Genomic DNA, 144,179 nt, shown 5'->3' with positions numbered 1-144,179 from the left:
GTAAAATAAGGGTAATTCAGTAAATTCAACGTATACCAAAAAATAGGTACCGTACCAAAACTTTCAATGTTTCGTCTTTTATATAATAGTAATAGATGAATAACTCCTAAATAATTCATTTATGAATAGTACTATAATTAAGGATGTAACATATTTTAATATCATTAGTTAAGGTAGTACTAATCTATCTAATGGTCTGTTCCAATAATCATGTGTCACAGAACTTTTAACAAACACATTGACTCTTGGCCGATCCGCGCATAATATCCTCGGAAAGGAGTGTTTCCGCGAATATTTTCCGCTAAAAGGCAAGATGATTCCGCGGATATAATGCGCCCGAAAGACTATACTTTTAGCCAACAAAACCCTAGACGATTACACTTTACTATTTGTGACATTTGAACCAAATTGGAGAGTCAAATTGGGGAATTTTGTGCAATTTTTCATCATTGTTCACTATTTGCATTGGTAAGCTAAAATTTTTATTTATTTATTATTTTCATTATTTACAAGATGTTTGTTAGATTTGAAGGTAGAAAAGTTTAAAAAAAAGTGATAAAGATGTTCATAATATAGTAAATAATGATGTTGATAACAGTATTGGTAGTTGTTTTCGTAATGATAATGTAGATTATGTGAATCCTGTTGATGATTGTGATAACGATGTTTTTGTTAGTGAAGATGTGTTTGAAAATGAAATTTTGTATGAGAGTATGTAGTGATTTTATGCATGAAAGTATTGAGAAAAGGAATAAGAATGTTGTTGAAGAAGAAAATATTGTAACTCCTTTCTTGAGTCAAATTTTCCCTAATATGATAGCCGCGCAAAATGTAATTAGGGCTTACACTTTAAAAAAAGACTTTGCAATATAAGATTCAAAATACACAAAGGCTCCCGAAAAACTCAATATATGCTCGTATATATGTTTGTAATTTAGCGGGAGAAAATTATGATAAAGAACCCGTTGATGATGATAAAATTTTGATCGGAAGTGTTGGTAGTACAAAGAAGAGAAGACATAGAGATAAACTCTCTAAAGTGCATGTAAATTTAAAATTTATGTGATTAATAGAGGAAATACAAGCCATTGGGAGATAACGTCTTTGGAGTTAAAATACAATCACGATGTTGTGTCACCATCTAAGATGAGTTTGATTAGAAGGGAGCGGCATGTAACCGCCGCCCAACGGAATTTAATCAAGAGCTTTCATATTTCGGGCATCCACCCGGGACAACAAATGAATATATTTGGAAAATTGCACGGAGGAGCGGAGCAAGTAGGTTTTCATGCCCAACATTTAAGAAATGTGGTGCGTAATTTTAGGAAGGACAACTTGGGTGGGAATGATGCTCAAGCGGGATTGGATTTATTACATCTTGTTAGAAGAGGAAAGTGGAGAATTTTTTTTATTAGGACTCTAATTGATGAAGAAGGAAGATTGAAGTATCTTCTACACGCTGAGCCTCCGTCGTTTTTGGCCTACAACAATTTTGGAGATGGGGTTGCGTTCGATATAACATATCGAATAAATAAGTATGCTATGCCATTTGTGCCTTTCACCGGGGTGAACCATCACTACCAATCGGTTCTTTTTGGATTTTCACTAATGCGGGATGAATTAAAGACTACATTTGAGTAAGTTTTGGGTACTTGGTTAGAGGCCGTTGAAGGAAAAAAACACTTGACTATTATCACCGATCAAGATCAATCCATGGCGGGGGTAATTCAATCTCAACTACCGAACACCACACATTTGTTGTCTTCATGGCACATTAGTAACAAATTTCCAAAGAATCTCTCAACCTATTTTGAAAGGATGAATTTAAAGGTGATTTCAACAATAACATTTATTGCTCGTTGACCGAAGAAGTTTTTGAGGATAGGTGGAAAACATTGGTCTTGAAATATAGGTCGTAAGATAATATATGGTTGCATAATTTAAAGTATAAGTGGCTTATACACGAAACATTTTCTCCGCGGGTCAAAAGACAACATCGAGAAGCGAATGAATGAATGCCTTTTTGATGCTTAAGTAGGGTCATGAACGAGGTTGAAAGAATTTGTAGAGGGTGCACAAAAAGTTTTGTAAAGACAATTCATGCGTGAAAAAAAAGAGGATTATAATATACTTTATTAGTTTGTTACATGCAAATGAATACCGCCTTGGAGTACCATTCCGCTTCCATTTATACCAAAAAGATGTTTAAAATATTTCAAGACCAATTGGTGAGGCCGCAAAGGACTTTGTGGAGAAGGATATAGATCGCTCCTTGGAAGGTGTAGATGATACGTACTATAAATGTTATAGACCATTGATGCTCGAGTCTAAGAGAATCAATTATCTTGTTACCTTCAACAAGTTATCATTAAAGGGTTCGTGCATATGTAGAATATTTGAGAATTCGGGCATGCCGTGTCGCCACATTATTTTCGTGTTGACAAAGAGGCGTGTGGCCGAATTACCAGAACATTTTGTGAAACAGAGGTGGACTAGGGATGCAAATAGGGTTGGTGGTGTGTTGCCATATCACATGGCCGAAGATGATGCCCCGTCCCATAATTTGACTTTGACCGAAGGATTTAACACATGATTTTGCTCAAGATGGGGTTCATTCATCGTTGTATGGAATCAAAGGAGCATTATGAGTATGCCATCAGGGTTATTTATCGAGAAATTGAAGTTATTGAAAAGATGGGGTGGAACGTGTTGGAAGTGAATTGTACCTGAAAATAACTCAAGAAAGTGGAGAGAAGTTGCTTGAAACTATTCTTGACCTCGTCGTATCGAAAACCAAAGGGTGAAAAAAAGAACACCAACTTAAAAGTCCCGTTGAGGAACTTGCAAGAAAATAAAATAAAATATAGACATTACAACAATGATGGACATGATGCTAAGAAATGTTAGTGAAAATGGAAGAATGTAACGCCCCCAAATCTTGGTCTAGGAATATGGTTCGGCACGCGATCATCCTATTATCTGTAACCTGTATTAACTCAATAATCTTATAAACCACATCATAGACCCCAAACTCTCACACACACAAGTTATAGCCTTAGAAATGATATACAATATGTAACATCTGTTATTACAAACCAAGTGTACATTCCAAGACCTTACACAACTACTCACAACCTCTACATGAAGTTGTAGTAGTTTCTAATAATTTCTGGAACCTATTTAAATACTTTGGCTCACCTGAGGCAAGGCTGCAAGGAGTTTACAGAAAGCCTATGTGCTTTCCACGTGTTGCAGTTGGTTAACTGTTAAGCACAAAGCATACGCTAAATAATTCACGCAAGTATACGCGTTCGCAAGTAATATAGAATGATTTCTAGTTCGTTCCCACAGAGACTCTGATTAATTATATCTAATTAACACTTACTCACCAGTGTATGATTACTCTTCAATGTCAAGACAATAACAATTAAGGTTGATTAACTAATATTAACTACGAGAATTAACCACTTAAATTAACAGTATTAAACACACGTGAGATTATAACTTCATTACTACTTCATTCAATAGTTATTGTTATTACCCTTAGCATGTAATGTTGATGATATTAATCGAACAACACGAAACTGATAGACGCCAACTTTCGTTGTACGAATACCATTCTACCAAGCATCCACAATTAAGATAGAAGTTGAATAGGCATCAATTATGTTGAGACCCTATATGTCTACAGAATTTGACAATATAACGATATAAGCGCAAGTTATTCATTATAATTACACAGGGCAAGTAAAACGGTTAGAGTTACCCACTAATCATGCATACCATACACGAACCTATACTAGCATGGCAAGTTCTAAATCTCAAGATTCACTGTCGCTTCACAAGAGATTAACAGGCTATCTTATATGTTCGCGATGCACATAAGATGAATAAGCACAACCTATGCTAGATATCATACAATCACCGCTTACCAAGGTATTAAACAATTAACTAAAGAAATCCATAATAAATCCACTATGATCCCATGATTACGATTAGCCTATAATAGAACTCATCGTCACCATGGGTTCATATGAAAGCATGATAATAACACAACGATATAAACTAATAAAAATACTTAATAAATAATGAAGTATGTCACAAGAGTATTAAGGTTCAAAGCATAAAGAAAACTAGCATCCAATGTTACAACGAATTAAAAGAATCACAAGATAAACGTATGCTTCCTCTTCTTCATTGTTGCGTGCTAAAACGGTCTTCTTGATCTTCTTGCCTTCGCTCCTTGTTACTTGTTGTCAAAAATGTCTTCCAAGATTGTTTATATAATAGCCCAAAAGAACCAGCTCTAACAGAAGCCCAATAGGTTTCAAATTCTAAAAATCAGATTCTGAAAATCCGCACCCAGGCGGCCGCCTCCTCCTTCCAGGCGGTCGCCTGCTCTCATCAGGCGGGCGCCTGCAACCCTTCTGGAAAAAAAATATTATTTTTCTTCTGTTTTTGCTGAATTCTTCGCACATCAACCCGGGACTGACTCCAAGCACTTCCTTAAGCTTATTTTGATGAAATCCACCTATCTAAGCAAGTTATACCCTGAAATGCAAAAACACTCGAAAACGCGTCAAATACACAAAATACTCGAGTTCAAGACACCAATTCAAGCTTTTATGAAACGCTTTAAGTGGTATAAAATGCCACTTATCACACCCCCAAACTTGAATCGATGCTTGTCCTCAAGCAGCATAGACTCAAACTCAGAATAAAACATGCATGAATGCAAATTATATGAATGCAACGATCCCCATCGCGATGACTAAACCAACCAACACATGAAATATCAATAAATGCAATTAGGCGACTAGAGATCAATCAAATCACGCAAGCTATCATATAACTAGAAATATGGTGTGTGCGAATGCTTAACATATATGCTTCGAAGCTAGATCAATCACCATAACTTAATTATCCTCAAGGCAATCACAAGCTTATACGAAGAATATATTCTAGACACAAAATGACTTATAACACTTCAAGATTATTGGAGTTTATTACAGAATCATTCTTTTATTCAACACATAAAATAAATGCTTATTCGACCGTGCAATGAGTGAGGTCCACAAAAGACTTATGCAATGATACCCATTTAGTGAGCGTTAGGTTAGCGGATCCCAGACTATAAAAGCCTTAGGTCACTAGGCACAAAGTCCCCTAAGAACTTAATAACTCGAATACCAAAGAGCCCACTCGTGATCAATTGTGCATTAAACCATATTTTCTTCTTTTTTTTCTTTTTTTTTTCTTTTTTTTTCTATTTTTTTCTATATATTTTTTCAATTTCTGAGCAAGTGCGTTTCGCTCCATCTTGCTCAACCCTAGACTACTCGTATAAAATACGAGCCGACTACTAGCCATTTGACGCCTAGCCACAACTAGTAATGAATTCCAATTTTTTTCCAATTTTTATCTTTTCATGTCTTATATCATTAAGAGCCTATCATACATTCTAAGCATAAGCAATAGATTAACCTCAAAAACCATCAAACCATGACAACAATCTAATCCTTAAGCATACTCTAAGACTTAGTGAAATTACAAGTGTTTCTAGCATGCATGCCAACCTAACAAGATTCAACATCACTCTAATGCTATCACTACACTCGCATCAATATCACATATTAATCGGTAAAGCAACACAAAGGGATCATGGTATATGCATGAGCTATATGACATGATAATTAAAGCTATAAAAAAAACTATATAAAAAAACTACATGGCAAAAATATGCAACTATATGAACTAAACTAACATGAAAATGCAACTACATGACACACACACAAATATGTTCCTTAACTACCACCCCCAAACTTAAAATCTTTACTGTCCCCAGTGAAGGTAATAGAAAGGAACACAGGGTATACCTACTCAGAAGAATCATCATCATCATCATCCTCAGAGGGTGGAGTGTCAGGAGGTGGATAAGCAGAATCCTCACCATAAATAGGCCACTGGATGTCAGCTCAAAGGCCTCTAAATGCAGTCCCAAGTGCTTGGGTGAGCTCCTGCGCAAACCTACTCTGCGACTCATACATCGCATCCATCCTCCTGGAAAGCCTCCTGTACTGGACATCAGCCAATCCTGAACCATCTCCTCCCTGGGCTCTCGAAGGACCTACCTCTCTCCGAGCCTGACTGGGCCTAGCCATGGTAGCACCAGCTGCTGGAACTCCTCCCGGGAGGTGATATCCCAAACCATGTGACTCGGGCTCTCCACCCATCCACTCCTGTATTGCATTCAACATCGATGAATCAATAGCAGCGGCTGGCATCTGTAGCTGCTCATAAGACGACCACTGGACTCCACATGCCTTGCAAAGCTTCGTGATAATAGAGACATACGGGATAGAGTACTGCGACTTCCCCCTCAAAAACTTAAAAATTCCTTGGTAGATGTACTCACCAAGGTCCACATAATATTCCTCATTCATAATTCCCCATAACAACCTAGCCCTTTCCACTATAACCTCATGTGCATGCACAGAAGGAAGAATATTAGCACACATAAATGCCTTCCAAGCACGAGCATATCTGTTCATCACGATAACATGGAAATTACGATACTCGTTGGTTCCCCTTTTGAACTTCCACATTGTGCCCGACCGACAGAGAGTAGCAATAATCAAGTCCATATCAAAGTCCTCAGGGGACTTTTCATTCCAATTCTCCTCCTGTGGTTTCCTCTGTCGCTGCCCAATAACACGGCGAATCGCCTCAGACTGATAATCAACAGTAAGCCCACGAACAACAGAAAACCCATTCTTGTCGGCCTTGGCATTCGCATAGAACTCGCGAACGATACTCATCGGAACCGCCTCAGGTGACTCACAGAATGTAATCCATCCCTTTTCAGCAATCATCGGTAACAAATCACCATCCCTCCCTGATGGCAAGAACCCCCTCTCCCTCATAATAGGCTTAGTCAGAAGCTTGGTGTACTCTTCTTCAGCAGCCCCATCCAACAATCGGGGCCTCGCAGCAGTGTTCCTCGAAGAATCAGCAGTCGGAATGGTGCTACTGCTCCCTACAGTTCGTGATCTCTTTGGGGCCATGAAAACTGAAAATAAGGGTTAGAGAGTTGTGTTTGGTGTGTAGGAGAGATTTTATAAAGTTGAAAGTAGATGGGATGTGTATGGAGAGGTTGTATGTATATATATAATAAGATTAGGGGTTGAATTTGATTAGGAGCGGGTATTGTGGCTAATATTGGGGAAGAAATTGTGGGTTAATGGGGATTGTGGGTTGTGGTTTTTGTTTTTTTATTTTTTTTATAGGTTGAAAACTGTTTTTTTTCAAAAATCAGGTCCGCAGGCGGTCGCTTGGCACCAGCAGGCGGGCGCCTTCTAGCACGCGGCCGTCTGGTCCTAGCAGGTGGGCGCCTACAAGGTCTCTGGAACTTTTTTTTTCTGCCAATATTTTTTCTGATTTTTTTGGGTTTTTGGATAAAGTACTAAATTCTAAGGGTTCCTATGGTCTCATATCTTGGGTTGCCTCCCAAGAAGCGCTTCTTTTACGTCATTAGCTTGATATAGAGTAATGCGATCAAGTTGTCAATAAAACGGCACTAACCACTTCACGATTTGCCGTATCCCCATAATAGTGCTTCAATCTCTGACCATTTACTTTGAATGCTTGGCCCAGATCATTCTCAAAAATCTCCACCGCTCCATGTGGAAACACAGTTTTGACGATAAATGGTCCAGACCACCTTGATTTCAACTTTCCAGGAAAAAGTCGGAGACGAGAGTTGAATAGAAGAACTTGTTGCCCTGGCACGAATGACTTAGGTGATAGCTTCCTGTCATGCCACCTTTTTACCTTTCCCTTGTACATTTTATTATTTTCGTACGCTTGAAGTTGAAATTCATCAAGTTCATTTAACTGAAGCATTCGCTTCTTCCCAGCTGCATCTAGATCAAGGTTTAACTTCTTCAATGCCCAATAAGCCTTATGCTCAAGCTTCGCAGGTAAATGACATTCCTTACCATAGACAAGTTGAATTTTAACTCCTCAAAATTTGCACTAGAAGGTGGAGCAGCACCTCCTTGTTGAGAATATGATTTCCTTTGAGCAAATTGCTGAGGTTGCTGGAATCTAAGTGGATTAAACTGTTTACTTGCAGCTTGCTGATATGGTTGCTGAACAACATTCTAATTATTGCTCCAGCTGAAATTGGGATGATTTCTGTTATTAGGATGATAAGTAACGGGCACAGGCTGCTGCGGTCGGTGAAAATTGTTCACATACTGAACAGATTCATTAACAAGAGAACACTGATCCGTAGCATGAGAGCCTGCACAAAGCTCATAGACACTAGCTATTTGATTTACTCCATAGTTGGTTAAAGAATGGACCTTCATAGACAGCGTCTGAAGCTGCGCTGCAATAACTGTAGCTGCATCAACTTCCAGAATACCTGCTACCTTCCCAGGCATCATCCTTTGAGTCGGGTTTTGATACTCGTTTGCAGCCATAATTTCAATGAGATTATAGGCCTCAGTATAGCTTTTGGCCCATAAGACGCCTCCAGAAGCTGCATCGAGCATGGGCCTAGATTGGGCCCCCAAACCAGTGTAGAAACCAGTGATCACTATCCAGTCAGGCATACCATGATGTGGAAACTTTCTCAATATCTCCTTGTAGCACTCCCAAGCTTCGCACATAGATTCTCCTTATTACTGCGCAAACTGAGTAAGAGCACTCCTCATAGCTGCAGTCTTGGCCATTGGATAGAACTTTACCAGAAACTTTTGCGCAAGCTCTTCCCAAGTAGTGATGGACCCAACTGGTAAAGAATGTAACCAGTCCTTATCCTTGTCCCTCAGAGAGAATGGGAAGAGCCTCAGCTTGATAGCCTCATCAGTAACACCATTATATTTGAAAGTACTATAGATCTGGACAAAATTCCTGATATACATGTTGGGATCTTCAGTTGCAACACCTCTGAAAGAAATAGAATTCTGCACCATCTGAATAGTGCCCGGCTTGATTTCAAAAGTATTGGCCTGAATAGCCGGATGAATGATGCTTGACTGAATGTCATCAATTTTAGGCCGAGAAAAGTCCATAAGAGCTGGATCAACTTGAACTATACGATCACTCACTGTTTCAGGTTCTTTCTTTTCACTCTCTTTATCCAAATCTTCAAAAATTATCTTCTCCGAAAAGTCAAGAGTTGTATCTGTCTCCTCAGCTTTATCCAGATTCCTCTTGCGAGTGCGAGAACGTGTTTACATAAACGCTCGCTAGAGTACCTGAAACACAACCGGAAGCAGTAAGTAACAAGTCTTAATCAATAAGTCTTAATAACCACTGATGGCAAGTACATAAACTAAACAAGTTAACACCGAGTCCCCGGCAGCGGCGCCAAAAACTAGTAAGGCACAAAGCATGCGCTAAATAATTAACACAAGTATACGCGTTCACAAGTAATATAGAATGATTTCTGGTTCGTTCCCACAGAGACTCTGAGTAATTATATCTAATTAACATTTACTCACCAGTGTATGATTACTCTTCAATGTCAAGACAATAACAATTAAGGTTGATTAACTAATATTAACTACGAGAATTAAACACTTAAATTAACAGTATTAAACACACATGAGATCATAACTTCATTACTACTTCATTCAGTAGTTATTGTTATTATCCTTAGCATGTAATGGTGATGATATTAATCGAATAACACGAAACTGATAGACGCTAACTTTTGTTGTACGAATACCATTCTACCAAGCATCCACAATTAAGATAGAAGTTAAATAGGCATCAATTATGTTAAGACCCTATATGTTTAAAGAATTTGACAACATAACGATTTAAGCGCAAGTTATTCATTATGATTACACAGGGTAAGTAAAACTGTTAGAGTTACCCACTAATCATGCATACCATACACGAACCTATGCTAGCATGGCAAGTTTTAAATCTCAAGATTCACTGTCACTTCACAAGAGATTAACAGGCTATCTTACATGTTCGCGACGCACATAAGACGAATAAGCACAACCTATGCTAGATATCATACAATCACCACATACCAAGGTATTAAACAATTAACTAAATAAATCCATAGTAAATCCACTATGATCCCATGATTACGATTAGCTCATAATATAACTCATCATCGCCATGGGTTCATATGAAAGCATGATAATAATACAATGATATAAACTAATAAAAATACTTAATAAATAATGAAGTACGTCACAAGAGTATTAAGGTTCAAAGCATAAAGAAAACTAGCATCCACTGTTACAATGAATTAAAAGAATCACAAGATAAACGTATGCTTCCTCTTCTCCATTGTTGCATGCTAAAACGGTCTTCTTGATCTTCTTGCCTTCGCTCCTTGTTACTTGTTGTCGAAAACGTCTTCCAAGATTATTTATATAATAGCCCAAAAGAACCAGCGCTAACAAAAGCTCAATAGAACTCGAATTCTAAGAATCAGATTCTGAAAATCCGCACCCAGGCAGCCGCCTCCTCCTTCTAGGAGGGCGCCTGCTACCAGGCGGTCGTCTGCTCTCATCAGGAGGGCGCCTGCAACCCTTCTGGAAAAAAATATTATTTTGCTTCTGTTTTTGCTGAATTTTTTGCACATCAACTCGGGATTGACTCCAAGCACTTCCTTAAGCTTATTTTGATGAAATCCACCTATCTAAGCAAGTTATACCCTGAAATGCAAAAAAAACTCGAAAACGCGTCAAATACACAAAATACTCGAGTTCAAAACACCAATTCAAGCTGTTATGAGACGCTTTAAGTGGTATAAAGTGCCACTTATCATTAACTTCCTCACTGGAATATTTGTTATTTGTTGTGTTGTGACATTTAAAGAAAGTAAGAGTAAGCTTCAACGCTCAGCAATAAAATAAAACAGTTTGAAAATGACTGTTAAAATAGTACTTCCATACTTTATCGTATAATAGGAATATTAAAATTTAGGTGGTATACACCTTTTTCTCTTTAAATAAAATCATATATTTTATGAATATCAAAATACCTTGCCAATTCTCTCTATAGCATTATATACTTAAGAGAATAGCTTTTTTGGTGATATACACCTTCTCATTTTAATTCACATCAGAATTTATTTATATCAAATATCTTGCTAATACTTTCGGTAACTAAGCACTTTGGTTTTAATTACAGTATTGCATAACAATTTCAAAATGGAAGTATAGAACATTCACCGGAGCCACCGCTATATGATGATCAGTCTTATATTGGAAAATCTGTAACCTTTTCTACTAGTAGAAAGATGACATCTTCGTATCCTGATTATCACCGTGGCCACATTATGTGTCCCATTTTGGGTATACACACACTTCACAGGTTCTTGAGTACACATAGTACCTTCTCCTGCGGTACCTTTGATAGTCTTCTTAGTACCCGTAGTACTAGAGTCTATCCCTCTCAGTCCTTTTAAAGAATCCTATCATATACTTGGAACTCGAACTATATTGGAGTTCCCCAAGCGTTTTGCTTGTTGATAAGCACGTCTCATCTTATAAAAGTATATATGTACTTTCAAGAATTTTTGGGAAGTACTATAATAAATGTGAGTAGACCGTCGTGAAAACATATATATTTAAGGGGGTGGGGTGTTTTGACATTATAGTCAAACTAGTTGAAATATGGCGAAATGTTATTTTTCGAAGCTTTGGAAATATTCGAATGATTTTCTGAAAGTTAGAAAATATCTTAAAATAAGAGTTATGGTTTTTAAATCATATAAAACCTTAATAAGTATTTAATAATTAGTTATAATTATTAAATAATAAATTCTAGAATAAATTCCTTTTTGATGAATATTCAAAATAATATTTATTGCTCCAATAATATTCAATATTAAATAAAGTTTTGTTACTCAAAATTATATTTTTGGGAAAATGTTCAATAAAATAACTTTTTATATTTATCATCTCGTAAAGAGACACCAAGTCCTTAAAAATATTTATACTATTATTTAAAATACGTATATATGAAATATAATCGCATACGAAATACTTCTAGGTTTTTGATAACCTTTATCGACTGACTCTCGATCTAAATATATCATAAGACGCGATTCTCTTAGCGCTATTATGTTAAATTCGGTATATTACATATACCAAAAATTATCAACAATTGAGTAAGACAGTATATTTCAACTTCGTAAAATAGTTTAAATCAATCCCATGCATATATCACAATTTTGTAAACCAATGTATAATCAACATGCATATATCCCAGTGTTTAAAAAAATTCACAACACAATAGTTCTTACAAAGTTGGGTTTGTAAACTTTCCTGGAGTCCAAGATACGTTCTCCAACTTTCACTCGCTCCAGGTTCTCTAATCAATAAATATCATAATCTTAATCAATATTCCTGATCTTATCAACAACTTATATTACTAGTAAGTGTAATACTTTATAATTTCAACATTCAACCAACTCGAAATAACTATTAATCATTGGTTGTAAATGACGGTCAAAGCGGTCTCCTAGAGTTGACTTTCCCGAAAGTTACTATTAGACGACTCACACTCTAACTTTTTAATAACTCGAAAAATTAATATTTAAATGCGAAACTACCTCAAGTATATTCTTGAGTATTTTTAATATTCACAAAAGGTTAGCTTCAAAACATAAATTTAAATATGTGGAAATTATTTTAAAAGTTCGATCAACTATGAAGTTTTATTATTCATACCGCTTTCACTAGAACTTTTTTCTCAAACCGTTAACTCAATCGACGCACCATTTTCATGTGCAAAATCTAGATAATATTTACTTGAAAATAGTTTTCTGGGCAAAGAGGTGAAAATCTCGAAGCAACAGGTTTTATGCGGTAGGCAGTTTCGGTATTTTCACTTTGCACGACTTGGGCTCCAATATTTTTATAAAATCTTATTATTCATATCTTAAGGTCAAATTTTAAAGAGGGTGTTATGGATCAAAAACTAGGGTATATGATTGTTGTATTTATTACTAAGGAACGTGAGCTTCGAGGCTCGATTTGACTGCTCTTGTGTTTTGTGGCTCAATCTACCTTAACAAGATGCCTACGTACCTTGCTGATTGCCAAGGATCAAGTCAAAAACGTAGTTCTTGGTGATACTTGCCCTCGGGGCTATGGCGGCGAGGGCTCACCAAGGATGTAGTGACTTTCATGTCCTTCGAGGACTAAGTCTAAAATGTCCTTCTTGTTTGTAGGGTGAGACCCCTTATATAGATGTTGGGAGTCCTTAAATTAGACTTGGGTTAGGAGACTTGGTGGGCAAGTCTCAGAATTCGAATGGACTTTGAAGTCCTAAGTGGTAGGAAACTGATTCCTTATCCTTTTAGGTCCCTTGGAGGCTAATCTACTAGGATTTATGTCCTTATTGGGACTCTTCTTAATAGCTGATTTTTCCCTTATTAATTAACTTACGAAATTAATTAATAATTAGGGTTTTGGGCCCTTTCTAACTGGGCTTCATTGTTGGACCTTATCTGGTTTAGTTAACTTTAATACCAATTATATTCCTGGGCTATTTTTGGGCCCTTATTCAAAGGTCTTGGGCCTCCTCTAATGGGCTTAACTGTCAGCCCAATGTCAATACAATTAATGCGATATTAACTATGCAATCAGGGTTTATTTATTCCCTATCATTTGCCCCCCAACTTCTGGGAAATCGTAAAAGATTTCGCAGAAGTTAAGTTCATTCGTTCCCTTATAGGGTATCGTTTTGGCGTAAAGTATGGAGCGACCTACATATTTACAACAATTTGCCTTGTACACGGCTTCAGGGTTGTTTTTTAGAACTTCCCTATCATTTTCTTACCTTTTTCCTTTTTTTTAGGAATTTTCTGGTATTTTTCAGGAATTTTCCCTTAATTTCTGGAATTTTCCCTTAATTTCTAGAATTTTCCCTGAATTCTGAGATTTTTCCTTAATTTTCAGGAATTTTCCCTAAATTCTGGGATTTTTCCTTAACTTTCAGGAATTTTCCCTTAATTTCTTGAATTGTCCCTTAATTTTCTGGAATTTTTCCTGAATTCTGAGATTTTTCCTTAATTTTCAGGAATTTTCCCTTAATTCTGGGATTTTTCCTTGATCTTCAAGAATTTTCCCTTATTTTCTGGAATTTTCCCTTAATTCTGGGATTTTTTCCTTAATTTTCTAAATTTTTCCCCTTAATTCTGGGATTTTTCCAAATTTTCTCCAATTTTTCACAAACTTTTTTTTTATTTTCAGCCCTTTTTCGACCAGGATCCTAGTCGAATTTTGGGCCAACCACTCAATCCTGGTCGAAGGATTTCGACTAGGATCCACGACCTGGATTTCGACCAGGATCCTAGTCGAACCTTCGACCTGGATCTAGGTCGAAAATTTATCCTGGTTTTGATTCCTGGTCGTAAGGTTTCGACTAGGATTCACGACCTGGATTTCGACCAGGATCATAGTCGAACCTTCGACCTGGATCTAGGTCAAAAATTTGTCATCGTTTTAATTCCTGGTCGTAAGGTTTCAACTAGGTATCACGACCTGGATTTCGACCAGGATCCTAGTCGAACCTTCGACCTGGATCTAGGTCGAAAATTCTGTCCTTTTCCTCGAAAAATATCGTGCCTGATTTGGGAATTCGACCTCAATCCTGGTCTTATTTGCCTGGATTTCGACCTCAATCCTGGTCTTTTTTACCTGTAATTTTCGGGTGTCTGTTCGAAAGAATTCGAATAGAATTCACGACCTCAAATTCGACCTCAATCCTGGTCTTTATTGGGCTTCTTCTTTATTCAACTTGGAATGGGCCTTGTTTGGGCCTTCTCCAAATCCTAATTGTATTTGGGCTTTGATTTGGGCTTGTATCCTTCCAAATCTTAATTGGACTTGGGCCTTAATTTTTCCAAACCCTAATTGGATTTGGGCCTTTTATCGGGCCTCTTCCTAATTATAATTGGACTTTAATATATTTAAATACCTCCTTTAGAATTCTCTAGAATTCTTGGGAATATTCTTGAATTTTTCTTCCCTGTTCATTTATTTCCTTTAGAATTTCTTGGAGTATTCTGGAACGTTCCACTTCGGGGCTTTCTTCTTTGGGCTTTTAAACTTACTAGGCTTTTTGTCCCTTAAGACCATTGATTTGTGTTTAGCCTCAGCCAGGCTTTTCTGATCATTTTCTAGTAAACGTTCTATTCTTCATGAAACTTGTTTTTGTGGATGTCCTAGTCTTCACGAAATTTGTTCTTATGGACTCTTTAGTCTTTGCGGAACTTGTTCTCATGGACTCTTTAGTCTTTGTGGAACTTGTTCTCATCGGGCGCCTAATTTGTCAAGAATTCTTAAGGAATTTCATAGGGGTTCCATCAGAAAACCTTTAGGAGGGTCTGGATCAACCCTACATGGGTTCCCGTCGGCTATGAGGCCTTCATGTGGCCTGGTCGGCCAATTCTGCTCTTTTTGGATGTTTGGCCCTTTTTCTAGTGAGCGTTATGTACTTGTTCTCGTGAATGTTCTACTCTTCATGAAACTTATTTTCCTCTGTGAAGGTTCTAGTCGGCCTAATCCTTCCTTGTGGAGGACTAGGCGTCACTGACTCTTGGTAGCCGTGAGCGTCTTACTCTTCGTGAAACTTATTTCCCTCCGTAAGAGTTCTAGTCTTTACGAAACTTGTTTCCGTGGAAGTTCTTGTCTTCATTAGGAGCATCCCTTTGCTCTAGTTCATGGTTTTATTGGAACCTTCTCTTAGGTATCCCTATTAGTTCCGGACATCTGTAGACGTTCTTTTGAGGACATCCTAGTCGGCCTAACCCTCCATGTAGAGGAGTCAGCTTCTAGGACTCTTGGTCGGCCATAGAGACCAAGCCCTTGAGGTCCTGGTCGGCCGTAACCTTAATGTCTAGAGCTTTTTGGCCCTTCGGGATCCTATTTCATGGAAGTTCTTGAACTTCAATATTCTCAATATCAATTCGTGGATTTGACTTCTCTTTTTTTTATTCGAGGGAGTGCCTTGCCGGGTGGCGATCTCATCCAAGGACCCTTTAGACGGTCAAAGATCTTTGTGGATGGCTACTCGGCCTCCTCTGGTTGGTCAAAGGGAAACATTTTTGCTTTCGTGGATAACATATCTTGATGGACCTCGAACATAAACTATCACGTTCATGTTCTTGATGGGTCCTCATAATTCAAAGGAACCTTGTTAAAGTTGGCCTAACCCCTCTTATCTTTCCTTTGGTTAAGTTTGTTCCAATTAGGCGAACAACTTCCTGAGGCGGGGATGTGCGGGGCTCATGCCTTGTATTTGGTACATCTATTCTTTTTAGAACTTTCAGTACTTCACAAATTAAAGGAGGAGCCTGGCTGGCTTAAGGCATCCCTTGGAGGCCGGTCTGCCAGTGCCCTTTCTAAGGGATCTCCAGTTGGTCAAAGGCTTTCTCTTGAGGCTGATCAACCTTCTTTGGTAGGCTGGAGTTTGTAATGTGGACTCCAATTGACCATATACATTTCGTGAAGTTAGCTTTCTAATATCTTTTTCTTATTAGGCCAACACCTACTTCGCAGCTTCTTTCACTAGGAGTGTAAAATGAAGGAGTGAGCACATGGCCTTGGAGGCATTGATGAAGAAACTTGAGAGAAAGTTTCAGGACTGGGATTCTAGAGCTCTCTTAGCGTTTATCGACGGTCGGAAGACTTATTCAAGATGATGGACACCCATGATGATACGTTAATATGTCCATTGGCTCTGTTCATAGCTCTTATCCGGATATGGTAAATTTGCGGGGCTTTCCTAGCCTTTGGGTTGTTTCTGAGGTGGCCATTATTGGCCAATCATCTGATTTTGGACTATAGATTGTCCTTCAGTGTTTAGGCCTTGCATGGCTTTGTTTATCGTGTGTGGCTTTTATCTATTTGCGGTCCTTCATGGACTTGAACATCTTCAGTATATAACCTAATTGTTCATCATGACTTGATTTCTGATCCTTCAGGATCTCCTGCATTTGTAGTTTGATTTCATATTCGTCTTTTATTTTTGGTACTTTGGTCCTTCGGGAATTTTATTCATTGGATGCTCGTACACTGGTCGACCTTATTCCTCCATTTACTACTAAGTACCAGGAACATGTCTTTCATGTCCTGAACATATTAAACCTTCGGCTTCGAAACGCGCCAGGTATGAGGCACTTTGTCACTGCTCAGGGTTTTCGACTTGTAGGATCCTCATCCTCATGTTTTCTTGACCTTATACGGTCTTTCCCAGTTAGGGATTAGCATTTCTTTCTCTTCAACTCCTGAAGCCTCAATCTTTCTTAAGATCAAGCCTCCTTGGTAAAAGAACCTTTCTTTAACCCTTTTATTAAAATAGAGGGAGGCTCTTCGTTGATGCTCTGCATTATCAAATTGTTTCCCATTATCCGTGACAAGGATGCGTGGGATTCCATATTGGCACATGATATTTTTCCACAAGAATTGCGCAACCTGTTTAGTTATGATCTTGGCCAAGGGTTAGGCTTCAATCCACTTGGTGAAATAATCAATGGCCACAATCAGAAACTTCCTTTGTGTCGTGGCCATGGGGAAATGCCCTAATATATCCATTCCCCACATAGCAAAGGGGATGGGCGAGTTGATAGAGGTCAGCATCTCGGGGGGTTGTCTAACAATCCATGCGTGCTTCTGACAACGGTCATATTTTTTCACATATTCTTTGGCATCAGCCATCATTTCTGGCCAATAGAAGCCTAAACGGGTTATCTTATGAGCCAAGGCCCTGCCCCCCAAGTGTTGCCCGCATATGCCTTCATGTACTTCTTCAAGAGCCAAGCGAGCCTCATCAGGCCTGAGACATCTTAAGTAGGGAACCATGAAAGATCTTTTATACAGAATTCCATCTATCAATGAGTATCTTAGTGCTTGAAAAATCAATTTTCGTGCTTCAGTATCATCGTTTGGTAACCAGCCGGTTTGAATGTGAGCCTTAATGGGATCAATCCATGACGTCCCCAGGCCTATAGGAGCCACAAGCTTAACATCAATGCTCCGTGTTTTCAAAACGCGATAGTATATATTTCCAGAACTTTCTTCCATCTCAGATGAAGAAAATTTTGACCACGCATCTGCCTTAGCATTTTCCTCTCTTGGAATGTGCTCAACATGGCATTTATTGAATTGGATCATCACGGCCCTTACTAGGCGGACATACTTAGCCATCGTCTCATCCCTTGCCTCAAACTCTCCCTTCACCTGGGATATGACCAACTTCGAGTCTCCACAGACTTTTAAGTTGTTGACTCTAAGTGTCCCTGCTAAGCCAAGACCAGCTATCAGCGCTTCATATTCTGCCTCATTGTTTGTGGTTGGGAAGTCTAGCTTCATGGCATACTCAATTAAGAACCCATCAGGGCTTTGTAAAACCAAACCTGCTCCACTTGAATTCATTTTTGATGCTCCATCAAAATAGAGAACCTAGTATTCTTTTTCCTTATTAACCTTCTCTTTATCCTCCTTATAAACGTCCTTATCTTGAGGTATGTTATCTTCCTGCCCCCCGACTTCTGGGTTGGGTATGGTACATTCCACCACAAAGTCAGCTAGTGCCTGGGCTTTTATTGCCGTTCGTGGCTTATACTTGAGATCGAACTCTCCCAGCTCCATTGCCCACTTGATCAATCTCCCACTTGCCTTGGGACTGTGAATGATATTTCTCAGGGGCTGATTCGTTAGCACCTCAATCTGATGAGCCTGAAAGTAAGGATGCAGCTTTCTCGAAGCCATTACCAAGGCTAGAGCAAATTTCTCAATAGTTGAATAATTCAACTCAGCACCATGCAGAATTTTGCTGACATAGTATACGGGTTTCTGGACTTTCAGTTCCTCCTTAACCAATACAGCGCTCAAGGCACTCTCTGAAACAGCTAAGTAAAAGAATAAAACTTCATTCAAAACTGGCTTGGCCAACAAAGGGGCCTGCGCCATATATTTCTTCAATTCTTCAAAAGCCTTCTGGTTTTCCTCACTCCATATAAAGTCCTTGATGTTTTTTAGTGACTTGAAGAATGATAGGCACTTGTCTCCTGACTTGGAGATGAATCGTCCCAGTGCAGCAACCCTTCCTGTGAGCTTCTGAACATTCTTGATAGTTTTTGGTGGTTCCATGTCCAGGATTGCCTTTATTTTATCGGGGTTAGCCTCGATCCCTCTCTTGGAAACCATCAATCCCAAAAATTCTCCAGATCCTACTCCGAATGCACACTTTGTAGGATTTAACATCATTTTGTGGTACCTCAGGACCTCAAAAGCTTCCCTTAAATGGGCTATATGATCAGTCTTTACTAGACTCTTGACTAACATGTCATCAACATAAACTTCCATAGTCTTGCCAATAAGATCCTTAAAAATTTTATTTACCAACCTTTTATAGGTGGCTCTTGCATTCTTGAGACCAAACGCCATAACAAGATAACAATAAACACCAAAGTCAGTGATGAATGATACCTTTGGAATGTCGTCCTTGTGCATCTTGATCTGATTGTATCCACTAAATTCATCCATGAAGCTCAGCATTTCATGCCCAGCAGTGGCATCTATCAAAGTATCGATCGTTGGTAACGGAAAACAGTCCTTAGGACAGGCATCATTTAGATCAGTGAAGTCCACACACATCCTCCATTTTTCATTAGCCTTCTTCACCATTACAGGGTTTGCTAACCACTCTAGAGATTGAATCTCCTCAATGAAACCAGCCTCCAAGAGCTTCTCCACTTCCTGTTTTATAGCTTCTTGCCATTCTGGAGCAAAAATTCTTTTCTTTTGTTTTACCGTCTTTCGATTTGGGTCCACATTCAGCGTGTGAGTAATCAATTCCGGGTCTATGCCTGGCATATCAGCTGCTGACCATGCAAAAACATCACTATTTTCTTGCAAACATTTCACCAACCTCCCTCTAAGGGGCTCCTCGAGCGTTGCTCCAATAAAAGTCACCTTCCCAGGATCTCCGGGGGCCAAAGGAATTGAAACCAAGTCTTTTGCTGGCTTCCCCCTTTTCTCATCATTCTCTCGGATATCCAGATCTTCAATAGAAAGAACCTGCCCCCCAACTCCATCTGCCCTCAAAGAGGCCACATAACAGCTTCTAGCCATTTTTTGATCTCCTCTTTCTTCTCCAATCCCATCTCGAGTCGGAAACTTCATAACTGAATGATAAGAAGAAGGGACTGCCTTGAAGGCATGTATCCCTGTTCTTCCCACGATAGCGTTGTAGGTCGAACTAGCCTTCACCACCACAAAGTCCAACATCTGAGTTGCTTTCCTTGGTTCCTGTCCTATGGTTGTTGGCAACTTGATTATTCCTTCTACGGGGCATTCCACTCCTGCGAATTCATATATCGGCATGTCGGTTTGGGTCAATTGGGAGTTATTATATCCCATCCTTAAAAAGGTGTCATGGAGCAAAATATCCATTAAAGTACCATTATCCACAAGGACCCTTCTTACCGGGTTGTTCCCTATTATCGGGGTTATGACCAACGGGTCGTCATGGGGAAATTTCACACCCTCCAGATCAGAATCATCAAAAGGCAATGTTACTTCTGTCCTGGCCCTCTTCGGGGCTTCTCCGACAATATGCATAACCTCTCTAGTATATGCTTTTCTGGAGTTTTTGGACAATCCAGCAGCAGTTGGTCCTCCAAAGATTGTGTTTATCACAGGCCCTCGAGGTCGTGGCCCTCCATAAATTATGTTTATAACCGGTCCTCTAGGCTGGGGATTCCGCCCCTGATCGTCTTGGTCCATCCTGCGATCTTCAAAGTTCTTTCTTCCATTGTTATTCCTATCCCCTCCATCTCCAGTGTACTTGTTCAACCTCTCCTTTCTAATAAGGAACTCAATTTCATCTTTCAGTTGCGTACACTCATCGGTGTCATGACCAATATCCTTGTGAAATCTACAATATTTGCTCTTATCTAACTTGGCAGGGTCAGCCTTCAAGGGCTTAGGCCAGCGAATATCTCGATCTATCTCGATTTCCATTAAAATTTGGCTCCTTGGAGCATTCAGCTTAGCATACTCAGTAAATTTTTGTCCAGGTCCTCCTCTCTTGGGAGTTGAGTCAGGATTTTCCTCAGTTCTAGGATACTTGTCCTTAGCAATATATTCCAGATCAGTTTTCCGCTTCTTGCCTCCTATGGGCTCGTTGCTTACGACTGTCTTCCTCATACTCTCTTCCACCTTGATATACTTCCCTGCCCTATCCTGGAGCTGCAACATGCTTTCAGGGGGGCGTTTGGACAAGGACATCTTGAAAATCTCATCCCTAGTTCCCTGTTGCAGTGCTATCATGGCTACCTTGTCATCAAGGTCTAAGACTTTTAAAGCTTCTTTCGTGAAAACATTCAGGTAGTCTCTTAAGGATTCCTTCGCCCCTGCACAATGTTCATGAGGGATGTCGAACTTTTCTCATGCACTCTCCCACTGATGAATTGCTTAATAAAAGCCTGACTTAATTCTCTGAAGGACCCAATAGAGTTTGGGGACAAACGACTATACCATCTTTGAGCCATACCCGACAGGGTTTGAGGAAAGGCCCGACACTTAATAGCGTCATTCACGGGCTGCAACAACAGTGCATTAGAGAATGTCCTGACATGATTAGCGGGATCTCCCGTGCCATCATAAGCTTTGATAGTGGGCATCTTGAACTTCCTTGAGATATGGGCATTCATTATCTCTTCAGTGAATGGCAGAGTAGGATCATCAGGATCTCCAAGAGGAAGAAGATTGCTTGGATCAGCCCTTGGGACAACAGCCCTTCTCTGTATTGGACCATCCAGGTCTATGATAGGAGGAGAATTCCTCCCCCTTGGGGGTAATGGGGGTCTGGTGTTCTGGTGTGACTCCAAGTCGCGCTTCAGCTTTTGAATCTCAGCCTCATGAGCCCTGATCCTTTCCTGCACTTCTTGGGAATTCGTCCCTTGGGTGCTCCTAGGACGTTGACGACCATCAGCCATCGGCTCTTTGTCAGCACGCCTCCTTCTTGGGCCACTCCATCATCTTGTATATAGGGGGGTGATCGCCCTCGTGCTTCACTCCGCCCAGCATGTCCGCTTCCTCCAACCTCGGGGTAAAGGGGCATCCCATATGGGGGATTAGTAGTCACAATAGTTGAATACTCATACCCAATGGGTCGAGAATTCACAGGTACATGTAGTTGTTGAACTTGGGGATTCATACCTTGAATAGCCGAGGGAATCATCCCTTGTGGCTGAGGTTCAGTTGCCCCTATCTGGGCTTCTCCTTGCGTGGTTGCATAAGTTGAATGAGGAGGTACCTCCACAGTTGAAGAAATCACTTGGGTTGTCCCCGTTGGTGTCCCTCCTCCAAGGGCTCTAACGGTTCTCCGTGTTCTCGCCATGGTTATTGTTGTTCTTCCCACAGACGGTGCCAAATGTTATGGATCAAAAACTAGGATATATGATTGTTGTATTTATTACTAAGGAACGTGAGCTTCGAGGCTCGATTTGACTGCTCTTGTGTTTCGTGGCTCAATCTGTCTTAACAAGATGTCTACGTACCTTGCTGATTGCCAAGGATCAAGTCAAAAAATGTAGTTCTTGGTGATACTTGCCCTCGGGGCTATGGCGGCGAGGGCTCACCAAGGATGTAGTGACTTTCATGTCCTCCGAGGACTAAGTCTAAAACGTCTTTCTGGTTTGTAGGGTGAGACCCCTTATATAGATGTTGGGAGTCCTTGAATTGGACTTGTATTAGGAGACTTGGTGAGCAAGTCTCAGAATTCGAATGGACTTTGAAGTCCTATGTGGTAGGAAACTGATTCCTTATCCTTTTAGGTCCCTTGGAGGCTAATCTACTAGGATTTATGTCCTTATTGGGACTCTTCTTAATAGCTGATTTTCCCCTTATTAATTAAATTATGAAATTAATTAATAATTAGGGTTTTGGGCCCTTTCTAACTGGGCTTCATTGTTGGACCTTATCTGGTTTAGTTAACTTTAATACCAATTATATTCCTGGGCTATTTTTGGGCCCTTATTCAAAGGTCTTGGGCCTCTTCTAATGGGCTTAACTGTCAGCCCAATGTCAATACAATTAATGCGATATTAACTATGCAATCAGGGTTTATTTTATTCCCTATCAGAGGGCTTAGTCACTTCATAATTAAGATGCAGACTAAGATTCATAATTTTAAAAATTGTTTAAGGACCTCTTTTATATTCTCAAAGTCAAAACATTATAGCAGTTTCGTTTTCTCGACAACGTTCGCTAAAATGGACTTTTCTCCTAAATCGTAAATCATCTCGACATGATTTTTATATGGTTAAAAACTAGAGAACAAGATCTCTACATTCATGTCCAGTAGTGGTCGAAAATATAAGTTTTATAGTTTAAAATAAGCCTCAAAACTTTCCTAAATGCGAGCAAACATTATAATGATTATACGCGTAATGGTTCAGGTTTTAACTACGTTAAGTCTATTTAACAACAACCTGATCCTTAAATCCAAAATATTAATTACAAAGTCAGTTTATTAAATTTATTAAAACCTCACCAAAATCAATCCATAACAATTAACCATCAAGATTTAACAATCCAAACTCCATTATCCAAGAATCATGTTATACTTGAACACATCTTGTAACTATGATTAAATATCAAAGAAATACAAAGTGTGGAGGAGCTTTATACCTTTATTGAATCCTTAAACATACTAATAAGATATTTTAAGACTTAGGAGAGTCTTGAACTATGCTTATTCTTCTTAAACTTGCAAAAGAAATCAAGAAACTAGTTAGAAATTCTTGAAGTTACTATTCACCCTCATCTTCAAACATTTTTCATAAATTCAAAATTCAATTGATGAGATTAAAATTTTATATGTACCTTATATATGATATGGAGTAGCTATGGTTAAAATTTGGTAATTTTTGAAGCTCCAGAACCTAAGTTTTGAATTTTTCTTTCTTCCTTGTTCTTAAATATCTGAATTGAAGTTTTGAAGAGAGAGGGAGAGATTTTGCTTGGTTTCTTATTGGAGTTGGCTACTTTATGGACTGTATTGATATGTATATATATTTTATAAATCAACTTGTAATAAATTTTCACACCTAGAGCTAGTTAGTACAAGATTCATCATCATCATGTACTTGGATTCTTAACCCAAGGAACTATGTTCATAACAATGTTCTAATTGATCAACTTACTTGGTCCTTGCTCGTACTTTATTGGTTTTCATGGAAGTTGCAAGGGTTTCATTTGGTTATTATTTTACTTACATAAATATTTAATCATTCCCTCGTAATCTTGTTCAATCTCTGTAAGTTATTTGCGGTGTAAATTCTTTTATAAAAAATCCTTACCGTTTCTAGTACTCGTATTTGATTATAAATATTAGAAATCCAATTTTTCACGATTCTCTTGGTTGTAGTGTAATTCTCGATTCCTTTATAGTTCGTAAAATATGGTCATTTGAAATATCGAATTTCTTCAAGAACTAACGAATTTTACATACACTCATTTGTTACGTAAAATCATACTATCAACTCAAAAATTTAAATTAAATACTCATATATAGTGTGGTCGCAAAAGTTTTTATTAAACTGCCAGATTACTATTCATAAATTTTTTTTAACGATGTCAAAAATTCGGGTTTTTATAAAGAATTAAGAAAAAGCCAAAGTGGCCAATTGTAATTGAAATTTTATATAGCATTCCCTTACATATTTCTTTTGTCGTGTTTTACACTTATGTTTGTATTAGTAGGTCTACCCCATTTTACTAACTTTAACTTCTTTTCATGTGTGAAATGGACGATGCTTCGGAAGCGGAGTTGGTGTCTCACTTTAGCAACTCATTCTGGGACTCGAGCGTAGAGGATTATATGTCACCAACCTTTAGCGACTTGGAGAAAGCCGATCTTGAATGCACCGAAATCATGCGGATGTACGAAGCACCTCCCGAAGTGGAGGAAGAAGGCTCAAAGTTGTACCCTCCCGAAGAAGTGGCCTACCGTTCATGGGTTTGGGCCGAAGCATGCCAATAATTAACCCTCCCTAGCAAGTTTGAAAGAGTGCGGGGAAACACTACGCCATAGATTGCATACTGGAACTTCTAATAAGCGTTGTGTTAGGTATGAAATGCAACACTGAGGGGCGGGAGTGAATGTGTTTTCTTGATTCAACTGTGAATGTTTATGGCTTGTGGAACTAAACAACTAGATGAAATTGTAGTGATAAAAGACTAATGTAAACACACAAGCAATTTATCAAAAACTCACTTTATTTGTATTAAATCAAATTTATCTTGCTATAATTTCATGTTCTTGAAAATAAGAACACAGCTACTTCTCTTGAGAGAATTACAAGATTTCTAGATCTGTTTGGTACTTCTAAACAAAGGACCCGTGACATGTATTATAGATCAACATGCACGGTTTACAGAACTTGCACTAAAATAGACTAACATATTTTCTAAAGCTTCGTTGTCTATTTTTATTTCAAGTGTAGCATATTTGTGCATAATCTTCTACGTTTATGACCCTCCTTTGTCCAGTTCATCTTGTCCCTTGATCTTATATTCTTCAAGCTATATTTGTAGACTTTCCAATTCAGTGATAGAATTGTTTGTTGGCTGATAATTTTGGATGTTCAAGTTGTCAGTATTCTGCATTCTTAAGTTGTTTGTCGAGATCTCTTTTGCTGTGTAGAGATGTGACATATCGATAAGTAAAATAACTTATCGATATTTCCAGTTCTCTACGTAGGCTTTTGACTTGTCGAGGTCTCCAGTTCTCTATAAGTTAATTGACTTGTCGATATCTCCAGTTCTCTACATAAGCTTTTGACTTGTCGATATCTCCAGTTCTCTACATGAGATTTTGACTTGTCGATATCTCCAGTTCTCTATGTGAGCTTTTGACTTGTCGATATCTCCAGTTCTCTATATGAGCTTTTGGCTTGTCGATATCTCCAATTCTCTACATGGACTTTTGACTTATCGATATCTCCAGTTCTCTACATGCAGATTGACTTGTCGATATCTCTTAGGACTTCTCTACAAGCCATTTTAGACTTCTCGGCATACTTCTCTATATTCCTTGATCTGTGACTTGTCGATATCTAGCTTAGAACATTTTTCCTAGAACAATATTATTCAACTCCAAGCTTCTACACTTCTTTTTGAGGCATGATAATGATTGATCTTCTTTCAAAGTTTATTACTTAGCTTGATGGGTGTTCATAGAAAAATCCTCCAGTCTAATCTACTAGCATTTTTACAGACTCAAGAAATACATTTACAGAATACAATAGGATTATCGTCCAACTTATCCTTAGGATTGTCAAAGTGACTTAGTCTTGTTATGTACATGCATGTCTTGCATAACAAACTCCACCAATTTGTGAAAAGATCACTTGTCATTAGTTCATTCCTGATAACAAGACTAACCCCAAGCTAAAATTAAAAATAAAATTAACAAATTTACAAAGTACAGATTGTATACAATCTTGCAGTCACATACAGAGTTGAGTTTACATGATCATCTGAATTTATTTTAACCTGGTTGTTCTCTAATTAAATCTTTGAGTCTGACAAGACACCCAAGTTCTTCAATAATTTTAGTTCCTCTTAGAGCTTCTACCAGTTTGAGACCTTCAATTAGGGTGTAACTGTGAAGATACTGTATTATGTACCTTGATAATTTATGAGTCTTGATATATAGAAACGCACCATTTGGAGAAACTCTGCTTAACACTTTTTCCTTTAGCTCATCAGACCTTTGCTCAAACATCTCAATTTCCCTGGCATATTTCATTTCATTTTCTTCCCTCTCAGCCTTTCTCTTGTATATCTTTCATTTCTCTCTCTCTCAACCTTTCAGCGAACTCAGCCTTTCTCATCCCGGTAAAAGCATCATTTGCATTCATCAAACTGATTACTCTTTCAAGCTCTATAGTGGAGTAGTTCTCAGTAACTTCTTTATTTAGCAAGTTGAAAGTCCCATCCTTGAACTAAATTCTCACTTCCCCCAAAGATTCAACACAGACTTTGACTATTTCTTCAGCTAACTGATTTTGGTAACCATCATCTGTTATATTTTCTGAGATAGGTAGAAAATCACTCTGATTAAAACAATTCCAAGCGCTACCATCCTCAACTCTAATTTGCTTGAGTTTTCTCCCATTCGACTTGAAATGAGTTTTAGTTGGAGGTTTGAATGAAGGAGGTTTGGAGAGTTTTTTTAAGGAGGTTTGGTTGGATGCGATAGGAATTTTGAGTAGAGAGTTAGAAGTAGGTTTGTACAGATACTTTGGCTTTAAGGTTTGGACATTATGAGTTTATGATCAGTTAGGTGTTTGGGTTGAGGTTGGAAAAGTTTTGGATATTTGGGTTACTGATTTTCTCTTGGAGTCTTTTCCTCCCTTTCCATCTCCTTTCTTTCAACACCAGATTCATTTACATTCACAACAATTATTTTCTCTTCAACACTGTGTCTTGTTACCAACACCGTTCTCAGGGTATTGATATGATTTTTCATAGGCTTCTTTTAGGTGAAGTGACTGAAGTTATGGGAGACTCTCGGGCCTTCAAGAAACTCAACAAACTCCTTTTCAAGACAAGGGCCTTCAGCTTCCATCTTGAGTTTTGCAATCCCAATAACATCTTCATTTGGCTAACTTTAGCTTGGGCTCCATCATCTCCCCCATAGGCTTGGTAGCAGGCAAGGTGACTTATTGAGGGATCTGAGCTCTTACCATCGGTGGAGTTTCCTGTGGAGGGACCTTAAAAGCACCCATGATAGCTTCTAGGGACACATTTGTCTGCATTTGAAAATATTTCTAGGAGTCAATCAGGGACTTGATATCTTGTTGTTGACTTTAAGCCAAGGAGGTGAATTGAGAGACTTGGAATGTGAGAGATTCACTTGAAGCTTTAAGTTCAGTTATTTGACTTTGAAGTGCTTGAACTTGATTGGATGCAGGTATGGAAGGACCAGGTGTTGATGTGGTAGAGATAGATGAACCAAATATTTCCTGCACCACTCTCTTGATCTCCTCCATCAGCAAAGATGAGGGCTCATATCTGGTCTTATGTAGTTGATCTAGCTTGACCTTAGTGTCATTTTTTTGAGAGATTTGACCCCAAATAATTATGTGAAGAGTCACAAAAGATTCCCTGAGCTGCTTTAAACTAGCTTCCATAGATTTGAGATCTAGCTTGGCTATCTTATCAGTGAAATTGCTGAAGTTGTTTTTGATCTCCCTTTGACTGGGCAGAAGCTCATTTATTTTAGCAGTCACCATGTGATTGACTTGGTCTTGATGTATGTCCAGTGTCTTTTCTAAGGCCTTACCAATGAAGTTAAATGCCTTGAGTTGAGCTTTGTGAATCTCTTTGACACCATTATAGACCTCTTGAGGTGTAAGCTCTCTTGCATTGCTGCCAAGAGTGGTGATATAGTCTTCCCTGAATCTAGAAAGAGCTTCATCCATGTCAATTTAAAATATTTAGATAGCCAAGCATCCGCATTGCTATCTCTCTCAGCTTCATGTATGATCTTGTCCTGTTCTTTTTCAACTTCCTCCCTGTAGGTGAGAAGGATTTCTTTATAGTCCTGGTTTGACATATCAGAGGTGAGTAGTTACCGAGCAACGTTAGAAAACCCTTTTACTTGATCTATGAGCATTTCATCTACAGTTTAGGGTTGAGGCTGTGTATCTTGAAGCCATTGAGATAGGAGGTGAGAGGGTTTTGCAGGTGTAGAGGGTGGTTTGTGTCTATTTAGGTTGAGTTTGAGGTGGATGAAATGGTTTATAGGGTGGTACCTGTGACTGGAGTCACAGTTGAACTCACAGTTGGAACTGTGGTTTTGATAGTGTGTTGTTTGTTAGGACGTTAACACGCACTAATAATACACGAAAGTATACGCGTTCGCAAGTAGTATAAGATTTAGATCAAATTCGTTCCCACAGAGTTAACGAGTTTGAGCCGAGTCCGAGCTAAACGAGCCGAGTCGAGCCGAACATATAAAAAACTCGGCTCTGCTCATTTAAATATCCAAACTTGTTTTTTTTTATTTCGCGATCGGCTCGTTTAAGAAAACGAGTCGAGCTCACTTAAACGAGCCGATCCCGAGTTTTGTTCACGAACTGCTCTGTTCATTTGCAGCTCTAGTTTCCACTGATTGTTAGATATATTTGATAATATCATGTGTAATATGATTTGTGTTTAGTTTTCAGATCTTACCTTATAGGACAAATCAATACTTAACTGGAAATCATCACTTATACTGAAGACAGAACTTAAGGTATCAGAACTTAAGTTATCAGAACTTAAGGTTTAGAAGATATTTATCAGAGATAATATCAGGACTTAAGATGACTTTCAGATAAGGCAGGCGGCTGATTGAAAGGAAAGAAGATCGAGACTAAGACAGAAAGAATTGTGCATGAAGAAGAAATTCTATGAAGAATAGAATACTTGGAAGAAAAGATAACTGGTTCATATATTTTAGGAAGCAGAATTATATTCCATATCAATTAGAAGATTATCTTGTAACTGTGTAGTATATAAACACAGGCATAGAGTTTACACTATAAGTGTTACGATTATCAAAGTTATTATTCTTTGTAACTCTAGCAGCTCTCGTGATAATTTGTTCATCACTGAGAGAGGACAGTTCCATATTGTAACAGAGTTTATTGTGTTGAATAAAATCTATTTTCTGTTACTTGAGTTCTCATATTCGATTTGATTGTGCTAAACACTGTATTCAACCCCCTTCTACAGTGTGTGTGACCTAACAAGTGGTATCAGAGCCTTCTGTTAACACACAAACAGTTTAAGATCCAAAATCAATCATGTCTGAAGAAAAAACTCCAACCAAGCCCACCAAAACTGAAGAACCTCCAAAAACCATAACTCATAGTCGATATGAGACTATAAGAGTTCCCATGTTGAAACCTTCTGAGTATTTCATATGGAAAGTGAAGATGGCTATGTTTCTGGAAGCTACAGATCCAGAATATCTCGACAGGATTTATGAAGGACCGCATATGCCAACCAAACTCTCTGTGGAAGTTGCAGGTCAGCCAGCAAAGTCTGTACCAAAGGAGAAAAGTGATTACACTGCTGAAGATATCTCATCAATTGCAAAGGATGCAAAGGTAAGACACTTGCTGCATAGTGCCATAGATAATGTCATGTCAAACAGGGTAATTAACTATAAGACTGCAAAAGAGATATGGGATGCTTTGGAAACAAGGTGTTAGGGAACTGATTCAATCAAGAAGAACAGGAAGACGGTACTCACTCAAGAGTATGAGCACTTTGACTCAAAGCCTGATGAGTCATTAACTGATTTATATGACAGATTTGTCAAACTCTTGAATGATTTGTCACTAGTTGACAAAGAGTATGATATTGAAGATTCAAATCTTAAATTCATGTTAGCTATTCCTGAAAGATGGGATTTGAAGGCCACAATAATAAGAGACAACTATAATCTTGATGAAACAACTCTTGATGAAATTTATGGGATGCTCAAGACTCATGAACTTGAGATGGAACAAAGAAGCAAGAGGAATGGAAGAAAGTCAAGAACAGTTGCCTTTGTGGCTGAGGAGGAAAGTCCCAAAGAAGCTGCCCCAAGGAAAGGCAAGGGAAAGGCTCTCATCACAAAGTCTGATACTGAGTCATCAAATTCTGATAGTGATGATGACTCAGAAACTGAAAGTATACCTGAGATGGACCTTGATGAGGAGATGATGAAGCTGTGTGCTCTTATGGTGAAAGGGATCACAAAGATTGCGTACAGAAAATTCAGGAGAGGAAATAAGTTTTCCAGGAAAGGTGCAAGTTCTGAAAAGAAAGGTTTCAGAAAATCTGAAGGCAAAGGAGGAAAGTCTGACAGAGGAGATTACTCAAATGTTAAATGCTACAACTGTGGTGAGAAATGCCACATATCTCCAGATTGTAGAAAAGGGAAGAGTGACAAAGGCAATGTAATAACCCCAATTTTTGGAATTTTTGAAACCTTGATGAATAGTAACTTTTACGGATGATGCTGATTAAGGAAAATTATCAGACCACACTATATAGGAGTACTGTTATGGAAATTCTAAGATCGTATTAGTATTCCATAAAGTAAATAAGTTTATGTAAAGATCGTCAGAATCCAAATTCGAACACTTTGATTTTTCCCGAAAATCCACCAGATACCGAAAGAATTGAGTATAAGGTAACATGATTAAAAGGATTTAAATTCAAGAATTATAACAGAGGATCATAAAAGGAATATAAATTATTGAGAAAGTTTTAGGGGAACCCAAGTAATAAGATCCCGGATATGATCCCTCGAACGATAAACGCAAACGAAAGTTAAGCAAACCGTATAACAGATAAGCGGTCATTAGCCAAGTAATTAAGGGTTAATCAAAGAGGTTAGTGGATGATGATGTCATCACACCAACAAGAAGAAGACAAGTGTAATAAGATGACCTAAGCTTGATGACATAAGCATGGCAAGTGGGAAGGATTGGTTGGTTGATTGTGAGCCACACATTTTTCATCATGGTAAATTCCATGTAACCAAGCTAAACACCACACAAATTATCAAAACACAAATCAAGAAGCTATTTCTTCTTCTTCTCCTTCATTGCCTCGGCTTTTCTTCTTTAAACAAGAAGGAAAATTTCAAAACTCAAGCTTCACTCCGTCATAAATCAAGAGGTTAGTCTCTATAGCTCCTATATTTCATAACTAAGAAGAGCAAGTAGTTTGAGTGCTTGAATCCAAGGTTTGCTAGCTCAAATAAATCATTTTAGTTTAGGGTGAATAGTAACTTTCAAGAACAAACTTTTGATTCTTGATTTTATATGTAAGGTCAAGGTAGCTTAAGCATAGATCAAGGCTTCCATGGACATTCCAAGGATCTTTCATTAATTAAAAGCTTCAAGAAGGTATAAAAACTTCAAACCCTAAGCTTTACTTTGAATGTTTAGGAGTGGTTTTGATTGTTATAGTATATGAGAAGCATGATGCTTGTGTGTTTCAAGTTTGGTTGTGTTTGTAGTGATTTGGATGATTGAATCTTATTTATAGTTAATGAAACTTAAGTATAGTTAGTAGTTCATGTTTAGGGCTGAATGAATTGGAAAATCTTGAGATGTTGGGACTAATGTGGTAAGGTTTGGATGAGGGTTGGTTGTATTGTTGATTGTGAGTTGGATTGTGGTTGTTTGGAATGGTTTAAAACTTTGGTAATCGCGTAAACATAGCCGTCGTAATGCCCGATTTACCTTAGACTGTTTAGTTCTTAACTTCAGGACCCGTGAACTCACTGTAAGATTCGACCATTGCCATGTTTAGATAGTTCATGTTACGAGCTTCGTTTTGATATGTGGTTCGCTTGAATCCGATGTAGTTTTAGGAGAAACGACTGTTTTAAGTAACGGCATTTCGCGAACATACCATTACCCCTCGCCTTACTTTGAAACCTTGGTTAAGGCCCTTAAATGACTAATTGGAGTATGAAACAATTATGTAAAGTGGATTAGGCAGTTGGTAGGGTACTCACGAAATATCTCCTTAAAATTCTTAATGGTTAATTTATTAAAAATGGTGGAGCCGAGGGTACTCGAACGACTTATGTGATTCGAACGACTTAGGAGATGATATACTGTAAGAATTTTAGAAAATCTTTGTAGATGACCAGAAATTCATTTTAACTGGAATCTTAAATCAATGAATGTCCAGTGACATGAATCCTCAGTATGTTGTACTTCACATTTCATAGAATATCGAGGTGCTGGTAGAAACTGTTTTTATTTTGAAAAGTTAATGTTCTTGAAGTACCCAAATAATTGCAGATTTAGTATGAAGTTGTATGAAACTAAGACTTCTATATGTCTTGGACTTGAAATATATAAATGTTAAGGTAGTGGATTCATCCTGGGGCATCTTATCCTTTACGCATTACAAATATATTTCAAGAACGAATAGCCGGTTCCCTGTGTGAGGATATAGTGAATAGATAAGAATCCCATCTCCAAGTGAAGACCCAAAAAAAGATACAGATCGGAGGAGGTGAAAAAATAAATGTGGAGATTTGCAATGAAGAAGAAGAAAAAGAAAAAGGTTAATCTAGAACCTGAATCAGTGTCAACCAAGATTTTTAAATTAATTAGGTCCTAAATGTATTTTTGGATCTGTAACTATAGTCATCTATTATATATTTGTGGAACAATTTAATTCATATAACTATTATATTTGTACATTAATATTTATATATAATATTAGTTTCATACTTATTCTCCTGATTATTATATATTAAATGATGCATCATTAATATGTTTTATTATCACAATTGTGTATTTAATAAAAAATATATACTTTAATTATACATATATTATTTATTTAACTCAATCATTTATTTATTAAAATCTATTAAATTTGCATGATTAATATACATATATACATATATACATACATACATACATACATACATACATACATACATACATACATACATACATGTGTATTTGTATTTACTTGGGTCCAACTAGCGGGTCAAAATGAGTACTTAAATTGAATACTCGGCAGAAATATTATATTTAATTTATATGATTATTATGCTTCTACATTAATATATATGATATTTATTTCAATTATTTTCACAATAAATATATATTATTTACGCTTTTATGCTTGCATGCATCAAAGTGCACGGTGCTCTGATACTCGTCGATCAGCTCATCTAGCATGCTCTTCAGGCTATTGGAATAATGATTAAGAGAGTAAGGAGAAACTGTTGGCGAGACTGTGTAGCTGTAACAGTTACGTGATAACTCAACATGAGAACAACACTAAAATAGGACAGGTTAATAATATTACATTTACACAAGAAATCAAAATAAATTAAGACTAGGCAAATACAAAGAATCAAAAGATTAAAAGAAAGCTTGAAGTCTGTTTACATGTCACTGAAAAAAGTTCATTAATATGTTCATGTTTCAGTGAAGAATAAGGGTTAAAAACTTTCAGAGTTTCAGAAATGATGAAGATTAAGTGTATAAATGCTACCAGAAGATTTCAGTGTATTGGTATTGATTTAAGATAGACAGTGTTCAAAGCATAGGAATCTGAAGAATTGAAGACATGGCATAGACAAAGGTTAAAGAAGATAACTATAGTCTTGAAGTTATACTCACTGACATGAGTTCATTTATATGTTCAAGCGTCGGTGAAGAATAGTGAATGAAGTATTCAAGATTGTAGTAGTAATGAAGACGTTGTCTAAAGTATCAGAAAGGATTCCAGTGAAACTACAATTGTTTATTGACAGTCAGTGTCCGAAACGATAAAGTTGTTGTAAGCTTAACAATGTAATCAAGGCTATAATACAAAGACCTGAATCGGGGTTGGTCGTCTGTGAACCAAACCAGTTGTACTAGGCGTCAACAGCTCGTGAAAGGAATATGGGTATTATTTTTAGAAGAATTGTTAATTTGAGGAACGCACTTGCATTGAACGTTTATCTGTTAAAGTACGAGAACAGGTGTGCAGGGTATACAACTGAACGGCTCGAGGGATCGGCCTAGTCCAAAATTTAATTGTTAAATTAAATAAATTAAATAAATTTATTTAATGGACTTTAATATAATTTATTTAATAAACTTAAAATGATTTATTTTATAAATTTTAAATAAGTTTATTTGATAAATCTAAATAAGTTTATTTTATATAAGTTATATTTAAATTTAGTTTATAAATTAATTTAGTTACAATTTAAACTTAAACAAAAAGAAAAAGAAAAGAAAAAAAGAGAAAAAAAAGAAAAGAGAAATAAAAAAAAAGAAAAGAAAAAAGGAAAGGAAAAAGAGAAAAAGAAAATAAAAAGAAAACAAGAAAAAGAAAAATAAAAAAAGAAAATAAAAAATAAAAGTGGCCATTTGTTTTGTGTGCAAAAGAAACCACATGATGCTTATTTTGTTCAAGTAAAACTCAAAGTACATACTACTATTACCGTAGTCGCAAGTAAGTTTATTTTGTTCACAAAATAAACCAAGTACAATTCTTATACGACCTATTCTGGGTCGCAAGTACAGTGGATCTTGATTAAAAAAAACTAAGGCAAAGCTTTACCCCCTCTGTGTGCGCAAGTAAGTGATATAAGCCCTCTTACAAGTAACTCCTCAGCCACTACTTTATTAAATAATTAATTAGTGGTGTGTTTTATTTCTAGCATATAAAGTCTACACAGCAGCAGATCAAACAATCAAGTTGTTATGTTTATCTTTTTCTCCAACAAAAGGGTTGATAAAATAGAAACAAAGATTTTCAGAGAAGCTCAAACTTTTTGTATATTCGTTTAACTTCTTAACGGGGTAACGTTATAATGTCCGGTTTAACTCTTGTATATTCTTTGGGGCATTATAAACATTACCCGGTAATTAAATCCTTAAACAAACAAAAGCTAGATCATTATATAGGATTTGATTTGTAAATGTTTGTAGAAGTTAGGAATTTTGTTATTCTTAGATTGTAACCGGTTAATTTATTTATCGGAGTGTAGCAACACCCCTCGTGAATTTATATACGAATATATATTTCCCCGAATATCTTGTATTCCTCGTTTTATTGTTCCAAATACTATTCACCTCAAGAACACGAAACCACTAACCGAACACTAAATTTTATATTCGCAAAAGATTCGAATTTATTTTTTAATTTAGTGATTATCGTATTCAACCCCCCTTCTACGATAATTAGGGACCTAATAATTGGTATCAGAGTTGACTGATTGATACACAAATCAGGATCCTGAAATTAATTTATTTTATTAATTTGAATTTACATAAATTTATTTTATAAATTTAATTTAAATGAGTTTATAATTTAAACTTGAATAAGTATATTTTATAAACTTAATTTAAATAAATTTATTTTATAAATTTGATTTAAATTAATTTATCATTTAAATTATAGTAAATAAATTTTTTTAATTTAAATTAATTTGGGGTACATTTTCAGATTTAATAGGTGCCAGTTACTTGATTCACTTCGGCATTACAGGGGGTATTAGGTGCTGTAGTAACTTGTATTTGTATTGAACAAGTGAACAAAACAAAACAATTGCTTTTGGCACCTCTGTTTGCAACCAGTAAGCCACGCGTAGAAATGGAAGCATGATAATTGGTTATTAGTTGCCATTCACCTAGCCAAAAGGTGCAGCACAGCGGGATCAGCACGCGCAGAAACTATCCCTTGCAGCACGCCTGTGCACGAGTCTGGATTGGTTGATTCTGTTCGACACGCGCCAACCCGAAGGTAGCCAGTCGCAACTAAATCTTTTCCTCAGTGGCAAGGCAGACTATGTGATTTAGCGGTTGTTGACAAATTTAGCCTTGTTTTATACAAAATTTACAGAAATAACCAATTTTTAAAATATTGGTCAACTTTGCCTGACAGGATATTCAATTGTGAGTTGAGTATTCACTTTATATGAAAACTGCCACTGGAGTATCACATATATGAAATACCCAACTACCAGTGACAGTGGAGTATTCAATTGATTAAAATTGACCACTTTTTTAGAATAGCTAATTTTGTTAAAATTTTTAAAAAATTGGTTATTTTTATCATTTTTTCTGATTTCCTTGCGATGGTACAACATCAAATAAGAGGTTCAAAGAAAAAAAACTAAGTACCGTGCCTTCTGTCCGCAAGTAAGGATATTCTCCTAGGAGTCACCAATAACCATTAAAAAAAAATTAAATCAAGGCAATTACCTGGACATGCAAGGGTCGCAAGTATCTTTTGTTCCCGTTGCAAGTTAGCACATCTGATTTTCAAGAGTTTAATTTTGTAATCAATAATTTTTATTTCTAATTTATTTATTTTTTCAGAAAATTTAAAATTCTTAAATTTAATTTTTTCTTAAATAATAATTTACGTTTTATTTTATTTTTTAAGAAAATTCAAAATTCTTGAAAATTAATTTTCTCGCAAATATTTATTTTTAATTAATTTATTTTCTAAGAAAATTAAAAAAATAGAAATTTAATTTTTTTCTTAAATATTAAATTAAGGGTTCTCAAGGTATTGGTAGACTCGAGATTCCTCCGTGCTTTAAAATTGATTTTAATCTTTCGAAGAAAACTCTTATTGATTTGAAGGCCTACAGAAGAAAATTGTGGAATTTTCTCAAAGGCTTACTACATAGGATACCACTGGATTTTCAGATGCAGGAAAGGAATAGAATTTCTACAAGTACAATTTTTCTCGAAGATTTCATAGACTACTCTAATGAATATAGATTGTATAGTCACACAGTGGTTTGTACCAATGCTACATTTATCCGGGAATCAATGAGATCATATAGGCAGGAATTGTGGAGGTCAGAGATAATAGTGGGGACATACAAACATCTCAGTTACAAGCAGTATAGTTGGAACCTCTGGACAGAATGTAAGAGTTACAGATAGTTGAATTAGAGGAACACTATTATATACGGTTTATATACGGATATACATTTCCCCGAATATCTTGCGTTCCTCGTTTTATTGTTCCAAACACTATTCACCTCAAGAACACGAAACCATTAACCGAGCACTAAATTTTATAGTCGCAAAAGATTCGAAATAATTTTTTTAAATTTAGTGATTATCGTATTCAACCCCCCCTTCTACGATAATTCGGGACCTAACAGAAATAGAAGCTATAACTTTCTGTGACCGAATCGTGGCTCGCTTGTGCATAGCTTCCTTAGCCAAGATGGAGGGTATGATGTAAGAACCTTGAGACATCCTAAAACACATGGGAAGGAGTTGAGAAATGAAGGTGTAAATAAAATTGAGCACTTCTCATCTTCTTTTATAGGAAAAGGGATCCCTGCTACAGCAGGTCACAACTCTGTCTGGTTCGTGCTAGCAGGTATCGCTTGAAAAAACCGAAAAATGGCAGGAAAACGATCAAGAACTAAGAGAAAATGATATAATAACGAATAAAGCGATGAAGAACGTCGCTTATCGTATCAGTCCTCCAAGAAAAGTTTGATGAAGGATAAATACATGTTCTTAGTCTTGATTCGGCAATTAATTACAACTAATCCTAATTATCAGTGTTAGGTCACACACACTGTAGAAGGGGGTTGAATACAGTGTTTAGCACAATCAAATCGAATATAAGAACTCAAGTAACATAAAACAGATTTTATTCAACACAATAAACTCTGTTACAATATGGAACTGTCCTCTCTGAGTGATGAACAAATTATCACGAGAGCTGTTAGAGTTACAAAGAATAATAACTTCGATAATCGTAACACTTATAGTGTAAACTCTATGCCTGTGTTTATATACTACACAGTTACAAGATAATCTTCTAATTGATATGGAATATAATTCTGTTTCCTATATTATATCAACCAGTTATCTTTTCTTCGAAGTATTCTATTCTTCATAGAATTCCTTTTTCATGCACAATTCTTTCTGTCTTAGTCTCGATCTTCTTTCCTTTCAATCAGCCGCCTGCCTTATCTGAAAGTCATCTTAAGTCCTGATATTATCTCCTGATAAATATATTCTGAATCTTAAGTTCTGATAACTTAAGTTCTGATATTTTAAGTTCTGTCTTCAGTATAAGTGCTGATTTCCAGTTAAGTATTGATTTGTCCTATAAGGTAAGATCTGAAAACTAAACACAAATCATATTACACATGACATTATCAAATATATCTAACAATCTCCCCCAACTTGTAAATTAGCATAATATACAAGTTCAACATATATTTGATGATATCAAAAACATTAAGTACACATGCTTGAGAATTTGACTAGATAACTACAACTTACAGTCCTTATAGCTTACTATCTTCAAGGTCTGATAACAGCTTCAGTCTGTATACACTTCAAAATTTAAGCAGTTGTAGATCTTTGACTTGGCTTCAATTTTCAATTTCTTCTGATCTCTTTGATATCAGGAGTTGTCCTGAGATAGTTCTTCAACAAACATCTCTCTGCATATTCAAGTTCATTGACCATCCTCATTTTAGCATTTATCAATTCAGCTGTATCTTCTCCAGTTTGAAAAATAGCTGCTCTGAGATCATTTATCTTAGCTTTTCTTATCTCCTGATCTAGTCTTATCAAATATGCCTTGTCAGACTCTAGATTGAATTCCACAGCCTTATAACCCAGAAAAGTAGTTATAATCCTAGCAGAGTTAGGCTTCATATCGACAATATCACCTTTGTGATCTCTGTACTTGGGATAGTATGTGTTGTCAGATTTTACAGAATAAAGCTTCTTCTATCTTTGAATTTGAGACTTTAAATACCCTGCAACACTATCTGTTAATCTATCTTTCACTTGAAGTAGGTATAGAACGTGTTCCAGTTCCTCAAAATACTTTAGTGGTATAGCATTTTTCTTAATCTGGTATACGCTTCCATCTGTCATAAAATATAACAAGATATGTTCTTTCAAGAAGGTATGGTAAACCTTTTGTACAGATTCAAGTCGATTCAATCTTTCAGGAGTTGCTCCAACACCTGGTTCACTTTAGGAAGTTAGATCATTGGTAGTGTTATGTACTCTTCTTTCATCAGAACTACCCAACCCAGATTTATCTCTTGCTTCCTTTCCTGTAACAACTCTTGCTTCAAAACCACTTGTTACAGTCTTCAAAGGTTGAGCCTGTTTAGCTTTGGTGAATCCTGGTAGGAGTATCTTTGAAGGTTTAACATGAGAAATATCAAAGGTTTTCTTTTCCTTATCTTCTGATATTAAGCCAACTTGAGCTATGTCAGAGGTTGCTTGCTTCACTGTCATATCAGAACTTACTATATCTTGACTCTGAACAACATGAGCCATGTCAGAGGTTGTTTGAAAAATCTTCTTATGCATCAGAGTAAGATTAGCATCTGCTTCTTCATCAATTATTTCTTCATCCATAACTGGCATATAAACCTTTATAGTTTCATCAACTTTTTCTTTGCCCTTGGACCTTGGATCAATTTACATTTGTGATTTGGCCTCGATTGCCTCAGAACTAGTTCTTTCCTTTATCACAATACCCTTAGGTTTTGGAAATTTCTTTTCAACAACAGAAGCTTTAGATGTTGTCTTGACACCTTCTGCTTTGAGTCTAGCTTCTTCTTCCTTTAGACTCTCAAAGTCTGTTGTGCATATGTTGTGTACTTGATGATTTCATAAACAAAACATCTAAGTAGATTTTACTTAGTGAAATTATGTAGCACTCGACGGATAAGAATTATAGTCCCGACGGATAACTCATTATAGTCCCGATGGATGATTAACTTATTATCCATCGAGTGAGTAGCTTATGTAATAATAAGTTTGTAGCACAGTTATGTATGCACCTTTGTATAGAATCTGTAGTAGCATATAAGTCATGTTGACTTTAACTAGATATGCAGAATAGGTTGATTAATTGTACATAAATGATGTCTTGTAATTCTGCATAAGTGAAATAGAGTCAAGTGCCAAAATAACTACCGATGGATGATTAACAAAGCCATCAACGAATGATCAAATGACTATCAACGGATGGTTAATATAGCAGTCGATGAATAATCAATTAAGCCATCAACGGATGTTCTGAAAGTCGACGGATGATCATATGAAGAATTCAAACAGCAGTTGAATAGTGAAAGCTGACACACAGCCGTCGAGATATATACAAACACACTGTGGAAGCCCATTAATTGGGTAATAGAGGACAAAAAGCAGCAAAGCTTAAGACTGATAGTTTTTATATTTGTTCAGTCTTTTTAACTTTGTAATCTGGGTATTATATAAACCAAGAGTGTAGCAAATAGAAAAATAACTGAGATAGCTGAGAAACACAAAAACAGAGAAATCTTTGTAAGCAAAATCATTAGCATTTCATGTATTCTCAATAGTTCCATTTGTAAGAAGCTGTGAGCATTCCTGCACACAGAGTCCTCTCGATATATTATATATATCTCTGGTGGAATTGTTTAAATCCACCAGAAAGTTTTTAAAGACTCTTGTTTTTAATTACTTATATTTTGATTCAATTAAGTTTCTATTCCGCATTGTGCTAATCAAAACATTATATCTATATTCGAGTTGAACATTTTTATTTCGAGAAAAAGGTTCAAGAATTCCATTCAACCCCCTTCTGTTATTCTTGCTGACAGGGATAAATAAATCGTGATTACATAATTAAATATTACAGTTTGGGGCGGCAAGGCCCAATAAGAAGATGTATGATAATCAGACCAGAAAGGTTAGCATGTTGATCAGGCCTGATGGACCATATCAGGCCTGATGGACCAGATCAGGCTAGATGGAACAAAGAAGGCCCAAAAACCCTGTATATTAATTAATTTCTTAATTAATTAATAAGGGAAAAATCAGCTATTGAGAAGAGTCCCGATAAGGATATAAATCCTTGCAGATTAGCCTCAAGGGGACCTAAAAGGATAAGGAATCAGTTTCCTACCATCTAGGACTCTAAAGTCCATTCTAATTATGGGACTTGCCCACCAAGACTCCTATAACAAGTCCAATTCAAGGACTCCCAACATCTATATAAGGGGCCTCACCCCACAGATAAGAACTACATTTTTTGGCTTGATTCTCTAATTCACAGAGATACGTAGGCATTTCGTAAAGGCAGAGTTAAGCTACGAAACACGAGAGCAGCCAAATCGAGCCTTGAAGCTCACGTTCCTTGATACTAAATACAACAATCATATATATTAGTTTTTAATCCATAACATTTGGCGCCGTCTGTGGGAAAGCACAACAACAACCATGGCGAGAACACGGAGAACAATTAGAGCTCTGGAGGAAGGAACACCATCGGGGACAACCCAGGTGATTTCGTCAGCCGTGGAGATTCCTCCCCATTCAACTTATGCATCTACTCAAGGGGAAGCCCAGATAGGGGCAACTCAACCTCAACCACAAGGGACGACTGCCCCGACTATTCAAGGTACGAATCCTCAAGTTCAACAAGTACATGTACCTGTGAATTCTCGACCTGTCGGGTATGAATATTCAACTGTTGTTACTACTAACCCCCCTTATGGGATGTCCCTTTACCTCGAGGTTGGAGGAAGTGGACATGCTGGGCGAAGTGAAGCACGAGGGCAATCGCCCCCCTATATACGAGGTTTGGCTCCTATCCCCGAGGATCGGGAATTTTCTGGTCCTTATACTGAGAGAGACTCCGAATCTTCGGATGATGAAGTGGCCCCAAGAAGGAGGCGTCCTGGCAAAGAGCCGATGGCCGATGGAAGACAACGCCCTCAAAGCACCCAAGGGGCGAATCCCCAAGAAGTGCAGGAAAGAATCAGGGCTCATGAGGCTGAGATTCAAAGGCTGAGGCGCGACTTGGAAGCGCACCAGACCACCAGACCCCAGATGCCCCCTAGGGGGAGAAACCCTCCTCCTGTCATAGACCTAGATGGTCCGGTACGGAGAAGGGTTGTTGTCCCAAGGACTGATCCAAGCAATCTTCTTCCCCTTGGAGATCCTGATGATCCTACTCCGCCCTTTACTGAAGAGATAATGAATGCCCACATCTTAAGGAAGTTCAAGATGCCAACTATCAAAGCCTATGATGGCACAGGAGATCCCGCTAATCATGTTAGAACGTTCTCTAATGCACTGCTGCTGCAACCCGTGAATGACGCTATTAAGTGTCGGGCCTTCCCCCAAACCCTGTCGGGTATGGGTCAGAGGTGGTATAGTCGCTTGCCCCCAAACTCCATTGGGTCGTTCAGAGAGTTAAGTCAGGCTTTTATTAAGCAGTTCATCAGTGGGAGAGTCCATGAGAAAAGTTCAGCATCTCTTATGAGTATTGTGCAGGGAGCAAAGGAATCCTTAAGAGATTACCTGAATCATTTCACAAAGGAGGCTTTAAAAGTCCCAGATCTTGATGATAAGGTAGCCATGATAACACTGCAACAAGGAACTAGGGATGAGTTTTTCAAGATGTCCTTGGCCAAACGTCCCCCTGAAAGCATGTTGCAGCTCCAGGAGAGGGCAGGGAAGTATATTAAGGTTGAAGAAAGCATGAGGAAGACCGTAGTAAGTAATGAGCCCACTGGAGGCAAGAAGCGGAAAACTGATTTGGAGTATTTTGATAAGGACAAGTATCCTAGAACCGAACAAAATTCTGATTCAACCCCCAAGAAGGGAGGACCTGGGCAAAAGTTCACTGAATACGCTAAGCTGAATGCTCCTAGAAGCCAGATTTTGATGGAGATCGAGAAAGATAGAGATATTCGTTGGCCTAAGCCCTTGAAGGCTGATCTCGCCAAGCTAGACAAGAGCAAGTATTGCAGATTTCACAAAGATGTTGGCCATGACACCGATGAGTGGAGGCAATTGAAAGACGAAATTGAGTTTCTAATTCGAAAAGGAAGATTGAACAAGTATACTGGAGAAGGAGGGGATAGAAACAACAACGTGAGAAGGAACTTTGATGACCGAAGGAGAGATCAAGAAGATCAGGGGCGAAATCCCCAACCTAGGGGACTAGTGATAAATTCAATTTTCAGAGGACCACGTCCACAAGGGCCTGTGATCAACACAATTTTTGGAGGACCAACTGCTGCAGGGTTATCCAAGAACTCCAGGAAAACGTATGCTCGAGAAGTTATGCATATAGTTGGGGAAGCCCCGAAGAGGGCTAGGACAGGAGTAACAATGTCTTTTGATGATTCTGATCTGGAGGGTTTGAAATTTCCCCATGACGACCCGTTGGTCATAACCCCGATAATAGGGAACAACCCAGTAAGAAGGGTCCATGTGGATAATGGAGCTTCAGTGGATATTTTGCTCCATGATACTTTTCTAAGGATGGGATATAATGACTCCCAGTTGACCCCAACCGACATGCCGATATATGGATTCGCAGGAGTGGAATGCCTCGTAGAAGGAATAATCAAGTTGCCAACAACCATAGGACAGGAACCAAGGCAAGCAACTCAGATGTTGGACTTCGTGGTGGTGAAGGCTAGTTCGACCTACAACGCTATCATGAGAAGAACAGGGATACATGCCTTTAAGGCAGTCCCTTCTTCTTATCATTCAGTTATGAAATTTCCGACTCGAGATGGGATTGGAGAAGAAAGAGGAGATTAAAAAATGGCAAGAAGCTGTTATGTGGCCTCTTTGAGGGCAGATGGAGTCGGGGGGCAGGTTCTTCCTATTGAAGATATGGATGTCCGAGAAAATGATGAGAAGAGAGGAAAGCCAGCAGAAGACTTGGTTTCGATTCCTTTAGACCCCAAGAATCCTGAGAGGATGACTTTCGTTGGATCCACATTAGAAGAGCCCCTTAGAGGGAAGTTGGTGAAATTTTTGCAAGAAAATAGTGATGTGTTCGCATGGTCAGCAACTGATATGCCAGGCATAGACCCGGAGCTCATTACTCACAAGTTAAACGTGGATCCAAGCAGGAAGACAGTGAAACAAAAGAAAAGAAACTTTGCCCCGGAAAGACAAGAGGCTATAAAACAGGAAGTTGAAAAGCTCTTAGAGGCTGGTTTCATTGAGGAGATTCAATTTCCGGAATGGTTAGCAAACCCTGTAATGGTGAAGAAGGCTAATGGAAAGTGGAGGATGTGTATAGACTTCACTGATCTGAATGATGCATGCCCTAAACTATTTTCCGTTGCCAAGGATTGATACTTTGATTGATGCCACTGCTGGGCATGAGATGCTGAGTTTCATGGATGGATTTAGCGGATATAATCAGATTAAGATGCACAAAGATGACATTCCAAAGGTATCATTCATCACTGACTTTGGTGTTTATTGTTATCTTGTTATGGCATTTGGTCTTAAGAATGCAGGAGCCACCTATCAAAGGTTGGTAAATAAAATTTTTAAGGACCTTATTGGTAAGACTATGGAAGTCTATGTTGATGACATGTTAGTCAAGAGTCTAGCAAAGACTGATCATATAACCCATTTGAGGGAAGATTTTGAGGTCCTGAGGTACCACAAGATGATGTTAAATCCTACAAAATGTGCTTTCGGAGTAGGATCTGGAAAATTCTTGGGATTGATGGTCTCAAAGAGAGGAATCGAGGCTAACCCCGATAAAATAAAGGCAATCCTGGACATGGAACCACCAAAAACTATCAAGGACGTTCAGAAGCTCACAGGAAGGGTTGCTGCGCTGGGACGATTCATCTCCAAGTCAAGAGACAAGTGCCTATCATTCTTTAAGTCACTAAAAAATATTAAGGACTTTGTATGGAGCGAAGAAAACCAGAAGGCTTTTGAAGAACTAAAGCAATATATGGCGCATGCCCCGTTGTTGGCCAAGCCAGTTTTGAGTGAAGTTTTATTCTTGTACTTGGCTGTTTCAGAGAGTGCCTTGAGCGCGGTGTTGGTTAAGGAGGAACTGAAAGTCCAGAAACCCGTATACTATGTCAGCAAAATTCTGCATGGTGCTGAATTGAATTATTCAACTATTGAGAAATTTGCTCTAGCCTTGGTAATGGCTTCGAGAAAGCTGCGTCCTTACTTTCAGGCTCATTAGATTGAGGTGCTAACAAATCAGCCACTAAGAAATATCATTCACAGTCCCAAGGCAAGTGGGAGATTGATTAAGTGGGCAATAGAGCTGGGAGAGTTCGATCTTAAGTATAAGCCGCGAACGGCAATAAAAGCCCAGGAGCTAGCTGACTTCGTGGTGGAGTGTACCATACCCAACCAAGAAGTCGGGGGGCAGGAAGATACCATACCACAAGACAAGGGAGTCGATAATGGGGACAAAGAGAAGGATGATAAGTAGAAAGAATATCGGGTTCTCTATTTTGATGGAACATCAAAAACAAATTCCAGTGGAGCAAGATTGGTTTTGTAAAGCCCTGACGGGTTCTTGATTGAGTATGCCATGAAGCTAGACGGCCTAGCTGAAACACTTAGAGTCAAAAACTTAAAGGTTTGTGGAGACTCGAAGCTGATCATATCCCAGGTAAAGGGAGAATTTGAGGCAAGGGATGATACGATGGCTAAGTACGTCCGCCTAGTAAGAGCTGTGATGACCCAATTTAATGAATGCCATGTTGAGCACATTCCAAGGGAGGAAAATGCTAAGGTAGATGCATTATCAAAGTTTGCTTCATCCGAGATAGAAGAAAGTTCAGGAAGTGTGTACTTCCGTGTTTTGAAGACACGAAGCATAGATGTTAAGCTTGTGGCACCTATAGGTATGGGGAGGTCATGGATTGATCCCATTAAGGCTCACATTCAAATCGGTTGGTTGCCAAGCGATGCAACTGAAGCACGGAAGTTAACTATTCGGGCACTAAGGTACTCTTTGATAGATGGGATTCAGTACAAAAGATCTTTTGTGGTTCCTTACTTAAGGTGTCTCAGGCCCGATGAGGCACGCTTGGCTCTTGAAGAAGTGCATGAAGGTATTTGTGGACAACACTTGGGGGGCAGGGCCCTGGCTCATAAGATAACCCGTCTAGGCTTCTATTGGCCAGAAATGATGGCTGATGCCAAAAAATATGTGAAGAAGTTTGATCGTTGTCAGAAGCATGCACCTGTTGTTAGACAACACCCCGAGATGCTGACCTCTATCAACTCGCCAATCCCCTTTGCTATGTGGGGAATGGATATTCTGGGGCCTTCCCCCATGGCCACGGCACAAAGAAAGTTTCTGATTGTAGCCATTGATTATTTCACCAAGTGGATCGAAGCCAAACCTTTGGCCAAAATCACAACTAAGCAGGTTGCACAATTCCTGTGGGAAAATATTATGTGCCGTTATGGAATTCCCCGTATCCTAGTCACCGACAACGGAACGCAATTCAACAACGAGGAATTCAAGAAGTACTGTGAAGAAAATGAGATTGAGTTACGGTTCACTTCTGTGGCCCACTCGCAAGCCAATGGGCAAGCTGAGGTAGCAAATCGAATAATCCTGGATGGACTAAAATAGAGGATCGAAAGGTCAAAAAATAATTGGGTGGATGAGATACTTCCGATATTATGGGCCTATAGGACTACCTGTAGAGTCACGACCGGAGCAACTTCCTTCATGTTGGCATATGGGGCAGAAGCAGTAGTTCCCGTGGAGATATCATATTCCTCTCCAAGGATTCAGGCTTTCAATGCAGAGGAAAATGAAGAAGGACAAAGGTTAGCCCTGGATCTAATCGATGAAGTGCGAGATGAGGCACATGCAAAGATAGTAGAATATCAAAAAAAGGCTTCATTCTACTACAACCTAAGGGTTAAAGAAAGGTTTTTCAAACAAGGTGACCTAGTCTTGAGAAAGGTAGAAGCTTCTGGTGTAGGACATAAAGGAAAGCTTGCCCCGAATTGGGAAGGGCCGTACAAAGTCAAGCAAGCTGGAGACTATGGATGGTTTTGAAGTCCCGAGAACCTGGAATGCACAAAACTTGAAGGTTTACTATGTGTAAGATAGTTGAAGTATGATTCTCACTTGTCAGTATGACAAGTAGGTTTAAAAGCACCTTGAAGCTTTGCTTGCGTAGGGTTTTATATTCCAGTAGAATTTACATTATCTAGTTATTATTGTTAAGGATCGAACCCATACTATGTAAGGTTTTCAAAAGCCAGACTTCATATTAAAGAGTTCGAAATTATTTCAACCTATGGATGTTTAAGTTGTGATAATACCTTGTGTGGATTTAACAAAAAATCATGCTTTGATCATTGGCCAATTAGTTCAAGTTTAAATGCGTATCAAGTATTGGAAAAGATAAAGGAGAAAGAGGCGAGTAAGAAAAGCAGCATATGAAATAACCCCGAAGGGTAACAAGTTCTGATATGAACAAAGTTCACATATTGTCTAAAGAGAAGATATACATAAAAAAACTTAGGCCTTGGAAGGCTGGGATTCCTCGGAACCACTATCCGAAGTCTCCTCGGATGTCTCAGTCATCCCTTCGGACGTCTCAGTCGTCCCCTCAGAAATCCCCGTAGAGGTTCCATCAGAATTGCCTTCGGGCGCTTTGGATGCTGCGGGAGATGCTGGTTGATGAGGCGCTGCTCTTGGAGGCTCTTCCACCCTGACCTTCTTAGTGACAGGCTCAGACTCCACTTCAGAAGAAGCTTTCTCCTCTCCGGAGCTGGACTCAAGCTCTTTCCTCTTTTGGCCTTGGCTCCCCGACGGGCCGTCCTTGATTAGGCCAACAAGCTTATCAGTAACACCCCCAATTTCTGGAACTCGAACGGGGCAAGGAAAGGAGGACTGCTCAAGGACTTCTGGAAACTCATCTTGAATGGCCTCCACAGCAGCATCCCAGCCTTCTTTATAGCTAACCGGGTGTAGGAGGGCATCGTGCTCCACCATTAAGTCCTTGAACTCCTTGGTATCCATCCACCCGTCAAAGGCTTTATCCTTCTGGGCCTTCAGGATAACATTTTCAGCCCGGCCCGTTTCCAGGTTAGAAGTGGAAGAGGCAAGTTGAGCTTCAAGGGCCTCTATTTTCTGGTTGGACTCCTCCAACTTCTTGTTAGCATCCTCCAGGCCAACCATCCAAGCCTTGGCTTGGTGGATCACCCCTTGAAAATGGGCATTCGCCTACAAGAGAAGCAGCAAAAGTATGAGATAAGAAAATCAAAAAGGGCAACTATGAAGGGCAAAGGAAAAGGACGTACCGTCGCCAAAGCCTGAGCTCCGAAAAGCTCGTTCCCCTCTAAGTCCTGTTGAAGGACAAATTCTTGATAGTCCACCGGGGAGATGGAATGCTTAGACCATTCCTTGGCAAGCGCCGTGCTGCCAACGATTGAATCCTTGCCCCAGATTCCCCAAGCAGGTTGAAAATAGGCCCCTAGCCTCTGCTTGGTGCGTAAAACTTGGCTGGGGCCTTCCTCGCCTGGTTCCATTGCTTGGAGTAGGAACTCCGGGAAGCGATCACCAAGGCGCGGGTCTTTAAAGACCTTTCCAGCACGCTTCATCCTGGTTGTCTCCAGGTCCTTAGGCTTGGTAGCCTACTCAATCTTCTCGGCCACTGCAACAAGTGAGGTAAGTAAGTTGAGGAATCGGCAAAGTAAAAAATGAAGGAAATAAAAAAGAGATATAAGGGAGGAAACTTACTTTTCTTAGGGATGGGAGAGAGGCCGCGTTCTACAAGAACGGTCTCCCTTATAAGATCCCAAGAATGGGAAGTCCCATTATCTTGCGTCAGGAGGTTGAAAGCTCTAGCCTCCTCCTCAGACAAGGTTATGTCGTTTGGGCTCCCATCAACGGCAAGCCTAAAAGACGATCGAAATAGGGTGCCCCAATCGCCACCCTCCCATATGACAAACAAAAAATCTTTCTTCCACCCCAAGTTGTTGTCAGGGATGGACTTCCCGTTCACAATATGAGGAATAGTAGGGCGCTGGTTTATAGAAACCCAACCCGGATTCTTATCAGGGCTGTTCTTGAACTGAAAAATCTTTCTGAAGACAGCAACAGAAGTAGGGATTTTATGCTTGGCACATTGTGACAGATAGCACAGAAGAAGCCTCCAAGAATTAGGGGGGAGTTGGAAAGGGCTGATGCCCACATCAGCTAGCAAAAGAGGAATGAACGGATGAAAAGGGAGTCTGATACCTGCCCTTAGAGTATCCCTATAGATGCATAATGCATCCTTCTTCCACTGGAAGGCCCTGTCGGCCGGACCTGCAAGAACCAGCTTGAAAGGTTCCTTGATTTTGAAACAGCTGCTCAACTTTTCCAGCTCTTTGGGATCCCGCAAAGCACTAATATGGTCATGCGTGTCCAGATGTACATCAGACGGGTACTCGTCCCAGCGGGTGTTGATCATGTCGATCAAGGAAGTGTACCTTGATCGAATAGGGAATTCATTGGACTTTCTAGCCATGTTCATCTTGGCCAAACGAGTCATTTTCTTATCAGCCATCTAAAAAAAGGGAGAAATTTTACCTGAAGAAGTGCATACAATGTAAAAGTAAGCACAAGAAGTAAAGGGAGGAATCTTACCTGAAGAAGTGCTCCTAAAAAAGGCTTTGATACTCCGACTTGCTGTTATTGCTCTAAGAATCTTAGCAGGAGGAGAATGAAGAAAAACTTAGAAATGAAAAAGTGAGGAGTAGTAGCCTCTCCTCACTCCTTTATATAAGAGGAAAAGGGAAGTTGAAGGGACAAAAGCCCATTAAGGATAGAGGCCCAAAGAAAAAAGCCCAGAAAAAGGAATATTCCAGAATATTCCAAGGAATTCTAGAGAATCCTAAACAGGGTATTAAGCCCAGATCAATAAGAGGCCCAATAAGAGTTAGGGAGGCCCAGTAAGATTTAATAAGGCCCAATAAAGACGGCTAGGCCCAAATCCAATCCATTAAGGATAGAGGCCCAAAGAAAAAAGCCCAGATCAATAAGAGGCCCAATAAGAGTTAGGGAGGCCCAATAAGATTTAATAAGGCCCAATAAAGAAGGCTAGGCCCAAATCCAATTAGGATTTGGAAAATACAATACCCTAAATTGTAGCCCTAAAAGATGAAAGGCTCAAGACCTGGATTCAGGTCGAAAACCAGGTCGTGAATCCTGCCCAAAATCTTTCGAGCAGACACCCAAAAATAACGGGTAAAAAAGACCAGAATTCAGGTCGAAATCCAGGTCGTGAATCTTGCCCGAAATTTTTCGAGCAGACACCCGAAAATAACGGGAATAACAGGACTGGATTGAGGTCGAAACTTCGACCAGGAATGAGGTCGAATGAACCAAGCATTTTTCAAGAATGGGGTTTAAAAAACCTAGACTAAAACCCAGGTCAAAAATCGACTAGGATCCTGGTCGAAAACCAGGTCATGGATCCTAGTCGAAATCCTTCGACCAGGAAGCATGAGAAACAGGGAATTTTCGAACAGGATTCAGGTCGAAATGTCGACTAGGATTCTGGTCGAAATCCTAGTCGATAAGCTCAAGACCAGGAATTGAAAAAAGGGTAAGTTTTCGACCTAGATCCAGGTCGAAAGTTCGACTAGGATCCTGGTCGAATTCCAGGTCGTGGATCCTAGTCGAACTCCTTCGACCAGGATTGCAAGGCTGACCCATATCTCGACTAGGATCCATGTCGAAATTTCGACTAGGATCCTGGTCGAAAAAGGGATGGAAATCTGAAAATCCCAGAAAATTAAGGATAAATCCCGGAAATTAAGGGAAAAATCCAGAAAAATAAGGATAAATCCCAGAAATTAAGGGAAAAATCCAGAAAATTAGGGAAAAATCCCGGAGTCAAGGAAAAATTCCTGGAAATTAAGATAATTCCTGAATAAAAGGAATAGAAGTAAATCGCTGTAAACATGTAGGTCGCTCCACACTTTACGCAAAACGATACCCTGTGAGGGAATAAATGAACTTAACTTTCGCGAAATCTTATACGGTTTCCCAAAAGTTGGGGGGCAAATGATAGGGATAAATAAATGCTGATTATATAATTAAATATTACAGTTTAGGGCGGCAAGGCCCAATAAGAAGATGTATGATAATCAGACCAGAAAGGTTAGCATGTTGATCAGGCCTGATGGACCAGATCAGGCCAGATGGAACAAAGAAGGTCCAAAAACCCTGTATATTAATTAATTTCGTAATTAATTAATAAGGGAAAAATCAGCTATTGAGAAGAGTCCCGATAAGGATATAAATCCTTGCAGATTAGCCTCAAGGGGACCTAAAAGGATAAGGAATCAGTTTCCTACCATCTAGGACTCCAAAGTCCGTTATAATTATGAGACTTGCCCACCAAGTCTCCTATACCAAGTCCAATTCAAGGACTCCCAACATCTATATAAGGGGCCTCACCCCACATATAAGAACTACGTTTTTTGGCTTGATTCTCTAATTCACAGAGATACGTAGGCATTTCGTAAAGGCAGAGTTAAGCTACGAAACACGAGAGCAGCCAAATCGAGCCTTGAAGCTCACGTTCCTTAATACTAAATACAACAATCATAAATATTAGTTTTTAATCCATAACACTTGATATATTGTCAAGGGATTAACAATTGGTATCAGAGCAAGCTCTTAATCTACAAAGAGTTTAAAGATCAAAACAATTCAGCAAGATGAACAAGAAAGATGTTGGAGTCAAGATTCCTTTTCTTGATAAAGATAATTACCATCATTGGAAGGTAAAGATGCATCTTCATATGCTTTCTCAAGATGAGGCCTATGTGGACTGCATAGAAAGAGGCCCTCATGTTCCAATGAGAGCTGCAACAGAAAACGAGCCATCTGTTCCAAATCCAAGACACGAATGGTCTGACCCTGATATTGAACAAGTCAGGAAGGATAAAAAGGCCATGAACATTCTGTTCAATAGAGTTGATGCAGACATGTTTGATAATATTATCAACTGCAAAACTGCCAAGGAAGTTTGGGACACAATACAGATAATTTGTGATGGCACTGAGCAAGTAAGAGAAAATAAAATGCAGCTCCTGATTCAGCAATATGAGCATTTTCACGATGAAGAAAGTGAGTCACTCACTGATATTTTTAGTAGATTCCAAAAATTACTAAATGCTCTTAAGTTGCATGGAAGAGTCTATCAGACTAAAGACTCAAATCTGAAATTTCTCAGATCTCTTCCAAAGGAATGGAAACCAATGACAGTCTCATTGAGAAACTCACAAGATTATAAGGAGTTTATTTTGGAGAGACTGTATGGCATTTTGAAGACCTATGAGCTTGAGATAGAGCATGATGAAAGAATGGAGAGAGGAAAGAAGAAAGGAGGATCCATTACACTAGTTGCTGATCTGGAAAAGGAGAAGGAAGTGAAGATGGAAGCTGTAGAATCAACTTCAAAGGTCTGTGAGAATAAGGGTAAGGGGCTAGCTGCAGAAAGTGAAGATTCATTGAGCTAAGATGACATGGAGGACATTGATGAGCACCTAGCATTTCTTTCCAGAAGATTTGCCAAGCTCAAGTTCAAAAAGAACTTTGGAGCAGCCAAGCCAAATAGAAACATGGTGGATAAGTCAAAATTCAAATGTTTCAAATGTGGCTTGGCAGGGCATTTTGCAAATGAGTGTAGAAAGTCAGATTCCAGTAAGAAAAGGTTTGAGTCTGTGGATTATAAGCAAAAATACTTTGATCTACTCAAACAAAAGGAAAGGGATTTTATTACACAAGAGAATGACTGGGCAGCAGATGGTTTGGATGAAGATGAAGATGTCAGCTATGTCAATCTAGCCCTAATGGCCAAGTCTGATGAAACAGAGACAAGTTCCTCAAGCAATCAGGTAATCACTATAAACCTTGCACATTTATCTAAAGCTGAGTGTAATGATGCCATAAATGACATGTCTACAGAATTGTATCATTTGCGTGTTACACTTAAGTCTCTCACTAAAAAAATGCTAAAATAAAAGAAAACAACTTGTTTTTAAGTGAGAGGAATAATGTGCTTGAGTCTCAGTTTGTTGAGTTTGAGAAACTAAAAATTGAGTGTAAGATTGCCAAGGAGGAATTAACTGAGTCCTTGAAAAAGGAAGAAATTTTGAAGAAGCAGCTCGAGCGTGAACAAGAGGTGATTAAAGCATGGAAAACATCCAGGGATGTTCATGCTCAAATCACCAAAGTTCAAGGAATTGAGTCTTTTTGTGATGAAGCCTGGAAGAAGAATAAAGAAAAACTAGAACCTATTTTGGTAGATAGGTTGTTGACAGATGTAGACTCGACGGTGATGAGGACTATCCGTCAGATAACAAAAAAGTGTTATCCGTCGAATGATGAAAATCCTCATCCGTCGGCTGTAAGCAAACCCATTAGCAAAGCCAAAGTAATCAAGCTAAATGAAAAGTATGGGTCTGTTTCCAAGAACTTTGTTTCAGGAGAGTCAAGTCAAGCTAAGAAAGGGAAAAGGCTAATGTTGGTCACATGACTGTCAAACAGTTAAGTGACAGACTTGAGAAAATTGAGGTAAAAATAGAGACTAAAAGGAAAAACAATAGGAATGGTAAAGTAGGGATTAACAAACACAATAACTACACACCTGATAAATATGCTCCTAGAAAAATCTGTGTCAAGTGTGGTAGTGTAAATCATTTGTCTGTTAATTGCAAATCTGCCATGCCTACTCCCATGTCTGTTCAGTCTCAATTTCCCAACATAAATGCCATGCCTCCCATGCCTGTTAATGCTATGCCTACACAGAATATGAATGCACAGTTTGCTAATATGCCATTTGCACCTAATCCATATTATGCTGCATACAATATGCCTCAAATGCCATTTAGCATGCCTTACTAGAATAACATGTTTGCACCAAGCATGTCATTTCCTGTTAGCCATAATATGCATGATAATTCTGTTGCATTAAATGGTTTCAAAGGCCCAACCCAAATGACTAAGGAAGAATCTGAAATTCCTAAGTCAAATGAGTTAAGACCTAAGAAACAGAAGAAGAAAGCTAACAAGGCAGGACCTAAGGAAACTTGGGTACCAAAATTAACTTGATTTGATTTTGATGTGTGCAGGGAAATAGAAGGAATCTTTAGTACTTGGATAGTGGTTGTTCAAGACACATGACTGGTGATTCTACCATGCTCACAGAGTTTAAGGAGAGAGTTGGCCCAAGTATTACTTTTGGAGATGACAACAAGGGTTATACTGTGGGATATGGCTTGATTTCAAAGGACAATGTCATCATTGAAGAGATTGCCTTAGTGGATGGTCTCAAACACAATCTGTTGAGTATCATCCAGCTTTGTGATAAAGGCAACTCAGTAACCTTCAATAAAGAAGTCTGTGTTGTGACTAATAATTAAAACAACAAAGTGGTTCTCACTGGTGTGAGAAGAGGAAATGTGTATCTAGCTGACTTCAACTCAACTAAAGTAGAATCTGTAACTTGTCTTCTCAGTAAAGCAAGTCAAGATGAAAGTTGGCTATGGCACAAGAAGCTATCCCATTTAAACTTCAAGACCATGAATGAGCTGGTAAAGAAAGAACTAGTAAGAGGCATTCCTCTAGTGGAGTTTACAAAGGATGGACTGTGTGATGCCTGCCAAAAAGGGAAGCAGATCAAAGCATCATTCAGGAAGAAACTCGATTCTGCAATTGCTTCACATGGATATGTTTGGACCAGTCAATGTATTGTCAATTTCAAAGAAAAGATTTTGCCTAGTAATTGTAGATGATTTTTCAAAGTTCTCTTGGACATATTTCCTAAAGTCTAAAGATGAGGCTAGTGAAATCATCATCAATCACATAAGGCAAGTTAACAATTGTAATAACCCCAATTTTTTAGAAATTTTGAAACCCTTATGAATAGTGTTTTTGCTGAACGAGAAAACTTTTCATGCCACACTATGTAGGGGTTCTGTTATGGATATTCTGAGATTTTATTAGTACTCTATATGGTATATAAGTGTATGTAAAGATCGTCAGAATCCAATTCCGAACACTTTGATTTTTCCCGGAAATCCACTAGATACGGAAAGAATTGAGAAAAAGGTAACAGGATAAAAAAGGATTTAAATTAAAGGATTATAGGAGAGGATCATAAAAGGAATATAATATATTGAGAAAGGTTAAGGGAACCTAAGTAATAAGATCCCGGGTATGATCCCTCAAACGATAAACGAGAACGAAAGATAAGCGAACCGTAAAACAAATAAGTGACCAAGAGACAAGCTTGTACAAGAAGCCAGGGATTGTGACATCATCAAACCACAAGGTGTGGACAAGTGGGAGCATTATGACATGTGCAAGGTGACATAGGCATGACAAAAAAGGAAGGAATTGTTGGATGATTGTAAACCACACAAAGTTCAAGGTTAGAAGGGTAATTAACCAAAAACAAAACCAAAACCAAAACAACCTAGCTAGCCAAAACAAATCAAAGCAAACACAAAATTTTTCATTCTTCAAGCATTGCTCTCGGCTTTTCATCTTTTTCAAAGGAAGAAAAATCAAAAATCAAGTTCCAAGCATTGTTAAATCACAAGGTAATTATCTAAGCTTCCTTGTACATAGATATGGATATGCTATAAGTTTAAGCTCCTAATTCCTTCATAATCTCTTCCAATAAATCAAGGAAGAAGATGGTGAATAGTAACCTTCAAGAAATAACTTTAGTTTTCTTGAATTTTTATGAAAGATTAAGGTTATACAAGCAAGGATCAAGGTTCTTTAGGCATTCAAAGTTCTTGTGTTGTGTTAAAAAGCTTCAAGGAAGGTATAATCTCTTAACCAAGCTTTGTTATTGAATGTTAAGAGCATAATATGAGTATTGTAGTTCATGAGAGGCTTGATGGTTGTGTATGTAGAGATTAGTGAGTTTTGGGATGTTGTTGGATTGGTAAATGTTGTTGTTTTGATTAAAAGAACTTAAGTATGATTAAAGTTAAGCTTAGGCATAAGTATGAATGATTAAATTGAATTGGTTGGGGTTGTTATGATGTGATAAGGATGGATGTTGGTTGTATGTTGGATTTGAGGTTGATTTGGGATGGTTTTGAATGGTTTAAAATATTGGAAATCGCGTAAACATAGCCGTCGTAACGTCCGATTTTCTTTGGACTGTTTTTGTGCATAGCATTAGGACCCGAGAACCCCCTGCTAGATTATGACCATTGCCATTTCTAGATAGCTCATGTTACGAGCTTCGTTTTGATATGTAGTTCGTTCGATTCCGATGCACGGTTTAGGAGAAACGACCGTTTCAAGTAACGGCGTTTCGCGAACGAAACTTTTCCCCTCGCCTTACTTTGAAACATAGGTTAAAGACCAAAAAGGGTTAATTAATGTATGAAACATTTATGGTAAGTGTGTTAGGCAGTTGGTAAGACACTCGCGAAGGAATCTCCTTAAAACTCGTAAAGGTTAAATTATTAAAAATGGTGGAGCCGAGGGTACCCGAGTGACTTAAGCGAATCAGTAAGCGCAAAACGAGCGTTAGAGTCTGAGTTGGTTAGAGTATAGATTTACAAGTGACTTTGGTTTAATTCCAACTTACTTGTTGCTTATAGGTTACCAGACTCGTCCCGAGCCATTCGTAACCCCCAGTCGCTCAGGCAAGTTTTCTACCCGTTATATTGTTGTTGTGATGAATATATGTATATGCATTATCTTGCGATAGATGCATGTTGGTTAATTAGCAAATGTTGCGATATATTGAAGCATGCTGATATAGTATATATATGCATGCCTGTTTCGTATTCTTGCCATATATATCTGTTGGTTCAGTTGATAATACCTATGCTAGAGAATAGCGGTAACTTGCATATACCCTTAGTATAGGGACCCAAAGGTGAAAACATTTTCTAAAACCGGGAGTCGAGGATCCCGAGTAGATTATATATATATATATATTTATATATATATATGGTTATAGTTTTCAAAACTATTAATCGAATAAGGTTTATTCGATAACTTTATTTTATTAATGAATATTATCTTGAATATTCATTCGAGGACTTATGACTCCTTTATATTATTTATTGAATATTACTTGGATATTCATTTGAGGATGTATGACTTCTTTATTTTATTTAATGAATATTATTTATAATATTCATTCGAGGTATTATGACTCCGCTTATTACTGAAATATATTCTTTATTTTATTAAAGAATAAGGTGTTAATAATCAAACTTATTTTCGATTATTCAAATAAAGATAATACTTTCATATAAGTGTATCTTTGGTTATTTAATACTCATTTCAAGTATAAGTCTTACAACTTCTACTTCAATTATTTTTATAAAGATTATTCTTTATGGGAATATTATTTAAATAATAATATTCAGATATTTTCTAATATATCGGGACTGATTTATTTCATTAAATCAGCTTTACTCCAAACATTCTTAAAAATGTTTTCGAGTCTTCAAAATGATTTTAAAAGTTAGAGCGGATCCCAAGACTCGTTTTCCGATTTAAGATATTCCTTTCGAAGGAGACTTGAATATTCGCTCAAAAATCTTGGGGATCCGGCTCTGTGGTGTATTTTATATTCGCAACATGGTTGTTGTTTTGAGAAAACAATTTGATTACTTGCCCAATGTTCGGGAAGTAAGTCCATCTGATTGAGTCGGCATAAGCGACAGGCCGGGGTACGGTCTATAAAGTGTAAGTGGCTGGGTGGCAGTCCATCAACGCGTGAGTGGCCGGGTAACGGTCTAGCGCGAGGTCCTAATGCGGCCAGGGTGATGACCGGTGAGGAATTCATTCATCTACAGTAGAAAAGGTTACTTATTGGTATCTTTGCCTGATCAGCAAGATATCTGGTTTATGCCAAAATTCTTTTCCTTCCAAATTCATTGGATATTGCAACTCTGTTCATACTTTACATGACAGAGGTTTTCAGGAAATGTATGGGAGATATATATGAATATATTTATATATCGGGACTTAATGAAGTATCTCGTAACTTCATTATTTATAATGATATTCAAAGATTGAATCTACTCAAATCTTGTCTTGTAGTCTCATCTATGTGATGAACCTTTGAAACTGATTATAACTTGAACGGGGGTAGTTCAAGTAGTATTTGGGAAAGATATAAGTATTTTGGGGTATCTTGTAACTTCATCTTTTAAACTTATATCTAGTAAATGATTATCTTATGCATGACAAAGATTTTCAGAAAAACGTTGAGACAAGGTTAGATATATGAGATCACCTTGCAACGATATTTTTATACAGTTATACACTGGAACTCTGTGTATATTATGCATGGAAGAGGACTTCCCATATTTTGAAAAGTATATATATATATATATATATATATATATATATATACTGAATATTTTGCGACTTCATCGCATTAAGATATCAACTTGGTTCATTTCTTTTGACCAAGACTTTCATGAGTGCTATGAGAAGGCTCATATATTGTTAATTTTTATACATATTATTTTGGTGGGCTTGCTGCTCACCCTTGCTTTATTTCTTCATCACACAACAACAGTTAGGAAAGATGGCCAGACTCCAGCAGACCCAGCGCAAGCGCGTGGGAAGCGTCTCGCGTCTTCCCGTTGATGTTGTAGCTGCTATAGCTGCAGAGGTAGATCTATTGTAGATCAGACCATCTACTTTTGAGAATCAATTATGTATAATTATAACTTGTGGCAGATAATGGCAATTAACTGTAAATTTATCAAGTAATCATTTTGGGTTGTAATAACTTTTAAATTGTGGATTCAAAGACTTGTACTTATTTAAATTTCATCTCTGAGACTATAACGGGTTGTGGTGTGTGTTAGTGTGGGGTCACAGCATAAGGTTAGTTGTTATTAATTAAGTGAAGTGATATTGTGGAAAGAAAGACCGTGACGACCCGGATCCCCGACCCCGGATCTGGGGGTGTTACAGAAATGGTATCAGAGCTAAGCGTTATAAACCTCAGAGATGATGGGACGTTAAGATAATAAGTTCACTAAGATAATAAGAACTCTTGCCAAGTTCATAGTCGGGCTACCTAACGTAGTACTGACAGTTAAAACCCTTATGGGAACCCTTATAAATATCGTGATAGGAGCGTAGTTCGTTATCGTATATGGTAGCGGGACTCCGAACCCTGAGGTTGAGGAGCAACATCGCGATGATATTTTATTACTAATTGGAGATCGGATTGTGGATCCGATAGAGTGTCCTAATGCAGGACCGGATGATGTTGATATTGAGGATTTAGCGGTTGAGGATGTTGTCCTAGAAGGGATAGTTGTTGAGGAGGATCCCATGGAGGATCCTGACAGGATTGGATAAAGGACCACTGATGAATTGATGACCATGGTTTGGTCGACTACCAGAGGTAGGATTGGCCGGTCACTACCGGAGGTTCGTTCAAGTTGTAAAGATAGTAGCCCCTTTAACGCGGCTTACTCGTAAGACTGAGAAGTTCGAATGGACAGAGAAATGCGAGAACAACTTTCAAGAACTGAAGCAGAGGTTGGTGATGGCCCTTATGCTGGCGTTGCCGGATGGAAAAAGAGATTTTGTGAAGTATAGTGACGCTTCGCACAAGGGCTTAGGGTGCGTGCTTATGCAGCACGGTAAGGTAATCGCGTACATGTCAAGACAATTAAGGTAATATGAAATTCGATATCCCCGCTCATGAGCTTAGGCTCGTGGCAATAGTTTTACCCTAAGGATTGGAGGCACTACTTGTATGGAGAGAAGTGCGAGAATTACCTAAGCCATAAGTGCTCTAGTACATTTTCACGTAGAAAGAGCTCAACATATGCCAGAGGAGGCAGTTAGAGCTAATCAAGAATAATGATTGGGAGATTCTTTATCATTCGGGGAAAGCCAATATGGTGGCTGATGCCCTTAGTAAAAAGGAGAGACTCAAGATGATAATGTCTTTTGGAGAGTTTATAAGAGATTTTGAGAAAATGGAAATAGAAGTGAAAGTAACCGGAGCCGGTACCGAAAAGCTGTTTGAGATTGCAATACAGCCCGAATTATTGGAAAAGATCATATTGTGCCAGAAAAAGTTATGAATGAAGGCAGGGAGCCAACAATTAGATAAAAGATTAATATCGAGAAAGATGATAAGGGAATAATGAGGTATTCCTATAGAATTTGGGTTCCGAAAGTTCAAGAGCGTAAGGATGAGAACTTAGATGAGAGCCATAGTTTGAGGAATAAGATTTAGAGTAAACCCTGAACGTGATAGTCAGGGAGGTCGCCATCAAGATAGAAGGAACCCATGACATAATGGAGTGGAAAATAAGGATTTTAAATTAAAAGATGACTCCAATTATGGGGAGTAGGAAGAAATATTTAGACTAAGAAAGCAAAAGTCGAGCGAGATAAGGAGACCCAAGACGGTACTCCTATACGACAATTCATGGACCTGTCTAAAAAGAACTTAGACTATTATCCCCAACCACCACCCTGAGGAGACAGTGCGGTGAGAAATTCTTTCAGGACCTTTAAGTCGCTAAGCTCTCAGAGTTCCATGGAACAAGCTGACCCAGCCGAGGCAAGAGCCTGGCTAAAGGAAATATAGGAATTATTTGAGATTCTAAATGATTGACGAATCACAAAAGACTGTTTTTGTCACTTACCCTCCTAAGAGAGAGACCACCCACTGGTGAAAGACCAAGAAAGGCACGGAGCCAGAGGTTATGATAAACTGATTAAAGTTCAGCCAATTGTTTTCGGGAAAGTAATTCCCAAGGTTATGGAGAGAGTGTAAAAGCTTTAGAGCCAGAACAAAGGCAGACGAGTATGATGAATTGTGAATTTAAGTTGTAAAAGTGGTCAAGATTCGTTCTAAGGGCACGAATCCAGAATGACGGGATGTTGAAATCAATGCTTATGTTGTGTTGGTTCATGAAATAATGATAAGAGAAAGGAAAAAAAAAATTGAAGTGGAAAGGAATATAACGGCAATAGAGTTTGAGGTATGATAAGGGAGTTGGGTATGAGGAAACCCTAACGACTCGTAGCAATAGAAATAGAAAAGTATGCATTCGTCAGGATGAGGGTGATTCACCATAAGTTAAAATTGATGGTTGAGGGCATAAGAGATACATATAGTTATCCCCTGTAAGTTGGGAGGATTCGAGGAAACCTTGAGATAATTCGAAGGATAAATAATGAGACGCGGATAGACTAAGGGGATAAGGAAGTAAGAAATTAGGAAAAATTGGATGAAGGAAGTGACCTTCAAGAAGGTGAAATGTAAGACCGGTGGCTTGATACCCAGAAAGGGAGACGCCAGGTATGAAAGATATCCCAACATTGAGGTGATTGTTGAGATAAACAACAAAAGTAAATAAGGAATTATTAAGAAGAAGTTCACGTTGAACACGACCAATATCTTCCAGAACATCCTTGTTATCGTTACCAAATTAGGCAAGACAAGCGGATAACCGTTGTTATCTTTTGGAGGCCATATGGATTGACCTCAATTTGAATAAGGATGCTATTATGAAGTTAGGTATAGACTATCGAGGTGGGAATGATGAATATGATAATCTATCAAGGATATATGACTTGATTTATTCGTGGAAGGATGCAGGTACCTTTTTAAGGTGGAATTAAGGATAGAACATTGGTAACTTAAAATGAATCCTAGGGGACTGCATAAAGGTTGGCATGTCACCCTTAATAGGGACAGTATGAGTTTTGACAGTATGATTGGGAAAGGGTTAAGGTAACAACAACCTTTAAGAATCAGTGGAGAAATTTTGCAGAAGTATATAGACAATGGTTCTACTATTAATAAATGGTATTGTGATATGCCCTGTATCTAGGGAATACAGGAGGAACGATTGAAGGATAACATTAGAGGTTTTATAAGGAAAAAGGTAATATTCAAAATTCTCAAGAATAGAAATGTGGATAAAGGAAATATGACATAATTATAATGATGCCAAGTGGGGCACGTGTTAAACCACGAGAAAGTATGGATCGAACCAGTAATGGTCGAAATTGTTCAGGGCAATTAGGACTTAAGATAAAAAAATGTTCTAAGTATGATTGAGAGTCAGTCTTGACAGTGATTAGCCTCTAAAGAATGAGGCAATAACTTATGGAAAAATGGTGATATTTTTTTCCCATCTGATTTTAAGGAAAACATCTTCACTCAAGCAGTGATCGGAAATAAGGTAGAAAATTTATTTGGAGGTGGTTAAAATGACATTGACTGTAAGGAAATTTTACTATCAGGAAAGGCCAAAGAGGTGGCCGACACTTTAAAGGTAAGTGGATAATTATAGGCGCGTGTGCCAAAAGAATACAGTGATGATGGTTAAAAATGTGAAGGTTGAATTATGGTTTGGAAGATTGACATTCCTTCTGATGACTGTGCAATACCCAACCGTAATAGTAGTTGGTAAAGGTTTAATTCGTGTAATCACCATGAACGGGCTATCTATCTTAGAAGGTCCTATCTTGAGATAAGCCAGGACCATGTTTCAAAAAGGACTAGATGAACCCTTGAGTTAATTCTTCTATTTAGGGCGTATGATTAAGAATGGTATTAAGCTGCTATCGTTGCTTTGATTGAAACTCTTCTGCACTTTTATCTGCTTCATGTCATGTATGTATATCAGGATCAGGAGTGTTCTTCATGAATCAGGAATGGTGATTATGTTACCTCCTTAGAAGGATTTGATACGAGATGTATGGACTCTGTATGGTTAGCTATTAAGACTTCAGGGAAAATGAATGACTACAGTGGGTCAGTGGTGGACCATAGTAAGGCAGCAATGATTCTGCGAGTAGTGAGCTGATTACAACCATGAGAGTTGTATTGGAATGGGTGTTGAGATTGAGTACCACTAATCGGGTCGTGGTAGTGTATAAGTTATCATTGATAGACTAATTAAGTAGAGTATCTACCTGGTGAATAATTATTCTTTCTTATCAATAGAGAGTCGTATTATTATACGAGGAAGGTTGCGGTGCAAGCATAGAATTCTAGTAACGATGATGTATAGAATGAGATCCCAGATTCGATTTTCGATGTCGAGGGAGTTTCAAAGGTGATTATGTATAAGCTCGAGGAAGAGTGTGGGTCCATAGAATGATGGACGGGATAGCGAAAATATTTAGGCATGGGAAATACGAGGCTATAATGTTTAATGTTGATTTATATACGTATATGATTTGTTCTCCTATGACAAACCTCTATAGTTCAGAGGTAGGTTCCAAGCCAGATATTTTGTGGCAGTATATTTTTTTCATATATACAATTCTCTTCAGTTCGTTCTTTTCTCTTCTTTTCATTTCATGTAAGCTGAGAAGAACAACCCTTCCAGAAGGGGAGGTATTGCCGAATGACTATCTATCTTTGTGATAGAAGCCTAGTAGGATACCACATGTTGTTTAATTGCTTGTCAAGTACTAAAGGCTGGCCACCTTCTGTACTAACTATGCGATATAACAAGTGTTCATGATCATAGTGATCTCTCAACAAATTCCTTTACTTCTATTTGATTGATCAAATTTTGGAAAATAGAAACAACTGAAAAAGGAGTAATAAAGTGGTGGTAGTATGCGGAATGGAAACACATTCATGATACTAAGGTTGACGTGGTTATTAAAAGGTTATAGAACGCTAACGAGCAAAAGTATAACCCGTATAATATTAGGAACGGAAGGTAGTAGCGATTACGAACTGGAAAAGAATGGGTATTGAGAAGCAAAAGTTCTAATGATAAAAGCTATAATGAGAGTCTGTGCAATAGACTTGAAAGAATTTGGAATGATCACTTAACGCGGATTAAGTTATCTTACGATAATAGATCATATGTCAGTATTAAGGTATCGCCTTATGAGATCCTTGAGGGAAGACAATGTTGATCTCCCTTACGTTAGGATGAAGTTGTAGAGCGCAAGATGCTCGGACCCGCAGTAGTCCAAAGGACCAAGGATATAATAGATCTAATCAGAGGACGACTGGTAGTAGCCAGGAAGGACATAAGAAGTATTTCGATTTGACCCGAAAGGACAAAGAATAGGAAGGAGGCTTGTTAAAAGTATTCCCTTGAAAAGAATTAATGAGATTCAGAAAGAAAGGAAAGCTAAGTCCACCAATTGTTGGACCCTTGGATATTAAGGAGTATTGGGAAGTTAGCATATGAGCTAGCCTTACCCCAGAACATGTAGCGAGTCATAACGCGTTTCACGTATCAATGTTAAGAAAGGGTAATTCGGATGCCAGATAAATAGGGGCATATGAGCGCATAGACATGCAACCCGACGTAACCTATATGGAGCAACCAGGAGTTATAGAGTGAAAAGGAACAAGTGCTTAGGGGAAGGATTATCAAACTAGGCAGAGTTTGGTGGCAGGACCACAATGTGGGAAAATTGACTTGAGAGTTAGAAAGTGCAATATTAAGAAGGTATCCCTATTCATTTCTATCTGATTCCGGGACGGAATCCTTTTAAGGAGGGGAGACTGTAATAACCCCAATTTTTTAGAAATTTTGAAACCCTTATGAATAGTGTTTTTGCTGAACGAGAAAACTTTTCATGCCACACTATGTAGGGGTTCTGTTATGGATATTCTGAGATTTTATTAGTACTCTATATGGTATATAAGTGTATGTAAAGATCGTCAGAATCCAATTCCGAACACTTTGATTTTTCCCGGAAATCCACTAGATACGGAAAGAATTGAGAAAAAGGTAACAAGATAAAAAAGGATTTAAATTAAAGGATTATAGGAGAGGATCATAAAAGGAATATAATATATTGAGAAAGGTTAAGGGAACCTAAGTAATAAGATCCCGGGTATGATCCCTCAAACGATAAACGAGAACGAAAGATAAGCGAACCGTAAAACAAATAAGTGACCAAGAGACAAGCTTGTACAAGAAGCCAGGGATTGTGACATCATCAAACCACAAGGTGTGGACAAGTGGGAGCATTATGACATGTGCAAGGTGACATAGGCATGACAAAAAAGGAAGGAATTGTTGGATGATTGTAAACCACACAAAGTTCAAGGTTAGAAGGGTAATTAACCAAAAACAAAACCAAAACAACCTAGCTAGCCAAAAAAAATCAAAGCAAACACAAAATTTTTCATTCTTCAAGCATTGCTCTCGGCTTTTCATCTTTTTCAAAGGAAGAAAAATCAAAAATCAAGTTCCAAGCATTGTTAAATCACAAGGTAATTATCTAAGCTTCCTTGTACATAGATATGGATATGCTATAAGTTTAAGCTCCTAATTCCTTCACAATCTCTTCCAATAAATCAAGGAAGAAGATGGTGAATAGTAACCTTCAAGAAATAACTTTAGTTTTCTTGAATTTTTATGAAAGATTAAGGTTATACAAGCAAGGATCAAGGTTCTTTAGGCATTCAAAGTTCTTGTGTTGTGTTAAAAAGCTTCAAGGAAGGTATAATCTCTTAACCAAGATTTGTTATTGAATGTTAAGAGCATAATATGAGTATTGTAGTTCATGAGAGGCTTGATGGTTGTGTATGTAGAGATTAGTGAGTTTTGGGATGTTGTTGGATTGGTAAATGTTGTTGTTTTGATTAAAAGAACTTAAGTATGATTAAAGTTAAGCTTAGGCATAAGTATGAATGATTAAATTGAATTGGTTGGGGTTGTTATGATGTGATAAGGATGGATGTTGGTTGTATGTTGGATTTGAGGTTGATTTGGGATGGTTTTGAATGGTTTAAAATATTGGAAATCGCGTAAACATAGCCGTCGTAACGTCCGATTTTCTTTGGACTGTTTTTGTGCATAGCATTAGGACCCGAGAACCCCCTGCTAGATTATGACCATTGCCATTTCTAGATAGCTCATGTTACGAGCTTCGTTTTGATATGTAGTTCGTTCGATTCCGATGCACGGTTTAGGAGAAACGACCGTTTCAAGTAATGGCGTTTCGCGAACAAAACTTTTCCCCTCGCCTTACTTTGAAACATAGGTTAAAGACCAAAAAGGGTTAATTAATGTATGAAACATTTATGGTAAGTGTGTTAGGCAGTTGGTAAGACACTCGCGAAGGAATCTCCTTAAAACTCGTAAAGGTTAAATTATTAAAAATGGTGGAGCCGAGGGTACCCGAGTGACTTAAGCGAATCAGTAAGCGCAAAACGAGCGTTAGAGTCTGAGTTGGTTAGAGTATAGATTTACAAGTGACTTTGGTTTAATTCCAACTTACTTGTTGCTTATAGGTTACCAGACTCGTCCCGAGCCATTCGTAACCCCCAGTCGCTCAGGCAAGTTTTCTACCCGTTATATTGTTGTTGTGATGAATATCTGTATATGCATTATCTTGCGATAGATGCATGTTGGTTAATTAGCAAATGTTGCGATATATTGAAGCATGCTGATATAGTATATATGCATGCCTGTTTCGTATTCTTGCCATATATATCTGTTGGTTCAGTTGATAATACCTATGCTAGAGAATAGCGGTAACTTGCATATACCCTTAGTATAGGGACCCAAAGGTGAAAACATTTTCTAAAACCGGGAGTCGAGGATCCCGAGTAGATTTTATATATATATATATTTATATATATATATGGTTATAGTTTTCAAAACTATTAATCGAATAAGGTTTATTCGATAACTTTATTTTATTAATGAATATTATCTTGAATATTCATTCGAGGACTTATGACTCCTTTATATTATTTATTGAATATTACTTGGATATTCATTTGAGGATGTATGACTCCTTTATTTTATTTAATGAATATTATTTATAATATTCATTCGAGGTATTATGACTCCGCTTATTACTGAAATATATTCTTTATTTTATTAAAGAATAAGGTGTTAATAATCAAACTTATTTTCGATTATTCAAATAAAGATAATACTTTCATATAAGTGTATCTTTGGTTATTTAATACTCATTTCAAGTATAAGTCTTACAACTTCTACTTCAATTATTTTTATAAAGATTATTCTTTATGGGAATATTATTTAAATAATAATATTCAGATATTTTCTAATATATCGGGACTGATTTATTTCATTAAATCAGCTTTACTCCAAACATTCTTAAAAATGTTTTCGAGTCTTCAAAATGATTTTAAAAGTTAGAGCGGATCCTAAAACTCGTTTTCCGATTTAAGATCTTCCTTTCGAAGGAGACTTGAATATTCGCTCAAAAATCTTGGGGATCCGGCTCTGTGGTGTATTTTATATTCGCAACATGGTTGCTGTTTTGAGAAAACAATTTGATTACTTGCCCAATGTTCGGGAAGTAAGTCCATCTGATTGAGTCGGCATAAGCGACAGGCCGGGGTACGGTCTATAAAGTGTAAGTGGCTGGGTGGCAGTCCATCAACGCGTGAGTGGCCGGGTAACGGTCTAGCGCGAGGTCCTAATGCGGCCAGGGTGATGACCGGTGAGGAATTCATCCATCTACAGTAGAAAAGGTTACTTATTGGTATCTTTGCCTGATCAGCAAGATATCTGGTTTATGCCAAAATTCTTTTCCTTCCAAATTCATTGGATATTGCAACTCTGTTCATACTTTACATGACAGAGGTTTTCAGGAAATGTATGGGAGATATATATGAATATATTTATATATCGGGACTTAATGAAGTATCTCGTAACTTCATTATTTATAATGATATTCAAAGATTGAATCTACTCAAATCTTGTCTTGTAGTCTCATCTATGTGATGAACCTTTGAAACTGATTATAACTTGAACGGGGGTAGTTCAAGTAGTATTTGGGAAAGATATAAGTATTTTGGGGTATCTTGTAACTTCATCTTTTAAACTTATATCTAGTAAATGATTATCTTATGCATGACAAAGATTTTCAGAAAAACGTTGAGACAAGGTTAGATATATGAGATCACCTTGCAACGATATTTTTATACAGTTATACACTGGAACTCTGTGTATATTATGCATGGAAGAGGACTTCCCATATTTTGAAAAGTATATATATATATATACTGAATATTTTGCGACTTCATCGCATTAAGATATCAACTTGGTTCATTTCTTTTGACCAAGACTTTCATGAGTGCTATGAGAAGGCTCATATATTGTTAATCTTTATACATATTATTTTGGTGGGCTTGCTGCTCACCCTTGCTTTATTTCTTCATCACACAACAACAGTTAGGAAAGATGGCCAGACTCCAGCAGACCCAGCGCAAGCGTGTGGGAAGCGTCTCGCGTCTTCCCGTTGATGTTGTAGCTGCTATAGCTGCAGAGGTAGATCTATTGTAGATCAGACCATCTACTTTTGAGAATCAATTATGTATAATTATAACTTGTGGCAGATAATGGCAATTAACTGTAAATTTATCAAGTAATCATTCTGGGTTGTAATAACTTTTAAATTGTGGATTCAAAGACTTGTACTTATTTAAATTTCATCTCTGAGACTATAACGGGTTGTGGTGTGTGTTAGTGTGGGGTCACAGCATAAGGTTAGTTGTTATTAATTAAGTGAAGTGATATTGTGGAAAGAAAGACCGTGACGACCCGGATCCCCGACCCCGGATCTGGGGGTGTTACAACAATCATCCTGATTTCAAAGTTAGAAGAATCAGGAGTGATAATGGAACTGAGTTCAAGAACTCTGTCATGAGAGCATTTTGTGAGGAAAATGGAATCTTACATGAGTTCTCAGCAGCAAGGACTCCACAACAGAATGGAGTAGTGGAAAGGAAGAACATATCACTTATTGAAGCTACAAGGACAATGCTTGAAGAATCAAAATTACCAACATATTTCTGGGCTGAAGCTGTAAACACTGCATGCTACACTCAGAACATCTCTCTGATTAATCAAGCAAGATGCATGACTCCTTATCAATTGTTCAAGAACAAGAAGCCAACTCTAAACTTCTTCATGTCTTTGGCTGTAAATGCTATATTCTGAGAAATCAAACTGATCAAAATGGGAAGTTTGATGCTAAAGAAGATGAAGGAATTTTTGTTGGATATGCTGTTGGTAAAGCATATAGAGTCTACAATCTAAGAACCAACATTGTTGTGGAATCTATACATGTTCTGTTTGATGATAAAAAGATTGAAGGACTGAAAGATGGAGATTACCATGAGAGCCTCAAATTCGACAATGTTGAGATGGTCGGTGATGAAAGTGATGATGAGAGTGATCAAGAAACAGTGTCTAAGGATAATGCAGACAAATCTACCACCAATGAAGCACAAAACTCAACATCCGTCGAGTTCCATAATGCTTCATCCGTCGGAAGGCAATCTGTGTTATCCGTCGGAAGACAACCTGCCTCATCCGTCGGTACTCAAAATTCACCATCCGTCGGGTTATCAAAAGGAGCAGGAAGTCAAGGTAGATCACCCATAGAAAGTACCCCTTTCTCAAATCAAAGATCCACAAACTCAGAGGGAGTTTCTAGCAATCAAAACTCAATCACACATCAAGACAACATTGAGGTCTCTTCATCTAGAGCTAATCTACCTCAACCAAGGAAATGGACAAAAGATAACCCCTTTGAACTGATTATTGGTGATGTTTCTTCTAGAGTTCAAACAAGGAAAGCAACTCAGGAAGAATGTCTATACAGCAGCTTTCTGTCAAAGGAAGAACCAAAGAAGGTAGAAGAAGCTTTGTTAGATCCTGATTGGATTTTAGCTATGCAGGAGGAGCTAAACCAATTTGAAAGGAATAAAGTATGGAAGCTGGTACCCAAGCCTAAAGGAAAGAATCCAATAGACACCAAGTGGGTATTCAGAAACAAGATGGATGAAAATAGCATAGTAATCAGGAATAAAGCTAGATTGGTTGCTAAGGGTTATTGTCAGCAAGAAGGAATAGATTTTGATGAAACTTTTGCTCCCGTTGCAAGACTTGAAGCCATCAGAATCTTCTTAGCCTATGCAGCCCATGCCAATTTCAAAGTCTATCAAATGGATGTCAAAAGTGCCTTTCGGAATGGAGATTTGGAGGAAGAAGTGTATGTTAGTCAACCTCCTGGCTTTGAAGATCCAAATTTTCCAGAATATGTCTATTATCTCCTGAAAGCACTTTATGGACTGAAGCAAGCACCTAGAGCCTGGTATGACAGTTTATCAAAGTTCCTTTTAGAACATCACTTCACAAGAGGTACTGTAGATAAAACTTTATTTTTCAGAAATGTTAATGGCTCTAGCATACTTGTCCAAATTTATGTAGATAATATTATTTTTGGCTCTATAGATGAGAAACTTTGTAAAAAGTTTGCCAAATTGATGCAAAGTAAGTATGAAATGAGTATGATGGGAGAACTAACTTATTTTCTTGGTTTACAAGTTAAACAAGTTAGTGATGGAATATTCATTAGTCAAACTAAATATATTTTTGATCTTTTAAAGAAGTTTGATCTAATGGATTGCACATCTGCAAAAACTCCCATGGCCACTGCAGCTAAGCTTGAATTAAACACTACTAAAAAGTCTGTGGATATTTCAAGCTATAGAGGCATGGTTGGCTCACTTCTGTACTTAACAGCTAGTAGGCCAGATATAATGTTTGCTACATGTTTATGTGCTAGATTTCAGGCTGATCCTAGAGAATCTCACTTGATAGCTATTAAGAGAATTTTCAGATATCTCAAGGGAACACCAAAACTTGGCATTTGGTACCCTAGAGATTCTGGTTTTGATCTAACTGGTTATTCAGATGCAGATTATGCAGGTTGCAGAATTGACAGAAAGAGCACAACAGGAACCTGTTAATTTCTAGGAAACAAGCTTGTGTCATGGTTCAGTAAAAAGCAAAATTCAGTTTCTACTTCTACAGCTGAAGCTGAATATATTGCTGCTGGCAGTTGCTGTGCACATATTTTATGGATGAAAAATCAATTGCTAGACTATGGTTTGCAAGTTGAGAGGATTCCTATTTTCTGTGATAACACAAGTGCAATTGCCATCACTGAAAATCCAGTGCAACATTCAAGAACAAAGCACATAGACATCAAGTACCATTTCATAAGGGAACATGTAATGAATGGTACTGTAGGGTTACATTTTGTTCCAAGTGAGAAGCAACTTGCAGATATCTTTACCAAGCCACTGGATGAATCAACCTTTTCAAGGTTGGTAAGTGAGTTAGGTATGCTTAATTACTCTTGAATTTATCTGAGTTATTTTGCAAGTTGAAATGTAGCCAGAAATTTAGCTGATTTTTAGTCTTGGATGAAATTTTGGCTAAGTTAAAATTTGCATCTCGACGGATGATCATTATCCATCGAGTTGAGTCATCCGTCGATACACTATTTGCAAATAAAAATCAATTACTTTTCTGGAATCTTTTAAAACTCGACGGATAACAGTTTATCCTCATCCGTCGAATTGTCTAAATCTTAACTGTTAATTCCCTGAACATTATCCATCGAGTATACCTACAGTTTGTAAGCATTACACGACGGATAATGGGTGGAATTTTTACAGTTCATTTTTTAAACGGCTATTTTAGGCAATTTCTATTGGGTAATTTACTTTTCTTTATTATTTTCATCCGTTGTTTTTGAGATAGTATAAAAGCTTATTTTATTCTAATTATTTTCTTTTATCATTCTCAAATTCAACTGCTTTTATTTCATTCTCTCTCAAACAAATATTCTCTTTCTCTTCAAGCTTTCATTCTCTAACAATGGCACCTGTAGTAAAGATTATGTCTCAAACTGGGTTCATTTATGAGAAGAACAACTTCACTGCTTTGGTCAATAAGGGTATTCAGCAATCAGAAGACTATCACAAGATGATGGACTTTGTGAAGAACTGCAAGTTAAGTTATGCCATGCTTAAATCACCCATAATTTTCTGTGAAGTTGTTGAAGAGATGTGGACCACTGCAATCTACAACTCTACTGACAAAACCATCACTCTAACTATCAAAGGTAATGAGTTCTGTATCGATAGTGATGTGATAAAAGCATGTTTCAAAATTCCTAATGATAATATAACTTCACCACACAATGACACTGATATTATCAATATGCTTAATTCCATACATTATGCACTTCCTACTACTAAGCTAAGTGATATTAGAAGATTAGGTCTTAGGAAGGAATGGAGTTTCATGTGTGATGTTGTGACTAAAGTTTTCTCTGGAAAAATCAGTAATTTTGATTCTGTGAACATTTCCATGCTTAATATGCTATACATGCTAGTTACAGATAAATTTTACAATTTCAGTGACCTTGTCTTGTATGAGCTAGGTTTTAAACTAGGTGAGTTAGCCAAAAGGGGAAAGAATGTATATTATGCTAGATTTTTCATGCTATTGGCTAACCATCTTTGTCAAGAGATTATACTTGAGAACCCAAACAACAAATTGGCCTGTTGGGTTCAAGAGAGAAGAATCATTGCAGATTTGAACAGAGCCAACCATCATAGGGATGTGCCAATGTTCTACTTTCCTGTAATGCAGACACCTCAGGTAAGTGAGGTAAGTTCATCCATACCCTCAACTATTCCAATCTCTTCAATTTCTTTGAGTTCTGGAGTAGCTATGACAACTGTGACAATGACCAAACAGTTGCCTACCAAAGCTGCCAAAATAACTGTAAGTTCTAAATCCAAGTCAAAGAAAACCCCCTCTGGTATCTCTCAAAAGGTACCAGTTGAAAAATCCACCAAAGCCTAAGAGGGGAGTGTGAAGGAGGGTCAGTTAGGTGAGGGAAGGGGTGAACATCAAAGAAACCCCAAGGATAAGGTTGGAGAGTTGAGTGAATCCCAGCCTAGCCACACTGCACTAACTGCAGTGCTTAAAAAGGACAAAAGCTCACTTCTAGCTACATTCTCCCAAATGGATGTGGCTATTGAACAAAGCTCTCAGCCAAGAGCACAGGCCAAAAGGGTTAGGGACACAAGCTCACCCCAAACTTACACAAGAAAGAAGAAATCCAAAACCATTGGGGATGCACAGGGCACACACACTGTGCAAACTGGTGGTAAAGACACAGTCCTTGTACTTTCTCAAATTCAGTTTGATGTGGCTCCAATAAATGTGGAGTCACAGCCAAAATCTCTTATAATAGAAGCCTCTGAAACATAATACTCACCAACAAACTCTCTGGAAGTGGATATGATAAACACTTCAATTCCTGATTCCCCTTCTTTAACTCTGTTGGGGAAGCCAAAATCTAGTACAAGTGAGCATCATCTTTTAGATGATTTATTGGCTCATTTGCCAATTCTTTCAGATACTATTGTGACATCTGTGCCTCAAATAGCTTCAATAAACACAGAGTCAACAATAGTTTCTCTTCCCACCTCATTCATTTCTACTCTCTCGATGGATATTGCTCATCCGTCGAGTAGTGATTGTATCCCGACGGATAAGCTTAACAGCAGTTATCCGTCGGATAGCTTTACCACTCACCCGATGGATATCACTTATCCGTCGAGTGTCTCTGCACAACTTCAAACATCAATTATTTTTAGTGCAAAAGATTTAGTGGTAATACAGTCACTCTTAGGACTGAGAGAGGAGAGTACATTGAGTGTGAGGCTGGGTTGCTCCCAGGCAAAAGGAGAGGAAAAGAGTGAAACTCAACAATCCATTTATTCAGGATTGGAAAAAGTGAGTGAGAGGAGTCCCACCTTAGTAGGTGAAGGTGAGGGTGTGAGGGTGGGGAGCCAGGGTGAGACCCTGATGCAACAAAAGAGAGATTATGAGAGAAAGGCAGGTACAGGAGAAATAAGGGTGGATCCAGCCGTTGCTAGTGAGTTAATAACTGTGGATGATGCTGAAAAGGGAAGACAATTTCAGCAACATTACAAAGCTGAAATTGATAACATTTCCTTGGATGCTGACACTTTTACTCATCCTGTGTCAGCCTATCAATTGTTGGCTGCTCAGGGCAATGTGGAGGCAGAACAGACTTTGAATTTAGTACACACCTCAGAATCTCTTCAAAGAGATAAAGCTGTTGTCAATAGGATGCCTTCTCAAGCTGGTGAGCCATCTGAAGAATTTGGAGTAAATTCTAATGATGATGACTCTGTTTCTTTAGATGGAAGCATGAACTTAGGGGGAGATGAAGGCCCAAGTTCTGTTTCAAATTTACCTGGATGGGCATGGACAAAGGAATCTACACCAGGACAATTTGGTGTATCTTTGGTCAAGCAAGTGATGGCTATTCAAAAGGCCCTTCAGGAAACTTCAGATGCTGGTACCAAGGCTATTCTTCAATCTCACCTAGACTCTCTACATCTCATGAAGATCCAGCAATTAAGACAGAATCTGAGTGTGGATGAACTAAAAAGAGATATAGCTGACTTGAAGACCTAAAATTCTGAGAAGCTGGATTCAGTAATGCCATATGGTACCATGCAAGATCTATTACTAAGATTGAGGAGAGAATCAGATTCTGAAAAGAAGCTGGCCAAGCTGGAAGACAGAGTTCAAGTTATTGAGAATTCAGTGGCTATCCTTCTTCAAAATCAACAGACTCAGACAAATCTTCTCATGCAACTGGCTAAAGCACAAGGCCTAACTCCTCAACTTGATGATAACAAAAAGGGGGAGAGAGAATTAAGTAAGGGGGAGAAAAGACCAACTGAGAGGGAGAAACTTCAAGTACAAATCAGCAAAGTAATTGTACCTTCAATTACTGTCTCCAAGCCAACAGTTGCAGATGGTATAGATCTAATTAAAGCAGCAGCAGCAAATTTGAAAGTTGCTGAAAAAGGAAAGTTGAGTTTGATCAAATGGGATAAGATTGATGAGGAGATACAGAAAAAGTTTGAACTAGTCAAGGAGCCAGTTAAGTCAGCCATCCATCACTCTCATGTCAAGCCAATCAGTGTGCATGAGATGAGCATGAACTATCTGGAAAGAGGACAATCTTCCTGTATCAAGTCTCCAAAGGCTGAAACAATTCTTAAACCAAGGGCAAATTATCCAAAATCATCTTGGAAGAACCCTATGGACACTGTGTATGAGACACCCAAGCCTGATGAAAAGAAGCTTCTGTCAAGATCTATTGTCTTCTATAAAGATCCAGCTGATTCAGCTTCAAAAAGGAGAATTGCTAAGATATTCAGAAATGGAAAGGAAATTTGTGTGGTAGCTGGACATCTACAATTTGCTCAAGCAAAGAAAGAAGAAAAAGCCAGATTAAAGCAGGAAAAGAGGCAAGCTGCTCTAGATGCAAAGAAGTCTAAACAAAAGAAAGAACAAATTGCTATCTTGGCCAAGCTACAGGCTGTAAACTCTTCTCAACAAATTCCCTCTCAACCATCTGAAGCTGCTGAATCAAAGAAGAAAATTGAAGAACAGAAGAAATCCCCAAGGAAGAAAGAATTGGCTAGAAGAACAAAAAGGAAACTGGATGTTGTTGACAAGGAATTGGAAGATCAATTTCCTAAGGAATCCACACCAGCTACAACTCAAGCATCAAAGCCCTCTGTGGTATTTGAAGATATAAGGGTGGTGGATCCCTACGGGAACATACATGGTGAACCTATTGTGCCAAAGGATGAGCCAATAGAGTGGGATAACATACCAATTCCTGACTTCAGCTTACCAATCCTTAGCAAGCCAAAAAGGACAAAGTCAAGGGCAGTCAAGAAAGTGAAGCTGTCACCTCTCAAATCCAAGTCAGTAGTTAAAGCTCAACCCAAGGTCAACAGGGGAGACTACTTGTACTTGTATGACATCAAAGAATTTTCAGATCTAAATCTTTATCTGGATGAACTGGATGAAGTAAGGGCAATTGATGCATACTGAATTCTACCTGAAAGATTGGTGTTCAAGTACAAAGGAGGAAGGGAGATTCAGTGGCCACTTCACAGGATTCTTCAAGAAAGCCAAGCTGTGCTGATTAAAGTCTATTCATCCTTCAAGAAAAACTTTGGGTTCAATGTAACTGCAAGAAGACTAGTATTGAAGAAGATTGAAGAGCTGAGGAGTGTTAGAGCTAAAGATGCACTCCCTAAGACTCTAATCATTCCATACACAGGGAGAAGAGTGCATCTAAGGCCCTACTGGCTGATGGAGTTCATGGATGACAAGGGTGTGAGAAGATTCTTCAGATTAGAAGACCAACTGAGTATCTCTAGCAATGAGACTCTCTTGGAAATGCAAGAAAAGCTAGATCTCTCAGAATCTGATGAACTAGAATTCCACAGGCAGCTCCAAAATCAGATTGAGGAAAATAACAGAAAGCTTGGAAGAAGATCCAGACCTTCAAGGAACTAGAAAAATCTGCTCAGGCCAGAGGAGCATCTTGAATTGACTGTGAGCCAAACCTTGTACATTTTGTTTAATTGAAGCACTTTCAGTTTATCTACTCATCTTTAAAGATGTATGTTCAGGATGTTTTGTTATCATCAAGTATCTCTTAATTTATGGCTACAATTCCAGTAGACATAAATTGGGGGAGATTGTTGTGCATATGTTGTGTACTTGATGATTTCATAAACAAAACATCTAAGTAGATTTTACTTAGTGAAATTATGTAGCACTCGACGGATAAGAATTATAGTCCCGACGGATAACTCATTATAGTCCCGGTGGATGATTAACTTATTATCCATCGAGTGAGTAGCTTATGTAATAATAAGTTTGTAGCACAGTTATGTATGCACCTTTGTATAGAATCTGTAGTAGCATATAACTCATGTTGACTTTAACTAGATATGCAGAATATGTTGATTAATTGTACATAAATGATGTCTTGTAATTCTGCATAAGTGAAATAGAGTCAAGTGCCAAAATAGCTACCGACGGATGATTAACAAAGCCATCGACGGATGATCAAATGACTATCAACGGATGGTTAATATACCAGTCGACTGATAATCAATTAAGCCATCAACGGATGTTCTGAAAGTCGACGGATGATCATATGAAGAATTCAAACAACAGTTGAACAGTGAAAGCTGACACACAGCCGTCGAGATGTATACAAACACACTGTGGAAGCCCATTAACTGGGTAATAGAGGACGAAAAGCAGCAAAGCTTAAGACTGATAGTTTTTATATTTGTTCAGTCTTTTTGACTTTGTAATCTGGGTATTATATAAACCAAGAGTGTAGCAAATAGAAAAATGACTGAGATAGCTGAGAAACACAAAAACAGAGAAATCTTTGTAAGCAGAATCATTATCATTTCCTGTATTCTTAGTAGTTCCATTTGTAAGCAGCTGTGAGCATTCCTGCACACAGAGTCCTCTGGATATATTATATATATCTCTGGTGGAATTGTTTAAATCCACCAGAAAGTTTTTAAAGACTCTTGTTTTTAATTACTTATGTTTTGATTCAATTAAGTTTCTACTCCACATTGTGCTAATCAAAACATTATATCTATATTCGAGTTGAACATTTTTATTTCGAGAAAAAGGTTCAAGAATTCCATTCAACCCCCCTTCTGTAATACTTGCTATATTGTCAAGGGACTAACAAAGTCCATTCCTGGATTTTCTTTAAGAAATAACTGCTTTGAAATTTCTTCATCAAGTTCTAGATATTCACCAGAACTTATCCTTTTACCAGTATCAGAACTTATTCTTCTCCCAGTATCATAACTTGTTCCTGGACTTGTAATTCTAGCTTTACTTGACGAAATTCCTTTTCCTTGACCTTTACCTCTACCCTTATCAGAGTTTCTCTGGTCATTATTTCCATCATCCTTTCCTTTCAGTGTCTGAATAGATTTGCATTTAGACTTAATCACTTTCTCCCCCTTTTTGGCATCAGCAGGTAATAGAAGAGAGACAAGCAATTCCACTGAGGATTGGATCTCATTGAGTTGACTTCGGTGAGAAGATTGATTCTTCAGAATTTCTTCAATTTGAGTTTGTTGCTTCTCCTGAATTTTCTCAATGTAGGCAATTCTGTCAAAGGCTGGCTGGAAAAAATATGTTCTTTTCAAGTTTCAGATTCATATCTTGCTGGATCAAGTTTTCTTGAATTTTATTCACCTTGTCATGAGTTATTGAGTGTTGACCTTGAAGGTGCCTTGTACTCAATGCAGTAACTCTCAGCTGTGCCTTGAAATCATCATTTATCAGCATTTCATCAGCTTTTGCAAGATGCTCAGCAAGAATCTTTTCAGAAGGAACAAAACTAACTGAGTTCCATTCTTTAGTCCACTCCTTTCCTCTAGGAGTTTCACTCCAAGGTACTAGTGCTTCCCTCATAACAAACTTCTTGACTAACTCAGTTTTATGAACAGTTTGTTGAGGTGCATGTCCTGATGGACCAGCTGCATCATCATCTAAATTTTCAGCATCTATACCAGTAATTTCGTCATTAGCAGCATCAAAACTTATAGATCCTGCAGTATCAGCATCCTCTGATAAAATAGCAGTATGTGAGGCTATAGAGGCTTCAACATTTTCCTCTAAATTCTGATCTGCAGCCAGGTTCTGATCAACATTCAAAATTGATGTTGGTGATGGAGTGAGGTGAATTGGTGGAGCTTCCAAGTACAAAACCTCAGGTACAATCAGGTTATGAATATCAATTTCAGCACTTGTACCTGGTTCTTCAGTATGTACTGGATCAACTATAGGTGACATAGAAGGTGTAGGTATTTTAGCTTGAGCAGTTTCTGGTTATGAATTTTCTGTTTGTGCAGAAGGAAGTAATTCAATAACAACTGGTTCTGTTGAGATCAGAGATTCCTGATCCCCTTCCTTAGCTGCTTCCATTACATCTGAATCTGACTCAACTATATCCCTATGAGCTCTCTGTTTCTTTAATTTCCTCAAAGGTGGAGACACTGTAGGAGTTTTATCATCAGAATTTAATTTTCTAAGCCTTTTGAGGGGCCTAGAACTCCCAGTTACAGTATCTTTCTAAGAAGAAACCTTCTCAGCTTCTATAATAACAAGTTCTGATATTGGAACCTGTTCCTCAGTTGTTTTCTCAAATCAACAGAATTTAATCAAAACATTCATCACAAAATAAAGTTAAAAGTCGATGAAGTAAAGATTAATAAATTGCAATTCAACATGCACAGTCACATAATTTGAGAAACAAAGAACAAATCTTGCAATTTAAAGAAAATTTCATTAATATATTAGATGATTACATTCGATGAAATTTATCAATTACATGCAAAAATTACAAGATAGTCCTATTCTACGATTCCTAACATCAACAACCTTAGTCCTAGTCTAAGAAGCCTGACAAAGCTGACGGTGAAGAGAAACAGATGGATAACAATTAATTCTTCTTCCTACTTTCAACAAAGAGAACAACAAGACGAATGATTTGCTCCTGCTGTCTAAGAATACGAAGATGAGCTTCTCTTTGGAAAGACAACAAATCATTTTTAATGTTCTCTGAAAGTTGAATCTAAAGGACAAATGGAATGTTGTTGATAGGATATGAAGTCGGAATTCCATTTTGAAAAATGAACACAGTTTCTGTGCCATAGCTGTAACACCAACTAAAATGAGCCATTATTTGAGAGAAATGACCAGATGTGGTTTTACTGATGAATGTTCAGTCATTTAAATAGGCAATGGAATACTAAGGGACACGAGGACTTGTTAAACATTACAAGTAAAAATAATGACCCCTCGACTCCCTAGACTGATGTGAAATAATAACAGTCAGTAAAAGATCTAAAGCCAGAGTTAATGGGCACGAGATATGATAATTATTAATGTGCGCATGCAGTTTTTTTTTCAAGACATACACGTTAACCACTAACCCATAATGATTATGACTGTTATATCTCACATTAACCAATATTCTGTAAAAATATTATCGTTCAAGTAATGACCAATAAATAAACCAAGTACATAAATACTGTCACGTAAGCATCAAAACTTGATTATTATCAGGATTTAAAAGTCATCAGAATATGGCTCCTTAACTCGAAAAGTGAATGTGTATTCCTGTAATTCTTCACACAAATACTGATATGGTTTCATCAGAACTTAATTATCAGAACTTCCATCAGAACTTGTCCTCAGAATTTATGAAAACTGACACATAGACTGTTCATCTAAAATAATGTTGATCACCACAGTAATTTTCATCATTCATATGGAGTGTAAGTGTGTGCATTAAGCTAAATATTAGACAAAGATTAAAGTCTGATTCACTTCAGTACATCTTAGAAATAAGGCATAACTAAGAACTTTGCTCAAAATCTGTCATTATTCTGAAGTCTACTTTAGAATGAGTTCATGCATGAGTCCACCTCAACTGTTTTGTGCTCATTTTATGCATCTTTTGAAATTCTATTTTATAGTGGCTTCTCAGTGTAAGTGAGTCACGACTGCTTATTAGAATTTATGTTGTCATCAGAGTATTTTTCCAATAATCATAGACTGTGAAAAGTCACCAAGAAAATTTATTTTGCTTTTCTAATGCATATTACTTAATACCAGCAATGCACTTGGGTCTTCGCTTCCATATTTTTACTCTAGATCTCAAAGGAATACCTGTTTTTTATTTTTTTTTCTTTTTCTTTTGATAAGTGAGGCTTATTAGCACTTAGTACATCCACCAGATTTACTAACATCAGAACTTAACAGATAAGAAGCACTATTCTAGTTTTTTTGACTTAGTAATAAGATACACAAAGTAAACTTCAACTAAGCTCAATATCAGAATTTTCTTGTGTTAAAAGATTTCCACATAAACAATTACTTCAAATATGGGATCCTTAGTATATTAAAGACTACTAGGTCAGCATCTAGCACAGTTATCCTCATTGGATTGAATAGTCATAGAAACATTTATATCACTATCAGAGTTTAGAAATTCACATCTGACAACAATCAACACTTAAGCAATTTTCAATGTAAGCACAGAATACACAAAGGTAGTAATATTTGTAAATACTAATCATAAAATCTAATGTATCAGAACATAAACTAAGCAAATTTAGAGAAAGAACTTGAAACCATTCCAAGTTCATTTACCAATCTTGTAAAAGTAGCTTCACACAGTGGTTTTGTGAAGATATCTGATAGTTGTTGATCTGTGGGAACAAAATGCAATTCCTCTGTACCTTCATCCATATGTTCCCTTATAAAATGGCATCTTATGCTGATGTGCTTTGTCATTGAGTGCTGAACTGGATTACCTGTCATAGCAATAGCACTTTGATTATCACAGTAAATAGGGATTTTAGAAAATTCTAACCCATAATCCAGTAACTGATTCTTCATCCAAAGAATTTGTGCACAATAACTTCCTGCAGCAATGTATTCTGCTTCTGCAGTTGATGTGGAAATTGACTTTTGTTTCTTTCTAAACCAAGAAACCAGTCCGCCTCCAAGAAATTGGCAGCTTCCAGTTGTGCTTTTCCTGTCAAATTTGCAACCTGCAAAATCTGCATCTGAGTAACCTATTAGTTTAAAATCTGATTCTCTAGGATACCACAATCCCAGATTAGTTGTCCCCTTAAGATACTTGAAGATTCTTTTCACAACTGTTAAGTGAGGTTCTCTTGGATCTGCTTGAAATCTTGCACAAAGACAGGTAGAATACATGATATCAGGTCTACTAGAAGTTAGATAGAGTAGAGAGCCAATCATACCTCTGTAATCAGTAATATCTACTGATTTACCAGTATCCTTATCCTATTTTGTTGTAGAGGCCATGGGAGTGGATGCACTTGAACAATCTTGCATTCCAAATTTCTTCAGCAAATTTCTGGTGTACTTGGTTTGACAAATAAAAGTGCCTTCTTCATTCTGCTTGACTTGAAGGCCCAGAAAATAGCTAAGTTCCCCCATCATGCTCATTTGATATCTTGACTGCATCAGTTTGGCAAACTTCTTGCAAAGTCTATTATTTGTAGAACCAAAGACGATATCATCAACATATATCTGAACCAGAAGTAAGTCCTTTCCATGGTTGAGGTAGAACAGTATTTTGTTTATAGTTCCTCTGTTAAATCCACTTTCCAGAAGAAACTGAGCTAAAGTCTCATACCATACTCTTGGAGCTTGCTTAAGGCCATAAAGTGCTTTATCAAGCCTATAGACATGATTTGGATATTTGGGATCTACAAAGCCTGGAGGTTGTTCAACATATACTTCCTCTTCCAATTCTCCATTCAGAAAAGCACTTTTCACGTCCATTTGGAAGACAGTAAACTTTTTGTGAGCAGCATAAGCCAAAAATATCCTTATGGCTTCCAATCTAGCAACTAGTGCAAATGTTTCATCATAATCAATTCCCTCATGTTGAGAATATCCTTTTGCAACCAACCTTGCCTTATTCCTTGTAATTATGCCATCACTATCAGTTTTGTTTCTGAATACCCACTTTGTACCAATAACAGATCTATTCTTTGGTCTTGGCACTAGGGTTCAGACTTTGTTTCTTTCAAATTCATTTAACTCTTCCTGCATTGCTTGCACCCAATCAGCATCTTGAAGAGCTTCTTCCACTTTCTTTGGTTCAGTCTGAGAAAGAAAAGAATTGAAAAGACATTCACTTGAAGTAGCTGTTCTATTTCTGACACATGCATCAGGATTTCCAATTATTAAGTCAAGTGTATGTGATTTAGTCCGCTTCCTTGCAGATGGAAGGTTTTCTCTAGAACTGGATGCTCCCCCATGATCCATGCTATCTTCATCAACATTTTCTGATGCTCCCCCTGAAACTATGCTCTCTGAGTTGGATTCTTCAAAATTTAAGTTTTCAGAACTATCAGTACTTGACTTATCAGAACTTGACGAATCAGAACTTGAAGAGCCAATTATATGTTCTGAAGCTTCTTGAGATGTGGTTGTATCTTCAGTATGCCCCCCCTGCACAGGTGCATCTTCCTTCGGCGTAGTCACCATAGTTTCAATAACATCAGAGTTTAATCCATCAGAGTTTGCAGTATCTGGATTTAGACTGTCAGGATTTTCAGTATCAGAATTTAAGTCTTCATTTTCGAATCTCAGCTGATCATGATCATTGAAATCTTCAAGTCCAGTAATATTCTTATCATCAAAGGAGACATTGATAGATTCCATGACAACCCTTGTTCTTAAATTGTAGACTCTGAAGGCTTTTGTGGAAAGTGGATATCCAACAAAAATTCCTTCATCAGCTTTTAAGTCATATTTGGATAGCTGTTCCGGATGAGTCTTAAGAACAAAACACTTGCATCCAAATACGTGAAAATACTTCAGATTTGGCTTCTTTTTCTTCACCATCTCATATGGTGTCTTTCCATGCTTGTTAATGAGTGTTGGATTTTGAGTAAAATAAGCAGTCTGCACAGCTTCAGCCCAGAAATAGGTTGGTAGCTTTGCTTCATCAAGCATAGTTCGTGCAACTTCAATGAGAGTTCTATTCTTTCTTTCAACAACTCCATTTTTCTGTGGAGTTCCAGGAGCAGAAAATTCCTGCTTGATTCCATGGTTTTTGAAGAACTCTTCAATTATTAAATTCTTGAACTATGTGCCATTATCACTTCTTATTTTCTTCACAGAATCTTTGTTCAATTTATCCAGTTGCTTGACATGATCAATCAAGATAGATGCAGTTTCACTTTTTGTGTGCAAGAAATACACCCATGTGTATCTCGTGAACTCATCCACTAAGACCATAACATATTTCTTCTTTGCAATAGACATGCCATTCACTGGACCAAATAGATCAACATGTAGTAGGTGATAAGGCTCAAGAATTGATGATTCACTCTTGCTCTTGAATAAAGATTTCCTTTGTTTAGCCTTTTGACAAGAATCACAAAGGCCATCAGGAGCAAATACTGACTTTGGCAGTCCTCTCACAAGATCTTTCTTGACTAGTTCATTTATATTGTTAAAATTTAATTGAGAGAGTTTCTTGTGCCAGTTCTAGCTTTCTTCAATTGATGCTCTACTCATCAGACAGATTGCAGAGCCATCGGTACTTGTTGAAAGCTTGGCTTCATAAATGTTTCCATGCCTGTATCCTTTCAGAACAACTTTGCCTGTAGATTTACTTACAACTTCACAGTGTTCTTCAAAGAAATCCACATGATAACCTCTGTCACAGATTTGACTAACACTCAGCAGATTATGTTTAAGTCCTGAGACAAGAGCTACTTCTTTAATGATGACATTCCCAAGATTGATATTGCCATATCCCAATGTTTTTCCAATGTTGCCATCTCTATAAGAAACACTTGGACCAGCCTTCTCCACAAAGTCTGATAGCAGGGCTTTATTTCCAGTCATATGTCCTGAACATCCACTGTCCTAAACTATGATGTTTTTCCTGTTGCCCTGCAATCACAAAGACCACTAATGATTAGTTTTAAGGACCCAGACTTGCTTGGATCCTTTGGCCTTATTAAGTTTGTTAACATTTGCAGCGGATTTAGCATCAGAGTTTATGTTAACATTTTTCTTATCAGAATTTACACTATCAAACTTTGAATCAGTACTTACAATAGAAGGAACAATGCTAACTTTCTCTAAAGAAGGTTTTATTTGATAATAATCATAGTACAGACTATGATATTCCTTACAAGTATAAATGGAATGCCATAAACTACCACAATGAAAACAAGGATTTTGTGGCTTATAACTAACAGACTGACTCTTAACTCCTGACTTTGAAGGTAAGGAGTTTATGTTCTTATTCTTCCTGCAAAAAGAAGCCAGATGGTTAGAACTTCCACAGTTATGACATGTTTTTCTAGGAGCATCAGGAACAGGCTTATAATCATTGCTTTTATTCACACCTTCCTTTCCATTCCTATTTTTCCTAGGTGATTTTTCCTTGTTTGCATTCTTAACTTCTTTCAGCTTATGCTTAAGCTGCTTCTTTGTCAATAAGCCTACGTTTACTTCAATTGTCTTTTCCTGTTTTAGTTTGTCAGAAGTTAATTCCTTTTTAACTTCTGATTTCTCAGTATCAGACTTTACAGCTACAAACTTAACATGTTTTAACTTTGATTTTTGTTTAATAACTATAGGCTTAATTTCTACAGTTCCTTTATCATTCTTATCATCTCCATAGCCTAAGCCCTCTTTCCAGTTTCCACTACTTAACAAATTCTGAGTTTTTCTGCCAGAGTTAGTCCAAGTCCTGATAATCTCTCTTTCCTTGTCTAACTCAGTTTTTAGAGATTCATTCACTTTAAGTACTTCATCCCTAACATAGAAAGCGTCATCTCTATCTTTCTGAGTTTGATGGAACATGACTAACTCTTTTTCTAAATAATCATTCCTCTTTTTACAAGCAAGATTTTCAGAAGTTAATCTTTCACATGTTAAAGTTTGATCTCTATAGCTAATGAACATGGTCTTAAGATATCTTCTCAACTCATTAATATCATAAGTATGAAAGGCATAAGTAGTTTGAGGTACCTTTAACTCAGCAGATTCAGTACTGCTTTCAGCATTTGCCATATCAGCATTTGCCATATCAGCATTTGCCATCAAGGCATAGTTCTCCTCACTTTCAGAATCTGAGGTGTCTGTCCAGCTTTTCTTCTTTGTGACAAGAGCCTTACCTTTGTCACTCTTCATTTTCTTGCAATCAGGAGATATGTGGCATTTCTCACCACAGTTGTAGCATTTGACATTTGTGTAATCTCCTCTGTCAGACTTTCCTCCTTTGCCTTCAGATTTTCTGAAATTCTTCTTATCAGAACTTGCACCTTTCCTGGAAAACTTCTTTCCCTTCCTGAACTTCCTGTATGCAATCTTTGTGATTCCTCACCATAAGAGCACACAACTTCATCATCTCTTCATCAGCATCCGTCTCAGGCAAGCTTTCAGATTTTGAGTCATTATCACTATCAGAATTTGATGACTCAGTATCAGACTTTTTGAAGAGCGCTTTACCCTTGCCTTTCTTGAGGTGGCTGCCTTGGGAGATTCTTCTTCAGCCTTAAGAGCAACTGTTCTTGTCTTTCCTCCTTTCCTCTTGCTTTTTTGTTCCATCTCAAGTTCATGAGTCTTGAGCATTCCATAGATTTCATGAAGAGTTGTTTCATCAAGATTATAGTTGTCTCTTATAGTTGTTGCCTTCAAATCCAAGCTTTTAGGAAGAGCTAACAGGAATTTAAGGTTTGAATCTTCAAGATCATACTCCTTATCAACCAATGACAAATCATTCAAGAGTTTGACAAATCTATCATATAAATCAGTCAATGACTCATTAGCCTTTGAGTCAAAGTGTTTGTAAAGTCTACAATTTATTGGACCCTTGGATATGTTAAGACGTTTGGGAAGTTAGCATATGAGCTAGCCCTAACCCCGAACATGTAGCAGGTCGTAACGTGTTTCACGTATCAATGTTAAGGAAGTGTAATTTAGATGCCAGATAAATAGAGGCATATGAGCGCATAGATATGCAACCCGACGTAACCTATATGGAGCAACCAGGAAGGGTTATAGAGTGAAAAAGAACAAGTGCTTAGGAGAAGGATTATTAAACTAGGCAGAGTTTGGTGGTAGGACCACAATGTGGGAAAATTTACTTAAGAGTTAGAAGGTGCAATGCTAGGAAGGTATCCCTATTCATTTTCTATCTGATTCCGGGACGGAATCCTTTTAAGGAGGGGAGACTGTAATAACCCCAATTTTTGGGAATTTTTGAAACCCTTATGAATAGTGTTTTTGCTGAATGAGAAAACTTTTCATGCCACGCTATGTAGGGGTTCTGTTATTGATCTTATGGGATATTATTAGTACTCTATGTGGTATATAAGTGTATGTAAAGATCGTCAGAATCCAATTCCGAACACTTTGATTTTTCCCGGAAATCCACAATATACGGAGAGAATTGAGTATAAGGTAACAGGATAAAAAGGATTTAAATTAAAGGATTATAAGAGAGGATCATAAAAGGAATATAATATATTGAGAAAGGTTAAGGGAACCTAAGTAATAAGATCCCGGGTATGATCCCTCAAACGATAAACGAGAACGAAAGATAAGCGAACCGTAAAACAAATAAGTGACCAAGAGACAAGCTTGTACAAGAAGCCAGGGATTGTGACATCATCAAACCACAAGGTGTGGACAAGTGGGAGCATAATGACATGTGCAAGGTGACACAAGCATGACATAGGGAAGGAGGAGGTGTGGTTGGTTTATAACCACACAAATAAAAGGTTAATTAAGTCATTAACCAAAAACAACACAAAAATCAACCAACCAAGCAAATCATTTCATTTTCATCAAACAAAACACAAAAATATCATTCTTCCCAAGCTAGCTCTCGGCCCATTTCTTAAAATTTGAAGATCCAAGCTCCACCACTTATTATTTAGCAAGGTAATTATCCTAGCTTCTCCTAGTTAAGTTACATACTTCCTATAAGTTTAAGCTTCTAATTCCAAGCCAATCTTTTTCTATAAATCAAGGAAGAAGATGGTGAATAGTAACCTTCAAGAAATAACTTTAGTTTTCTTGGATTTTTATGAAAGATTAAGGTTATACAAGCAAGGATCAAGGTTCTTTTAGGCATTCAAAGCTCTTGGGTTGTGTTAGGAAGCTTCAAGGAGGTATAAACAACTTTCACCTTTAACTTATAGTTTGAACTTTGAGTTTTGATGAGTTTATGGATGGATTAATGTCTATATAGAAATATCCATGTATGTATAGCAAGATCCATGTATGTTAGATAGTTGGGTTGGATTTGTGGTGATTTTGGATATGAATCTTGGTTAATGGTTAATGAATCTTAAGTTATGGATTAGTAGATCATGTTTGTGGTTGAATAAGTTGGAAAACCTTGAGATTATGGACTGACTTTGCCTTGATATAAGTTGTGTTTGATGTATTGATGATGGTTGGGTGGTTTATAGTGAATTGGTAAAGAATTGGAGTGGTATAAATATTGGTAATCGCGTAAACATAGCCGTCGTAATGTCCGATTTTCTTTGGACTGTTTTTGTGCATAGCATTAGGACCCGAGAACCCCCTGCTAGATTGTGACCACTGCCATGTTTAGATAGCTCATGTTACGAGCTTCGTTTTGATATGTAGTTCGTTCGATTCCGATTTACGGTTTAGGAGAAACGACCGTTTCAAGTAACGGCGTTTCGCGAACGAAACTTTTTCCCTCGCCTTACTTTGAAATGTAGGTTAAAGACCAAAAAGGGTTAATTAATGCATGAAACATTTATGGTAAGTGTTTTAGGCAGTTGGTAAGTCACTCGCGAAGGAATCGCTTTAAAACTCGTAAAGGTTAAATTATTAAAAATGGTGGAGCCGAGGGTACCCGAGTGACTTAAGCGAATCAGTGAGCGCAAAACAAGCGTTAGAGTCTAAGTTAGTTAAAGTATAGATTCACAAGTGACTTTGGTTTAATTCCAACTTACTTGTTGTTTATAGGTTACCAGACTCGTCCCGAGCCATTCGTAACCCCCAGTCGCTCAGGCAAGTATTCTATCCGTTATACTGTTGTTGTGATGTATACACTTGTATATGCATTATCTTGCGATAGATGCATGTTGGTTATTTAGCAAATTCTTGCGATATATTGTAGCATGTGGTATGGTATATATGCATGCCTGTTTCATATTCTTGAAATATATATCTGTTGGTTCAGTTGATAATACCTATGCTAGAGGATAGCGGTATCTTGCATATACCCTTAGTATAGGGACCCAAAGGTGAAAATATTTTCTAAAACCGGGAGTCGAGGATCCCGAGTAATCTTGTATATATGGATATGGATATATATATATATATATATTTATATATATATATATGGTTATAGTTTTCCAAACTATTAATCGAATAAGGTTTATTCGATAACTTTAAACTTTATTTTATTATTGAATATTATTTCGAATATTATTCGAGGACTTATGACTCCTTTTATATTATTTATTGAATATTATTTGAATATTCATTCGAGGGCTTATGACTCTTTTATATTATTTATTGAATATTATTTATAATATTCATTCGAGGTATTATGACTCAGCTTATTTTATTTATTGAATATTATTTGAATATTCATTTGAGGATCTATGACTCCGATTATTTGCTGAAATATATTCTTTATTTCATTAGAGAATAAACTGTTAATAATCAAACTTATTTTCGATTATTCAAATAAAGATAATACTTTCATATAAGTATATCTTTGGTTATTTAATACTCGTTTCAAGTGTAAGTTTTAAAACTTCTACTTCAATTATTTTTATAAAAGGTTATTCTTTATGGGAATATTATTTAATTAATAATATTCAGATATTTTCTAATATTCTGGGGACTGATTTACTTCATTAAATCAGCCTTACTCCAAACACTCTTTAAAGTGTTTTCGAGTCTTCAAAATGATTTTTAAAAGTCAGAGCGGATCTCAAAACTCATTTTTATATTTAAGATCTTCCTTTTTAAAGGGGATTTAAATACTCGCTCAAAACCTGGGGAATCCGGCTCTGTGGTGTATTTTATATTCGCAACGAGGTTGCAGATTTGGTAAATGATTTGATTACTTGCCCAATGTTCGGGAAGTAAGTCCATTTGATTGAGTCGGCATAAGCGACAGGCCGGGGTACGGTCTATTATTGTGTAAGTGGCTGGGTGGCAGTCCATCAACGCGTGAGGGGCCGGGGTACGGTCGAGCGCGAGGTCCTAATGCGGCCAGGGTGATGACCGGTGAGGAATTCATCCATCTACAGTAGAAAAGGTTACTTATTGGTATCTTTGCCTGATCAGCAAGATATCGGGTTTATGCCAAAATTCTTTTCCTTTCCAAAATTCATTGGATGTTTCAAACTCTGTTCATACTTTGCATAACAGAGGTTCCAGGAAATGTTTAAAGGGATATATATATGTGGATATATATATATCGGGACTAAATAAAGTATCTCATAACTTTTTCATTCAATAATATTTCAAAGATTGAATCTATTCAAGTCTTATCTTGTGGTCTCATCAGTGGGATGAACTTTTGAAATTGATTATAACTTGAACGGTGGTAGTTCAAGTAGTATTTGGGAATGATATAAGTGTAGTGAAGTATTTGGTAACTTCATCTTTTAAACTTATATCTAATTAATAATTGTCTTATGAATGACAAAGATTTTCAGAAAAACGTTGAGACAAGGTTAGATATATGAGATCACCTTGCAACGATATTTTTTTATATACAGTTATACACTGGGACTTTGTGTATATTATGCATGGAAGAGGACTTCCAATATTTTGAAAAGTATATATGTATATATATATACTGAATATTTTGCGACTTCATCGCATTAAGTTATCAACTTGGTTCATTTCTTTTGACCAAGACTTTCATGAGTATTATGAGTAGACTCATATACTGTAAATAATTATGCATATTATTTTGGTGGGCTTGCTGCTCACCCTTGCTTTCTTCTTTCATCACACAACATCAGATAGACAAGATGAACCGGACCAAGCTCCCGATTCGCAAGAGGTTAGAAAACGTTCGGCAGTCTTCTGGAAGCGTTGATGCTGCTGTAGCTGAGGTAGGAACTACCAATAGGCTAGGCTTTCAACTTTTGATGTACCAGACTTATGTATAATATGAATTGTAATAATGGCAAATAAAATGTAAATCTATTCAGAAAACCTTTTAAGGTGTATTGGCAGATAATTGTGGAATATAATTACTTGTGGTTATATTTTTTTGATGTTCATCTCTGAGACTATAACGGGTTGTGGTGTGTGTTAGTGTGGGGTCACATCATAAGGTTATTTTTATTAAGTAAGTGAAGTGGTATTGTGGAATGAAAGACCGTGACGACTCGGATCCCCGACCCCGGATCTGGGGGTGTTACAGTGTTCATACTCTTGAGTGAGTATTGTCTTCCTGTTCTTCTTGATCATATCAGTTCCCTGACACCTTATTTCCAATGCATCCCATATCTCCTTTGCAGTCTTGCAGTTAATTACCCTGTTTGACATTACATTATCAATGGCACTATGCAGTAAGTGTCATACCTTAGCATCCTTAGCAATTGATGCGATATCTTCAGCAGTGCAGTCACTCTTCTCCTTTGGTACAGACTTTGCTGCTTCACCTGCAACTGCAACATCGATTTTTGTTGGATTGTGAGGTCCTTCCTTGATTCTATCAAGATATTCTGGATCTGTAGCTTCCAGAAACATAGTCATCCTCACCTTCCATATGGGATATTCAGATGGTTTTAATATGGGAACTCTAATAGCCTCATATCGGCTATGGATTTGTGTCTTTGGAGGTTCTTCAGTTTTGGTGGGCTTAGTTGGAGTTTCTACTTTAGACATGATTTGGATCTTAAACTGTTTGTGTGTTAACAGATAGGCTCTGATACCACTTGTTAGGTCACACACAATGTAGAGGGGGGTGAATACAGTGTATAGCACAATCAAATCGAATTCTAATAACACAAGTAATAGAAAACAGACTTTATTCAAAGCAATAAACTCTGTTACAATACGGAACTGTTCTCTCTCAGTGATGAACAAATATCACGAGAGCTGCTAGGGTTACAATAAATAATATACTCGATGATGATAACACTTATAGTGTAAACCCTATGTCTGTGTTTATATACTACACAGTTACAAGATAATCGTTAATTGATATGGAATATAATTCTGCTTCCTAAAATAAATCAATCAGATATCTTTTCTTCCAAGTATTCCATTCTTTACAGAATTCCTTCTTCATGCATATCTCTTCTTACGTTTGTCTTGATCTTCTCTTCAATCAATCAGCCTCCTTCCTTATCTGAACGTTTCCTTTAAGTCCTGATATTATCTTCTGATAAATATCTTCGGAACCTTAAGTAGTGATGACTTAAGTTCTGACTTCAGTATAAGTACTGATTTCAGTTAAGTACTGATTTATCCTGTTTAAGTAAGATCTGAAAACTAAACATAAATCATATTAGTCATGACATTATCAAATATATCTAACAAATATAGATACTCTAACAGACTTCTATTTGAAAATATATTGTTTTTAGCTATTTTGATTTAGTATAATTAGTAGAATTCTATTTTTATCATACTTATTGATTTCTAAGTATCACCCGGGTATTCTTCTTTAATTTCTATATGACTTATAATATTATATGTATTATTTTACATGTTTTTAATTGTAATTCTTATATTGATTTCAACTTCAGGTGGCCAGAATGATATTAACCACGGAAATTTCCACGTCCACGGTTTCATCCATAACCCTGTCCTCCTCTATGCCCTTTTCCACGTTCATTCTTCAGGAATGACGTGTTATGTACTTCAGGTAACTGGGTAGAGCCTGGGGGGCGTATCTGATAATTTTTCAGTAGCAACTCATTATTCTTTTCAGCCACAAGAAAAAGAGCCTGGGGGGCGTATCTGATAATTTTTTAGTGGAAACTTTTCTTCATCAAGCATAGTTCGTGCAGCTTCAATAAGAGTTCTATTCTTTCTTTCAACAACTCCATTTTGTTGTGGAGTTCCAGGAGCAGAAAATTCCTGCTTTATTCCATGGTCTTTGCAGAACTCTTCCATAATCAAATTCTTGAACTCAGTGCCATTATCACTCCTTATGATCTATACAGAATCTTTGACCAATTTATCTAGTTGCTTGACATGATCAATCAAGATAGATGCAGTTTCACTTTTTGTGTGCAAGAAATACACCCATGTGTATCTGGTGAACTCATCCACTATAACCATAACATATTTCTTCTTTGTAATAGACATGACATTCACTGGACCAAATAGATCAACATGTAGTAGGTGATAAGGCTCAAGAATTGAAGATTCAGTCTTGCTCTTGAATGAAGATTTTCTTTATTTTGCCTTCTGACATGAATCACAAAGGCCATCAGGAGCAAATACTGATTTTGGCAGTCCTCTCACTAGATCTTTCTTGACTAGTTCATTTATATTATTAAAATTTAAATGAGAGAGTTTTTTGTGCCAACCCCAACTTTCTTCAATTGATGCTCTACTCAACAGACAGATTGCAGAACCATCAGTACTTGTTGAAAGCTTGGCTTCATAAATATTACCATGCCTGTATCCTTTCAGAACAACTTTGCCTGTAGATTTGCTTACAACTTCACAGTGTTCTTCAAAGAAATCCACATGACAACATCTGTCACAGATTTTAGTCACACTCAGCAGATTGTGTTTAAGTCCTGAGACCAGAGCTACTTTTTCAATGATAACATTCCCAAGATTGATATTACCATATCCTAGAGTTTTTCCAATTTTGCCATCTCCATAAGAAACACCTGAGCCAGCTTTCTCCACAAAGTCTGATAGCAGGGCTTTATTTCCAGTCATATGTCCTGAACATCCACTGTCCAGAACTAGGATGTTCTTCCTATTGCCCTGCAATCACAAAGACCACTAATGATTAGTTTTAAGGACCCGGACTTGCTTGGATCCTTTGGCCTTTTTAAGTTTGTTAACATTTGCATCGGATTTAGCATCAGAGTTTATGTTAACAGTTTTATTATCAGAATTTGCAATATCAGACTTTGCATCAGAACTTACACTAGAAGGAATAATGCTAACTTTCTTTAGAGAAGGTTTTATTTGATAATAATCATAGTACAAACTATGATATTCCTTACAAGTATAAATAGAATGCCATAAACTACCACAATGAAAACAAGAATTTTGTGACTTATATCTAGCAGACTGACTCTTAACTCCTGATTTTGAAGGTAAGGAGTTTATATTCTTATTCTTCCTGCAGAAAGAAGCCAGAAGGTTAGAATTTTCACAGTTATGACATGTTTTTCTAGGAACATTAAGAGCAGGCTTATAATTCTTACTTTTGTTCACACCTTCCTTTCCATTCTTATTTTTCCTAGGTGGCTTTACCTTATTTACATTCTTAACATCTTTCAGCTTATGCTTAAGCTGCTTCTTAGTCATTAAGCCTATGTTAACTTCAGTTGGCTTATCCTGTTTGGGTTTGTTAGAAGTTAATTTCTCCTTAACTTCTGATTTAACAATATCAGACTTTGCAGTTACAAACTTAACAGGATTTACCTTTGGTTTTTGTTTAATAATTTTAGGCTCAGTTTCTACAGTTCCCTTACTGTTCTTGTCATCTCCCTAACCTAAGCCCTCTTTCCAGTTTCCACTACTAAGAATATCCTGAGTTGTTTTACCAGAGTTAGTCCAAGTCCTGATAATCTCTCTTTCCTTTTCTAACTCAGTTTTTAGAGATTTATTCATTTTTAACACTTCATCCCTAACATAAAAGGCATCATCTCTATCTTTCTGAGTTTGATGGAACATGACTAACTCCTTTTCTAAATAATCATTCCTCTTTTTATAAGCAAGATTTTCAGAAATTAATCTTTCACATGTTAAAGTTTGATCTTTATAACTAATGAACATGGTCTTAAAATATCTTCTTAATTGAGTAATATCATTAGTATGAAAGGCATAAGTAGTTTGAGGTGCCTTTAAGTCAGCAGTATCAGAACTTCTATCAGCATTTGCCATCAAGGCATAGTTTTCCTCATCCTCAGAATCTGAAGCATCTGACCAGCTTTTCTTCTTTGTGACAAGAGCCTTGCCTGTAACACCCCCAAATCCGGGGTTGGGGATCCGGGTTGTCACGAGTTCCATTTCCCTTAATAATACTTAATCTTAATAATCAACCCACTACTGCGTATTGTGACCCCACAATACACACACACCACAAGTTATAGTCTCAGAGATGAATATCCAAAAATAACACAAGTCATTTTATTCCAAAATTATAAGCCATTACACCTCAAAAGGGTTTCTGAATAAATTTACATATTCTTTGCCATTATTACGATTCATAAGTATACATAAGTCTGGTACATCAAAATTTGAAAGCCTAGCCTATTGGTAGTTCCTACCTCAGCTACAACGGCATCAACGCCTACAGGAAACTGCGGAACGTTTCCTATCCGCTCACGAATTGGGAGCTTGGTCCTGTTCATCTTGTCTATCTGTTGTTATGTGATGAAAGAAGAAAGCAAGGGTGAGCAACAAGCCTACCAAAATAATATGTATAATGATTTACAATATGTGAGCATCCTCATAGTACTCATGAAAGTCTTGGTCAAGTAAAAATGAACCAAGTTTGATATCTTAACGCGACCAAGTCGTAAAATATTCAGTATATATGTATATATACTTTTCAAAATCTTGGAAGTCCTCTTCCATGCATAATATACACAGAGTTCCATTTTATAACTGTATAAAAATATCGTTACAAGGTGATCTCATATATCTAATCTTGTCTCAACATTTTTGTGAAAATCTTTGTCATGCATAAGATAATCATTAACCAGATATAAGTTGAAAAGATGAATTTACAAGATACTCCAGTATACTTATATCTTTTCCAAATACTACTTGAACTACCACCGTTCAAGTTATAATCAGTTTCAAAAGTTCATCACACCGATGAGACTACAAAATAAGACTTGAATAGATTCAATCTTTGAAATATCATTTGAAAGAAATGAAGTTACGAGATACTTCATTAAGTCCCGATATATATACACCTATATATATACATTTCATACACTCCTTGAAAACCTCTGTTATGAAAATTATAAACAGAGTTGCAATATCCAATGAATTTGGAATGGAGAAAACCTTGGAATAAACCTGATATCTTGCTGATCAGGCAAAGATACCAATAAGTAACATTTTCTACTAGTAGATGGACGAATTCCCCACTGGTCATCACCCTGGCCGCATTAGGACCTATGCTGGACTTCCACTCAGCCACTTACGCATTGATGAACTCCCACTGAGCCACTTACACTTTCATGGATGCCCACTGAGCCCATGTTGCTTATGCCGACTCAAATAGATGGACTTACTTCCCGAACGTTGGGAAAGTAATCAAAATGTTTTCTCAAAATAGCAACCTCGTTGCGAATATAAAATACACCACAGAGCCGGATCCCTCAGGTTTTGAGCGAGTATTTAAATCCCCTTCAAAAGGAAGATCTTAAATCTAAAAATGAGTTTTGGGATCCGCTCTAACTTTTAAAAATCATTTTGAAGACTCGAAAATATTTTAAAGAATGTTTAGAGTAACGCTGATTTAATAAAATAAATCAGTCCCGATATGTTGGAGAAAGTATCTGAATATTATTACTTAAATAATATTCCCATAAAGAATAATCTTTATAAAAATAATTGAAGTAGATGTTTTACAACTCATACTTGAAATGAATAATAAATAACCAAAGATATACTTATACGAAAGCACGATCTTTATTTGAATAATCGAAAATAAGTTTGATTATCGAAACATTATTCTTTAATAAAATAAAGAATATTATTTAATAAAATAAGCGGAGTCATAAGTCCTCGAATGAATATTCAAAATAATATTCATTAAATAAAGTAAGCGGAGTCATAAGTCCTCGAATGAATATTCAAAATAATATTCATTAAATAAAATAAAGTTATCGAATAAACCTTATTCGATTAATAGTTTTGAAAACTATATATATATATATAAATATATGTATTATACTCGGGAACATCGACTCCCGGTTTAGAAAATATTCACCTTTGGGTCCCCTATACTAAGCGTATACACAACTACTGCTTATCTCTAGCATAGGTATTATGCAACTTATAAGAATTTGAATCAACAATTAGATATCAAGATTACGAAACAGACATGCATATATACCATATCAGCATGCTCCAATATATCACAAAATTTGCTAATAACAATCATGCACTTATCACAAGATAATGCATATACATATATTTACATCACAACAACAGTATAACGGGTAGAAAACTTGCCTGAGTGTTCCCGGATAGACTTAAGCTTAGAGTGGGTCCGATAACCTATGAACAATAACATAAGTCGGAATTAAACCCCGGTCGCTTAAGAAACTAGACTTTAACCAATTGAACCCTAACGTTCGCTTATGGTCACTTCTACGCTTAACGAATCACATAAGTCGTTCGAGTACCCTCGGCTCCACCATTTTTAATAAATTAACCATTAAGAATTTTAAGGCGATTCTTTCGCGAGTACCCTACCAACTGCCTAATCCACTTTACATAATTGTTTCATACTCCAATTAGTCATTTAATGGCCTTAACCAAGGTTTCAAAATAAGGCGAGGGGTAATGGTTCGTTCGCGAAATGCCGTTACTTAAAACGGTCGTTTCTCCTAAACCGTACATTGGATTCAAGCGAACCACATATCAAAACGAAGCTCGTATCATGAACTATCTAAATATGGCAATGGTCGAATCTTACAGTGAGTTCACGGGTCCTGAAGTTAAGAAATAAAACAGTCTAAGGTAAATTGGGCATTACGACGGCTATGTTTACGCGATTACCAAAGTTTTAAACCATTCCAAACAACCACAATCCAACTCACAGTCAACAATACAACCAACCCTCATCCAAACCTTACCACATCAGTCCCAACATCTCAAGATTTTCCAATTCATTTAACCCTAAACATGAACTACTAACTATACTTAAGTTTTATTAACTATAAACAAGATTCAATCATCCAAATCACTACAAACTCAACCAAACTTGAAACACACAAGCATCATGCTTCTCATATACTATAACAATCAAAACCACTCCTAAACATTCAAAGTAAAGCTTAGGGTTTGAAGTTTTTTATACCTTCTTGAAGCTTTTAAATAATGAAAGATCCTTGGAATGCCCATGGAAGCCTTGATCTATGCTTAAGCTACCTTGACCTTACAAATAAAATCAAGAATCAAAAGTTTGTTCTTGAAAGTTACTATTCACCCTAAACTAAAATGATTTATTTGAGCTAGCAAACCTTGGATTCAAGCACTCAAACTACTTGCTCTTCTTAGTTATGAAATATAGGAGCTATAGAGACTAACCTCTTGATTTATGAAGGAGTGAAGCCTGAGTTTTGAAATTTTCCTTCTTGTTTAAAGAAGAAAAGTCGAGGCAATGAAGGAGAAGAAGAAGAAATAGCTTCTTGATTTGTGTTTTGATGATTTGTGTGGTGTTTAGCTTGGTTACATGGAATTTACCATGGTGAAAAATGTGTGTCTCATAATCAACCAACCAATCCTTCCCACTTGCCATGCTTATGTCATCAAGCTTAGGTCATCTTGTTACACTTGTCTTCTTCTTGTTGGTGTGATGACATCATCATCCACTAACCTCTTTGATTAACCCTTAATTACTTGGCTAATGACCGCTTATCTGTTATACGGTTCGCTTACGTTTCGTTTGCGTTTATCGTTCGAGGGATCATATCCGGGATCTTATTACTTGGGTTCCCCTAAACCTTTCTCAATATTTTATATTCCTTTTACGATCCTCTCTTATAATCCTTGAATTTAAATCCTTTTAATCATGTTACCTTATACTCAATTCTTTCGGTATCTGGTGGATTTTCGGGAAAAATCAAAGTGTTCGAATTTGTATTCTGACGATCTTTACATACACTTATTTACTTTATGGAATACTAATACGATCTTAGAATTTCCATAACAGTACTCCTATATAGTGTGGTCTGATAATTTTCCTTAATCAGCATCATCAGCAAAAGTTACTATTCATCAGGGTTTCAAAAATTCCAAAAATTGGGGTTATTACAGTCTCCCCACCTTAAAAGGATTCCGTCCCAGAATCAGATAGAAAATGAATAGGGATACTCTCTTAGCATTACACTTTCCAACTCTCAAATAAATTTTCCCACATTGTAGTTCTACCATCAAACTCTGACTAGTTTGATAACCCTTCTCCTAAGCACTTGTTCCTTTTTGATCTATAACCCTTCCTGGTTGCTCCATATAGGCTACGTCTGGTTGCATGTCTATGCGCTCATATACCCCTATATGTCGGGCATCCAGATTACACTTCCTTAACATTGATACGTGGAACATGTTATGAACTTGCTACAGGTTCGGGGGTAGGGCTAGCTCATATGCTAACTTCACAATATGTTTTAATATATCCAAGGGTCTAACAATTCGTGGGCTTAGCTTTCCTTTCTTTTCGAACCTCATCCATCCTTTCCAAGGGATTACCTATAACAACACTAGGTCCCCTACTTCCTATTCTTTGTCCTTTCGTGTCAAATCAACATACTTCTTGTGGCGCCCCAAAACCCGGGGTCAGGTTTCTCGGAAGTCACGCCATCCAAACTCACACAACTCACACTTTACAACCCCACACTTATCACACACACTTATCACACATACTTACAGGTTATTGTCTTGGAAATGAACCATCATAACTAGAGTAACTTTATTACAACCCAAATATCATTAGTCTTACCGGGGAGTGACCTTTAGGTAAGGTTAGTCCTCCGGCCAAATATACGTTTCTTGTTTCTTACCTTACATTAATCATACCTATAAACAACTGAAAACTAATCCAACTTATTCTGACTACCTGTTGTACGACACCAAACAATCTACGGAACAGTTGGCCATTTCCTACCCGTTTCCTGGCTGTGGTTCTCATGGTAGGCATCTTGATTCACTGTTGTTTTGTGTCAATTTAAGAAAACAAGTGTGAGCTATAATGCCCAACATAATAATGTACAGTATGGAAATGATTGTATGATAACATCATATATGATATTTATGTTTTATTTGAAAATAGTTTTCCTTGGTGATACATACTTGTTTATGAAAACAATTTATTAAGGGGGTGGTAATAACCTGCGAATACCTTATTAGTAATCCCAGCACCTAGGCTTGGGTTACGGTATTGCATCTCAATTCTAATTGGAAGAAATAGGACATTCACTGGAGCCACCGCATATGATGATCAGTCGTACTACGGAAATAGTAACCTTTTCTACTAGTAGAAGGATGAAACCGTCATCTCTCGGGTATCACCCTTGCCGCATACGGGCTATGTATCCTCATTTCGGGTATACACACACTTCGCAGGTCTATAGGTATATATTGTACCGTCTCCTATGATACCAGTAGCCTATCCAATACACGAAGTACTTGGATTCTACCCTCCCTTGTCCTTTAGGAAATCCTATCATGTCTCGAGAACTCGAACCACATCGAAGTTCCTCTAAGCGTTTTGCTTGTTGATAGACATAGCTTTACTGTATATATATGTATATATGTACTTCCGAAAGTTTCGGAGGAAGTACTAAGGATGTGAGTTGACCGTTGTCAACAGATAATCAATAAGGGGGAAACGTTTCTCCTTGAAACTATATTCAAAATATTAATAAGTCAGGATAATATTCACCGACGATCTGAAATTATTCGAATGATACTTCTAAATCAGAAAGTATGTTTTATATCAGGATCTATGATTTTTAAATCAATAATAAACCCTTTTATAAATAATAATTAATTAGATAATAGTCTATAAATAATTAAATGATAATTGATATTAATCATACCTCGAATGAGTTTACTCTCTAAAAGATTTATTTAAAATAATATTCCTCAACTAGTTTGTGTCTACATAATTAATAATCTATAATGATTAATCGGGTTTGAAATAAATAAACGCTGGAGTATACTATTCCCATAATAAAGGAATATATATATAATATTTATTATCCGGACAATAAAATATAGTTGAGGGAATATGATCGTTGGAAAATCATTTTAATAAAAGTTCGAGGTATTTTAATGTTTCGTAAATGGACGATGAGTCCCTTTAAAATGTACTACTATGGACTTATACCCGTTCTATAATATCTCCGGAATGATTCTCGGGTTTTATCTTAAATCCCGACTGATTCTCGGTCTTATATAATACGTCATGCTTAAAGCAAAATAAACATTTCACGATATATACTTATCGTACAACATCGCTATATTATGCAAAATTCAACAACTATGTATCATGGTAAACATGGTATTTAAGCGATGATAATAAAACAATCCTTTCACAACACAACAGTAAAAATGGAGTTGGGTTTGTAAACTTGCCTGGGTATCTCGAGGTTGAGGATGCTCTAGGTTCCGCTCGGAAATCTATAACCATAAACACATTTCATTTCGTTAGGTTCCGTTCTAATTTACGGCAACTCGCACTCATGCGCTACTTATTATGAACCTTCTCAACTCATACTACCCTTAACATTCCTTTAGTTCATATTCAAATTAAGGTCACTTCATTTTCCTAAGTATCTTGGGTTCATTCTCATTATCGTCGTCGGCTCCGCTTAAGGATTCTTACGGTTTCTACTCGCGCGGTCTCGGCTCCGACATTTTTATAAAATTGAGAAATCATTATTTTTACTTGAAATTTTTATGAAAGTTAGGAAACTTAATATGTTACTCTCTGTAAAAATTTCATGATTTATGAACACTTTTAAGTCTATCCTTTATATTTTCAAAGTTCGTAATTCGTAGCAGTTTTTGTTGCGTAAATCACTTTTACTAAAACGGCCATAACTTTTGATCCGTAAATCAGGATCAAGCGATTCAAGCGCCTAAACAATCCTTATAACATTGTATATCCTAAAAAAGGTTATTCTTCAATAATCGATAGTTTACAACTTCGGGACTTTCTGCAGAAACTTAAAGTTACGATTTGTTGGTTTTAACGAAGTTACGTTTACGATCGGGGTTTTGTTTACGCCCTAACTATCAACACAACCACCAACAATCATCATATCATCATCAACACACAAAATCCTCTCAAGAACATCATGTTCTTGAGGCAACAACAACCAACTTTAATCTACTTAACTTAAACACCAAGATTTTATCAATACTACTTAGTAAGCTAGGTTTAATACCACATACTAAATGGATCTTAAAATGAACCTTAAATAAAGTTAGGCCAAAGATTTTTACCTTTCTTGAAAGCTTGAGATATGTTCTTGAGGGTGGTGGAGGCTTGGAAGTGCTTGGTATGATTTTTAGAACCTAAAACCACCATTGAAATCAAGAAACCAAAGAGAGGTTACTATTCACACTATTCACTAGTGAGTTTCTTGAATTTATTCCACCCATGAAACCTTGATAAAAAGAGATGAAATAATTTTCTTACCTTAGTGTAGTTGCTAGGAGGCTTGGGAATTAATTGGCTGATTTTACAGGAGCTTGAACTTGGAGTTTGGAATTTAAATTCCTCATTTTCTTTTATAGGGCCGAATGGAAGCTTGGGAATGGGGGGGTATTTATACTACTTGGTTGCTTCTCTTGGATGCTTTGGATAGGTTGCTTCTTGGAAGGTGACTTGATATCTTGCAACTTGATTTTATTCTTCCTAGTATAGCATTCTAGGTTTATTCTTTGTTGCAAAATCCATGGACATATCTTTGTAGCTTGCTAGCTTACAAGCTATCTACAAGGTTAGCTTCCTTAGCACACTATTTTCTAGCTAGCTTGGTCATCCTATGGTTAGCTCACTATTTGATGAAGTAACCATGGTTACTTTCTTACCATGGTTTAGTTAGTGCGTTACGTTTATTTAATCGTTTACGCGTTCGCTCGTTTACTTAAACGTTCTCCGTAATACTTACTCGTAATTGGTTCGTGATGTAATTCCTTTCGTATTTATTCCTTATATTTTTATTTGTCCTACTTGAATATAAATCCGTAGGATTTTAATCTCGTAATTATATTTTGACACCCGTAATCCTCGATAAGTCGTAAATACGGTCGTTTTTCAAAGTTCATTTTTTTCGAAAACTAATAGCGTTTACATACACTCATTTGGTACGTATAATCGTAATATCAATTCCAAAACTCATTTTCTCATGCACTACATAGTGTGGGCTCAAAAGTTTTTCCCGTGTGTCAGGGTCACTATTCATTAAATGTTTTACAAGGTCTCAAAAATTCGAGTTATTACAGTTTTCCCCTCTAACAAGGATTCCGTCCCGGAATCAATCAAAAAATAAGGTGGGGATATATATTCCTCATTACGTCTTCAAGTTCCCAAGTTGATTCCTCAACATTTTGCTTTCTCCACAAGATCCTAACTAGCTTCACCATTTTGTTCCTCAGCACTTGTTCTTTCTGGTCCATTATCCTTACTGGCAGCTCGATGTAGGTCAGGTCTGGTTGTAAGTCTACCTACTCGTACTCTATTATATGTCGTGCATCGGCATGGTACTATCTCAACATGGACACGTGGAACACGTTATGTACTTGTTGCAAATTAGGAGGCAAGGCGAGCTCGTAAGCTAGAGGTCCTATTCTCCTCAAAATTTCAAAGGGTCCTATGAATCTGGGACTCAGCTTCCCTTTCTTTCCAAATCTCATCACTCCTTTCCACGGGGATACCTTTAATATCACAGAATCTCCTACTTCATATTCCCTATCCTTCCTGGTCTGGTCGGCGTACTTCTTTTGTCTCTCCTGGGTTGCTACCAGTGTTTTCCTGATGAGTCCTACCATTTCTGTGGTCTGCTGGACTAACTCTGGTCCTAATATCTTGTGTTCTCTGACTTCGTACCAACATAGGGGAGAGCGACATCTCCTCCCGTAGAGGGCTTCATACGGGGGCATTCCTATGCTAGCGTGATAGCTATTATTGTAAGCAAATTCGATCAGGGGTAAATGGTCATCCCAACTTCCTTTGAAATCAATGGCACACACTCGTAGCATATCTTCTAGGGTCTGAATAGTCCTTTCGCTTTGTCCATCAGTCTGGGGGTGGTAAGCGGTACTCATGTTTAGTCTGGTGCCTACACATTCCTGAAAGCTTCTCCAAAATCAGGAAATAAACCTCGGGTCTCTATCTGACACTATAGGTATAGGAACGCCATGTCTCACTACAATTTCCTTCAAGTAAATATCTACCAACTTGTCTACGGTGTATCTTTCGCAGATTGGTAGGAAGTGTGCGGACTTGGTCAGTCTATCAGTGATAACCCATATGGCATCGTGATTAGTCTTTGTCCTTGGTAAGCCTGTCACAAAATCCATGGCTATATGCTCCCATTTCCATTCCGGAATCTCTAGGGGTCGTAATAGTCCACTAGGTCGCTGATGTTCCGCCTTCACTCTCTGGCATGTCAAGCACTTGCTGACCCACTCTGCTACTTCTCTCTTCATGTTAGGCCACCAATAATATTCCTTAAGGTCACGGTACATTTTTGTACTTCCTGGGTGGATTGAATACTAAGAGTTGTGCCCTTCGTGCAGCAGCTCATCCTTTAATTCCTGTACATTCGGAATCCAAATCCGGGACGCATACCTCATGATCCCTTTCTCATCCTTCTCGCATCTCACTTCTTCACCGGTCAATGTCCCTTTTTCCTCACTCATCTGCTTTTCCTGACATACTCGTATCTTTTCAGTCAGTTCTGGTACTAGCTTAATCTCAAATAATCCTTCTGTTCCCTTACCGGTCACTCTCACGTCAATTTCTATTTTCTCAAATTCCTTAATCAACTCCTCCGATGTCATTATCATCTTGAGTCTTTCCTTTCTACTAAGGGCGTCAGCCACCACATTGGCTTTACCCGGGTGATAAAAAATTTCACAGTCGTAGTCTTTTATCAACTCTAACCATCTCCTTTGTCTCATGTTCAGTTCCTTTTGAGTAAAAATATATTTGAGGCTTTTATGGTCAGTGTAGATCTCGCATTTCTCACAGTATAGGTAGTGTCTCCAAATTTTTAGGGCAAACACTATGGCTGCTAATTCTAGATCATGCGTAGGGTATCTGCTCTCATATTCCTTCAATTGTCGAGAGGCATACGCTATAACTTTGCCGTGTTGCATTAGTACACATCCTAATCCTTTAAGCGATGCGTCGCTGTATATCACAAACTCTCCCTTTCCATCGGGGAAAGGGAGCACTGGTGCTGACACCAGTCTCCTTTTTAGTTCTTGAAAACTTTCCTCACATTTCTCTGTCCATACAAACTTTTCTATCTTCCGGGTAAGTCTAGTCAGTGGACCGACTATCTTAGTCAAGACTTGCACGAATCTTCGGTAATATCCTGCTAAACCCACAAAACTCCTAACCTCTGTTGGGGTAGTTGGTCTTTCCCAATTGGATACCGCCTCTATCTTGGAAGGGTCAACTAAAACTCCTTTGCTACTCACCACATGTCCTAAAAACTGAACTTCTCTCAACCAAAATTTGCACTTCGAGAACTTGGCATACAATTTCTCATTCCTCAAGATTTCTAAGACTATCCTCAAATATTCTGTGTGTTCTTGCTCTGTCTTTGAGTAGATCAGAATATCATCTATAAAAACTATCACACATATATCCAGGTACTTTTTGAATACTTTGTTCATCAAATCCATAAAGGCTGCGGGTACATTGGTTAGTCCAAATGACATAACTAAGACCTCATAATGTCCATACCTAGTGCGAAAAGCAGTCTTCGGTATAACGACCCATGTATTTTCGAATTATTTAAATATGTGATTATTATGGAAATTATTATCTAAAATATATGTATTGGTTTTGACCGCCATGTGTTGTTTGATTATTATCTAGGTGTGATTTATGTTGTACCGGGTTGTTCGCGTGATTAATTAAGGAATTGTAATGAATTGTTCCACTTTTAAAGTGGATTTAATGCAACTTTATTTGTATAAATATTTGAAGTGTCTCCAAAATTGTTTTAATGATTTTATAATTTCAATAATTATTTTTAGGATTTTATAAAATTGAGAAATTAATATTTTATTAATTATTTATCTTTAAATGATTTTCTGAATGCTTTTAATTATAAAATCTGTATTTAATTCCAGAATTCTTCAAAAATTATGAAACTCATAGTTATTTAAGTTTAGAATATTTCGAGAATTTTAAAACTATTTTGGAAATTTTCGGGATTAATTTCACGCGCTCGTTGTTTCGCTTCATTGATAAAAGCGGATATAAAGTGCATTTTAAAAATCGTTTTAAAATTTCAAAATTCATGTTTTTTTAACTTCGGAATATTTGTAATATTTTAAGACTATTTTCATTATTTTCTGAATCTGTTTTAAGTACACCTCAGTTCCTTAAATGTGAAATACGGGTATATACTGCGTTTCAGAAATTATTTTTAAATTATGAAACTTATGTTTTTATAAACTCCGGGATACTTATGATATTTTAAAACTATTTTCGTAATTTTCGGGGGCTGTTTTATTCGCACCTTGATTCGTTAATTTTAAAATTTTCGGGGCAAAGCGTTGCAGCAGGACACGTGTTGGTTTCTCATTAATTCGATTGATACGTGGCAGTAGCAGCATTATTCGGAAAAAAATAATAATCAGGGGATGTAACCCTTGTTCTTCACCCCGTCTCTTTCTCTCTACAATCTATTGTCTCTCTCTCTCTCTAAAATCTCTCAATCTCTCGCTCTTTCCTCTCTGTAATTATAGAGCCATCCCTCTCTTTTTCTTGCCGGGTTTTCCCTGCGATTCCCCTGTTTCTTCCGACTTCTTCCTATTTCTGCCGCCGATTAGCTTTCCGGCCACCGCCCTCTTTCCTTCTGTTCCGTTCTCCGGTGAATACTTCAGTTGTTTCTGTGTTTACATATATATATATATATGTATATGTGTATGTCTGTGCGTTGTGTGTGTGGATTCGGGTGTGTTACACACCCTGTTGTTCTCGATACCATCATGCTTGCTGTTGTTGCCGAATTTTTTCTGACTTTACGGCTGTTGTTGTGTTCTTTTCTGGTTGCATGCGCGTGGGCGCATGTTACTGTGTGATTCGGGACTGTTAGTAATATTTTACTAATATTTTATTAATTTTGCTGCAGGAAACTATTTGAATAATATTCGTGAAATTAAATATTTGTTTTGTGGACGAAATTATTGATTAATCGGTAGAATTTATTTAGAAACCCGACGAGTATTGGGCACCAATAAATTTTACCGCCGTCGGCGATGAGCCTCGGCGAGCCGACGGTGGACGATGATGATATATATCTGAGTCCAAATATTTTAAAAGAAATAAATGTAAAAACAAGAATAATAATAAATAGTTGGTTTAAATCAGTGGTTGGGATTTGTGGAATTGGAATGTGATTGGATAATTGTTACGATTATTGTGTTTGGGATTTGACGTCGATTGATGTTTCGACGGGTAGTCCGATAAACAAGGGGGACGCTGCCCAATTTTCGGAAAATCGAACTACGGAAATACGGGAGCGTATCCGAAGATTATCGGGACGTCGAGCGATTATAAGTAAATACATATATGTATGTTTTATACAGAACCTGATTGTACGTTGTGTTGTATGTTTTGTCCAAAACACAGTAACCCTAATTTCGTAAAATGACGAGTATACGTATTTTCTAAAAACGAACACTAGATCGATTTCAAGAATGTAAACCTTAATTGTTGTTTGTGTTATTCTAATATGAATAATTATGAGTCGGGTTTGAATATTGTTGGGTAAGAATTAGTATCGAGGATATGTCAAGCATACCTAGACGTCCAACGTAGGGTATTTCGACCCTGTAGGTTATAGTCGGGAATCTGAAAGTGGACCATGGACTAAAGATAACCTAGTGGTCAGTCGACGAGCTCCGTAGAGTTCCAACAGGAAGACCTGAGTGTCGAAAATCGAATCCAATGGGATCTAGTGGTTGGACGCTAGAGCCTGAGCAGCAAAGTCGGCTCATAATTGATCAGTAATAGTTGTAAAGCCTTGTAAGGCAAGTATTTCTGAACTTTTCTTCAAGATATATTACCAATGTTTTCGAACTGTTTCATAACATGTGGCTATTATCAAACATAACTCCTGTTTTATAATACAAGGGCTTTAAACTGTTTAACCTTGTACCCTGATTTTCTTGATTTTGAGCCATAAGCCTTACTTTTTGTAAATCATCTTTTGTTGATCCTCAGACACCAACCCACACAGATATGATACTACTCCCCAAATGTTTAACTACCAAATACTGGAAGAAAATTGTTTGAAAACACAGAAACTTTTATACTCCAACCATTCTTTATAACATCAAAGAACTATACCTCGAAAAATCACTATTTGTCTAATACCTGATTCTTTTACAAATTGAAAACCGTTTCTTTTACATACCCTGATATACCCTTTTGATATCCATGAGTTTCCTTACGTTTTATTCAAATGTTTAATCATTATTGATTATGATCTTGTGTTATCGAATTATATTGTTTATCATATTGAACTGCTTTAGGATTGGATTGTTTTTATATATGTGGACCAGATTCGTGGTTAGACCATACCAATGGTCAAGTTAGGCCAATGAGTGCCTTGGATCCAGTAATTAGAGTAGTGCTGTGTGCTTGCTCGGGGTTAGTGCGTGACTGATCAGCAGCCTAACCTTGGTTTTAAAACTTAAAATGAATATCCAATTCTAATGATTAGTTAAAAAGAAACTTGATTCCTTTGAATCATCTCATTTGATCATTGTTTAACCTCAGTTATCGTTATCATGACTTGCTGAGCTAGTTAGCTCACCCTTGCGATTCTTTTATATATTTTACAATTGAAAAGAATATGGATGATAGTGAAGTTCTTCAGTCCAAAGTGCGGGCTAAGGTTCCAGTCGAGTTGGATCGAGCTAGCAGAAGTTTCATGCGGTAAAGAGATAGTCAAATTGTAAGAATGATTTTATTATCAATTGTAAGTTAAATTAGTTGGGATTTGGTACGATGTAATAATTAAGGTTGTAGCTTGTTTTCATACTTTAACCTGTTGCGATCCGTGGTTTTGTGAAGCAGGGTCATTAGAAATAATATTTCTTATACAAGTTGATATATTATGTTTGTGTTATGGACCCCAAACTTCTGACCCGGGTTTGGAGGACGCCACAGGTTGGTATCAGAGCTACAGGTTATAAGTCACTGAAACAAGCCTAGATTGTCGGGATTGGGTAGAGGGTTAGGATTAGGATATAGAAAGCTAAACGTCGTAAGGATGAGTTTGACTATATAGTAGGTCTCCGGCACGGTTCGTGTTGTGATTCGAGAATTCTCAGCTTGCAATGTGATTTCCAAACAACGGCAATGGCAAATCCTGATTTCCCGATGTCATTTGATCATTTGGAGCTTTCCATTCGAGGATCGTCATCTTCTCTCAGATTAGATTGCACCTTGTTCCTCCACCAGCATTAATGGCACTACCTTCTGTTGTAACGGGTGCACTTCTTCAAGCTATTCTACGCTACTTTTCCACCTCTTGATGTAAGATTACCTATTCAAGAATTTCCATCTGTTTATTCTTGCCTTACTAGATATTCGGCCGTGGGTTTAGTATACCCTACATCCTGTTCTATACCCCCAGTTGAGAACTTGTCCTATGACGCGATTGTACCTACGAGGATGGATTCGAGAGCTACAGTAAATGGTGAGTGCTTGAGATATAAATAAAGGTGAGATGAAGTTTAGAGAGGAAATTTAAGTGTTTCGGAGGATAACCGTTATCGGGTTAAAAGAAGCCATTAGTGACTAAGCCACCCGTAAATAATTATGGGATGAATTTGATGAATTTTGAAAGAGTAAGAGAGAAAAGTATAAACCTGAATTTTTTTTTGTGAAATTAAATGATGAGGATATGATAAATGCGATATGTAAAGCAGTAATGAGATGTGATATGAGCAAACTTTGTTCTATGAAATAGACTTATTGACTATTGGATAGCCTATTTTACTTAATTACTGCAACGGTAAAGTCGGGAGTATTACCAGTATGGAAGCTTTGATGTGAAGCTACGAATAAGATAGTATGCAACGACAATTGAAGTTTTCGTCGATTAAGGAAGGTAAGTGGACACGATAAAGGAGATAAGGTAGATTGAAGTGAACGGACCTTTATGTGATTGTTTTTTTTTGTTTTTTTTATTTGGTACTTTGTTATAGGTCGGAAGGACAACAACCAACTTATATAGTAAGGACAACTAGGTTTGTGATTTTCCAAACTTTTTAAACAAGTTTTCGAAAAAGATTTTTCCTTACAAAAATTTTTAAAAGTCTTTTTGAATAAAATAAGTTTTAAACCTTGGTTATCAAGTTACTACTTGAGTTTCTTGTTTGTTAAAAGACCCGGATTACCAGGAAGGATGTTGTTTCAGACTCAGTATTTTTAATTCGGAGAACGAGATAACCTGTGATTATGAAGAAGTTAATTATTCCTAACAGCAAGGTGTAAGTATTACCTGATAAGATTAACAACAGAACCCGCGTATGGAGTAACTATTCATCCAATTACTGGGATTATCAGAGTTTGAAGAATTCATTGATTTAACAGAAGCCTGAGCATGATCGAAGAAGATTGGGAAGATTTCCAGACTTTTTTTAAAAGAAGAATATTACTAGTAAAAAGATCGCTATGTTGAATGATTCATGGTTATTCCAAATTAAAAAGAGGAAACTCAAGGTTATCTGATAAGAACGCCATTATGATCGAATTGTTAATGTATTATACGTGTAGGTGCGACGTTACAAACGCAAGACTTAACAAGTAAGAATCTACCATAATGCTTAATTTGCAAAGGCATTTCAGCATACTTTCTAAAGTTGTTATATGACACCATTGGGATATGATTGAACGAGCTCGAGAAATTAATACCAATGAAATCTGGATGGTAACCAATGGTATCGTTCTTGCCTTCAATATTACAGCATATATTCCTACTCAATTCCTAAAAACGTATGAACTTCTTTTCTTAAATAAACTCTTTGCTATGATATCGAAAAGAGGATATTGCATTCTTTTCAAATTTATTTGCTTCCCTCAAGTTTTGTTTTCTGATGGGGACAAACAGTGTTATGGTGAGACACTTTGTCAGAATGACGAAGAGTCGGGTGGGACGCCACCTAATCATGTGCTGTATGCCAAATGGTATGAAAGACTGGCCATCTTAAGTACCGATGTGGTTGTCTCATTTCATATTCAAATCCTTGTTTCTTCTTCTTTTCAACTCTAATTTTGTTGAATTGTGAATTCTTCTAGTTGCTTCGTTGTACTGTCGTTCTCTGTAAAAGTTTTTCAAATAGAAATCAACGAATTATGGACCGAGCGGGCAAAGTTCCATCTACTTCTCACGCATGGACAACAAACAAGGGCATATGGCGAGAATTGCAAATCACTAACCCAGTTAGGGATGCATTAAGAATCAAGGGAATCTACTCTAAGTAGGATACGTCTTCGAGAACGAGAATATGCGACTTTCCTGTGAAATATGTTGTTCAGATTATGGACGTGACAACATGGATGACGATAGTAAGTACCTTATGCGTTATAGTATTAAAAGATGCGAGAGAAACTTAATTGTTTATCTCTCAAGGTTTTATTAATAAGATGAATTACCCTGTTGAATTGATAAGATTATGGTTAAAAGGATTAGCAAGTCAAGAACGTGTAGTTTTTAAATAAGTACTAATGGTGGAATTGCGGTTTCTGGAAATAAGTTGTGAAGAATTGATATCATGGAAGATAAGAGGTTTTGATATTATTCTAAGAAATAGATTAACTATGGAAGCATGATGCCCAGACAAACCGTCGTGATGAAGAAATAGTCCTAAAGACGTTAAGTGAGAATATGATGAGATAAAAAGGAAGAAGGAGAGTAAAGAATTTGTTAACGATGATTACGGTGATCAAGATGTGAGCATTATGGTAGTCATGAGATAAATAAAAGTCATAAGCAAACAAAATTTGAAGATTTTATAACGATTAAAGAGTTTCAAGATATGTTTTCAAATGGGTTATCAATATTTTCTCTAAATAGAGAAGTGAAGTTCACGATTGACTTAGCACCTGAAACGAAGCCATTGACTAGGGCCTTACACAAAATGGCACCAGTTATAACGAGGAAGTTAGCAAAGCGGATGCAAGAAATGCTAGAAGAAGAAGCAATTAAACCCAGTATATCCCATGAAGTGTACCAGTACTATTTGTTCATAAGAAAATGGAAGTATGAGATTATGCGTCAACTAAAGCCAGCTCAACAAATTTACTATCAAGAGTAAGTATCTGTTACCTCGAACTACTGATTTGTTGATCAAACAGAAGGAGCAAAGTATTTTCTAAAATTGATTTAAGATTTGGGGTGTTACCAATTGGAGATTGAACCTATGGACATAATCTTTAAGGAATATCTGGATAAGTTGTATTTGTGTTACTTAAAGTCAATGGAGGACCATGCGAAGTATTTAATGACAACGGAGGAGTCGGAGAAGAAGGAAGTTGTATGTAAAGTTGCAAGGTGAAAGTTTTGATGATAGAAAGTGTAAATAATTAGTGAGGAGGAGATTAGAGGAGATCCAGTAGAAATTAAAGTCACCATGAATAAAGAAAGGTCAAAAGCACCAACAAAAGTAAGAAGTTTTACCATGGACCGGCTATATGAAAATTTGTACAAGGTTTCTTGAAAGTTGCAATGCCTTTGATGAAGCTAATTAGGAAAAGCAATAAGTAAGTATGAAATAGAGAAGGGTGAAGAAAGTTTTGTAGAGTTAAATGAAAGAATAGTTATAGTACCTGCTATATAACTTTGAAGATATCAAGGAGATTTGGTAGTTTATAGTGATGCTTCTCATCAGGGAGTAGGATGTGTGTTGATGCGGTATAATAAAGTTATTGTATATGCTCCCAGACAACCGAAATCTTATGAGCAGAAGTATCCTACTCATCATTAGGACTAACAGTAATGATATTTGTTTTGAAAAATGGGGAGACATGATATGTATGGAGAAAGGTGTAAGAGTTACGGACCATAAGAGTTTGAAGTAAGTATTCACGAGAAAAACAAATGTAGTGGCAAGCGATAAACAAAAAGGAGAGAACGAACATAGAGACTATACTAGAAGGATTAACTATAGGATTCTCAAAGTTGGAATTGGAAGCTAAAGTTCATAATCCAAAAGGAAGGAAGATAGATAGTGTGACCTTTCAGTTGAAGTTGTGAAGGGAAAGATAAAATGTCAAGAGAAGATAATGGATCACGATGTTAGTAGTTAGAAAAAAGAAATTTATGCGCCTAGGAGAACGATCATGATATCTCCAGATTTTCTTCCAGCACTTGGATGCTACAAGTAGAAGAATTAAGAAATAAGATCCCACATGGAATTCACAATATTAAGTATTTAATTAGTGAAGAGACGCCAAGATATATGGAAATTTAAAGAAAAATAGTGATAACTAAGTATAAGAAGGAAATTTTAAGATAGATCAGGAGGTGTTGGACATGTCAAAGAGTTAAGACGAAGTATTGGAAAGCCTAGTGGATAAGGCAGACCCAAAAAGTGACTTTACAAGAGGCAAATCGTGAAGTGGGAGTTTAGCAAAACAACGAATAAGAATAAGTGACCCCTATAAAGAATTAATTTCCTACGAGACCTAATTTAAGCAATATATTATATCTCGAGGATTAACTTAAGATCCAACCTGAGAAAATATCAGAGATTACGATTAAAGTGAGTTAAGAGCATTGCAAGCTCTGGTAATATTATGTGAAATGACGAGTGTATCAGGTGGCTATAAGGAATTAAGGAACGTGGTGTATAAGGAGTACTTGGATAAGCAAAATGTATTTATTGATAACATCCTCAGCTACCCAAGGAATAAGAAAGTCTGCGTGGGATGCCCAAGGATTTTTCTCCAAAGATCAGAAGGAAAGTAACTATACGCTGAGTCTTCAAGAATGAAATTTTGACTAAGGTTAAGAAAAGATTCTGAATTAATCCATTAACAACCACCTAAGCAAAACCATATGGTAACATATGTTTTTAGGCCGACAGAAAGGATTGGATGTAATTAAGACCACCAAGGAGTTAATAAACGAATTGGACAGAGTGAAATCTGAAGTTCAAATATTTAAAAATAACAGTACATGAAAATATGAGATTACTTTTCAGCCTTAACTGATGGAAAAGAGTAAGAGATGTTCAAATGTTTAGAAACCAAGTTGAAAATGGGCACCGCCTATCATCCTTAAACGGAGAGTCAAAGTACGAAAGTGATTCAGGAACTAGAAGATATATTGAGAGATTGAGTTTTAAGAAAACACTGGAATGATTATTTATCATCAATGTCAGCTTTGGAATGCTACCTTACCAAGCTTCATGCGAACGCGAGTGTAAGTTCTCATTTTTATTAAGATAAAGTGAGAGAAAGGAAGTTGTTAAATTCTAAGTTAATTCTACACATCAAGAGCGTAGTGCTATTGGTTAAAGCAGCTCGGAGTAGAGAAAGAAAGAAGACGAAATGGTATTGAGAGAAAGTATGAGTATAGAAATAGGACTAGTAGTGTTAGTAAAAGTATCATCTTGAAAGAGATTGGATAAGTCTAAGTAGAAGGGACATGTCAAGTCCTAAAATTAGTAAACCATTCGAAGTATTGATAAATATAGATAAAGTTATTCATGAGTTGACGTTACCGTCACAACAATGTGCACATATAGTGTGTTTAACCTGTTAATGTTAAAGCGTTAAGTATCTGATTTGAATTAAGTGAGTGATTAAGAACCAATGGGCTCTTGTCCAAGTTTGTTTTGTATATAGTGATCGATCTAAATTCTTGATCGTTCAAGGCAAGTCATTGAAAATGAGTGTATATCTATAGTAAGTATGTTTGAAATCCTTGAATAGGAGAGTCTACTTGGAAACTAAAGTCAGATATGCTTGACACATATCCTCACTTGTGTGACTAGACCAGATTCTGAGGACAGAATCTTTTTAAGGGGGAAGGATATAACGACCCGTGTATTTTCAAATTATTTAAATATGTGATTATTATGGAAATTATTATCTAAAATATATGTATTGGTTTTGACTGCTATGTGTTGTTTGATTATTATCTAGGTGTGATTTATGTTGTACCGGGTTGTTCGCGTGATTAATTAAGGAATTGTATTGAATTGTTCCACTTTTAAAGTGGATTTAATGCAACTTTATTTGTATAAATATTTGAAGTGTCTCTAAAATTGTTTTTATGATTTTATAATTTCAATAATTATTGTTAGGATTTTATAAAATTGAGAAATTAATATTTTATTAATTATTTATCTTTAAATAATTTTCTGAATGCTTTTAATTGTAAAATCTATATTTTATTCAAGAATTCTTCAAAAATTATGAAACTCATAGTTATTTAAGTTTGGAATATTTCGAGAATTTTAAAACTATTTTGGAAATTTTCGGGATTAATTTCACGCGCTCGTTATTTCGCTTCATTGACAAAAGCGAATATAAAGTGCATTTTAAAAATCGTTTTAAAATTTTAAAATTCATGTTTTTATTAACTTCGGGATATTTGTAATATTTTAAGACTATTTTCATGATTTTCTGAATCTGTTTTAAGTACACCTCAGTTCGTTAAATGCGAAATACGGGTATATACTACGTTTCAGAAATTATTTTTAAATTATGAAACTTATGTTTTTATAAACTCTGGGATAGTTATGATATTTTAAAACTATTTTCATAATTTTCGGGGGCTGTTTTATTCGCACCTTGATTCGTTAATTTTAAAATTTTCGGGGCAAAGCATTGCAGCAGGACACGTGTTGGTTTCTCGTTAATTCGATTGATACGTGGCAGTAGCAACATTATTCAGAAAAAAAAATAAATAAGGGATGTAACCCCTGTTCTTCACCCCGTCTCTTTCTCTCTACAATCTATTGTCTCTCTCTCTCTAAAATCTCTCAATCTCTCGCTCTTTCCTCTCTGTAATTATCGAGCCATCCCTCTCCTTTTCTTGCCGGGTTTTCCCTGCGATTCCCCTGTTTCTTCCGACTTCTTCCTATTCCTGCCGCCGATTAGCTTTCCGGCCGCCGCCCTCTTTCCTTCTGTTCCGTTCTCCGGTGAATACTTCAGTTGTTTCTATGTTTACATATATATATATGTGTATATATATATGTGTATGTCTGTGCATTGTGTGTGTGGATTCGGGTGTGTTACACACCCTGTTGTTCTCGATACCATCCTGCTTGCTGTTGTTGCCGGATATTTTCTGACTTTACGGCTGTTGTTGTGTTCTTTTCTGGTTGCATGCGCGTGAGCGTGTGTTACTGTGTGATTCGGGACTGTTAGTAATATTTTACTAATATTTTATTAATTTTGCTGCAGGAAACTATTTGAATAATATTCGTGAAATTAAATAATTGTTTTGTGGACGAAATTATTGATTGATCGGTAGAATTTATTTGGAAACCCGACGAGTATCGGGCACCAATAAATTTACCGCCGTCGGCGATGAGCCTCGGCGAGCCCACGGTGGACGATGATGATATATATCTGAGTCCTAATATTTTAAAAGAAATAAATGTAAAAACGCGAATAATAATAAATAGTTGGTTTAAATCAGTGGTTGGGATTTGTGGAATTGGAATGTGATTGGATAATTGTTACGATTATTGTGTTTGGGATTTGACGTCGATTGATGTTTCGACGGGTAGTCCGATAAACAAAGGGGACGCTGCCCGATTTTCGGAAAATCGAACTACGGAAATACGGGAGCGTATCCGAAGATTATCGGGACGTCGAGCGAGTATAAGTAAATACATATATGTATGTTTTATACAGAACCTGATTGTACGTTGTGTTGTATGTTTTGTCCAAAACACAGTAACCCTAATTTCGTAAAATGACGAGTATACGTATTTTCTAAAAACGAACACTAGATCGATTTCAAGAATGTAAACCTTAATTGTTGTCTGTGTTATTCTAATATGAATAATTACGAGTCGGGTTTGAATATTGTTGGGTAAGAATTAGTATCGAGGATATGTCAAGCATACCTAGACGTCTAACGTAGGGTATTTCGACCCTGTAGGTTATAGTCGGGAACCTGAAAGTGGACGATGGACTAAAGATAACCTAGTGGTCAGTCGACGAGCTCCGTAGAGTTCCAACAGGAAGACCTGAGTGTCGAAAATCAAATCCAATGGGATCTAGTGGTTGGACGTTAGAGCCTGAGCAGCAAAGTCGGCTCAGAATTGATCAGTAATAGTTGTAAAGCCTTGTGAGGCAAGTATTTCTGAACTTTTCTTCAAGATATATTACCAATGTTTTCGAACTGTTTCATAACATGTGGCTATTATCAAACATAACTCCTGTTTTATAATACAAGTGCTTTAAACTGTTTAACCTTGTACCCTGATTTTCTTGATTTTGAGCCATAAGCCTTACATTTTGTAAATCATCTTTTGTTGATCCTCAGACACCAACCCACACAGATATGATACTACTCCCCAAATGTTTAACTACCAAATACTGGAAGAAAATTGTTTGAAAACACAGAAACTTTTATACTCCAACCATTCTTTATAACATCAAAGAACTATACCTCGAAAAATCACTATTTGTCTAATACCTGATTCTTTTACAGATTGAAAACCGTTTCTTTTACATACCCTGATATACCCTTGTGATATCCATGAGTTTCCCTACATTTTATTCAAATGTTTAATCATTATTGATTATGATCTTGTGTTATCGAATTATATTGTTTATCATATTGAACTGCTTTAGGATTGGATAGTTTTTATATATGTGGACCAGTTTCGTGGTCAGACTATACCAATGGTCAAGTTAGGCCAATGAGTGCCTTGGATCCAGTAATTAGAGTAGTGCTGTATGCTTGCTCGGGGTTAGTGCGTGACTGATCAGCAGCCTAACCTTGGTTTTAAAACTTAAAATGAATATCCAATTCTAATGATTAGTTAAAAAGAAACTTGATTCCTTTGAATCATCTCATTTGATCATTGTTTAACCTCAGTTATCGTTATCATGACTTGCTGAGCTAGTTAGCTCACCCTTACGATTCTTTTATATATTTTACAGTTGAAAAGAATATGGATGATAGTGAATTTCCTCAGTCTAAAGTGCGGGCTAAGGTTCCAGTCGAGTTGGATCGAGCTAGCAGAATTTTTATACAGTAAAGAGATAGTCAAATTGTAAGAATGATTTTATTATCAATTATAAGTTAAATTAGTTGGGATTTGGTACGATGTAATAATTAAGGTTATAGCTTATTTTCATACTTTAACCTGTTGCAATCCGTGGTTTTGTGAAGCAGGGTCATTATAAATAATATTTCTTATACAGGTTGATATATTGTGTTTATGTTGTGGACCCTAAACTTCTGACCCGGGTTTGGAGGACGCCACATTCGGTATATCTTCCGGTTTGATTTTCAACTGGTGATATTCTGTTCTTAAATCTATTTTGGAAGAGGGTACCTATTCTTAATAGTCAGCTTATTCAGCTCTCGATAGTCTATGCATAATCTCATGCTGCCGTCCTTTTTCTTTACGAACAGTACTGGCGCTCCCTATGGCGATACACTGGGCCTTATCATTCCATTATCTAATAATTCTTGCAGTTGAGAAGCTAGTTCTTCCATCTCAACTGGGGCTAACCTATATGGGGCCTTGGATACTGGTGCCGTTCCTGGTGCTAACTCTATAGCGAATCCTATTTCTCGGTCAGGTGGTAATCCTGGTGAGTTTTCTGGAAATACATCCTCGAATTCGTTTACTATGGGTATGTCCTGTATATTGGGGACTTCCTGTTGGATTTTTAAATGCAGCGGGGCGTGGAAAAACACTTTTACACATATAAAATCCAAATAAAAGCATATAAATCGTGAATAAAAATTCGAGGGATCGAATCTAACCTTTTAAAAATAATTCGGAGACAATGATCAGAGATCCTTAGCAGTTGCTCCTCAAGTGTGAAGCACTCCACCGGTATCCACCAAGAAAACGACTTTTAGGAGGAGGAGGAGGTGGAGAGAATTTGGTTTTCTGAAACTTTTGGGTTTCTGGGGTTCGAATAAAAATAGGGTCTATAATAGTGTATTTATAGGCAAAATTTTTAGCTGAAATTTTCCCATAAATATTATTATTATTATTATCCCATTTATTATTCTCATTAATAATTAAAGCACCTTTTAATTATTAATCCTTTTTCTAAACACTTTAGAAATAATTCTCTCTCTTGATTTAATTTCCAAAAATTAAATCCTTAATTAATAATATTAAGAACTTTTCTTAATTAATTTATAATCAATTAAATCTCATTTAATCAATTATTAAATTTTCCAATTAATTATTTATTTCACAAATAAATAATTATTAGCCATTATTAATTAATTCCTCCACCATAAAATCATTCTCTTTTTATGGTGTGACCCTGTAGGTTCAATATTAAGCCGGTAGTAGAAATAAATAATAATAAAACTATTTTATCATTATTTATATAAATTCTCTATTTTATTAAATATGATTAATTAATTAATCACATTTATTCTACATCGTGAGTGATGCTTCTCAACATATCGCGACTATCCGGATAATATGAATTCACTGCTTAGAATACCAAGAACCTGTCAGTGAATGATTACCGTACAATAAACTCCTTCTACCCTATAATGTCCCGATTAAATACAAGACATGGATCTCGTGTCAAGCCTATCTAATTCAATCACTTGCTTACCATTTACTATGCGTAGTTCTATGCAAATCAGAAACTCCTTTCTAATTTCATTTACTCTGGCCAGAGATTCCTGAACTAGCATAAGTGGATCAGCCTTGAACATTCGCTTCCTTCACTGGAAGGGGTAGATCCTTTATTGATCATACACTATCTTCGTGTACAAATTCCTATACCCAGAAGAGCCCTAATAATTGTCCCTGGAGACTAAGAACTAAACCAAAGCATAGTTCAGTGTACACAAGATGACTATGATGACCTCAAGTCTAAGGATACTCGTACAACTATCACTAAGCGAACAACTGCTGACAGGTGACTGAACTCCATCAGTTGTTCAGCTGGGCGAGTCATGTTCAGTGAACTTATTCAATAATAAGCACCTACATACTAGTTATAGTGTCACCACACAAATGTCTATGAGAACAGACATCCTTCATAATGAAGCAAGTATAGTATGTACCGATCTTTGCGGATTATTAATTACCAGTTAGTAATCCTATGACCAGGAACTATTTAAGTTTAGAGTTATCATCTTTTTAGGTCTCACTATTATGATCTCATCATAATCCATAAAAAGCTTTACTCTAAACTATGGTATATCTTATTTAAACACTTAAATAGATAAAGCCCGTAATAAAAACAAAACAAGTCTTTATTAATATCAATGAAATCAAAACAGATTACATAAAAGTTATTCCTAAATCCTAATACATGATTGGACTTAGGACATATTCCTTTCAATCTCCCACTTGTACTAAAGCCAATCACTCTGGTATCTAATACCCATCTCATCTTTATAACGATCAAAGTGACTTTCAAAAAGTAGCTTTGTGAGTGGGTCTGCTATGTTGTTATGTGTGTCAACTCTAATTCAATACAATACAAGAAATGTTACCGCGCTCCCACTAACCCTTTTGTAGACGCATGGTTCATCCACGTTTTTGATAAAATCAAACTCTTTGATTGTCTCATCAAAACGGATGTTCCATCTACGAGAAGCTTGCTTTAAACCACATTAATCGCAAGCAAAATCCGAACTGATTTTAACAGGGCTACATGTAAAAAGTTTCATCAAAGTCAATCCATTGCCTTTGTTTGAATCCTTTTACCAAAAGCCTGGCCTTATAGGTCTCCACCTGGCCATCTGCTATAATCTATCTTTTGTATACCGTATACATAGATTCCATTCTGGATTTCATGGCACTTTGCCATTTCTCTGAGTCAACACTACTCATAGCCTCATTATAGGTCACAGGGTCGTCATCATCAATGATCGACAACTCATTGTCATTCTCAATGACAAGGCCATATTACCTCTCTGGTTGGCGAGACACTCTCCCTGACCTATGATGGGCTGTTCCACAAAAGGTTGTTCAGTCAGAACAGGTGTTTCCACTTGATCCGTAGTAGTTTGTGCTTCTTGAACTTCATCAAGTCCAATTTTGCTCCCACTGTTTCCTTCAAGGATAAACTCCTTTTCCAAGAAGGTAGCATGTCTGGAGACAAACACCCGATGATCGGTGCAAAAGTAATACCCTAAAGTCTCTTTAGGATATCCCACAATACTACATTTTCGGATCGATATTCCAGCTTATTCGGGTCAACTTACTTGACATAAGCTGGACATCCCCAAATCTTAACGTGTTTAAGATTCAGTTTCCTTACTTTCCATATCTCATACGAAGTTTGAGGAATAGATTTTGGAAGGCACCATATTCAGTAAATATGCTGAGGTTTCCAATGCATAACCCCATAGGAATACTGGAAGATTTGCATAGCTCATCATGGACCGAACTATGTCTAACAAAGTTCAATTTCTCCTTTCAGATACTAATCTGGAGGAGTCCACTGGGAGACTATACCATTTACTTTGAGATAATCTAGAAACACTCCATTAAAGTATTCACCACCTCGATCTGATCGAAGAGTTATAGTACTATGTTTGGTTGTTTCTCCACTTCATACTTATATTCTTTGAACTTTTCAAAGGCCTCAGACTTGTGTTTCATCAAACACATATCCGAATCTAGATCTATCATCTATGAAAGTAATGAAGTATGAAAATCCACCCATGGCTTGCTTAGACATTGGTCCACATACATCTGTGTGTACCATTCCTAGCAAATTTGCAGCCCTCTCTCCATGTCTACTAAATGGAGACTGTAATGCCACTATAAAGTGAGATTTTCATCATCCCTTTTCTTTTATTAGTTTGTTCAATCTGAAGTAAATTATGTCACATATATTCAGACCATTATTTAAAGTACCACGTCCATAAAGAATATTATCTCTAAGAATAGAACATTTATTATTCTCAATAATAAATGAAAAATCCACCCAAGTCAAACATGGGAATAATATTCCTCACAATCGAGGGAACAAAATAACAATTATTTAAAACAATAGTCTTGCCCGTAGGCATATGTAAATGAAATGATTCTACATCTTCAGCAGCAACTCTTGCTCCATTTCCCGTCAGTAGAATCACCTCCTCTTCCTCAAGAGTCCTACTTCTCCTTGGTCCCTGCAACAAATTGCAGATTTGAGAACCACAGGCGGTATCTAATACCCAAGTAGAAATGACATATTCACTTCTATCAGGAACATACCTGAATCAGAAGCGGTAGTCTCACTACCCTTCTTCTTTAATTCTGCAAGGTAAACCTTGCAGTTCCTCTTCCAGTGGCCACCTTGTTACAGTGAAAGCAAACAACTTTGCTCTTGGGGTCTTCAGCTTTTGGTGGAACCGGCATTTTCTCACCTACTTTCTTCTTCTTGGAAGGGTTCCTCTTCCTTTTCTTAGGATTGGAACCTTCACCAATTAGAAGAACAGAACTCTTCTTAGGGGAAAAATTCGATTCCACAGTCTTCAACATGTTGTGGAGTTCAGGCAGGCTGACATCCAACTTATTCATGTGAAAGTTCACAACAAACTGCGAGAACGAACTCAGAAGCGATTGCAAGACCAGGTCTTGGATCAGCTCCCCATCCATGACAAAACCAAGTTGTCCAAGACGTTCAATCAAATTGATCATCTTAAGTACATGGTCATTCACAGATGATCCCTCAGACATCCTACAACCGAACAGCTCCTTCGATATCTCATATCGACCTGTCCTCCCCGCCACATCATACAACTCTTGTAGATGCATGAGGATAGTGTGAGCATCCATATGCTCATGTTGCTTCTGTAGCTCAATGTTCATGGAAGCTAGCATGATGCATTGAGCAACATTTGCATCATCTATCCACTTACGATACATAACATGTTCATCATTATGTGCATCACTAGCAGGTCCAGTAGGCTTAGGTGAGTCAATTACGTATTCCAGCTTCTCAATCCTGAGAACAATTCTCAAGTTTCGAAGCCAGTCAGCATAATTAGGACCAGTCAATTTGTGAGCATCTAGTATGCTCCTGAGTGATAGTGCAGAAGACATAACGTACAAAGTAAATCTGTAAATGATAAACACATAACAACACTTAGCAAATATTCGATTTCATTTCAAAACACTATATGAATCGGGTCTTTATTCATAAGTGGCTCCCACTAGTTTTCCTAATTTATTCAACCCCCTACGTGAAAAATTAAGCATTCATAATGCTAGTGGGAATAGGGATCCTACATTCCATTACACAACCCCGGCTGTGGCACGAAACGCCATGTAATGTTTAATAGGCAGACAACTCTTGTCAATTACATCTAATGTTAATATCCTAATCAAACTTTAGCCTCTTGAATAATTGAGTCACGGCTGTGGCACGACAAACTCAATATTCTAAGTCAAGTCTAACCCAACATTCCGTACAATTGAATCAGTCCCCAAAGGCCCACGGCTGTGGCACGTAACGACCTTTAGATTCTTATTCAATGTACACATCTCTATGTAATAGACAAGTATTTCTTATTTCGAAATCAAAGCCCTCGGCTGTGGCACGAAACGACAATGATTCAAAAATAAGAACTACTTTCTATCATGTTGGAAGGCTATGACAGACACAAGCCCGTTGTGTCATTGGCCAATTACTACTTGATATTATTTAATTTTAGAGGGATTATATTACGTTACAATCATAATCATATTATAAAGAGATTCTTCCTTTTAAATTAAATATTTCAAATCAATAATCAATAATCAGACGATTCCCAGATCGGGTGGAGCATTGTCAAGAGGCGTCACTTAATAACCCTTTCTTACAGATGGAAATCTGTTGTTGATAGAATCATCCTTTCTCTCATATCGAAAATTCATATTCAATTACGTGTTTCATAAACACAAGAATCTCATGATTGTATTCATAATATTATTCTTAAGGTTATGAAACAATTTCACTATACTAGGTTGTCTAACAAACGCCTTATATTTATTTAAGTTCACCTAATTCTATTATCGCATGATAAACTAAGCATATATCACATATATCAACATGAATAAACATCAAGGTAGGCATGTTACATCATCTAGCACATTAGTCTAAGCATTATACATCTCTATGTATCACATGAAGCATTTAAAAGCAATTCAAACGATCAAAAACAGCTTTAAAACACTTCTGTCAGCTATAAACAGTTCGAAACAATTTCATAAAATATCATATAATATACCATTAGAAGCGTCTCGAAAAGACGAATCCAACGGCACCAAAATCACCCTATTCTGAGCTTCCACGCGCTATCACGCGCCGAAAGAAGTTTCCCCACGCGCCGACACGCGTACACGCGCTGTCAGGCGCGTGTCTGAACTCCGCCACGCGCACCCACGCGCTTCACGCGTCTCACGCGCCCTAACCCCCTATACTGACGTCAGCATAACGTCATCTGATGACGTCAGCATGCGTCTGACCTTTGACCAGCGCGTGTCTGACACGCGCCGCGCGTGACACACGAGCGCGTGTGCCCCACGCGCGCGCGCTAGTCGCACGGTCCTTGCCTTTGCTGTGATTCACCGCCTTTTCTGATTTGTCGATCCCTGTGCCACCGTCTTTCTCTTCTTCTGTGCCACAGCACATCACATGTTATCAATTGTAAGAATTTTTATGCAGTAAAGAGATAGTCAAATTGTAAGAATGATTTTATTATCAATTGTAAGTTAAATTAGTTGGGATTTGGTACGATGTAATAATTAAGGTTATAGCTTGTTTTCATATTTTAACCTGTTGCAATCCGTGGTTTTGTGAAGCAGGGTCATTATAAATAATATTTCTTATACAGGTTGATATATTGTGTTTATGTTGTGGACCCCAAACTTCTGACCCGGGTTTGGAGGACGCCACATTCGGTATATCTTCCGGTTTGATTTTCAACTGGTGATATTCTGTTCTTAAATCTATTTTGGAAAAATGTACAGCTCCTTTGAGTTGGTCGAATAGGTCATCAATTCTGGGAAGAGGGTACCTATTCTTAATAGTCAGCTTATTCAGCTCTCGATAGTCTATGCATAATCTCATGCTGCCATCCTTTTTCTTTACGAACAGTACTGGCGCTCCCTATGGTGACACACTGGACCTTATCATTCCATTATCTAATAATTCTTGCAGTTGAGAAGCTAGTTCTTTCATCTCAACTGGGGCTAACCTATATGGGGCCTTGGATACTGGTGCCGTTCCTGGTGCTAACTCTATAGCGAATCCTATTTCTCGGTCAGGTGGTAATCCTGGTGAGTTTTCCGGAAATACATCCTCGAATTCGTTTACTATGGGTATGTCCAGTATATTGGGGACTTCCTGTTGGATTTTTAAACGCAACGGGGCGTGGAAAAACACTTTTACACATATAAAATCCAAATAAAAGCATATAAATCGTGAATAAAAATTCGAGGGATCGAATCTAACCTTTTAAAAATAATTCGGAGACAACGATCAGAGATCCTTAGCAGTTGCTCCTCAAGTGTGAAGCACTCCACCGGTATCCACCAAGAAAACGACTTTTAGGAGGAAGAGGAGGTGGAGAGAATTTGGTTTTCTGAAACTTTTGGGTTTCTGGGGTTCGAATAAAAATAGGGTCTATAATAGTGTATTTATAGGCAAAATTTTCAGCTAAAATTTTCCCATAAATATTATTATTATTATCCCATTTATTATTCTCATTAATAATTAAAACACCTTTTAATTATTAATCATTTTTCTAAACACTTTAGAAATAATTCTCTCTCTTGATTTAATTTCCAAAAATTAAATCCTTAATTAATAATATTAAGAACTTTTCTTAATTAATTTATAATCAATTAAATCTCATTTAATCAATTATTAAATTTGCCAATTAATTATTTATTTCACAAATAAATAATTATTAGCCATTATTAATTAATTCCTCCACCATAAAATCATTCTCTTTTTATGGTGTGACCCTGTAGGTTCAATATTAAGCCGGTAGTAGAAATAAATAATAATAAAACTATTTTATCATTATTTATATAAATTCTCTAATTTATTAAATATGATTAATTAATTAATCACATTTATTCTACATCGTGAGTGATGCTTCTCAACATATCGCGACTATCCGGATAATATGAATTCACTGCTTAGAATACCAAGAACCTGTCAGTGAATTGTTACCGTACAATAAACTCCTTCTACCCTATAATGTCCCGATTAAATACAAGGCATGGATCTCGTGTCAAGCCTATCTAATTCAATCACTTGCTTACCATTTACTATGCGTAGTTCTATGCAAATCAGAAACTCCTTTCTAATTTCATTTACTCTGGCCAGAGATTCCTGAACTAGCATAAGTGGATCAGCCTTGAACATTCGCTTCCTTCACTGGAAGGGGTAGATCCTTTATTGATCATACACTATCTTCGTGTACAAATTCCTATACCCAGAAGAGCCCTAATAATTGTCCCTAGAGACTAAGAACTAAACCAAAGCATAGTTCAGTGTACACAAGATGACTATGATGACCTCAAGTCTAAGGATACTCGTACAACTATCACTAAGCGAACAACTGCTGACACGTGAGTGAACTCCATCAGTTGTTCAGCTGGGCGAGTCATGTTTAGTGAACTTATTCCATAATAATCACCTACATACTAGCTATAGTGTCACCACACAAATGTCTATGAGAACAGACATCCTTCATAATGAAGCAAGCATAGTATGTACCGATCTTTGCGGATTATTAATTACCAGTTAGTAATCCTATGACCAGGAACTATTTAAGTTTAGAGTTATCATCTTTTTAGGTCTCACTATTATGATCTCATCATAATTCATAAAAAGCTTTACTCTAAACTATGGTATATCTTATTTAAACACTTAAATAGATAAAGCCCGTAATAAAAACAAAACAAGTCTTTATTAATATCAATGAAATCAAAACAGATTACATAAAAGTTATTCCTAAATCCTAATACATGATTGGACTTAGGACATATTCCTTTCACTTCCTTCTTGGTATCTATCACATAAGCCAAATAGGCCTCGCTACCTTTCCTTTAAAATCTTTTTTCCTGAAGCATGGTCAGAAATTTTTGGTTCTGTCGTTGACGTTTAAACACTACTTCTTTTTCATTATGCACTCTTATCTTTACTTTCTTCCGTTCACAATCTATTTGCACTCCGTGACTGGATAACCAATCCATTCCTAAGATTACATCAAATTCTCCTAACGCGAATGGGATTAGGTCGACCTCGAAGATCTTCCCTTCTAATTTCAACTTGCACTTAGGGTGTACTTGATTTACAGGGATTATTTCTCTGTTTGCTATTTCCACTCGTAATACCTCACATAAGGGTATGGCATTAAGTTTTAACTTTTTAGCAAAATCTTGAGATATAAAAGGCTTGTTTGCTCCAGAATCAAATAGGACATTTGCATGTTCGGAATTTAACAAAAGGGTACCTGCTATCACGTCAGTCTTTCGGACAGCATCCTGAATAGTCATGTTGAAGGTCCTACCAGCTGGGGGTCGGTTGGATGCATCTTTTCTCATCCCTGAGGCTGGGGGCTTTAACATTGGGAAATCCTTCTTCATTTGTCCTACCTTTCCATATTGGAAACACGTTATAATAGACCGGGTGCAGCTGTTGGCAAGGTGTCCGATTTGGTCACACCGGTAACATCTGAGAGGGGCTCTTGTCTGGGTACACACTCCAAGGTGTCTCTTCTTACAGGTTTGACACTCTGGGATTGGGGCACGTGGTTGGCTATGAAATGTTGCCCTAGATTGTCCGCCGCCTTGGCCAACGCTCTCACTCGGGGCCTTTCTGAATCCGGGGCCTCGTGCAGGTTGGGACACCGCTCCCCTGACGAACCTGCTCGGAAGGCTCCTGTTCCCGGTTCCTATCCCTTGACTTCCTATCTTCCTCTTCCTATTTTCCTTTTCTTTCACAATCTGCTCACTGCCAGCTTCAACAATCGAGGCTTTCTGTACTAAGGTGGCATAGTCTGTTAGCTCTAACACTGCTACTCGGTTCTGTATCCACTATTTCAGACCAAGCTGAAACCTTCGTGCTTTCTTTTCTTCGGTATTCACAAACTCAGGCACAAATCTCGACAACTCAGTGAATTTGGCCTCATATTCTGCCACAGTCATCTTATCCTGTTTCAACTCCAGAAACCTAATCTCCATCTGGGTTTCCATAAACCTAGGGAAGTACTTGTCTAAGAACAGTCGGGTAAATCTATCCAATAGAATCACAGCATCAGTTTCTAGGTTTCGTTTGGACTCCCACCATTAGTTAGCTTCTCCTTTCAGCATGTAAGAAGCGAAAATGATCTTATGTCGTTCCTCAACACCTAGTATCTCGAAGGATTTTTCTATTTCTTTGAGCCAGGCCCTTGCTTCAACGGGGTCGGCAGATCCTAGAAACTCTGAGGGTTTGAGAGATTTGAAGGCTCTAAAGGCAATAGCTGCAGTCTGATGGGCAGCATGGGGCTGTGGTGGAATAGGCTGTTGGTTCAGATTTGCTCTTAGCAGTTCCATAAATTCATTCATGGGGTTTCCTCCCTGATGGGTATCCTCAGCCTCTTCTTCTACATATTCTTCCTCATCATATTCATTATAGTCTAGGTCTTCTTCACTTTCCTCATTTACTACTGGGTCACCCCGTTGTTGGTTAACAGATTCAGCGGGCTGTGCCCTGGTTCCTCTTCTACGGGGTGGCATTGTTCTGATAATGAAAAATGGTCAACATAATCGTAATTATAACAGTAAGCATGTCATTTATTATTTAACAGGTTTTATAAAGTGCAATAATATAGACATCATTTCTTAAAAACTGCTTAGATTAATAAGATCTCCCATTTATATCTTGGGGATGAAACAACTAGCCGAGTTCATACATGCCTGATTACAATCTATCACTACTAGTTCTGAATACTGAAATGAAAATACATAAGCCGTGTACCCTGAAGGGCTAGGAACGCTATCTACTACTAGCTATCCTATCAAAATTGGTGACAAGTCACCCAACCTTCTTCAAGGTATACATCGAGTCACTATTCTCTCAGTCACTATCACTGCGAGTGAGGTCATGCACCCTCCTCATCGCTCCTGCAATCATCAGCTCTGCATCAACTACCGGGATGTATCCTCTCACTGATGTCATCCTCATCTGAACTCTAGTACGGAGCTCGATCCCATTGATCTCCCTGCGGGCTATGGCTGGGGAAGTAGCTCTGAAATCTCCTGGGTATCCTAGTCAGGTGGCTCTCTCAGCTATCAGTGCCTGGCGTAACTCCGCAATGCGAGCAGATGCCGCAGTGATCTCAGCATTAAGCTGACCCACTATCCAGTCGTGTACGGCTACATGCATGGTCGCCGGTAGTGGTAGAGGTGAATCTAGGTCACTAGAGGATATGTTATGGACCTTATGGAACTGTGCGCATATCACCTCCTCATCATCGTCATCAGTATAGGACATAGGGCTCTGGATCCCTGGGGGTGGTGTAGGAGAGCGAATAGCCTGGTGAGGGTACATCTTTACATCTCTCCATACTACGCCATTAGCTACAGGGACAGGAAGCTCAGTCTCCTCCTCTAGGACATCCTCAGTAGGGTCATTGTCTGAATCATCAATGGGTGGGCTCTCTGGCTCGGGAATAGGGTCACGCTTAGGAATCATGACATCATCAACAGGATCAACCTCCCTCCTAGGCTCCACTGGTACCTGACACAATAGGCAAGGTGGTACTAACTTAGAGTTGGAATTCCCTTGAGGGTAAAACAGTCAAGACTACCCGTGTAGCCCGACGACGAACTCAACTTGAGCTCTAATTGATTATTTTATTATTCTTATGTCTACGTATTTTATATCCTATCATTTCCAAGATTTGATAACCTAAGGCTCTGATACCATTTCTTTGGCACCCCAAAACCCGGGGTCAGGAGTCTCGGAAGCCATGCCATCTAAACTCACACAACTCACACTACAATATATAAATACTCACACTTCACGACCCCACACTTATCACACACACTTACAGGTTATTGTCTTGGAAACGAACCATCATAACTAGAGTAATTTTATTACAACCCAAATATCATTAGTCTTACCGGGGAGTGACCTTTAGGTAAGGTTAGTCCGCCGGCTAAATATACGTTTCTTGTTTCTTACCTTACATAAATCATACCTATAAACAACTGAAAACTAATCCAACTTATTCTGACTACCTGTGGTACGACACCAAACAATCTACGGAACAGCTGGCCATTTCCTACCCGTTTCCTGGCTGTGGTTCTCATGGAAGGCATCTTGATTCACTGTTGTGTTGTGTCAATTTAAGAAAACAAGTGTGAGCTATAATGCCCAGCATAATAATGTACATTATGGAAATGACTATATGATAACATCATATATGATATTTATGTTTTATTTGAAAATAGTTTTCCTTGGTGATACACACCTGTTTATGAAAACAATTCATTAAGGGGGTGTTAATAACCTGCGAATACCTTAATAGTAATCCCAACACCTAGGCTTGGGTTACGGTATTGCATCTCAATTCCAATTGGAAGAAATAGGACATTCACTAGAGCCACCGTATACGATGATCAGTCGTACTACGGAAATAGTAACCTTTTCTACTAGTAGAAGGACGAAACCATCATCTCTCGGGTATCACCCTTGCCGCATACGAGCTACGTGTCCTCATTTCGGGTATACACACACTTCGCAGGTCCATAGGTACATATTGTACAGTCTCCTACGTTACCAGTAGCCTATCCAATACGCGAAGTACTTGGATTCTACCCCTCCCTTGTCCTTTAGGAAATCCTATCATGTCTCGAGAACTCGAACCACATCGAAGTTCCTCCAAGCGTTTTGCTTGTTGATAGGCATAGCTTTACTGTATATATATATGTATATATGTACTTCCGAAAGTTTCGGAGGAAGTACTAAGGATGTGAGTTGACCGTTGTCAACAGATAATCAATAAGGGGGAAAAGTTTCTCCTTGAAACTATATTCAAAATATTAATAAGTCGGGATAATATTCACCGACGATCTGAAATTATTCGAATGATACTTCTAAATCAGAAAGTATGTTTTATATCAGGATCTATGATTTTTAAATCAATAATAAACCCTTTAATAAATAATAACTAATTAGATAATAGTCTATAAATAATTAAATGATAATTGATATTAATCATACCTCGAATGAGTTTACTCTCTAAAAGATTTATTTAAAATAATATTCCTCAACTAGTTTGTGTCTACATAATTAATAATCTATAATGAGTAATCGGGTTTGAAATAAAAAAATGTTGGAGTATACTATTCCCATAATAAAGGAATATCTATATAATATTTATTATCCAAACAATAAAATATAGTTGAGGGAATATGATCGTTGGAAAATCCTTTTAATAAAAGTTCGAGGTGTTTTAATGTTTCGTAAATGGACGATGAGTCCCTTTAAAACATACTACTATGGACTTATACCCGTCCTATAATATCTCCGGAATGATTTCCGGGTTTTATCTTAAATCATGACCGATTCTCGGTCTTATATAATACGTCATGCTTAAAGCAAAATAAACATTTCACGATATATACTTATCGTACAACATCGCTATATTATGCGAAATTTAACAACTATGTATTATGGCAAACATGGTATTTAAGCGATGATAGTAAAACAATCCTTTCACAACACAACCGTAAAAATGGAGTTGGGTTTGTAAACTTGCCTGGGTATCTCGAGGTGGAGGATGCTCTAGGTTCCGCTCGGAACCTGGCCATCTTCTTGCTTAACTGCCATGGTTAGATTAAAACAAAACATATGAGTATAAAACTCAGCAAGTAACTATAAAGCAGTTCTATGATATAAAACCCACAATATACTTTATCAATCTCAGGGCATTCTACTTTATCAGATCTAGGTGGCAGATTTATATCTTTCGGGTTATGAAAGATATTTTTGGGCTTTCAAGGAACAAGGCTCAAAGCAGGGGGAAAGCCGACATTCATCATAAATTATTGAAGGATCAAAACAGATCTTTCAAATGGAAAGCGACAATCTTTTCTTTATATGGAATTAATTGTATGATCAACAGAATTAAAATCAGGATTCATGAACTATAAGCTTCACAATATCACAATCAACTCTTTTCAAAGCAATATAAACCATTCTCATTTTCAAAGAATCAATTACTGAGTAGGAAATTTCAACTCCTTTTTAAAATCAATATAGAACCATTGATTGGACCACTTTATCTTTCATTTCATAATAATAATACGGGTGATCATCCCGTACCGACCTCCATCCGGTCTTTAAGGTACTAATGGCATAATTTCAGCCTTAAACTGGACTAGCCTCGCTAGCCTCATACTATGACTGGACTAGTCCCACTAGCCTCTTACATCCCAATCCAATCCATCAAGAATTCATTTGGAAAACCTTGAGTTGGAAAAAGATAGGTTTTCTAAATTTATTTTATCATTACCAAGAATATTAAATCATTCAGACTCTTTCGAGTCGAAACTCTTTCTTAAATTCAATTTAAAGAATTCAAAGTTTAGGGAATGAATCAAGGATGAACAAGGTTCAATTATAGGGATCTTGATCAATGGTAATATGGTACTCAAGTTAGGGAAACCAAAACAATTTCAAGGATCAATAAGGAATAGGGTAAACAAGGAATGAAGCATCATTACAAGGGGTTCGTAAAGGTACTTATAGGGTTTATAACAGTTCATGGTATATCAAAAAAGTAGAACTAGAAAAAGAGTTACCAAAGGGGTTGGATCAATAAGCTTATCAATAACAACTACACAAGATCAAAGACAGGGTATCTAAAATCAATAACAGGGGTTTATTACTTTAACAGTTCAATACTCTACATGGCATGAATTCGCTTTCCTGAAGGTTGAACTTGAAAGGAATATGTCCTAAGTCCAATCATGTGTTAGGATTTAGGAATAACTCTTTATGTAATCTGTTTTGATTTTATTGATTTTAATAAAAGACTTGTTTTGTTTTTATTACGGGCTCTATCTATTTAAGTGTTTAAATAAGATATACCATAGTTTAGAGTAAAGCTTTTTATGGATTATGATAAGATCATAATAGTGAGACCTAAAAAGATGATAACTCTAAACTTAAATAGTTCCTGGTCATAGGATTACTAACTGGTAATTAATAATCCGCAAAGATCGGTACATACTATGCTTGCTTCATTATGAAGGATGTCTGTTCTCATAGACATTTGTGTGGTGACACTATAGCTAGTATGTAGGTGCTTATTATGGAATAAGTTCACTGAACATGACTCGCCCAGCTGAACAACTGATAGAGTTCACTCACGTGTCAGCAGTTGTTCACATAGTGATAGTTGTACAAGTATCCTTAGACTTGAGGTCATCATAGTCATCTTGTGTACACTGAACTATGCTTTGGTTTAGTTCTTAGTCTCCAGGGACAATTATTAGGGCTCTACTGGGTATAGGAATTTGTACACGAAGATAGTGTATGATCAATAAAGGATCTACCCCTTCTAGTGAAGGAAGCGAATGTTCAAGGCTGTTCCACTTATGCTAGTTCAGGAATCTCTGGCCAGAGTGAATGAAATTAGAAAGGAGTTTCTAATTTGCATAGAACTACGCATAGTAAATGGTAAGCAAGTGATTGAATTAGATAGGCTTGACACGAGATCCATGCCTTGTATTTAATCGGGACATTGTAGGGTAGAAGGAGTTTATTGTACGGTAACTATTCACTGAATAGGTTCTTGGTATTCTAAGCAGTGAATTCATATTATCCGGATAGTCGCGATATGCTGAGAAGTATCCCTCACGATGTAGAATAAATGTGATTAATTAATTAATCATATTTAATAAATTAGATAATTTATATAAATAATGATAAAATGGTTTTATTATTATTTATTTGTACTACCGGCTTAATATTGAACCTACAGGGTCACACCATAAAAAGAGAATGATTTAATGGTGGAGGAATTAATTAATAATGGCTAATAATTATTTATTTGTGAAATAAATAATTAATTGGCAAATTTAATAATTGATTAAATGAGATTTAATTGATTATAAATTAATTAGGAAAAGTTCTTAATACTATTAATTAAGGATTTAATTTTTAAAAATTAAATCAAGAGAGAGAATTATTTCTAAAGTGTTTAGAAAAAGGATTAATAATTAAAAGGTGTTTTAATTATTAATGAGAATAATAAATGGGATAATAATAATAATATTTATGGGAAAATTTCAGCTGAAAATTTTGCCTATAAATATACTATTATAGACCCTATATTTTATTCAAACCCCAGAACCCCAAAAACCCAAAAAGTTTGGAAAACCAAATTCTCTCCACCTCCTTCCTCCTCCTTAACATCGTTTTCTTGGTGGATACCGGTGGAGTGCTTCACACTTGAGGAGCAACTGCTAAGGATCTCTGATCGTTGTCTCCGAATTATTTTAAAGGTTAGATTCGATCCCTACGTTTTTACCACGATTTATATGCTTTTATGTGGATTTTGTATGTGTAAAAGGGTTTTGCCATGCCCCGCTGCGTTTAAAATCCAACAATGGTATCAGAGCATAGGTTGTATGCATATAGATCTGTGGTAAAAATTTCAGAATTTTATGTGATTGTATGAATTAGTTATGATTTTTACAAGTTATATTATGGATTAATTTTGTCTGATGAGAAATCGTTTCTCAGAATAATTTTGAATGTTGATCTGGGTTCTACAAGTGTTGTAGATCGTCTGGGTATTTTTTTCATAATTTTATGATGTATAGATTTTTTATTATGAATTTTTGAAGTTCTAGCAATTAAATTCGTAAATAAATAAATAAATATATGTGTATATAGTATATATATATATATATATATGTTTGTATACTCTGTTGTCTGCATCTCTGTGGCTGTCTGCTGTGTTGCATGGAAGAAAAAGTCAGGGACGGCTGCGCGCAGTTCGAGAAGAAACTGTTGTCGGCTGCTGCAGAATTAAAAGAAAAAAAAGGGTGTCGCGCATTCCGAGAATGCGTTACACCCCTGTGACGCATTCACGAAATGCGTTACACCTTTTAATTGCTTAAAAGGCTTGTAATGCATCACCGGAATGCGTTACAGGGCTTGTAACGCGTTCCTGTAATGCGTTACAACCCGTCTATTATTTTTAAAATTGATTTTCTGGGAGTTTCGTAACTCCGTTTTAGGCGTGCAATATACTGTTGGATTCGTTTTTCCGAGAAGGATCTAATGGAGTGATCAATTTTAGTTTATATAAAAGTTTTGAACTGTTTATATTTCCATGAAGTGTTTTAAAACCATTTTTGACTGTTTTTTTTAACTGTTTTAAATGCTTCATGTGATACATAGAGATGTATAATGCTTAGACTAATGTGCTAGATGATATAACATGCCTACCTTGATGTTTATTAATGTTGATATATGTGATATATGCTTAGTTTATCATGCGATGATAGATTTAGGTGAACTTAAATGAACATAAGGCGTTTGTTAGACAACCTAGCATAGTGAAATTATTTCATAACCTTAATAATAATATTATGAATACAATCATGAGATTCTTGTGTTTGTGAAACACGTAATTGAATATGAATTTTCGATATGAGAGAAAGGTTGATTCTGTCAACAACAGATTTCTATCTGTAAGAAAGGGTTATTAAGTGATGCTTCGTGACAATGCTCCACCGGATCTGGGAATCATCTGATTATTGATTATTGTTTTGAAATATTTAATTTAAGAGGAAGAATCTCTTTATAATATGATTATGATTGTAACGTAATATAATCCCTCTAAAATTAAATAATATCAAGTAGTAATTGGCCAATGACACAACGGGCTTGTGTCGGTCATAGCCTTCCAACATGATAGAAAAGTAGTTCTTATTTTTGAATCATTGTCGTTTCATGCCACAACCGAGGGCTTTGATTTCGAAATAAGAAATACTTGTCTATTACATAGAGATGTGTACATTGAATAAGAATCTAAAGGTCGTTACGTGCCACAGCCGTGGGCCTTTGGGGACTGATTCAATTGTACGGAATGTTGGGTTAGACTTGACTTAGAATATTGAGTTTGTTGTGCCACAATCGTGACTCAATTATTCAAGAGGCTAAAGTTTGATTAGGGAATAACATTAGATGTAATTGACAAGAGTTGTCTGCCTATTGAACATTACATGGCGTTTCGTGCCACAGCCAGGGTTGTGTAATGGAATGTAGGATCCCTATTCCCACTAGCATTATGAATGCTTAATTTTTCACGTAGGGGGTTGAATAAATTAGGTAAACTAGTGGGAGCCACTTATGAATAAAGACCTGATTCATATAGTGTTTTAAAAAGAAATCGAATATTTGCTAAGTGTTGTTATGTTTTTATCATTTACAGATTTACAATATACATTATGTCTTCTGCACTATCACTCAGGAGCATACTGGATGCTCACAAATTGACTGGTCCTAATTATGCTGACTGGCTTCGAAACTTGAGAATTGTTCTCAGGATTTAGAAGCTGGAATACGTGATTGACTCACCTAAGCCTACTGAACCTGCTAGTGATGCACATGACGATGAACATGTTGTGTATCGTAAGTGGATAGATGATGCAAATGTTTCTTAATGCATCATGCTAGCTTCCATGAACATTGAGCTACAGAAGCAACATGAGCATATGGATGCTCACACTATCCTCATGCATCTACAAGAGTTGTATGATGTGGCGGGGAGGACAGCTCGATATGAGATATCGAAGGAGCTGTTCGGTTGTAGGATGTCTGAGGGATCATCTGTGAATGACCATGTACTTAAGATGATCAATTTGATTGAACGTCTTGGACAACTTGGTTTTGCCATGGATGGGGAGCTGAGCCAAGACTTGGTCTTGCAATCGCTTCCGAGTTCGTTCTCGCAGTTTGTTGTGAACTTTCACATGAATAAGTTGGATGTCAGCCTGCCTGAACTCCACAACATGTTGAAGACTGCGGAATCGAATTTTCCCCCTAAGAAGAGTTCTGTTCTTCTAATTGGTGAAGGTTCCAATCCTAAGAAAAGGAAGAGGAACTCTTCCAAGAAGAAGAAAGTAGGTGAAGAAAAGTCGGTTACACCAAAAGCTGAAGACCCCAAGAGCAAAGTTGTTTGCTTTCACTGTAACAAGGTGGGGCACTGGAAGAGGAACTGCAAGGTTTACCTTGCAGAATTGAAGAAGAAGAAGGGTAGTGAGACTGCCGCTTCTGATTCAGGTATGTTCATGATAGAAGTGAATATGTCATTAAGCCAAATTTCTACTTGGGTATTAGATACCGCCTATGGTTCTGACATCTGCAATTTGTTGCAGGGACCAAGGAGAAGTAGGACTCTTGAGGAAGAGGAGGTGATTCTACTGATGGGAAATGAAGCAAGAGTTGCTGCTGAAGATGTAGAATCATTTCATTTACATATGCCTACGGGCAAGACTATTATTTGAAATAATTGTTATTTTGTTCCCTCGATTGTGAGGAATATTATTACCATGTTAGACTTGGCTGGATTTTCATTTATTATTGAGAATAATGAATCTTCTATTCTTAGAGATAATATTCTTTATGGACGTGGTACTTTAAATAATGGTCTGTATAAATGTGACATAATTTACTTCAGATTGAACAAACTAATAAAAGAAAAGGGATGATGAAAATCTCACTTCATAGTGGCACTGTAGTCTCCATTTAGTAGACATGGAGAGAGGACTGCAAATTTGCTAGGAATGGTACACACAGATGTATGTGGACCAATGTCTAAGCAAGCCATGGGTGGATTTTCATACTTCATTACTTTCATAGATGATAGATCTAGATTCGGATATGTGTTTGATGAAACACAAGTCTGAGGCCTTTGAAAAGTTCAAAGAATATAAGTATGAAGTGGAGAAACAAACCAAACATAGTATTATAATTCTTCGATTAGATCGAGGTGGTGAATACTTTAATGGAGTGTTTCTAGATTATCTCAAAGTAAATGGTATAGTCTCCCAGTGGACTCCTCCAGATTGGTATATGAAAGGAGAAATCGAACTTTGTTAGACATAGTTCGGTCCATGATGAGCTATGCAAATCTTCCAGTATTCCTATGGGGTTATGCATTGGAAACCTCAGCATATTTACTGAATAAGGTGCCTTCCAAAATCTGTTCCTCAAACTTCGTATGAGATATGGAAAGAAAGGAAACCGAGTCTTAAACACGTTAAGATTTGGGGATGTCCAGCTTATGTCAAGAAAGTTGACCCAGATAAGCTGGAATATCGATCCGTAAAATGTAGTTTTGTGGGATATCCTAAAGAGACTTTAGGGTATTACTTTTACACCGATCATCGGGTGTTTGTCTCCAGACATGCTACCTTCTTGGAAAAGGAGTTTATCCTTGAAGGAAACAGTGGGAGCAAAATTGAACTTGATGAAGTTCAAGAAGCACAAACTACTACAGATCGAGTGGAAACACCTGTTCTGACTGAACAACCTTTTGTGGAATAACCCATTCATAGATCAGGGAGAGTGTCTCGCCAACCTGAGAGGTATTATGGCCTTGTCATTGAGAATGACAATGAGTTGTCGATCATTGATGATGACGACCCTGTAACCTATAATGAGGCAATGAGTAGTGTTGACTCAGAGAAATGGCATAGTGCCATGAAATCCGAAAAGGAATCTATGTATACGGTATATAAAAGAATGATTAGAGCAGATGGCCAGGTGGAGACCTATAAGGCCAGGCTTGTGTCAAAAGGATTCAAACAAAGGCAATGGATTGACTTTGATGAAACCTTTTACCTGTAGCCCTGTTAAAATCAGTTCGGATTTTGCTTGCGATTGCTGCTTACTACGACTATGAGATCTGGCATATAGCCAGATGGTTTTCTATCCGAGGGAAATGAAAACCTAGTGTGTAAGCTACTGCGAACCATATGTGGTTTAAAGCAAGCTACTCGAAAGATGGAACATTCATTTTGATGAGACAATCAAAGATTTTGATTTTATCAAAAACGTAGATGAACCATGCGTCTACAAAAGGGTTAATGGGAGCGCGGTAACATTTCTTATATTGTATTGAATTAGAGTTGACACACATAACAAAATAGCAGACCCACTCACAAAGCTACTTTATGAAAGTCACTTTGATCGTCATAAAGACAAGATGGGTATTAGATACCAGAGTGATTGGCTTTAGTACAAGTGGGAGATTGAAAGGAATATATCCTAAGTCCAATCATGTGTTAGGATTTAGGAATAACTCTTTATGTAATCTGTTTTGATTTCATTGATTTTAATAAAAGACTTGTTTTGTTTTTATTACGGGCTCTATCTATTTAAGTGTTTAAATAAGATATACCATAGTTTAGAGTAAAGCTTTTTATGGATTATGATGAGATCATAATAGTGAGACCTAAAAAGATGATAACTCTAAACTTAAATAGTTCCTGGTCATCGGATTACTAACTGGTAATTAATAATCCGCAAAGATCGGTACATACTATGCTTGCTTCATTATGAAGGATGTCTGTTATCATAGACATTTGTGTGGTGACACTATAGCTAGTATGTAGGTGCTTATTATGGAATAAGTTCACTGAACATGACTCGCCCAGCTGAACAACTGATGGAGTTCACTCACGTATCAGCAGTTGTTCACATAGTGATAGTTGTACAAGTATCCTTAGACTTGAGGTCATCATAGTCATCTTGTGTACACTGAACTATGCTTTGGTTTAGTTCTTAGTCTCCAGGGACAATTATTAGGGTTCTACTGGGTATAGGAATTTGTACACGAAGATAGTGTATGATCAATAAAGGATCTACCCCTTCCAGTGAAGGAAGCGAATGTTCAAGGCTGATCCACTTATGCTAGTTCAGGAATCTCTGGCCAGAGTGAATGAAATTAGAAAGGAGTTTCTAATTTGCATAGAACTACGCATAGTAAATGGTAAGCAAGTGATTAAATTAGATAGGCTTGACACGAGATCCATGCCTTGTATTTAATCGGGACATTGTAGGGTAGAAGGAGTTTATTGTACGGTAACTATTCACTGAATAGGTTCTTGGTATTCTAAGCAGTGAATTCATATTATCCGGATAGTCGCGATATGCTGAGAAGTATCTCTCACGATGTAGAATAAATATGATTAATTAATTAATCATATTTAATAAATTAGAGAATTTATATAAATAATGATAAAATAGTTTTATTATTATTATTTATTTCTACTACCGGCTTAATATTGAACCTACAGGGTCACACCATAAAAAGAGAATGATTTAATGGTGGAGGAATTAATTAATAATGGCTAATAATTATTTATTTGTGAAATAAATAATTAATTGGAAAATTTAATAATTGATTAAATGAGATTTAATTGATTATAAATTAATTAAGAAAAGTTCTTAATATTATTAATTAAGGATTTAATTTTTAGAAATTAAATCAAGAGAGAGAATTATTTCTAAAGTGTTTAGAAAAAGGATTAATAATTAAAAGGTGTTTTAATTATTAATGAGAATAATAAATGGGATAATAATAATAATAATATTTATGGGAAAATTTCAGCTGAAAATTTTGCCTATAAATATACTATTATAGACCCTATATTTTATTCAAACCCCAGAACCCCAAAAACCCAAAAAGTTTGGAAAACCCAATTCTCTCCACCTCCTTCCTCCTCCTTAACATTGTTTTCTTGGTGGATACCGGTGGAGTGCTTCACACTTGAGGAGCAACTGCTAAGGATCTCTGATCGTTGTCTCCGAATTATTTTAAAGGTTAGATTCGATCCCTACGTTTTTACCACGATTTATATGCTTTTATGTGGATTTTGTATGTGTAAAAGTATTTTTCCATGCCCCGCTGCGTTTAAAATCCAACAGAACTACTGCCACCTAGTAAATCTTTCCCTTTCCTATCCTGAATGTCCTCACACTTCGAATCGAAAATCAAAACCAAAAACTTATTAGATTCTCATCTCTCGTTTCCAGAATGTTCACTCAATACGATAGCTCGACTATACTCTTGACTCGAACTATACGAGTATAGTTTATACACTCATGCACATGGCATATAACACATTCTTATCTCATAGCCTTTATATCTTTATATACTCAATAATCAACTTATACTTACTTTAATCTCGACTATTCTTCAAATCATACAATTACAACTCATACGAGTTCACGATTCATTCACAGCTAAATCTTTACGACCATAACTATCACTTATAGCTTTTAAAATCAATCAACTTAGTTCCCTTTTCTTTTTTTCCTTAATTCGAACCACATACTATAATCAAACAATCAAATCCATAAACATTTACATATACATACCCAATCATTCTTTCGATTATTAAAAACCAAGTTTTAACTTTTAACTCTTAGGTCCTATTCGGCCTTATTGCAAATACCAACCACAAAATCAACCAAATACTCACTTAGTTCACATAAACACATAACTCATTCAAAAACCTTTAAAGAATCATTTTCCTCTAATCAACAAAATTCGAACCATAACTATACATATATGCTTACATGCAATTCAAGTTCATCTCTTAAATCAGACACTCATTTTAACCACAATTTCCGAATTACACATCAAAACATCACTTAATGATTTAAACCCTAATCAAATTTTCCTAATTAATCATGCATGCATTCACTTAGCATCAAACCAATCTCTTTTAAACTCATTTTTCATTCGGTTATAACCATAAATCACAACTCAAGAACCAAACAATGACATGCATCACTAACTCTTCTTTTAAACCAACATGCAATCTCATTTAAACATAGTTTACACCAAGATCAAGTCAAAAAATCCAATTCCCTTTTTATTAGTACAAAGGCCGAACCAAAACCTCAATATGCAACCCTCAAATTTGATTTCTTTAGCATCCAAATCAATTACACAAGTCCAAATACATTTAAAACAATCATAAAAATCCTTTTATCAATCAACAACTTATTTTCATCATAAAACCAACTTAATAATCAAGAACCATTCAGTTTTCAAGCAAAACAACACATGCAACTTCTATTTTAATTCTCTAAATCCTCAATTAGTCAAATCTTTTATTTACCACTAAGAACATGCATGAACAAGTCATTTCATCAAGAATAATCACATTTATTTTTCTAAAAATCAAGGACTCATTCGGGTTTTTCAAGAATAACACATGGAACAATCAAAAATGAGTTTTTGTTGTGGTAGAGCTCAGTGATTACATCATCACTCACCACCGGTTCACCTGAGTTCATCACCGGTGGCGGTGGCTTCACGGTGGTGCCCCCATTCGAGGGTGTCCAACCAAGAAACCTCCAATTACTACTAAAAATCACAACAACAAACACATGCAAGACATGATCAATACAAATTCACATCATCTTGATTTTATAAAACAAGAACTCGGCAAAACCGAACCTACACACACGCACACACACATCCGCATGCAAGTACCATACCACACATGCAAGTGGATCAAAGCTTATATATGGAATAAGGATAAGTTCTATGGAAGAATCCATAAAAATCAAGTGAAGAAGAGAGATGTACCGAGAGGAAAAGAGAGAGAGAGAGAGAGAGACTTCGAGAGTGAGAGAGAAAAAGAGAGAGAAGAATGAGAAAATGGAAAAAGAAGGAAGTGGCCGGGTGAAAAAGAAAGAAAGATGAAGAGAATGAGTTTATATATGATAACAGGGCAGGGGTAATTTAGTAATTCACTAATTCCCCTTTATTTTTGATTTACCTTTTCTTTTTACTCAAATAAGATTGAAATTGAATATTGAATATATCCCTCTTGGAAAGTCGAAAATTATTATGAATGACAATTTTAAGACGTAGATCTCGAAATTAGCTTTCCAACCATTACTCATAATAAACTTTTGAGCGTACGGTTGATTTTATACGATTTTTACAAGTTTGTGCTAATAATAGCATTTTATCACATCAAAATAATTTAAAATGCAACGATCACCAAAATAAATCCGTCTATCATTTTTAGAAAGTCTCTAGGACTATTTCGAAGATAACAAAACAAGTCTCATGCATTTACCTTACTCAGATAATTTTATAAAAATGTGCGAAGGTTAAATAAACCTTATTTAAATCAAATAATTCCCTTAAATCCTTAAAATATTAACAAATCACGTAATCATGCATACAGACAAGCAAGCACATATACTGACACATCACAACTCATGTCCGATCATAAAAAAATTCCCTCTTTAATATTATTCCTTTTTACGCGTACCGGGTCACGTTCAGCCTGATGGCCCGACGCTCAGCATTTCAATTTACGCTTCACAATATCATTACCGACTGACACGTCACTAGAACGCAATACTTCACTTAAACATTCATTTCATATAATAACACATATTTCATATTTTAAATACTTTAATCCCTTTTTAGGATGGGTTCCGTTCTACCTGACGGCCCGACAACACAGCTTAACTCCTAAGCTGACTCTTTAAATTGGAACGCTTCTATTTATGCTCCTAGATACTAATATACAATAAAGACAATTAATCATCACTTAATCACATATTTTATAATCACTTCACATACATCATACTTTGTTGACTTAATTACGTTGCAAAATTCTCAGTCGTCACAATCTACCCTCCTTAAAGGATTATGTCCCCAGAATCTAGACTAAGCAAATAGATGGGGATACTTTTCTTGCATTTCACTCTCTAATTCCCAAGTTGATTCTTATATTAATGGATTTCTCCACAATACTTTGACTAGAGGTACGAATTTATTTCTAAGTGTCCTCTCTTTTCGGTCTAAGATTCGAACTGGTTGTTCCACATAAGACAAATCTGGTTGAATTTCCACTGGTTCCAATTTGATCACATGGCTTGCATCAGCATTATACTTCTTTAGAAGAGATACATGAAATACATTGTGTATATGTTGCATTTGTGGAGGTAACGCCAATTCATATGCCACTTTTCCAACTCGTCGCAATACTTCGAATGGTCCAATATACCTAGGACTCAACTTCCCTTTCTTTCCGAATCTGGTTAAACCTTTCCAAGGAGATATCTTTAACAAGACTTTGTCTCCAGGTTCGAATTGCACATCTTTTCGTTCTCGATTTGCATACTTCGTTT

The sequence above is a fragment of the Apium graveolens genome, chromosome 8 (genome assembly GCF_009905375.1).
Source record: "Apium graveolens cultivar Ventura chromosome 8, ASM990537v1, whole genome shotgun sequence".
Lineage (NCBI taxonomy): Eukaryota > Viridiplantae > Streptophyta > Magnoliopsida > Apiales > Apiaceae > Apium > Apium graveolens.
The sequence above is the reverse complement of the archived record's forward strand: the minus strand, read 5'-3'. Positions refer to the sequence as shown.